General features: G+C 36.8%; 1 pseudogene; it reads left to right on the plus strand.

Annotated features, from left to right (window-relative positions):
• The first annotated feature begins 2,379 nt into the window (after positions 1–2,379).
• On the plus strand, positions 2,380–88,187 carry LOC142855394 (glyceraldehyde-3-phosphate dehydrogenase pseudogene; annotated as a pseudogene).
• The last annotated feature ends 55,992 nt before the right edge of the window (positions 88,188–144,179 follow it).

Genomic DNA, 144,179 nt, shown 5'->3' on the forward strand with positions numbered 1-144,179 from the left:
AAGATGGCACTAAATAATGAAGAAAAAAGTCAGCAATGTGTAAATTTACAGAAACTTAATGTATAACTGAGTCCAGTGGCAAGCCATTAAGAAGTTGTATCAAGATTTTGGTTTTGTGGTAAGTAGTTAATTTTCCTTAGGTTTTTTGTCTGGGACACAAGTTGTCTGCCAAGTCATTTGAAAAAATAATGTAGTGATTAAATTAACTTTAAAGGTATGTTAGAGTTATTACTGAATACATGACTTACAAAAATTTAAACATGCCAATCATCAGAATAATATGAGAAATAAAAAAAAACAAAGCTCACATAAGAAAATAAAAAGTATTCATGTAACTTTAGATTTAAAGCATTTAAAGATGGAAAGGTCATTTAGGTTATCTCATTCATCTCTATGGCAACCTAAAATTGTATTTTCCTGCTTTGATTGGAATATCCCAGGTGATTTTAATGGCTCAAGAAGTTAGAAATCCTTGTGACATTGCCTTTGGGGGTGAGTTTTACCATTTGAACTCTCACTTTTGAAAGTTTAAAAATACTTTTTCCCTTCTCTCAAATTCCAAGTTTGTATTCAATATATAGTTTAATAAATTTTCTGACATTTTTTCTTTAAAATACATGGTTGAGAATTTAGTATGGTTAAGGCCTAATTAAAATACCAAATAATAGCTACTCTTACCAAAAGCTTAAATCAAAGCTGAATTGGATATGCTGTCATCCCAACCTTTGATGGTGGGGAGACATTATTATTATACAAGGTGCACAAACAATAAAAAGGAAGCTCAGTGAGATAAAAAATGCTTGTCTACATGACAGACATTAGCAGGCAGCATCATGCATACTATCCTGTCTTTCTGTGCAATTTTCCCAAAGTGTCATAAAAATGCATTTTTTTTAGTGTGACAACATTTTTTATTATATTTTAAAAGTGATTACTTTCAGCTGCCTCCATATTTCTTCCTCAAAAAAGAGACTATGCATTGTGACAGATATGCAAATAATACTCAAAAAAGAAAGGGAAATTAGAATAAAACACAGTAATAAAGAAAAAGGCTCAATATGTCAGATCCAGTGAATAATTAGTTTCATTAGGAGAACATACAAATTTTCCACTTCCTCACTATCAGGAAAAACTTTTGTTTTAAGAGTTTTGTGCTTAAACAAGCATGACTGTACCAGATGAAACATTTTTTTTTTCTGCTTTCTCAGGTATTTTTTTATAAAGGTCTGTAAGGTTTCTAACTTTCAAGTACATATACAATAGACAAATTCATAGGTAACTATTAACAACCCTGAAGACCACTAGGATGGACCTTTCTTTGATAATCATCCCACTTCACACTTCCATGACAATGCTCGTAAGAGAAGCATCAGTTTGCCTCTCAAGATTTAAAATATGATACAAAGTGTGCAGTTATCTGGGATTGTTAAAATCAATTAAGACAAAACTACATCCGCCTGTTTAAAAGAATGTAATATAAATAAAAATATAGTGCCTATATACAATGGAATATATTCAACAGTAAAAAATACAATGACCACATAAATGGATAAAACTAGAAAATATTAAACTAAGTGTGGAAACCCAGTCCTAAAAACCAAATGTCACATGTTCACACTCATATATGCATTGTCTGGTATTTTAATACAATTTTTGTTTTAAGAAAAAGTACATATACTCATTTTTTTTTAAATTTACTTTAAGAGTCTGTTTTCTTTAATATTTTAAAATGCATTGAAGATTTCTTTCCTTCCCAACTGTTTCTCTTTCTTCTTTGCCTCCTCATTTTCCTTTCTTCCCTTAATGTTCATCAAAGCAATTTTTAAGAATTCTCAAATTTCTGAAAAATTTAATCAGGAATAAAACAATTTGTACTATAAATTTTAAAAGGCATTTATTTTCCAGTTCTGGTGCCAGTTTTAGCTGCAGCCACCGGGGCTGAAATGCCCAAAGATTCTAACAGTCTTTCTCTGTCCCGCCAGCCAGTTCCCAAATAATGATACAGAGACTTGTTATTAATTATGAAAGCTTAGTCTTTATCTGAGGCTTGTTTTTAACTAGCTCTTATAGCTTAAATTAACGCATAGTTTTAATCTTTGTTCTATCACGTGACTTTTACCTCTAGGCCATTCTATGTGTCTGGCGTTCCTTGTCTCTCACGTCTCTCCCATCTAGACTCATCTCCTACTTCCTCTCTCCCTGCCTGGCAGTCTCACCTATCCCTCTTGCCTAGCTATTGGCTGTTCAGCTCTTTATTAAGCCAATCTCAGCAGTATATCTTCCCAGAGTGTACAAATATCCCAAAACAGAACGTAGAAAGGGAGGCCGCAAAGGCTGTGGCAATATTTGTGAGGAAATATACAAGTCCTGAGGAGATCGATGCCCAGCTTTAGGCAGAAAAGCAGAAAGCCAAAGAAGAGAAACAAGAAGGTGGCAGCAGCAGCTCTAGGGAAAGCAGGCCCTGTATCTAGCCCAGGCAGCACAGCGGAGCTGTCCCTGTTAGTGGGGACACGGGAAGCTGCGGACGAGTGAGAGCAGGAGGACTGATGAGGCTCCCATCAGCCAGGTGGTGGCATGGGTAAGGAAAAGTTCCCCTCCTTCCCCTCATCCCTTGAAACCGGCAGGTGACAGAACTGGCCTAAGGAAGTGGGAGAACTGCCCCTACCCTCACGTGAGAGCAGATATGGCACCTCTCCTGGGCAGCACACTAGAGCTGTGCCTGTTGGAGGAGGGAACAGTTGAGCTAAGTCTGTAGACATGAAAGCAGGAGAGCTATCTGGTGTGCCACGGCATGGCAAGGGTAAAGGAACTATTCTGTCTCCTTCACCGCTTTCCACCTTTGACAGACAGGAGAGCATACCTCGGAGCTTAAGAACAGAAAAGCTGGTCCTACCCCTCAGCAAGTATAGAGAGAGCAGACCCTGCACTTCCCGTGTTCAAAACAATAGAGTTGACTCTAATGGTATAAGTGCTGGCAAGCTTGACCCCAGCATGTGGGAATGGGAGAATTGGACCTGCTCTTTGCTGTCTGCTACATTGGGTAAGTTACTCTGGGCAGTGCTGGAGAGCCCGCCAGGTGGCGACAATGAGAAAGAGTTGGTAGGCTGACTAGCCCAGCTACTACCAGGGTCCACAACAAGGTAACACCCACCTCATCTACGAACGCTGGAGCACGTGAGGGTACTGGACCTACAGAACCAAGGCTACAAAATATCCTTGACACAGAGCAATATTAAGAAATCCAGGAGTCCTAGTGAGGGCCCTATATCCAGTGTGTATCTTGAAGGTAGAGGTCTCAAACCAGAACAATGACTCATTGCAAAGAACAAAAGTAAAAAAAAAAAAAAAAGAAAGAAAGAAAGAAAGAAAGAAAGAAAGAAAGAAAGAAAGAAAGAAAGAAAGAAAGAAAGAAAGAAAGAAAGAAAGAAAATATCAACTTCATAAACTAAAGAGTAGGCTGTGTAACTCACTGGGCCACTACAACTTCCATTCTTTTTGTTTGTTTGATTGAAGGTTTGCTTTGTTTGGTCTGATTTCTTTTTTAACTTTTAAATTTTGTTTTGCGGGGAGTTTGCAAGGACAGAAAGAGAAGGAAAGCAAGGTGACAGGGAGATTAATGGGATCAGAATACATGATCTGAAATCCACAAAGAGTAAACAAAAAGGTTTTTTTTTTGTTTTTTTTTTTTGTTTTTTTTTTTTTTGTTTTGTTTTGTTTTGTTTTGTTTTTGCCGGGTGGTGGTGGCACACGCCTTTAATCCCAGCACTCTGGAGGCAGAGGCAGGCAGATCTTTGTGAGTTCGAGGCCAGCCTGGTCTACAAGAGCTAGTTCCAGGTCAGGCTCCAAATCTACAGAGAAACCCTGTCTCAAAACAACAACAACAACAACAACAACAACAAAAAAGGTGGCTATGTAATTCTGATGACTCCCTCAAAAGAAGTCTCTAGACTCAGATGCGACTACCCGCAAAACCAAAAAGGAGTGGAAGGACCCATTGACATCGAGAACCACAACTGGGTAACACAGACAAGCAAGATTACACAGCTGTACCTGGAGAGGCTAAAGGAACTTTCAAGTAGAGAACATGAAGAAATCAAGAAGCAGAAATCAAAAGAGAACTTTATGAAGATGCCCTTGACTGAGAAGACAGAACAGGCTAACACCGACCTTGACAGGCTGTATCCCGTGCTCGCTGGGGCTTGCTCTTCATCTTCTAACAGAAATCATTCAGGAGATGAAGGTTGGTGGGGCATGGGCAGCTAATATCTTTGAGACAGAATTTCATACCTAACTATTTGAATATTTTTGTTTTTAAAATTTGAAAAAATTGTTTAGGGGGTACCTGGAAAGAGGGGTAAAGAGATTCCATTTTTTTCAGTAGATTGCACTTTAGGTTGTGGGAGGGGTATGATGTAGTGTAGCAGATAGCTGCTGTGGGAGTCAATAACTACCATCCCAGACTGTCGTCTGGATGATCGTTTGAGGGTCTGGCAAGAAGCCTGTGCCCTATGGGTCCAAAGTTTGCTTCTGGCCAGTTCTGTCCAATGAGGTCTCTTCTATCTAACCCGCTCTGTCCTCTTCCCACCCACCTGGTCAGGGATAATAGCATTTTTAACCCTACAGTACATGGGTCATTTCAAGAAACTTCTGACTACTGTGCATCACCCAGACAAGACATACTCCTTAAATTCAACTTGTATATTTGGCAGATTATAACAATATTATTTTACAAAAACAACAATAAAAACAAAAATAGTAAACTTATTTATGCTGTCATCTCTCAGCACATGCAGGATAGACATTTTCATATCAAGTTTAAAATTCTTACTAGATTTTTTATATTTTTATTTTTATATCTCTGAAATTCATTCTGAATTTTTTTTCTAATCTGTTGCTCATAGAATTGAACTTTTTTCTCTTTTATTGGGACCTGCAGCAATTTAAACATTTTTTTATAATAGAGATCATTTTTGCAGGTAAGTACTACATATGTGTCTTGTAGGTATATAAAGAAACCAGTGAAACTACCTAAACTACATCAAAGCAAACAGTCTGGTACTAAGAAATCATAGAAATGGAATTGGAAATCAAGAAATTACTTAGCAGTGCTCTTTTTTTTTTTCTTCAAAGAACTAAAAAACAGCAGTGTGGCTGGTTTGCAGTATTACAGAAAGAGCTGATTAGGTTTAAAGTAGAAACTCAAAGTTATTATGCTATGAGATGTCTCTAAGTAGAATCCTACACAGCTCTAACTGTGGCTATGTTTTGTTTGGATGTTTCTAGTTGAAAGATCCCAATGCACCAGATAATGTAAGTTATAATCATAGTCTATGACTCAATGCATTTTAATCATTTTAGAAATAACTCACTCTGCAGTAACAGCAGAGTGTGGTAGAGATGAGTAAAAACAGATCATGCATCTTAGTTTGAAAATAAGCTGAAGAAAAAACACTTTCAATGTAGAAAAATAAATCACTTAGGAAAGAGTTAAAATCTTCCTTTGAACAATCAGATCATGCAGGATAATAATCATGCTGAGAAATGATTGGGTGAATTCTAAATACAAGGTGGTGTGTCTGAACTACTTTTATTACCAGGTCATTTATGATTTAAGATAATCCTTGAGACATAGCAATTGTTATCAACTTCCCTTTAAGGCTGTAAGTAGATAATTAAAAACCACATTTATTAACACCCCAAGCCTGTGTCCCAGTAGTTACAAAACAGTTGAATTTTAGCTTTCAGACTTCAGGCTCATGTTGTGCAGAAATAACTTATTATTCCTGGTTTTATGTCTTTAAAACTGTGTATTGGCTTTAACAAAAAGGACATCCATTTTGTATTTCTCATTCTAATTTTCTCACTTCTATGGTGATAGCAACAATAAATATACTGATAAAAAAAGCAGAAGGAATTTGTCTAGCAGTTTGGGCAGGAATATTGACAAGAGCAGCTCTGTTTCTGAAACTTGATAACTAATTTGTTTTGAGCCAGAAGTCCTTGGTTTTGAAGGGAATTTTGTCCTACTGGAGCCAGAAAATCCAGAAATGTTCTGGCTTCCTGTTATCTTTCTTTTTCTTTTTACATAACAACATAACATGTGAAGCTGCCTGGACACTAAGCATTATCAAATATTCATTGGCCATTGAAATTGTGTTGAAACTGCAGTCCAGTCCCCAGGAGGGAAAGGCATGTGAATATATTGTGGAGAGCTGCAGTTGGGCAAGTTTGTCTGACCAGCTCTCCTAATCCTTCACAACACACACACACACACACACGCACACACACACACACACACACACACACACACACACACACACACACACACATCTTAGTTCCAGTAGAGAAGTGTTAATCACTAGACAAATACCACCCAATAATATCCCTCTTTCTTTGTCCCCTCCTGTTATAATTTATATAAAAATGGCAGGAAGGAGTCATTCCAGACAGTGTTGCTCATATGGGAGTTCTGTTGGAAGAGTACAGGGAAGAGACAGATAAGGGGGCAGAGAGGCTGAGGGCAGAGAAGGGTCACTGAGGACAAGAGTAGTGGAAAAGAAAGATACTGAAGGCTTGCGAGGCCCACCTTTTATAAGGGAATTAGGTAATGAGCAGAGGAGATACTCCTAATGCCTCTTAGGACACTAAGGTGAAGCCAGAACTGATGCCAGAATGCTAACACCTCATGCTCTATAGGATCATAAGATTGCTGCTTATTTCTTTTTTAAAATCTCTTTTACACATACATACACAAATGAATTTATAAATACCATTAGTCCATTGTCTCTGAAATGAATTCAAATTATGGAAACAAAGGATGTAAAAGCATGTAGCCTGGTGGAGAGTGAGGATAGTGACAGTTGAATTCCCAGCATGCTAGACTCACAAGTTATGCTCAACTGTGATGAAAATTTCTCAATCACACTGAATACTTCCCTCTAACTCCACCTATATTTGTTATAAAGAGATTGCACTAAGTTTCATGCTGGTCTGTATTAATGTCCTTATTTTATAAATGATCCAAGCAAAGTTGCCAAAATCACCAAAGGAGAAACTTGTAGAGGAGTCAACACAAAACTGTTAGATTGGGGTGCTAAGCAATTGCTATCCTGCTACCACTCTGAAAGTAGGAGCATGAGGTAAAGCCGTATAAAAAGTACCCATTATAAGAAATGCTGCAGCAATATGGTATTAGTTTAGAGCGTCGTTTTCTTTGTTGCCATTATCAGTTTTATATTTAGCTGCCTCTTTAGAAGCCGTACTGCTTTCTGAGAACTCATTATGTGGAATAATTCCTTCATTCCTGCCACAAACAGTACCCTGCTGTAGGAACTCTTAGAGCTGTTGGTTCCCCGACCACTGGGGCGTGGCCTCTTATACTATATATGCTTAGAAGAGCATTCATCTGGCCTCTTTTCCGGCCTCTCTCTTTCTCTCTCTCTGTTGGGGTTGTGGATTTCGGTTTCTGATCTCCTTCCCAGGAGAGGATTCAGATTTGTGAGTTTACCCCTAAATAAATAAGGATCAATTTCTCAGTTCAGATCTAGTGCGGGATTTCTTTTAAGCAACCATCTTCAGTACCCTATTTAAAAATGTTACCTTTAATTTTGTGGAGATGTTAATTTCCCATATATTTCCATCCTCCTTTACAATTTGGCTTTGCCAACCCCTTGACAGATTTTATTCTTAATCATGGACTAAACCTGAGTCTCATTGGTACTTGAGAGCACTAGTGTAGTGAAACACATGAAAAGCTATGTGAGAGCACTTACTTAAAAAATTAAAACTACCCCAAAAATGCCATTGTCTTTACAATGACAAGTCATAATGGATTTTGTGTTAAAACACGTGTTAAGCATATTTTTTGGATTTTTTTTGAGAACATGAAGGAAGACACTGACAAATTTAGCAATAGATGTTAGAATAATTCAGATTTAGGACAGCTTAAAAGAAACACTTCAAATGGAAAGCAAATGTTCATAGATAGAGTCTTTGCCTTGGAAACCTTACCTATAGTCAGGTAACTTGAATAAAAAAAAAACTTCTAGTTGAATTTGCAGTGCAGTGGAACTTGTAACAGGGAAGAAGATCCTCCTAGTACACCTTAAGATATCATGGCTACAAGAGTTAAAGAATAATTCTTCTATGGCTGAAATAGTACAGTATTGACAGTTGAGGGGTGGAGCACAGCTGTGCACAGTCAGTAATTGCTTCTGAAATGTAAAGTGAATGCTTCAGCAAGATGAAGTATTTGCATTTAAATAAGAAAATGAAAACACTATCTTTGGATCATGATTTCTGAACAGTACTTACTTTATTTTTCTTATTTGAGGTTTACTTTTCTATCTCACTGTAGAGGTAAACAGTGAGAAAAACTCAGTGATGTGGAGCTGTGTTGTGCTTACCTTTTAGAAGATGGGAAGTGGAGAAAGGTGACTGAGGGGAAACCATTGGACAGTGACATATAATGACACACACACACACACAGATATATCATAAAGTAAATGACTAGGAGATGCTTGAAAATGGCTGTGATGATCCCAGAAGATAGATGATTTTCATAATCAATACACCTCATAATTTATGTCATATTTCTCTATCCCATTAAAATTTTGAATTGTCATTTACTGTCTCCATGTTCATAAGAGTTAATTTCATATCTGCAAATTTTGCTTTCATTTGCATATGTAATAAGGGTAATAAATTTATATTAAATGAATGAAACAAACATGCAAGCAAGAGCATCATTGGCATTAATGGCTGATATCTTTCTACAACATCGAAGTATAAAAGATATTAAATCAATCAAACAGATAAATCAAATGATGATATTCAGTATGTGATTCATCAGGTTGATTATAAATTTGAGAATTTGTAGCATTAAGAATAGTATTTATTCTTATTATTTAAGTAAAACATTTTCACACTTAAGACAGTACCAAATACCAAATGCAAATTTACATGTTAACTTTATGTCAAAATGTTAAAAAAGCAGAAGTCAAAATTATCAGATGTTTAAAATTGATAACATATCATTCCTCAATTTAAAACCAAACAGAAGATAAACATTCAAGTATTATTCAATGGATGATTTGAAAATTATTTTAGTATAAATCTAGTATTTCCTAAAAAAAGTTTTGCAATTTTCAAAAAATTGCCCCATATCTATAGGTAGAAAGACATAATAAAAATGTTGTGAGAATTCATCTTCAAGTCACAAAAAGATGAATCATCACAGACAGCTATGTTTCTCTTCTGGGATTAGCCCTGTAGAAACAGTAAAAAGGAACACAGAGCCCAAGGTAGAATAACTCTGTGCTTCAATGTATTTATAAAACTCTGAAGAATATCTCCTGAGGTTCCTGGATTCTGTTTCTACAGAGACCCCTTAGAACTTTACATTGTAAACAGCTCATAAAAATGCAAAATAATTCTTGTTTGTAGACAGGCAAATTCTGCACTGCCCAATAGAGATTTGGTCACCTTCCCTCCGTGGAATATTCTGCTTTATTTACATATTTGAATGATCTCCCTGATCTCCAAATGTATTTGCTCACCAAAATCTTGTTTTAGTCATTCAATCCATCTACCTGGTTCAGACATTGATTATTCAGTAAAATAGACTTTAAAAAATGTATTCCTTTCTTACAACTCCAAAAAACTGATGACTTTATCTTTTATAAATACTATCTCTTAATCCACAAGAATAAATTGATTGAGAGTAAAAAGATTGTGAACAGCACAGGCCTTGGGAATAGAGAGACTCTGTGAATTAGTAAAAGGTAGACAAGACAACTCCTTTTCTAGCACCATAGGTGCCTGCAAGCCACATTGTCCCACTGTGATAATAATGGACTAAACCTCTAAAACTGTAAGCCAGCCATAATTAAATGTTTTCCTCTATAAGAGTAGCCATGGTCATGGAGTGTCTTCACAGAAATAGAAATCCTAATTAACACATATACTTAATAAAGTACAGATAATCATTTTCCTATGAATTATGGATATGAGTAAATTTTCCCTAAAAAGGTGTCATTGTAGTCTAAATTTGACTCAAACAAATAAAATGGTAAAAAGCACAGTAGAGTCCTCAGAATAAGTAGAGATATATGACCACAGTGTACTTCAGAACATAGAGCAAACTCAAAACAAATGGGGCATGGAAGCCGGAACACAGAAAGTACCAAAGACAAAGGAAATAACCCAAAAATCAACCATGACTGAATGAATAACATTGGCATGAGGCAGAAAGTGAACAAAGAAATTCAGTGATCATGCAATGTCCTGTTTGTTAAATTTATATAGCTCTTCAAGTGAGAAAATAAAGGCTATTCAATTTGAAGTCAATTAAAATTGGAAGCATCAAATTCAGACTATAAGCTTGAAGAGGGCAGGCTTTTCTTCTTTCTCTTTATATTTTAATTGCCACAGAAAAATAATAGGCTTCCAACAGGGCATTTTCACACAGTTTTGGTTAGTCTGTCACACCCCTCCTCTCATTCCTCTTTCTACCCTTCCATGCCTTCCACTTTCATATCACATTTATTCTACTCATCTCCCCTGCCCCTTCCATAAAGCTTCTGTTTTCTCCCTTTAATTTTCCCCTCTGTTGTTTCTTAGACTCTATCTCTTCCCCCTAATAAATAAGGATTAAAATAACATATGAGAGGAAACATGCAGCAATTGTCTTTCTGATCCTGGATTACCCTACTGAAAGAGGACCCTCTTAAGAACTCAGAATATTTCCCAGAGTCAACCTCTCTGTCTCCTATGTTCTACTGGCCTTTACTTTCCTTTGTCTCTTAATAGCTCAGGTCTGGGTCTTCAAATTTGAAACTTTCCTGGATTTTGTCTTATTTCCCACTCCTGCACTGAAAACTGGAACCAGTGCAAAAAAACTGGGTGATCTGAAGATTCAGACATGTCTCTTTACTTTCCCATTTATGATAGTGTTAGATATCAACTTGACAGACTCCAGAGGCATCTGAGAAATGGACATCTGGACCTCTAAAGTGCTATATAGATTGATTGATGTGGGAAGACCAGTTTTAATTGGGTATGGAACTATTTCCTAGCCATGGGATGGTGGACTATGTATGTAGAACAGAGAATGGAGAGCCATATTACATTAATTCCTCTCTACTTCTTGACTGTGTATGTCATGGGACCATCTGTCTCAAGCTTAATTATGAATTCCCTACAATAAACTGCAACCTGAAACTGTTACTCAAAATTAATCATTCTTCCCCTAGTTTGCTTTTGTTAAAATATTTGATGACAGTAAGTAGAAAAGTCAGTATAACAGCACTTCTCAATGATCACTCTCTTTTTGTAGTTAGTTATTCACTCAATTCAAAATTAGTATTTAGAATTCTCTGACTTAATTTGTTGCTTAAAATTCTGGAGTGATCCAATTGTTTTGATTCATTGTAGCTAGAAGCAAAAAATTGAAAGCATTTTTAAAATTATATTTATTTTTAACTAATTCATAAACCCCTAAACTTTCATTTATATTTTATATTTAAATTTAGTTATAATTCAGAGCTGTGATAGATAGATATATACACTGGGTAGTGTCTAACTCACATTAAATGTATCTATTCACACTTAGTATTTCTTTAAGATTAAAAATGTGCAAGATAGAAAGGCAGTGGAGGTGAACAACTTTATTCCCAGTACTTGGGAGGAAGAGATCTGTTTCCAAGACAGGCACCAAAGCTACACAGAGATACCTTGTTAAAAAAAGAGATGGAGAGAGAAGTTGAGAAGTAACGTTCAATGCATGGGCTCAGTAGAATGCTTACTAAATACAATCCCAATAGCACAAACACTGAGAGCTACAATTCATAATTGGGACTTCCTAAACTTTAGAAGCTTCTGTAAATCAAAGGACACAGTCAATATGATAAAATGGCAGCCTACTGAATAGGAAAAGAACTTCACCAACCCCAAATCAGACAAAGGACTGATTTCCAAAATATATAAATAACTCAAGAAATTAGATATCAAAATTTCAAATAACCCAATTAAAAATGAGGTACAGAACTAAACAGGAAATTCTCAACAGAAGAATCTCAAATGTCTGGAAGACAATTAAGGAAATGTTCAACATCCTTAGCAATCAAGAAAATGTAAATCAAAACAGCTCTGAGATACCATTCTATACCTGTCAGAATGACTAAGACCAAAAACAACAATGATAGCTTATGCTGGAAAGGATGTGGAGTGAGAGGAACACTCATCCGTTGCTGGTGAGAATGTAAACTTGCATAACCACTTTGGAAATCAGTATGGTAATTTCACAGAAAATTGGGAAACAACCTACCTCAAGACCCAGCAATACCACTCTTGGGTATCCAAAAAATACTCAGTCATACTCTAAGGACATTTGTTCATCTATGTTCACAGCAGCATTATTTATAACAACCAGAACCTGAAAACAACCTAGAATGCCCTTAATTGAAGCATGGATAAAGAAATTGTGGCTCAATTACAAATTAGAGCATTACTCAGTGGTAAAAAGAATAATGATATCTTGAATTTTACATGCAAATTGATGGAACTAAGCCGGGCGGTGGTGGTGCACTCCTTTAATCCCAGCACTTGGGAGGCAGAGGCAGGCAGATCTCTGGGAGTTCGAGGCCAGCCTGGTCTACAAGAGCTAGTTCCGGGACAGGGACCAAAGCTACAGAGAAACCCTGTCTCGAAAAACAAAACAAAACAAAAAAAATCGATGGAACTAAAAAATACCATCCTGAGTGAGGTAACCCAGACTCAATGAATATGGTGTGTAAACACTCATAAGTGAATACTCGCTATAATAAAAGGATGTTGAGCCTATATATAGTCCATGATTATAGAGAAGCTAAGTAATAAAGCGAATCCTAAGAGAAACATATATAGATATCCAAGAAAAGTCAAAATAGAAAAGACTGCCTGACAAAATTGGGAGCATAGGGGTGGAGGGAGAAGGGAAGGTAGAAGGAGAGGGGGAGGGGATAAGGGGAGGAGAAAGGAAAACTTGAGGGAACAGGAGAGTGGAGATGAAGGAAGAACTGAGATGATAGCAAGGAAAGAGATCTTAATTGAGGGAGCCATTATAGGGTTAGCAAGAAACTTGGCTCCAGAGAAATTCCTAGGAATCTACAAGAATGACCACAGCTAAGACCCTAAGAAATAGAGAGTGGCTGATCTTGAGTTGCCCTGTAGTCAGACTAATGAATATCTTAAATATTACCATAGAACCTTCCTCCAGCAATTGATGGAAATCAAGGCAGAGATACACATTGGAGCACTGGACTGAGCTCCAAAAGTCCAGTAGACAAGTGAGAGAAATAAGAATATGAGAAAAGAGGTGAAGACCTTGATGGGTACACTCACTGAAATACTCTAACTGAGCTAATGGGAGCTCATCAACACCAGCCAGACTAGGAAGGAACAAGCATAGGACCAAACTAGTCCCTCTGAATGTGGGGGCACTGGAAATGGCACCAGAATTTATCTTTACTGCTTGTACTGGGTTTTGGGGAACCTACTGTCTTTGGACAAATATATTGCTCAGCCTAGATATAGTAGGTAGGTTCTTGGACCTTCCCCAAAGCAAGATGTCTTTACCCTCTCTGAGCAGTGGATGGGGTGGAGTGAGAGGTTATACGGAAGGAATGAGAAAAATGGAGAGATTGAGAACTTGGATTAGTATATATAATGAAAAAAGATAGTGCTTTTTAAAAAAATTAATGACTGTATACAATGTATTAATTCCCATCTACGTTACTGTATATAAGTTTTTGCAAACACGATATGTCAAGAAATATTACAAAAGTAAAATTCTCACCAATCTCTGAAAATATTTTGCAGTAGAAATTTCTACTGCCGGTACCCTTTAAGTTACCAGCCCACATGGGCATGGCCTCTTATATTATATATGCTGATGTAAAACATGCATCGGGTCTCTCTTCTGGCAGCATGATTTGGTTTCTCTTCCCTGTTCATGCAGAGGACTGTAATCTGTGATTTATCCCTAAATAAATAACCCTCAATTCTGAGCTAGTGTGGGATTTCTTTTAAGTGTTCATCTTCATCTGTCACCCACATGAATCCAGTTTCCACACCCACCAGGTGGATTGACTTAAAGGCCTAAATGATCCACAGCCCAGAAAATCTTTTACCCCCATCTGATCGACTTGCTTTTACCTGCTAGGCAGTTTTTTTTGTAAAACTCCTGCCAAAGCAGCAACTTGGAAATTTCCCACGTGTGTGCATGGCCCCTACTACTGCCACATTCCCTGCCATGTTGCAACTTGCACAACTTACAGTTTATACTCTCAGCTCATGATTTCTGAACTTTTTGCTTCATATTGATTTAATTGTTTTTAATTCATCATGCAAACATATTTCTTAGTATTTAACCAACATTGAGGCAGGGAAACCTAAGCCACTCAGGACTGTTAGTGGTACTAGGTTGTGCCTCTAGTAATGACTCTGCAACCACAACATCTGCTGAACAACAAAGATTATTACACCTAAAACAATTTAACAGATTTCATAACATATAATTAATAAATCAATATACCTGAAAGTTATATAATGTCAGAAAACATTACCATAAAAATGTTTAGTAACTTTTTTGCTAATACTATGGATTGTATTCTGCAAGGCTTATATGGTTATGGTGATACATCCATTATCGGATATTGGGACTCAGTTTTTTTCATAATATATTCTTAAGAAAATGGATTCATAACAGAGCCAAGAATGAGGCACTTTTAGAAATGATATAATCTTTAAAAAACAAATAATAAACAGATAGTTGAGAAGATTAATACCATCAAAAATCAAAAGTTATCTGAAATAACTAATGCTGTTGAAATGGGTAACATTAATTTGACAGATAAAATTGAATCCATGTCAAAAGATACTGTTAAATTATATGAAAGAATTCATACTGTTGAACTTGACAATCAAAATTTGTTAAAAAGTTATGATAAGTTAGCAGATAGTGTATCTCTTCAGGATGGCAATCTGCACTCTATCCAAATAATGTCCAAGGATGAAGTGTTATCTTTAAATAAAAACCTCCATACTTTGGAATCACATATGCAGAATGAGGACCAGAGGCTAAGTGCCTCAATGAAATCACTAGAAATATATACAGGCCAGGAGATTCAGTCTTTACAAAATACAGTAGTAAAAAGACTTGAAACAATTAAAGAAATTATTGGAGCTGATGAGCAGGGAAAGAAGGCACAAGGACAGGATTCAACATCACTAATAGCTGTCAGCAATGACTTACCCAGGGTTTAAGCTTCCTACCCTGTAATCTACTCTTACAAAGCGTCAGCATCAAGATATAAATGCCTAAAAGGATCCAAGGAAGGTAGATGGATACTTATACAAATGAATGATCTAAAAGAAATTAAGCAAGCTGTTGTAACTTATGGCTTGCATTTGGCATTTGTTAGGGCGATGGAAAAGACATCAGCTTCTAGAATTAAAGTGACACCACATGACTGGCTTCAGTTAGGTTCAACAGTCCTGCATGATGGGTCTTAATTGATGTTTAAATGTAATTTCAGAGAAGAGGCTAAAATTTTAGAACAACAGAAAAAAGCAAAGGAAATGAAATATGGCAAAAGGATGTGTTCAACTTTGCAGATTTTGAAAAATTAAAATATGTACACCACACCATTGACACTTATTCAGGTTTTCAATGGGCAATTGTTTTAAGCTCAGAAAAGGCTGATTTACTAATCACTCATTTATTAAAAGTTATGGCCATCATGAGTATATCTGCACAAATAAAGACAGATAATGGTCCAGCATATGTCTCTAAGAAAATAATACAGTTTTTTTGCTTATTATAATATAAAGCATATTGTGGGTATACCACACATTCCTACGGGTCAGGCAGTTGTAGACAGATAAAATCAAACTATAAAGGATATGTTTGACAAACAGAAAGGGATAGAAAATACCCCCAGAAATAGATTACATAATGCTTTATCAATCTTGAATTTTCTTAACACTAATGAGAAAGGGACAACAACAGCATAGAGACATCGTATAATAAAAAAAAAAGTCTTCTGAATTAAATCAGCCAGTGTATTTCAAAAATGTATTGACCTCGCAATGGAAGCCAGGAGATGTAGTACATTGGGGAAGGGGTTTTGCTCTTGTTTCAACAGAAGAAAAGCTATGGATATTATCAATATAATGTGTGTGTGTGTGTGTGTGTGTGTGTGTGTGTGTGTGTGTGTGTAGAACTGACTTTGTAGCTGGTCAACTGCATTCTCCTTATACAAATCCAAGCATGTTGTTAAAAAAGAATCAGAGTGTCTGTCTCAAGTCATGAGACATCTTGTATGGGACAGAAAGAAAAAAGAATTTAAAAAATATTTACTTTTCTTCACACCTATTTTTGTCTCTATTGTACCTTTATATACGTCTATATAAATAATGTTTTAGTTTTCCATAGTGAACAATGAATTTTACTGCAGTAATCTTTGAAGTTTCCTTGAAGAAGATGGGGCGCCACAACAATAACTTCACCTGGTTGATATGATGTCACAATGGTGATAGTGCTACTATAAGACCTGTTTTGGACACCAGCTGCTCAAGATGGTTTCAACTTGGTTAGCTGAAATGATGCACAATTTTTCAATGTTCTGATAAGTGCTCCAAATAAAATCCTCAGAAAATCCCTACCAAATACTCAGAGACTATCTGCATTTATACCAGACAGTAATCTTTGAACTTAACCATCATTTTACTTTCATAGGATCCCACAGAAAGAACATTGCCCCCATGACAGCTGGAAGTAATTCTAGAATACAATGCCCCCTCTCCCAACAAAGTTTGTCCTCAGGATTAGGGATATCATTTAAGGGTTGATTATAATTGGTATAGGGTTGAGGGTTGGGGGGAAAAATTATGTAGGATCAGGGATCTTTTTGCAAAAAATAGAAAGAGGGAATTAGATAGGTTAATAGATTAGTGTGAGCTTGCCCACACTAATAATAATAGTGAATAATGGATTGAATACTTGTGAGCTTATTTGTAGGCAACTTACATTGGTATAGATTCTTGTATATTGACACAAACTTAAATTATATTGAATTTGTTCATATTTTCATCTACAATACTTATATATGTAGGCAACGTAATTTTGTCATATTGTATGCATTCTACCTTTGCTTAAGACATTTTGTATATTGATACGATTTTAGGATAGAAGGATATATTAGGGTATTGCAATATATATTTCTGATCAAGATACTTATACATCGTTTACATTTTGAGATTATTGTCCTCATGTGCTGCACAGTTGTTTTAAGGTTATTTGATATTCTGATATAAAGTCCTAGCTTTTCAGCTATATAGGTATTAAGAATTATAGGTCAATAGTCATCCATATTTATCATACTTATAGTTAGACTAATCATGTTCTTTAGATACATAGATTTTCTGCATATATAGGTAATCTCCACTTTAAAGAACTGTAGAATATGACATTTAAATAATTTAGGGTTCTGTTGACTGAGACACAATTGTTCCTGGCAGTACCATTCTGTCCCCAAAAATGTTGAAGACCAAATATACTCCACTTGGAGCTTGTTTTCTTCTTGGCAAAACTGGCCTTTGGGAGAAGGAATTGCCCATGTATCAACCACTAACAAAATGCACTATGTCTGGACAGGACAACCAGGATACAAGAAAAAAGACTGTCAAATCTTGCCAAGACAGGGTAAGATGGTTTTGAAACATTTCCTGCCTCTGAAAATGGTCTGTCATTTCCTTTAGGACTTAGCCAAAGGTGGTTGTTCCAGTGTTGCAAATGAGACTTTGGGTGATTGCTAAAGTAGCCAGTTGTCTCTGTCATTTGTTGCACATTTTGGAAGTTGCTTCATTGCGCTTCCTGCTTACTCAGGTGATATTATTTCTCTTCTCAGGTCTTCATTGGGGTTGAAAACTAGATAGTTAAAGTTACTCTCCTCTCATGACTTGGTCAAGTTATTTAATATACATGACTTAAACCCATTAGTATAGACTAATTATTGAAATATTTATGTTATGTTTCTTGTTTGATATTGTTTATGCTAGTTGTAATACCTGATATCGGTTCTTATTGTATATAACTTCGCATTAGATGTAGAACTTTTTTAAACAAAAGTGGGAGATGCTGTAGGAATTTCTACAGCCAGAAGCCTTTAAGTTACCCACCCACTTGTGTGTGGCCTCTTATACTATATATGCCAATGTAAAGCGTGTGTCTGGTCTCTTTCGTGTTACCCATCCTTGCAGATGACTGCAATCTTTGAGTCTTCCTATAAGTAAATAACCCTCCATTATACTCAATTCTGAGCTAGTGTGGAATTTCTTTTAAGTGACCATCTTCAATATTTATTCATATGTTGAAGGTTTTAGTAAAAATTAAGATATTAAAATTTTTTCTTTAGAAATATTATGGCCAAGAAAAATGAGAAATGGAAAAAATCTTAAAGCCATATTATTTAAACATCCCTATAAATAAAACTGATATATAATTATCTTTATATGGAATTTATGACTCCAGAAATCTTATGTTGATGCTATACCCACAGATTTGCCTCTGTTTCTTTTTCTTTTGTTTTTGGCATGATCTCATATCTTTAATTATGGACAATTGCTCATGTATGCTTGAGTAATCTCAACAATGCTCTGATGCTTTGGGATACACCTGAGAGAATTTGTGATCCTTACTTGCTACCTTTCAAGCTAAGCTTAGTCTTCCTTGATCATATTAAACATGGGCCCACAATTAGGAAAGATGTTTTACACATCTGCCTATGACAAAGTTTTAGTTCTCTCCTGTGATTTATGAGGTCCTGTTGTATGCATGATAAACTAAATGTTTGCATGGATATTCATTTCAAAAACCGCATAGCTAAAAGCACACTGGACCTTAAAAATTTTTGAGAACTTAGATGGAGGACTGTTATGATGACAAGTTCAGCAGCTTCAAAATGAGGTTTAAGACAAGTTGATAAAAGACAATACATCATCAACTAAAGGTTCAGCTGGCATAGACTGACACAGAGAAAACCAAGTTTTGATTCAACACTTTTTCATTCTTTTTCATTTTTCTATAGCAAGTAATACTACCTGCTTCTTCTCGGTTTTGCAATCTCCCTGTCATATATATATATATATATGCTATGTATGCTAGCATCACCATGCTACTGCAAACAGAAGCAAATTTCTTTATCGGTTTGCTATTTGTTTTCTGATTTCTTTAGGTGTTTCCATTTCTTCCGCCTCAACACTTTTTTCTGAAATTCCACTAAGTTCTCCCTGAAGCCCTTCCTGCACTCCAGGAAGGTCACAAACAGCTGTTTCCTCATGACAAACAGCTGTTTCCTCGTGGTTTTATTTCAGCTCTCTCCAGAGCACTAATAAGTGGTTGCTCCCTGTTTCATCAGCAGCAAATCTTTGAAAAGCTTTGAATGTGTTCTTATAAGTCATCAAAATTTCTTAGCAATGTTGTTTATATTTGACTGGGTGACCTTCCTAAGACAGCAGTACACTCTAGCATTTAGAATGCTAAAGCATTTCCCAAACTCTTAGAACAGAATATTTGGTAAAATTCTGTTTACACAACAATCTGCATGACTTTTTACTATAAATGTTAATATAAACTTGCTGTTTGGGTCAGTGGTCAAATGAGTTCAGTAGGTCCAAAAGTAAATGCACAGGCAATATACTAAAATGCATATGCTATACATGCCCACAAACTTTGCTCAAACTGACAGAATTATATATAGTTGTTTCTATAAGATGCTCTTATATACAGACTAAAATAATTCTATAATTAGTTTTCAAATAAGGCCAGTGTCACTGAGGTTTTTGCTAAAAAATGGAAAATATGAGTTTGTTAACAATATCAAAAGGACTAAAATTCTTTGAGTTCTAGGTCACAATTAATTTATGTGAATCAAGTATTCATCCAAGGACATCATTGCAAGGTTTCTGAGTGGCTTGATATAATCTTGGAGCCAATGAATGCATATACTCTATGGCATACTTCTGTAATCTTTGCTTTTCATTGTTATTAAATTTTAGTTATAAAATTACTTTACTTAAAATATTTTTATGTGTTCTTTGACAATGTTACATATATGCATATTTTCATCATTTATCATTCTCTTTGTTCTCCTTATTCTTCTCAACAAGTTTCTTACCTAATTTGATGCATTGTTAATGACCCCTGAGCTTAATTAATGTATCTAGGAAGTGTTGTGTGTGCATTTATTACATAGAGTCTGGGCAACTTATTAGTGGTTCCACTGTTGAAGAAAATGGATTCTTATTCCCCAGTAGCCAATAGCTCTTCAGCAAGAGATGAGGCCTCATGAGCCTCTCTCTAACAAATATTTTCATCAACATTTTATGCAGTTCTTAATTAAAACCTTCAGTACTTTCAGTTTTGACATTTGCTATCTAATTGCTCAGTTTTACCTTGAAAAAGTATAACACTCTTAAATACTGAAATCATCTATGGCTAGCAATCCTATTTGCATACATGTGTAACCACTGACAAACTGTAAGCATATCAACAAAACTTAGTGTCCTAACCTGGATCACCTGGCTCCTCAGAAGAATCATTCACACATACAGCTATAACTGAATTCAACGAAAATGTTTAGTATTTTTCTATATTATCAATTGTTTCACCTCATTCTTTATGACCTTTGTCAACTGAATGAATTGAAGCAGTGTTAACATTTTCACTGACTCCTTATCCTTTAAAATGATCAGATTCCAGACTGGAAAACCCTAAGTCAGATGCAATTGCCATTGGTACTTTGATCCTTTGCTAGATAATTATCTTGAGTTTCATCTAAACAGTAATTGTTATCTTTTAACCAGCCAAAAAATTTCTCACCGTGGTTTTGGAGACACAATGAAAAGGATTCAAAATCATAAATAATGTTAAAAAATTCTGGCAACAATTGTTGATGTTATCATTCTTTATACTTGTAACTGTATGGATGATTAGAAGCTTCAGTCCACTCTCTGTAAAGCAAAAGGTAATATATATTAGTTCTAGTGTTGGGCCCACCAGTCAGCTAGCAGATGAGTGACTCAACTGGCAGCTGGTTTGCCACCACTCACTGGATTCTGCTTCCCCAAAACCCACTCCATGGCACAACCCCAAGCACCTCAACATCCTCCTGTACCAGATATGCCCCACAACTAGAGAAGACTCCATAGGCCCATATGCAATCCACACCAGTAAGAAGAAGAACAAAAACTTCTTTACTGGGCTCCATATTTTTATCTACAACTTCAGAAAAAAGATTTCAACCTTACATGAGGCCATGGTGAATCTGATGCCCCACAAACTTCAAAAAAAAATCCCTACTGGACCTGAAGACTTACCAGTCAACAGAACACATGTCCACTTAGACGAGAAGACAAGAGGGGAAACATAAAACAAAGGATCAAAACATGCATCCAACAAAGTCAAACTTAAGATTTAATATATACCCCTATAATTATCCCAAACCCAGAGTCCTAAATGACAGTATAAGAACATGTTATACCACCAAAAGAACGCAGAAATTACATGACAGTAAGACCCGAATGCTTCAGTCCACCTGAAGCATAGAAAAATGACCTTTAAAGTTTTATAAAGATAACCCTTAAAGAGGAAATGAAATTTTATTTCAAAGAATTGAACCAAAACCAAACAAAAATAGAAAGAAATCAATAAATCTTCTAAAGAATAGTGAGGGAAAACAAACAAACAAATAAACAGGGGAAGGAAATGGTTAAAACCTGAAAGTAGAAATAAAAACAATAAAGAAAACACAAATCAAGGAAATTTTGGAAATGGAAAATCTGGACAAATGAAAAGTAACTGCAGATGTGAACACCACCAACAGATTACAAAAGATGTCAGAAAGAATCTCATCCATTGAAGATTCAATAAAGGAAACAGGTTAATTGGTCAAATATAATGTTAAATTGAAAAGATTCCTAACATAAAACAGCCAAGAAATCTGGGACACAATGAAAAGACCAAACCTAAAAATAATAGGAACAGAAGAATAAGAATAAGAATAAGAATAAGAATAAGAAGAAGAAGAAGAAGAAGAAGAAGAAGAAGAAGAAGAAGAAGAAGAAGAAGAAGAAGGCTAGCTCAAAGGCCCAGTGACTGAGGAAAAATTGTCCAAGCTAAAGGAGATGGCTATAAAGATACAAGAAGCTTACAGAAGACCAAAAAGTGACTGAACTGTCTTTAGAATTTCCTGATTCATGGAAATGTCTGCTGGATATTATGGGCCTGTAGGCCGAAGATGGATGCCCCAATGGTACAGAGGAACTTTGGTTGACTATCCAGGCAGAAAGATGTCTCTGTCATTTCTAAAGTTTTGGAAGTTGCTTACTTCTTGTTTACTTAGGTAATATTATATCCTTCTGGAGTCTTTTATAGTGTTAAAGAATGGTTAGTTGTAGTTATAGATTTCCATTATTATGATAAAGATAAAATAGATATAAATATTGTAACTGTAATTCTTACTTGATAACTGTTTTGTTATATGTAATTTTATTATGTTAAAGTAAAAGCCTTTCTTTTTTGTTTAAACAGAAAAGGGGGAAATAATGTGCGAGGGTCTTTTGTCTATGTGTTACTTTCATTGGTTAATAAAGAAACTGCCTTGGCTCTTTAATAGGACAGCAGCTTAGAGAGGCAGAGTAGACAGAACAGAATGCTGGGAGAAAGAAGCAGATTCAGGCAGATGCCATGATTTTTCGACCCGAGATGGATGTAGGCTAGAATCTTTCCCGGTAAGCCATCACCTCGTGGTACTACACAGATTACTAGAAACGGGTTAATCAAGATGTGAGAATTAGCCAATAAGAGGGTAGAACTAATGAGTCAGGCAGTGCTTAAATGGAAAAAAAAAAGGATTTGGAGAAATCTCATAATATCAACCTAACAGCATACCTGAAACCTCTAGAACAACAACAACAAAAAAAGCAAATATACAAATTGGAGTAGATGGTAAGAAATAGTCAAACTGAGCACTGAAGTCAATAAAACAGAACAATACAAAGAATCAATGAATTGGAGTTGGTTCTTTGAGAAAATCTACAATGTAGACAAACTCTTATCCAAGCTAACTAAAGGCAGAAAGTTAATAACTAAATTATCAAAATCAGGAACACAAAGGGGGGCATAGCAAGGATCATTAGGTATAGTGGTATATTATTTGCATTTTAATAAATAAATCTTACCTGAGGACAGAAGCAAAACTAAAGCTACTAGGGGTTAGGCAATAATGACACATACCTTTGATCCCAGGATTTGGAAAGAGAGGTAGATGGATTCCTGTGATGTCAAGGCTACTCCGGGTTACACAAGATCAGTGCAGAAGCAAATCCAAGTGGTGGTGGTCTACACCTTTAATCCCAGTAGAATAGTCATGTCTTTAATTCCAGCACTAGAGGGAATATAAAATTCAAGGAGAGAGAGGCTTAAGCGCTTAGTCTGTGGTCGCCAAGAATTGGTAGAGGTAAGACTTCTCTACTTGCTGGGTTGCTTTGCTTTTCTGGTTTTAAGGTTAAATCTTAATTTTTGTTTCCAGACTCTGACTTTTTGTGTTACATTTGGCACCCAATGTTTGGGGTATGAATTCACGAAAAAAAAAAAAAACAACTTTGCCTGAGGTTTTTTATATTCCCTCTAGTGCTGGAATTAAAGACATGACTCCATTCTACTGGGATTAAAGGTGTAGACCACCACCACTTGGATTTGCTTCTGCACTGATCTTGTGTAACCCGGAGTAGCCTTGAAATCACAGGCCATGGCTACATGTGGTGCTCCAGTCTTACCCAGCTAAGTTTCTTTTCTTCTTTTCATTTTCTCTCTCTCTACCATGGGTTACAGTCTCTCCTTGAACCCTCTTCTCAGAATGTTGCAAAACTAGTTCACTGACTTAAAATCCAGTCAGGATTTTACTATTTTTTATTATTGATTTTTATTGAGCGCTACATTTTTCTCTGCACCCCTCCTTGAGTCTCTCCTTCCTGCTTCAACCCTCTCCCAAGGTCCCCATGCTCCCAATTTACTCAGGAGATGTTCTCTTCTTCTACTTCCTATCTAGATTAGATCTAGTCTCTCTTTTAGTGTCTGCATTGTTGTCTAAGTTCTTTGGGATTGTATTTGTAGGCTGGTTTTCTTTGCTTTATGTTTAAAAATCACTTATGAGTGAGTACATGTAGTAATTGTCTTTCTGTGTCTGGGTTACCTCACCCAAAATAATGTTTTCTAGCTACATCCATTTTCCTGCAAAATTCAAGATGTCATTATTTTTTTCTGCTCTGTAGTACTCCATTGTGTAAATGTACCACATTTTCCTTATCCATTCTTCTGTCAAGGCACATTTAGGTTGCTTTTGTTTTCACAGGAAAAGAAAAGCTATTGATACCATCAAGATTGATAAAGTTTAAATTTGAAAAAAAAGACTATCCTTAATTAGAAGAGATAATAGAAAATAAATAAATAAATAAAAATATAAAAAAAGAAGAGATAATAGTTGATCAAACATCATGGCCTTTTAACCTAAACTAACCTACATAACTAACAAATACTGTTCATTTAATCAGATATAATTTGCTAAAAGTGAATCTCCCCAAAATTAGAGTTGGGGAAGGGTTTTATTTCTTTTGTTTTGGGAGAATAAAGATATCCACCAAAAACTCTGAAGACCACTGGACAAATGGAACATCGGAAGAAAAATGACAAATGAACAAGTTAAAATGTCTCAAGAAAAAGAGTAAATTGACATATTGGTACATCACATTTCCAACATGGTAAAATTTAATAAATCTTCCCAAATGTTTGTTTCTACTATTCTCTGCAGAAATATAATGCAAATGATCTTTTTGTAGTCACAGTCTAATTAAAAATTAAAGTTGAATTTTGAGTTGGAGTATGGCTCTCTCCTTCTCTAAACACAAGTATGTTTATTAAAGTGAAGTTCAAAATCTCAGTCTCATGTCACAAGAGCCATGAAAGAGTCAGAAAAAACAAAAAAAATTAAGAACTTTTTTATTGCTTCTAATCTTATAATCCTTTAGTTTTTTATTGACTCTTTGATAGCTTTCCTTAAAGTAAAAATTTATAAGACTAACACACACACACACACACACACACACACACACACACACACACACACATATATATATATATATATATATATGAAACTTTTTGTCATGATATTAATGATAATATAGAGTACTAATACTAGAAAAAGGTTTCATATATCTTCCTGTACATTATTTTGGCTTTGAGTCTCTATCAGCTTTCTACAGTGAACCATGAGCACATTTAACAGCATCCTTTGAAGTATTCATAAGAAGGATGGGGACCCACAACAATAACTCTTCCAGGACTATTGATAACACTACTAAGCTGAAAAACACCACCTGTGGATTGGCTTTGGACTACAAACTGCTCAGAAATAAAAAAAATATTGAGGTGGCTTGCTGAGATGATTCAGCTTAATAGACTACTCCATTCAGGACTTGAAACAATACCTGCACTTTCCCATTATGCATAGACTGGACAACCAATGATATAGCTACCTCTCTAAGGACTTGATAACTAACCCAAATTTTTCTTTTCAGGAGCTCCTAAAGATCCTGTCAACCCCCAGACAGCAGAAAGTAAATTTAAAAATACTACACTCACATTCCCAAGATATGGAGTGTTGGTTTTTGATCATTCAATGGATTATAGATGTTTGTCATTGTTTAGGGGATTAGTTACAATTTGTTATTGGTAATGGTCAGAAAAAAGGCAAAACAAATGAAATTAGATTCAAGGTTCTTGCTTTAAAAAAAAAAAAAGATATAGAAATGATTGGAGGAAAGGATAGGTGTTGAATCTACTCTGAAAAGAAAAGAGGGAGAATTTGCATGTGATAAGATAAAAAGGTAGATTATTAAATCTTCTTTTAAAAAGCAACTACTAGCTTTAAAACAGCTATGTTTTATATTGGATTGGACATTTTTATATTGATACAAATTTTATATATTGAGATTGATTTTATTATGACATACTGTACATATGTTTCTACCCTCTTTCAAGGTATTGTTCCTATATAACTCATTTAACAGTGCAATGCAAATTTCTAGTCTTTGAAAGTTACTATTACTAACCATTTAGGATAATAAAGAAATGCAGGTTAGTGATAGTCACCTAATTTAATCAAACTTGTAGTGGCTTTTGGTATGTTTTCAAGGTCAATCAAAGATATATTTTAGATAGACATGTCATCTTCAAACACTTTAGAGATCTACAGAATATGCAATTTAATATGTTTTAATAACCTCAGTTCTTTATTATGACAATGAAACATGTCTGCTCATGGCAGCACCAATCTTCTTCAGAGATAGGCAACAAAGAGACTCCACCTGGAATTTAACTTTCTTTGTGGCAAAAGTAAGCCACTGTGCAAGAAAATGTCTTTGCCTCAACTTTTGACAGTATGGTATCCTAACTGGACAAGCAGGACAAAAAAAGACAGTCAAGCCGGGCGGTGGTGGCGCACTCCTGTAATCCCAGCACTTGGGAGGCAGAGACAGGCGGATCTCTGTGAGTTCGAGGCCAGCCTGGTCTACCAAGGGAGTTCCAGGACAGGCTCCAAAGCTACAGAGAAACCCTGTCTCAAAAAAAAAAAAAAGACAGTCAAGACAAAGAGGGGCAGCCCTTCAGAATATCCTGCTTCACAGTAAAATCTATTAGATATGCTAGGTCTGTAGGGTGAAGATAGATACCCCAACATTGCAGAGAAACTGGGTAATTGTCTAGGCAGCCAGCTGTTTCTGTCATTACACTCATCTTTTGGGAGTCACTTGCTTGCACTTCTTGCTTACTCAGTTTTATTTCCTTCTTGGGTCTCTGAGAGACTTGAGACTAGCTTGTAATTTTCCTTTTTGACCTGATACATAAGGTAAGTTTTTATAGAAAGTAAATTAGGTACAAGACTTTGAACTCACCAAAATAGGATACATATGGAGTATTTTTTTCTGAATTTGTCAAATAAAATAAGTTAGATATTGCTGATGTATTTGTTGCCTGTATTTATTGTATATAGTCATTGTACTTATTATATGTAGCTTTTCTTATATTATTTATAGCCTTATTTTATTATCTTAAACAAGAAAAGGAAATTTAGTGGTATATTATTTGTATTTTAATAAATAAATCTTGTCTGAAAACCAGAAGCAAAATTTAAAGCCACTAGAGGTCGGGTAATGGTCACACACACCTTTAATATCAGGATTTGGGAGAAAGATGCAGGTGGTGGCCTAAACCTTTAGTCCCAGTACTAGGGAGTCTTAGCACTAAAGAAAATGAATTCAAAATCCAAGGAGAAAGAGGTTTAGGTGGCTAGTCTTCAGTTTCCCTGCCTTGGCAGAGGTATGAGTTCCTTAGTGGCTGGGTTGCTTGGTTTTGTTGCTTTCAGGTTGAACCCCAATTTCTATCTCTGAGGTTTTATTATTTAAACTATAATTAGTTCATACTTCAAAAACATGTACCCACAAAATTGGAAATATAAAATGAATAAACAATTTTTTGAAAGGTAAAGCATGCCAAAATTTAATCATAATTAGATAGACAATTTAAATGAACCAGTAACTCCTAAAGAAATTGAAGCAATCTTTAAAGGTTCCCGTAAACAAACAAACAAACAAACAAACAAAAAACCCATGACAGATGAACTCAGCACAGAATTCTACAAAATATTGAAAGAGACAATGCTAATATTCTTCAAATTAGTCTACAAAATAGAAATATAAGGAATGTTGCAAAATTCTTTTTATAAAGTCACAAACACCCTAATCCACACAGTATTATCACAAAGAAAATTACACACAAATTTTTCTCATGAATCCCAATGCAAAAGTATTCAATAAAATCCTCAGAAACTTAATCTAAGAACACGTGAGAAAAAAAATTCTTTCATCATGATTATGGTCAGCTTCATCTGAGAGATTCAGGAATGGATCAACAAATGAAAACCTATCAATGTAATTCAGACTACAAAAAAACTGAAAGAATGAAAATATATCATCTCATTAGATGCTGAAAAAGGCACCAACAAAATACAACAACCCTTCTGATAAAGGTGTTGGAGAGATCAGAATTATAAGGAACATACCTAAACATAATAAATGCAATTTTCAGCAAGCTAGTAGTCAACATCAAATTAAACGTAGAGGAGTTCAAAACAATTCCACTAAAGCAAGAAAAAGGGAGCAGTTGTCCAGTCTCTCCCTAACTATTCAATATAGTCTGAAGTTCAGACTATAGTCAGAAAGATATTAGGGTATGAATTGAAAAGGAAAAAGGTAAGTATCACTGTTTGCAGATGGTATAATAGTATACATAAGTAATACAAAAAATTCTACAGGAGAATTCTTACAGCTGATAGACACCTTCATTTATGTGACTGAATGCAAGATTACCTAAAATAACTCATTATCCCTCCAATCTACAAATGATAATTGGACTGAAAAAGAAATTAAGGAAACAATACCCTTCACAACAGCCACAAATAATATTAAACATCTCAGGGGTAACTCTGATTAGGCAAATGAAAGGCATGTATTACAAGAATTTTAGGTTTTGAAAAAAGAAATTAGAGAAGATATCCGGAGATGGAACGATCTCCTATGTATGAGAAGCATAAAAAAAAAAAAAAAGAAAAGAAAACCTTAAAATTTTGAAAAAAAGAAATTGGAAACAATATCAGAAGATGGAAAGATCTCCCAGGCACTTGAATTGGTAGGATTAACATAGTAAAAATGCCTACTTTACCTAACATAATCTACAGTTTCAATGCATTTCCCATCAAAGTTCCAACAAAATACTTTATAGAACTGGAAGGAACAATATTTAACGATATATGGAGGGAGATGACCCAGGATAGCTGAAACAATCCTGTACAATGAAGGAACTTGCAGAGTTCTCAAGTTCTACTAAATTGCTGTAGAAATAAAAAATAGCACTGTATTGCCATAAAAACAGATAAGTAGATCAATGAAATTGAAGACCCCAAAGTAAATCCATAAACCTATTAGTTCCTGATTTTTTACAAAATTATACAATGGAAAAAAAAAAAGAAAGAATCTTCAATAGTTGTTGCTGTTATAATTTTATGTTGGCGTGTAGAAGAATTCAAACACATTTCAAAAGATCGGATTATCACCATTGACAGCAACATATTGTATTGCTATTAGAATAGAATTTAAACAATCCTGTCTCAAACTGGTAGTATGTGGCAACAATATGTTGCAATGCTTTATTCATCAATTTTATAATCTATAAATGTATCAAAATGTACATTGTAAATATCTGAGTGTTTAAGTTGTGAATATTCACCACAATACAGCTGTGAATTTTTGTGACATCAGTCAGGGTATTGATTTTAGATATTGTTCTTCACATATCAATATAATTGCCTTTGTTTTATAGTCTTGAGTTTGTCTCCCTTGTATAACTTCTGTTTTTTTTTTTTAATTTTTATTAAACATAGATCCTTTTCTCCTACAGTCTAATCTGAATACACTCCCTCTCCCTTTACTACTTCTACTTCCTCTCCACCTCCCCTTCAGTCTGGATCCAATCCCTTCCTCGCTCTCATTAGAAAATAGCAGGTTTCTAAGAGATAACAACAAAAATAACAAAGTAAAATATAATACATAAAATGAAAACCATCATTTTGCAGTTGGACAGGATAAGTCAACAGAAAAACAAAACAGACCCACTTGAAGACACAAAAATCAGAGACCCATCTGTTTACATACTCGGAAGTCCCAAAGAAGAACTAAATTGAAAGCTACAGTATATAAGCAGAGAACCTGGTGCAGACATGCTCTTATTATTAATTTTGTTTTTTTTTTCCTACTCTTTGTCAGTTTAATACTTGTATTTAATAAATTAGGTCCTCATTTCTCAAAAAAATAAAAAATAAAAACAGATCATGCTATAAAATTCTGTAATCCTTTATTTTAACAATATATCTTGAATAATTTATGTGATTAAAGAATTAGATGTTCATTTCATTGGATGAATCATACTTCAGTGTATAGGTCTTTAATTTATTAATTATCTTTATTATGCATTTAATTTGTTTCTAGTATCTTACAATTTTAATTACTGCTCAACAAACACTCTTGGGCAATGAAAAAATTCAAGCAGACCATATCAATCACAAAGCACAAAATTTAAGTTAAAGTAAATCAAAACCTTCAGCTTAAATCCACTTACACTGAACATGATAGAAGAGAAAACTGGAAATAGCCTTGAACTCATTGGCCACAAGGGACAACTTTTTGGATATTATACCATTATCACAGACACCAAGGTTGACAATTAATAAATGAAACCTCGGGAAGCTGAAAAGCTCCTCTAAGGCAAAGGACATTGTCAAAAGGACAAAATGACAGCCTACGTAATGGGAAAATGAATTCACCAGCCCCACATCCAACAGAGGGATGATTGCCAAAATATATAAAGGACTCAAGAAACTAGACAGCAAAAAAAGAATTCCAAATAATCCAAATAAAAAATGTGTACAAATCTAAACAAAAGACTCCCAAATGTCTAAGATACACTTAAAGAAATGTTCAACATCCTTAGCCATCAGAGAAATGCAAATCAACATGACTCTGAGATTCCATCTTACTCAAGTCAGAATGGCTAAGATCAAAATCACAAATAACAGCTTATTCTGGAGAGGATTTGGATCCAGTGCAATATTCATCTACTGCTGGTAGGAATGCAAACGTGTACAGTTACTTTGAAAATCAATATGAAAGTCTCTCTGAAAATTGGGAATCAATCCACCTCAAGACCCAGCTATACTACGCTTGGACATATATCAAAATGTTGCCCACTCAAACCCCACGGACACTTGCTCTACTATATTTATAGCAGCTCTTTTCATAATATCTAAAACCTGTAAACAACATATGTTCTCTCATCTGAAGAATCGATTTTAAAATGTGGTACATTTACATAACAGAGTATTTCTCAGCTGTTAACAGCAATGACATCATGAAACTTGAAGGCAAATTGATAGGACTATAAAAAGTCATTCTGAGAGAGGTAACACAGACCTAGAAAGACAAACATGGTATGTATTCACTCATAAATGTATAATCAACTACAAAGTTAAAGATAACCATGCTATAAATCCACACACCCAGGTGAGGTTAACAAGGAACTTCCAAAGGAGAATCCATGGGTCTCCCTGGGAAAGACACAGAAGAAATCTCCTGGGTAGACTAGAGGTGGATAGTGATTAGAATATCATGAGGTGTAGTGCCTGCACTACGGGGTGGTTCATGAGTTGGGCAAGGGGCTGGAGAGTATAAAACACACAGAGACACGGATTACTCTAGAAATAAGAATACCAATTTTATTGTGTTTCAGGGCACTTCAGATGGGGCTCTTATTAACTAATGGCCATGCCCCAACTCTTGGGATTTTCAGCTGCAAATGCACCAGAAACTACTCCACTATTATCAAGAATTCATGAGGATCTCATGCTCAAAGCATCTGTAAGCACAGGAAAACTAGCTGTTCACTCTAGCAGGCAAAGTGTCATAGAAAGTTCAGGGTCTGAGGGTCTGCAGTCCCCAACAATGAGAGGTTAGTTTGGAAGGATACATGTAGGGGGAGAGTACTGAAAGAGATGTCTTGATATATAGGAGAACACAGTGTCTGGACAAAGAGCAGGGGCCTACATGGGACCCAACTAAACCCTCTACATATATGTGATAATTGTGTAGTTTTATCTATCTTTGGGACCCCTAGCAGTGGGAATAGAGCCTGTCCCTAATTATTTGTCTGAATTTTGGAAGCCTATTCATCACATAGGGGTTCCTTGTCTAGCAGTACAAGGGGAGAAGATTAGTCCTACCACAACTTGATATGTCATGCATTCTTGACACTCATGGGAGGCCTGCTCCTTTCTAAACAGAAACGATAGAGAAACAGTGCACTGTGGGGAGGGAGGGGGAAGGGGAGTTAATTGGCCAAGGGAAACTGCCATTGGTAGGTAAAATAAATAAATAAAATTTAAAATGATAAGGCTATCTTACCACAGGCCACTATCCCAAGAAAGGATCAAAATTTTAAAATTGAAGTGAATATTCACTAACAAAAATAGATCTTGTGTGACTTTTTAAAATATGATGGTTATTTTATATTACATAACAAAAGATGTTAAAGGTGTGTCTTTGGACAATGCACATGTACTAACTACAATCTGGATTTAGATAGTAAAGAGTCCAGAAAATGAGTAGATCTGCTGTGGCTTCACGACATCCAAAAAAGCAAGAAATAAGGTTAGGTCAGGTGTTAAGGTCTTAGCTGATGCTCTAGGTTGGGGGGGGGGGGAGATATGGTTCCTGGTTCATGGTTTGATGAGACTTGGCTTTTAGGGATCACTCAATATGAGAATTTGATTTCTTTCCTTCAAATAGGAACTTTCTTCAGGTCCATTTTGTAAGGGGCTTTCTCATGTAAGGTCATTTAATTGACTAGAACAGAATAGAATTTTCCTAGTCAAGATAGACATTACAGTCTTATGTAATATGATCACAGAAGCAGCATTTAGTAACCTTTGTCATAATCTGTCATCCCACCCACATGCAACACCATGAGTAATAGGAGGTAGTGATAAGTAAAAGTCATCTTAAAATCTGTCAACCACACTAATTAAGCTCTGAAAAATGCCTCAAATATTTTATAAAAATTTGTAGTTAATATTGTTCACAGTGAAAAGGAAAACATCATGAAAACTATGTGAGATCATTATTAACTCTTCTGAAGAAACGGCTCTGTAGCAAAAGTACAAAGAACTCACCCGGAAGGGAATATCACATATATAAATGTGAACAAATGGCAAAGAGAGAACTTATGTGATGACCATAGCAAATCATACATTCTGCCATTTATTTTTTTAACTAAAATATGATTGCATCATTTTCACTTTTTTGTTGTTACAGGTGTATATCTGTGTTTGTGTGCATGCCTGCATGTGTGTGTGTATGTGTGAGTATGTGTGTGTGCATGTGTATACAATCTACTAAGTCAATTTAGCGTTACTTGTCTATATATAATTTCTGCGATAACATTAGCAGTTGCTGTGTGAAATCCATCGGCCAGTAGCTTTTAAGATATCATCTCACGTGTGTGTGGCCTCTTATACTATAAATGCCAATGGAAAGTGTGTATTTACTCTCTCTCCTGGCTTCTGGATTTGGTTCGTTTTCTCTGTTCATAAAAAGAATAGTGATCTATAAGTCTCTCCCTAAGAAAAATAGCCCTTTATTATACTCAATTCTGAGTTAGTGTGGGATTATTTTATAGCATACAAAATTGTCTGACAACCATGGGAATCCCAACTTCATGCCTACAGGGAGTGGCATAAAAGGCCCAAAATGTCTGCACCACAGAAAGTCTCCCACCTCTTGCCCACCTGGCTTGATTTCACCTACTAAGGGGTTTTATTGTCACAACAGAGATATGGCACGGCTGGCTTGTGCATGCTTTGCCCCCTCTGCCACCTTCCCTGCCACACAGCAACATGCACAGCCTCTCGTTTGTGTTCCCTGCTCATGAACTCTGGGCTCCTGGATATTCTGGTCAACAATAAAACTCTCTGTGTATGTAATTTATTTAATTGCTATAAATTTGGAAAGCAAAGAATAATCAAATATTTTACCAGGCACCAAAAAGGAAAACAAAAGTGGCACAAACCACACCACCACTGGGCACATCTCCCCACAACATGGCTGCCAACATGAGACATGTTGGTAAATAAAGATTATTACACCTACAACAATTTTCTGAAATCTAATGGCAGAAAGTAAATTAATAAATTTGAAAGTTATACAATGGCAGACAATATTGGCAGAATTTAATTAACTTTTTGCTATATTATGAATGATATTCTTCAAGGCTTATATGATTTTTCTGGTACATCCATTTATTAGATATTGGGAGTTATCTTTGTTTTTCATATTGTATTGCTAAGAAAATGATTTGATAACAGAGCCAAGAATGAGGCACTTTTAGAACACATAAATTATTTACAGACTAATAATACCAGCTAGATGAAAATTTTAATACCATTGAAAATGATAACATTAGCCGTCCTACCACCAAACTCACCTATCCTCCTGTAACCTGAGTGGAACTCTGACACACAGCTTGCTACAATGCAGAAAAGACCAAGAGGTGAGTGACCAGCCACCTTGCAAGACACCCCACTCTGTCGGCCCTCTATAGTGGGTCAAAACCCCGGTTCCCTCCCCCAACTGCCTAGGCTTCTCTAGCCAGTCAGCAGGAAAGTTTCCTGCAGGTAGGCTACCCCAATACCCACTCCATCCACCAGACCCAGAAAGTTACAAGCCCCATCCCATCCCCAAACTTGCCTATTCTCCTGCAACCTCTGTGAAACTCTAAAACTCAGCTTATTACAATATAGAAAGGAGCAACAGGTAAGTGACCAGCCACCTGGCAGGACATCTCACTCTCTAGGATCTACAAAGTAGGGTAAATATTCGGACCCTTCCCTTACCTGCCTCAGTTTACCTAGCAAGCCGGCAGGGGAGTTCCCTGCTGAGAGGATAAAGAGAGAGGACCAAAAGACAAATTCTAAAGCACAAGCAGTGACTGCACAGAAAAGATCAAGAGGGAGAACTAGAAGAGAAGACAAAGAGAGCAGGCTAAGAGAGACCTAAGTGGCATCATGAGACACAAATATTGACAGTACAGAGCAGACCAAGAACAATTCCCAAATACTCAGAAGGCCACTGCAAGGATCGGACCAAGACACAAAGACATTGCCAGCATCAATTGAAGAAAGAGATGGGTAGGTGCCAATGCAAGAACTCAACAACAACCTAAAAAGTACCATAGTAACAGGAGAACACAGTGGTCACATAGAAGGAAGACTTGATTATCCTAACCCAGAAAATGATCTTAAGTGTAACTTTATAAAGATGATGTGGACCTTTAAAGAGAAAATGAAAAACTCCCTTAAAGCAATGGAGGAAAAGACAAACAGAAAATTGGGAAAATTAATAAATCCCTCAAAGAAAAACAAAAAACAATCAAAAAAAGTGAAGCAAAGAGTTCAAGATTTGAAGAATGAAATAGAAGCAATAAAGAAAACAAAAATCAAGGGAATTCTGGATATTAAAAAAAATCTCAACCCCAGCAGCACAGACATTAAGGACCTCATTGAATAAATAGGACCTCCTGAGACTGAGAAGCTTCTGTAAAGCAAAGGACACTGTCACTAAGACACAAAGGCAACCCACCAACTGGGAGAAGATCTTCACCAACCCCGCAACTGACAAAGGTCTGATCTCCAAAATATATAAAGAACTCAAGAATCTAGACCATAAAAGGCAAATCAACCCAATTATAAAATGGGGCATTGAGCTGAACAGAGAATTCTCAACAGAAGAACTTCAAATGGCCAAAAGACACTTAAGGTCATGCTCAACTTCCTTAGCGATCAGGGAAATGCAAATCAAGACAACTTTAAGATACCATCTTACACCTGTCAGAATTGCTAAAATCAAAAATACCAATGATAGCCTTTGTTGGAGAGGTTGTGGAGAAAGGGGTACACTCATCCATTGCTGGTGGGAATGCAAACTTGTGCAACCACTTTGGAAGGCAGTATGGCCGTTTCTCAGGAAATTCGGGATCAACTTACCCCTGGACCCAGCAATACCACTCTTGGGAATATACCCAAGAGAGGCCTTATCATACAACAAAAGTATATGCTCTACAATGTTCATAGCAGCATTGTTTGTGATAGCCAGAACCTGGAAACAACCTAGATGCCCTTCAATGGAAGAATGGATGAAGAAAGTATGGAATTTATACATATTAGAGTACTACTCAGCAATAAAAAACAAGGACTTCATGAATTTTGAATACAAATGGATGGAAATAGAAAACACTATCCTGAGTGAGGTAAGCCAGACCCAAAAAGAGGAACATGGGATGTACTCACTCATATTTGGTTTCTAGCCATAAACCAAGGACATTGAGCTTATAATTAGTGATCCTAGAGAAGCTAAATAAGGAGAACCCAAAGAAAAACATATAGGCATCCTCCTGAATATTAACCTTCAGCAAGCGATGAAAGGAGACAGAGACAGAGACCCAAATTGGAGCACAGGACTGAAATCTCAAGGTCCAAATCAGGAGCAGAAGGAGAGAGAGCACGAGCATGGAACTCAGGACCGCGAGGGGTGCACACACACACTGAGACAATGGGGATGTTCTATTGGGAACTCACCAAGGCCAGCTGGCCTGGGTCTGGAAAAGCCTGGGATAAAACCGGACTCTCTGAACATAGCGGACAATGAGGACTACTGAGAACTCAAGAACAATGGCAATGGGTTTCTGATCCTACTGCACGCACTGGCTTTGTGGGAGCCTAGGCAGGTTGGATGCTCAACTTACTAGACCTGGATGGAGGTGGGGGTTCCTTGGACTTCCCACAGGACAGGGAACCCTGATTGCTTTTCGGGCTGGGGGGAGACTTAATTGGGGGAGGGAAATGGGAGGCGGTGGCGGGGAAGAGACAGAAATCTTTAATAAATAAATAAATTTAAAAAAAAATGCTCCTGTGCACAGATCCTGCCTCCAGGCAGAATCTCTAGGGTTGAGCAGTCTTCCTTTTGGAAGCTGCCGGGTGACTCCAGTGTGCTTTGGGTCCTAGCGCCATGTTGCACAGCCCATTGTCTCTTTCCTGACTACATCCTCTGATTTCCCAGCCTCGTTTGGGTTTCTGCACACTGCCTCCTTCCTAAGGAGGCTTCCAGGGACCTCACTGGGAGTTGTCCAGCGCCCAGTCTCTACCTCTTTTCTGTGGTGTCCTGTGCTTATCCTATAAAGCCAGCACTCCCCTCACCCCACCCCCGCTCCCCTGACATAAACTCCTTTGTCTGTAGCAGGAGTTCTAAATGGTCTTAACTACTGGTTTATAGTTGCATATCTGTGCCTGGCTCATGATAACTGTTCAATGACTGAACGTTAAAAAAAAAAAATCTCAGTAAACAAACAGGAACTACAGAGGCAGGTATTGTTAGAAATTTTTCCTAACATGAGCTCCCTGCCAATGCAAAAATCTCAATCAAGCCAAATCACAACAAGCCAAATTAAAAAAAAAATATCCGGATTTAATGGGATTCCTGCACTCTCGGATGGCCCAGAGGGCAAACCAGGAGGCCACTAATGTGACCACCACAGGGGGAAAAGGAAAGAGACCACCACATGTTGGTGTTCCTCTTTTGGGAGCTCACTTAAATACCCTGTGGGAATGGAATGCTGGGATGGAGACATAACCACAGACACTGAGGAAATTCAGAGAATCATTAGGTCATACTACAAAAACCTGTACTCCACAAAATTGGAAAACGTAAAAGAAATAGAAAAATTTCTGGACAGATAGCATATATCCAAATTAAAACATGATGAGGTCAACAATTTAAATAGACACAAAAACTACATAAAAGCTGTTACCAAAAAACCTCCCAATGAAAACAAGCCCTGGGCTTGATGGTTTTAGTGCAGAATTGTACCAGAGTTTCAAAGAACAGCTAATACCTATAGTCCTCAAAGTTTTCCATATGATAGATTGAGAATGAACATTGCCAAACTCTTTCTATAAGGCTACAGTCACCCTGTTATCAATACCACACAAAGACTCACCCAAAAAAGACAATTATAGACCAATTTCTCTCATGAACATAAATGCAAAAATACTCAATAAAATATTGGCAACCCTTATCCAAAAACACATCAAAAAAGGTATCTACCATGATCAAGTCAGCTTCAACTCAGAGAAAAAGAGATGGTTCAACATATTATAATCTATCAATATAATCCATCATATAAATAAACTAAAAGAAAAAACTATATAATCATAGCATTAGCCTTCAACAAAATCCAACACCTCTTCATGATAAAAGACTACGAGAGATCTAGGAAACAAGGAACATATCTAGACATAATAAAAGCAATATACAGCAAGCAGACAGCTAACATCATATTGATTGGTGACAAACTCAAAGCACTTCCACTAAAATCAGGAGCAAGACAAAGCTGTCCACCCTCTCCATATCTCTTCAACATAGTTTTTGAAGTTCTAGCTCTAGCAATAAGACAACAAAAGGAGATCAAGGAGATTAAAATTGAAAACAAACAAGTCAAACTTTTGTTATTTGCAGATGATACTATAGTATAAAGAAGTGGCCCCAAAAACTCTACTAGGGAACTTCTACAGCTGATAAATTTCTTTAGTCATTTGTAAGGATATAAGATCAATTAAAAAATCATTAGCTCTCCTATATATAAATAATAAAGAAGCTGAAAAGGAAATCAGAGAAAAATCACCTTTCACAATATCCACAAAAAGCATAAAATGGCTTGGAGTAACACTAAACAAAGATGTGAAAGACCTATTCAACAAGAGCTTTAAGTGTTTGAAGGAAGAATCTGAAGAAGATACAAGAAAATAAAAATATCTCCCATGCTCTTGAATAGATAAGATCAACATAACAAAACGGGAATTCTACCAAAAGCAATCTATACAGTCAATGCAATCTCCATCAAAATCACAATTCTTTACAGGCCTTGAAGAACAATAATCAACTTCATATGGGGAAAAAAGAACAGGATGGCCAAAACAGTCCTGTACAATAGAGAAACTTGCAGAGGCATCATTATCCCTGACATCAAGATCTATTACAGAGCTACAGTAATGAAAACAGCTTTGTGCTGGCATTTAAAAAGAAAGGTTGACCAGTAATATTAAATCAATGACCTGAATATTAATCCACATGAACACCTATGAACACCTGCTTTCTGAGAAGCTAAAATTATTCAATAGAATAGAAAAAAAAGCATCTTCAACAAATGATGCTGGCATAATTAGATATCAACATATACAAGAATGAAAATAGATCCATATCTATCTCCATGCACAAAACTCAAGTCCAAATGGATTAAAAACCTCAGGATAAATTTGAGTGCACCGAGTCTGATATGGGAGAGACTGGGAAGTAGCCTCCAGTATATGGGCACAAGATAACAGTTCCTAAATATAACCCCAGTAGCACAGACACTGAGAGTAACAATAAATAAATGGGACCTCCTGAAACTGAGAAGCTTCTGTAAATCAAAGGACACAGCCAATAAGACAAAAAGGCAGCCTAGTGAATGAGAAAAGATCTTCACCAACCCCACATCAGACCAAGAACTGATCTCCAAAATATATAAAAACTCAAGAAATTAGACATCAAAGTTCCCAATAACCCTATTAAAAAAAATAGGTACAAAACTAAACAGAGAATTCTCAACAGAAGTAACTCAAATGGCTGGAAGACACCTAAGGAAATGTTCAACATTATTAGCTATATGGGAAATGCAAAGTAAAACAACTCTGAGATAGCATCTTACATCTGTCAGAATGGCTAAGATAAAACACCAATGATAGTTTATGCTGGAGAGGATGTGGAGTGAGGGGAACATTCATCCATTGCTGGTGAGAATGCAAACATGCACAACTACTTTGGAAATCAGTTTGGTGGTTTCTCAGAAAATTGGGAATCAATCTACCACAAGAACCAGCAACACCACTCTTGGGCATATACCTAAAAGATACTCAATCATACTACAATGAAATTTGTTCAATTACATTCATAGCAGCATTATTTATTCTAGACAGAACCTGGAAATAACCTAGATGCCCCTCAACTGAAGCATGGATAAAGAAAATGTGGCAAATTTACACATTAGAGTACTACTATCTTGTAAAAAAAATAACATCCTGTATTTTACATGCAAATCAATGGAACTAGAAAACACCATCCTGAATGAGGTAACGTAGACCCAAAAAGATGACAATGGTATGTAATCACTCATAAGTGGATACTAGCTATAAACAAAAAACATTGACCCTATAGTTCATGATCCTAAAGAAGCTAAGTAATAAGGTGAACCTTAAGATAAACATATATAGATCCACCTGAAAAGTCAAAATAGACAAAATCACCTAGCAAAATTGGGAAAATGGGGTGGAGGGGAAAGGGAAGGTAGAATGGGAAGGAGAGAGAATGGGAGGGGCAAGGAAAACTTGAGGGAGGAGGATAGTTGAGATGGAGGAAGGACAGAGATGAGAGCAAGGAAAAAGATACCTTTTTGAGGGAGCCATTAAGGGAATATCAAGAAACCTGACTCTACAAATGTTCCCAGGAATCCACAAGAATGACCCCAGCTAAGACCCTAAGAAACAGAGGAGAAGGGCCCAAGCTTGATCTGTCCTGTAGTCAGAGTGATGAATATCTTAAATATCACCATAGAACCTTTACCCAGCAACTGATGGAAACTGAGGTAGAGTCCACGTTGAAGCACTGGACTAAGCTCCCAAAGTCCATTTGACAAGCGGGAGAAATGAAAATATGAGAAAAGAGGTCAAGAACATGATGGCTACACACAGGGAAAGCTAATGGGAGCTCACCAACCCCAGCCAGACAGAAAAGGAACAAGCATAGGACCAAGCTAGTCCCTCTAAATGTGGTTGACAATGGCATGCCTGGGGTAGACTGATTTAACCCTACTGCTTGTGCTAGGTGTTTGGGAACCTATTGCCTTTGGATGGATACCTTGCTCTCTGAGAAGTGGATTGGGGAGTGTGATGGGGTAAGTGGATGGAATGGGAGGAGCAGAGAGATTGGGAATTTGGATTGGTATAAGTAATAAAAATTATAGTTTGCTTTCTTTTTAAAAAGTAAAAAAATGAAAAGGATAACATTAATTTGACAGACAAAATTCAATCCATGTCAAAGAGTACTGAAAAATTATCTGAAAGAATTCATACAGTTGAATTTGACAATCAAAATCTTTTAAAAAGTTATGTTAGGTTAACAGATAAAGTATCTTTCCAGGAAGGCAATCTGCATGCTACCCAAATAATGTCCAAGGATGAGGTGTTATCTTTAAAGGAAAACCTTTATACTTTGGAATCACATGAGCAGAATGAGGACCAGAGGTTAAATGCCTCGATGAACTCATTGAAAATGATTCAGGTTTTAAAAAGACAGTAGTAAAAAAGATATGAAATGATTGAGGAAATTGTTGGAGCTGATGAGCAGGGTGAGAAATTTCAAGGACAGCGCTTAATATCACCAGTGTGTGTCAGAGCCAGAGATGACATCCCCAGGGTTTTAGCTTCCTACACTTTAATCACCTTTGAAAAAGCATCAAGTACCAAATGCCCAAAAGGATCCAAAGAATGTAGATGGATACCTTACTTATGAATGATCGAAAAGTAACTAAGCAAGCAGTAGTATCTTATTGCATTCACCATTTGTTAGAAAGATGGTAAAGATGTGGGCTTCCAGCAATAAGCCTACTCCATATGAGTTGAACTGATCTATTTCAGAGAGAATATTGATTACTGAAGACACTCCAACTAGAGCTTGATTTCTTCTTAGCAATTCTCTCCTTTTGGCAAGAAACTGCCCATGCCTCTACTGCTGACAAAATGCAGAGTATCCAGACAGGACAAACAGGATACAAGAAAAAAGACTGCTATACCTTGCCAAGACAAGATAAGAAAAATTTCCTGCCTCTGAAAATGGTCTGTCAGTTATTCTAAGCCTTAGCCAAAGTTGATTGCTATGATGCTGCAAATGAGATTTTAGGTGATTGCCTAGGTAGCCAGTTGTCTCTGTCATTTATTGCACATTTTTGAAGTTGCTTGATTGCATGTGCTGTCTACACAAGTAATATTATTTCCCTTCTCAAGTCTTCAATGGGGTTGATACTAATAGTTACTTTTCTTCTCATGACTTGGTCAAGCTATTTCTAATACAAGACTTAGATTCCTTAGAATAGGATAATTATTAAAACATTTAGCATATGTGTTTTGCTTGATATTGTTTATGCTGGTTATAATTCTAATTTTCATACTTTCTATTTGTTCTTATTGTATATAGTTTTGTATTAGGTTTTGAACTCTTTCAGCCAGTGCTGTAGGAACTCTTTTAGCCAGTGCTTTTAAGATACCAGCCAACTCGGCATGACCTGTTATATAAATACCTACATAAAGTGCATACTCTCTCTCTCTCCTAGCTTCTGGATTCAGTTCCTGTTCCCTGTTTGCACAGAGGACTGTGATCTGTGAGTTGGTGTGGAATTATTTTATAGTGTCCACCATCAAGTTGTAAGATAACCAGTTGGGGAACTCATTTCTGGGAAAAGCATTATGCCCACTCTCAGCACATATTATTTACTTGTAGTTCAAACTAACAAAATTATGAGACCAAATTTCTTGTTATGATTGCTCAAATATGAATCATAGAAAATGCTATTCCAGCATAATAAGAAACAAAACATAACACCAGCCTGTATCTCACTCTTAGACTTGTCCTTGAGTTGCTAAGGGTCTCTATCAGCCCCCTCAAAGGAATTTTGGAGGATTTTTGTCTCATAATGCTTAGTCTGTGCATTATTTATGTTATAGTTTTCAGTGTTGTTATTATTGGATTTCTGTGTGCGACTGTGTGTGTCTCAGTATCTGGAAGTTTTCATATGCCTCTTGTTCTTTGTTTTTGGCTTTGTTTTCCCTTTTATTGTTTTGTCTTTTTCTGGCTATTTTGTTCTATTTTTATCTTATTTTAATTTTTCAGATTCCTGTTTGTTTTCTAATGAAAAGGAGAAAGAATAAGTATGAAATTGGGTGGGTAGGGAAGTGAAAAAATCTGGGCATTTTTTTTTTGAGACAGTGTTTCTGTATGTAGTTCTCACTGTTCTGGAACTTGCTGTGTAGACCAGACTGGCCTCCTATGCACAGAGATCTTCCTACCTCTACCTCCCAAGTTCTGGGATTAAAAGCGTGTACCACCATGCCCTGCTTAAAAATCTATTTTTAATAAAAAGCAAAAAAAGGAATGTAGTCTTATGATTACACTCATTTATGTTAAGTTCCAAAATAACCTCTCAAAAAGTATTGAAGTTCTCTGTATCTGAAACTTCAGCGTGTCTAAAATATCTGACATCTCCCTCATCTACTGAAGACTTCCAGTTTCTTCTTCACTGCTGTGTGTCTATCCACTTCTGGAACAGTATTTCTCCACTGAGTGCAGACTTTGTTAGGTTTGACATTTTCTCTTGCTTATCTGTTCTTTTCTTTATTTTTAAATATTAATCTTTAAGGAGTGTTGGTGATGAACTGAACATTAAAATGTTTTCCCCACCCTCACCAAAACCTAATGTGCTCCTCGCTGTTATAGACTCTTTCATGTTAATCTACACCTGAACATAAAAATATTTATAAGAAAGCCATTATTTCAGTTTTTTTATAAGGGAAAGAGTTCCATAAAAGAAGGGAAGCTTGTGGTTGCATTTCTTCCTCCAAATTATTGGTTGCATTGGTCTATAAAGGTGGAGGGAACAGAAGCAGGAAACAGTCAGGACAGCTATGAACAGGATCAGTACAGGTGTGAGTATGACAGAGAAAGCCTTTTGGGACAGACTCCAATAAATCAGATCAACATTACTCCAGAATATAAAGAATATATATAATTGGGGATTATGAAGAAAACCTCCAATTTGCATTAAATACCATGATCCTATCACAAGGCTTTGCATGAGACGATAGGATTCTATAACAAAGTTCCTAGTCTCCTTACCAGATATCTGTGTCAAGAGTCAATCTAAAAATAAATTAGGCATCTGGTTTAGGGATAGCTTTCAGATAAGATCAATCCTTCAGACCCAGGGGTATGGCTCCAGATAAAGGGAGGTAGAGGCAGAAAGATCATCTGGAGGGAAGGAGCCACCAGTTGCCAGCTATTGAGATAAGCTGCAAGATCATGCGGAGACTACAATCTCTACCAGTCACCAAAAATTCCAACAGAAGCTCTTGTTTTACTTTACATCAACATCCCAATTCTTACTACCCCAACTTTGCTTGCTGTCTCTAGACATATTCTTCCATAGCATTAATAAATATGTGCATAGAACCATGCAGTTATAGACTTTCACATGATAAATATGACATTTCAAACAATGGTTGGAAACTCAAACTAATAGACTGTGAAAAGGGGGAGAAATGTGCTGCATACATATAACCAGTTAAATGAAAAATATATGCATAAGATGAAATTTAGTAAATCTCATATAAAACACTAAAGCTATAAGTAATAGAATGATATATCTGCCACAAAAACACTTTAGATACTCTGTTTAAAATCTGTCATGTGCAATGTTGGCTGCCAAGCTGGAACAACATGTGACATATATAACAGAAAATTAAAATTTTATTAATATATGTTTAAAACGATAGCAAACCATCCTAATAAAGAAAATGCTAAAAATTAAAGGCATTTTAGAAAACTATACTTGACAAAGTAACAAATTTCCAAGCAATTTAACAAATTAGGATGAGATACAAATTAATTTCTAATAGACTAGCACAAATTAGAAGATTATTATTAGTTGAGAAGGTCAATAATCAGGTTATTAGTGAGCAGTCATATTGTATTAGTAAAATTTAAAAAATCTAGCTGGTTTAGAAGTTAAATTGTTTAAAAATTAAAGTTAGTATAGTCATAAATACTGATTAATATATATATATATATATAATACATAAATAAGAGCAATAGTATTACATATATGAAAGGATAAATATATTTAGAATATTTACCATAGAGCTGTATGAAACTTTAGAAGCACTTAGTGATGTGCCATTTTATTCTTTGCTAGATTTCTGGGCCATCTATCTCCTGGGTCCCAGCACTCCATGGAGTATCAGGGATGTACTCATTTTCATGGTGTGGTTCTGAGGCTAGATCAGCCATTGTTTAGCCTTACCCATAATCTCTTTGCCTTCCTTTACCCTCCTCCCCCACTTTCCATAGACAGGACAGACTGTAGGTCAAATGTTGTGTGGCATCCCAATCCCTCCACTGGAAGTCCCACTAAGTCACAGGACATGACCAGTTCAGGAAAGGCATCCACCATTGCTAAGCTTAGATGGGGTAATCCTTGTGGATTCCTGGAACTTTCCCTTGTACCAAGTTTCTATCTCACCCCAAATGCACACATTTTCTAGTCATCCCTTTCAGTGCTTTTCTGCTTCATGCACCCCTCAATCCAAACCCTCACATACTATTCTATACCTACCCCCAGTCCACCCACAATATGCCTTCTAGTTGACCTTCCCAGGAAGATCTATGCCTCCCTCCTTAAGTCCTCCATATTACCTATCCTCTCTGGGTCTGTGGATTGTAATATGGTTATCTTTTATTTTACAGATGATATCTGTAATGGTCTGTCCTGTCCCTTTAAGAGACAAGCCCCACCAATTCCCCTCCCTTCTGCCTAGGCAAGCTGATCTTCCTCCTGCTTGCCACCCACCTGCCACCAATAGAGGCCCCAGGTGGTGGGATCTGGCTGCACATCACTGCCTGTTGCCTGCTGCCACCCCTCAGGGAACTTCACTGCAGCATTCCTATCTAAACCATTACAATATCCACTTCTACGTTTGTCTTGGTGGTTCTGGGTTGTCTCACTCAAGATGATTTTTTTCTAGTCAAATCCATGCATGCCTTCGAATTTCATGATTTCCTTGTTTTTAAAGCTAAATAATACTCCAATTGTGTATATATTCCACATTTTCTTTATCCTTCTTCAGTTGAGGGACACCAAAGTTGTTTCAAAGTTATGGTTAGTATGAATAAAGATGCTGTCAAAATAGTTGAACAAGTGTCCTTGTGGTATGATTGAACATCTCTTGGGTATATACCCAAAAGTGACATATCTGAATCTTGAAGTAGATTGGTTTCCAGTTTTCCAAGAAATCATTATATTGATTTCCAAACATGCTGTACAAGTTTGTACTCCCACCAAAAGGGAGAAATGTTCCCCTTGCTTCACATCCTCTCCAGAATAGGCAGTTATTAGGTTTTTTTAAATCATAATCTTTTGACAGCTGTAGGATAGAATCTCAGAATCATTTTGACTTAAATTTCCCTGATGACTAAGAATGTTGAACATTTCTTCACATGTATCTCAGTCATTTGATAAGAATTCTTTGTTGAGATCTATACCTCATTTTTTTGTTTATTTTATTTTATTTTTTTTATTGAGAAAAGGAAGAAAAAAAACAAGCTTCCACCTCCTCCCAGCCTCCCATTTCCCTCTCCCTCCTCCCACCCTTCTCCCCCTCCTCCCAGCCTTCTCCCCCACCTCCCACTCCTCTCCCCCTCCTTCTCCAGTCCAAAGAGCAGTCAGGGTTCCCTGCCCTGTGGTAAGTCCTAGGTCCTCCCCCCTCTGTCCATAACTAGGAAGGTGAACATCCAAACTGGATAGGCTCCCACAAAGCCAGAACATTACGTAGGATCAAAACCCGTGCCATTGTCCTTGGCTTCTCATCAGCCCTCATTGTTCGCCATGTTCAGAGAGTCCAGTTTTAACCTATGCTTTTTCAGTCACAGTCCAGCTGGCCTTGGTGAGCTCCCAATAGACCAGCTCCACTGTCTCCGTGGGTGGGTACACCCCTCGTGGTCCCGACTTCTTTGCTCATGTTCTCCCTCCTTCTGCTCCTCATTGGGACCTTGGGAGCTCAGTCCAGTGCTCCAGTGTGGGTCTCTGTCTCTATATCCATGCATCACCAGATGAAGGTTCTATGATGATATGCAAGATATTCATCAGTATTTCTATAGGATAGGGTCATTTCAGGTTCCCTATCCTCAGCTGCCCAAGGAACTAACTGGGGACCTTGGCTTGGGCTCCTGGGAGCCACTCTAGGTTCAAGTCTCTTGCCAACCCTAAGGTGGCTCCCTTAACTAAGAATTGTGTTTCCGTGCTCCCCTATCCAACCTTCCTTTATCCCAATCCTCCTTTTTCCCCAAGTTCCCCCCATCCTCCCCTTCTCACTTTTCTCTCCCCATCTCTCCTTACCCCCATCCCACCCCACCCCCAAGATCCCAATTTTCTCCCTGGCAATTTTGTCTACTTCCCATAGCCAAGAGGGTAACTATATGTTTTTCCTTTGGGTCACCTTCTTGCTTAGCTTCTTTAGGATCACCAATTGTAAACTCTGTGACCCTTATTTATGGCTAGAAACCAATTATGAGTGAGTACAACCCACATTCATCTTTTTGGGTCTGGGTTACCTCACTCAGGATAGTGTTTTCTATTTCCATCCATTTGCATGCAAAATTCGAGAAGTCTTTGTTTTTTACCGCAGCGTAGTACTCTAATGTGTAGATATTCCACACTTTCTTCATCCATTCTTCCATTGAGGGGCATCTACGTTGTTTCCAGGTTCTGGCTATTACAAATAATACTGCTATGAACATAGTTGAACAAATGCTCTTGTCATATGATAGGGCATCTCTTGGGTATATTCCCAGGAGTGATATTGCTGGGGCCAGGGGTAGGTTGATCCCGAATTTCCTGAGGAACCGAAACACTGATTTCCAAAGTGGTTGCACAAGATTGCATTCCCACCAGCAATGGATGAGGGTACCCCTTCCTCCACAGCTTCTCCAGCAAAGGCTATCATTGGTGTTTTTGATTTTAGCCATTCTGACAGGTGTAAGATGATATCTCAAAGTTGTTTTGATTTGCATTTCCCTGATCGCTAAGGAGGTATAGCATGACCTTAAGTGTCTTTTGGACATTTGAACTTCCTCTGCTGAGAATTCTCTGTTCAGTTCAGTGCCCCATTTTTTTAATTGGGTTGATTAGCATTTTAAAGTCTAGTTTTCCTGAGTTCTCTATATATTTTGGAGATCAGACCTTTGTCTGTTGTGGGGTTGGTGAAGATCTTCTCCCAGTCAGTAGGTTGCCTTTTTGTCTTGGTGACAGTGTCCTTTGCTTTACAGAAGCTTCTCAGTTTTAGTAGGTCCCATTTATTCAAGTCCAAATGGATCAGTCAGAACACATTGCATATACCTCATTTTTTAATCAGACTATTTGGTTTTTTGATGTCTAGTTTCTTGAGTTTTTTATATATTGTGGAGATCAACCCTCTGTCAGAAGTGAGTTTGGTGAAGATCTTTTCGCACTCTGTAGAGTGTGGTTTTGTCTTTTTGACAGTGTCCTTTGCCTTACAAGAGCTTTTCCATTTAATGAGGCTTCATTAATTAATTGTCATTCTCAGTGTCTGTGATAGTGGTATAATATTCAAGAAGTTGTCTCCTGTGCCAATGCTTTCAAAGCTTTTTTCCACTTTCTCTTCCATCAGGTTCAGTGTAACTGGTTTTATGTTGAGGTCTTTGATATACTTGGTTATTATGCAGGATGATAGATATGGATCTGTTTGCATTTTTCTACAAGCCAACATCAAGTTATTCCAGTACCATTTGTTGAAGATTCTTTTTTTCCATTTTATAATGTTGGCTTCTTTGGTCATGGGCGTATTGAATTACTTTGGGGTCATTGATTTGAATCCATTGGTCCATTTGTATGTTTTATGACAATACAATGCTCTTTTTATTACTATCACTCTGTAATAGAGCTTTAAATCAGAGATGATGATATCTCTGGAAATTTCTTTATTGCCCAGGATTGGTTTTATCTATCCTGTTTTTTTTTCTTTTCCATATGAAGTTAAATGCTATTCTTACCAAGTCTAAAAAATATTATGTTGGACTTCTGATGAAGATGCATTGAACCTATATTTTGCTTTTGATAAAATAAGAATTTTTACTGCTTTAAGCCTACCAATCCATGAGCATGAGAGATCTTTCCATCTTTTGTAACTTTCTCCAAAATCTTTTTTTTTTTCAAAGACTTGGCATTTTTGTTATACAGGGCTTTCACTTGCCTGGTTAGAGTTATCCCAAAGTATTTTATATTATATGCAGCTATTGTTAAGGGTGTTGTATCTCTGATTTCTTTCTTAGCCGATTTATTGTTTGTATATTAGAGGGATACTGGGTTTTTTTTTTTATCTTGAATCCAGACAAATTGCTGAGGGTATTTATTAGCAGCAGGTGTTGTTTGGGAAAATTTTGGGTGTTGTTTATGTATACTTCCAAGTCATCTGCAAATAGCAATACTTTGACTTCTTCCTTTCCAATTTGTGAAAGACAGAAAGGAAGTGGGTCAAATGGGAGGGGAAATGGGGATAAACTTGCAAGAGTAGATGGAGGATAAACCATAATCAGAATATATTATAAGAAGGAAAAGTATTTTTTCAATAAAAGAAAAAAGTACTAAGTAAAATGTTTTATATTCTTTGATTTTCTTGTTCTGTATACAGTATTTCCTCTAAAGTTAAACTACAGACTAAGATATTATGATACAGTAAGATTATATGAACTATATTTAGACTATACTTTAACTCCCACGTTACAGATACAGAATGAAAAGATGAGCCAAAGTGATTCATGATATATTCAGCCCCTTTTGTTATCAGCATAGCATAAGCAATGTCACAGCCTCTCCTTTCACATCCCAGCTCTCAAATGTGTCATAATGCTTTGACAGGTTTCATCTATGACTGAAAATGACTTCAGAGTCCCCTGACATTTTAATGTCTGCATTTACATAAGCAGACACTTTTTACAAAAGGAATAGAAAAATGAAGCACAATTAAGAGTTCTTTCAGCTTTTACTTGGTTTGGTGTATGAAAATTACTAATTTTAAAATACCAGGACAAAACTAGAGGACTAATGATTCTGATCCGCTTGACATTTTTTTTCTTTTTCAATATCTAGTGAATGAACAATTGATATTTACCTATAAATTATGTACAAAATACATTAATTCAATATCCATTTTGTCAATAGAAATCTAGAATAACAGTTCACAACAACTATTTGATTCTTTTTTTTTCTCTTCTTTCTTTATCACATTCCCTTCTCTCCTGGTTTATCAAGACAAGGTTTATCTGTGTAGTCCTGGCTGTCCTAGATCTTGATCAGACTGACTTTGAACTGTCTCTGCTTCCTATGTGCTGGGATTAAAGGTATGCAATACCAATGCCCAGTTGATTTCCCTTTTTTTAAAAAGTCAATAAAATTATATACAAACTGGTTTTAATCTATGAGATTTCAAAATAAGTCTAAATCATGTTCCATCAGAACAATTTTATTCATTCAAACTAATCACCTTCTTTTCATTTATATAACAACTACTTTGCTAAAGTTGCATATGCTAATTTAAAGGCGACCTTTCATAAAACTGTCCTCACTTTTCATAAAATCTGGCAAAACGAAAATACTAAATGATGTTTTTGGTGCAATTAAGATTTGAAATTTGGTGTTCTATCTTACCGTCTTATAAATTATCTTCCAATGTTGGGAGGGAATAACTAAAGCTATTACATTATTCTTAATATTAAATTTTTATTGAAAATTGAACAAGGGAACCATTATTTAATAGAGCAAAATCATAATTTTCTGTAAATAGGTAATGACCTGAGGCAGTACAGTAAAACTCAAGAGGTCATAGAAGCAATTGAAGCATTTATGCTTTCCTTATGATCTTACAAGCACAAAAATCACTTGGGGATTACTCATACTTGCTCCATATTCACTACAATGTGACAAATCCAGGAAATTAAGAATCAAACATGACCCAAGTGACAAGAATCTAATTTGATAAGTATATCTGTTGACTCATTGTGTCGTTGATTCAAATTTCTTTCTTTCTTTCTTCCTTTCTTTCTTCCTTTCTTTCTTTCCTTTCTTTCTTTTTTTCCCCCCTGAGACAGGGTTTCTCCGTAGCTTTGGTTCCTGTCCTGGAACTATCTCTTAAAGAGGATTTTTCTGTTTAGTTTTGTAGCCTGTAGAGCAGGCTGACCTTGAGATCACAGAGACCTGCCTGCCTCTGCTTCCAGAGTGTTGGAATTAAAGTCACGTGTCACTACCACCTGGCTCAATTTTTTTTTTCTTAAGGTTCCTTAAAATGCTAAAATTCTTGCTTTCCCTTTTTTTTTCATATTGGGTAGTTTTTGTGTATGGGCCAAATTTCACTGTGTATCATTCAAGTTAACACGGCATTTATAGAAGCAAGCTTTTTAAAATAGTACTAATTAAATGACAATCAATATTACACATCATATTTGTTAAAAGCTCAATGAACAGTATAGCTTGTTTTTTAACCTCCTCAGTAGAAAAGTTTCTTAGTCATTGGTATGCAATGTATACAGTGATTTTTTTATAACAGATATTAGAACTTAGCCTTGGCATATTTTTATCTCAGAGACACCTGATCTTTGATACAAGCGCAGATGTTCTACTTCAAAGACATGCTTTGAGAACTCTCATACAATATTATCCCAAGCAGAAAAGCTATAGAATTTTAAAAATAGATAGATATGATAGTTAATGCCATTCAAGTACCTTCACTATATGATCCCAATATGCTTTGTTAAAATGTACATTCCACTATAAATCCTTAACTACAAACAATGAGGTATTCAATGAAGAGGTTTCGCTTTTGATTTTAGTCAGCTGTATCCTTTCCCCAACTAAACTGAACCACCCCCCTTGCTCATGACACACACACACACACACACACACACACACACATGCATGCACACACACACACATCAAATGTTATTATTAATCTGAGAATAACTTTTAGTCTCTTACACGAACTCTAATAATCTGACTGTAGAATTGCAGTGAGCCGGAGTCATTGATTCTGATGTCTTTGAGGAATAATTCTGTTCAGAAAGTTTATACAGAGTGAATGATCTAGTGTTCCTAAACTCCTCACCAGAAGAAATGGAAGACAGAAGAAATGAGAAAAAGAACAAATGAAGGGGGAAGAAAGGAAGAAAAGAAGGAAGGGAGAGAAAGAAAGATAGGGAGGGTGGAAAGGGGAGTCAGAAGGAGGGAACAAATAGGTCCACATACTAAAATAATCATAAAAAAAATGAAATTAGGGGAAGACAGATGGCAGTTATATTGGAAATACCAAGCAAACTTCTCAAGGGTAAAAGTATCTCACTGTGACGTTATTAAAAGCAAAATATTTTAGCATTTGGTAGTGTTATTGAATGTTAAATTGATAAGAGGGGTATAGAACAGATCTCTGGTACTAAATCCATCTCCTACCACACAGCATTTGGTCTAAAATGTTTATTGTTTTGGGGCATACATCTGCTAGTAGAGAAAAGTAAGCATCATGGTTCACTAATATTCTACATATAGGAACAAGGAGGACAAGCCAGAACTGAAATGCAACATTGGTAACATATATCGCTCATTCTGTACTTAACATTCTTGAAGAAGGTCAGTCATAATACTCTATCAATTGAAGTCAGGATAAAAATCTGAAAAAAATATCTGTTTATCCAAAAAGCTCTATATAGAAACCATCATAGTGCTGTGCTGAAGACTGAACATCCTTGCTTATACATACCAACAATTGTGATTATTGTAAATAGATTGTCCAGGGAGATGCTCTGAAAGGCGAGTTCAGTTCGATGGCATGGCTTTCTTTAAAATAAGTGGCTGATATTATTTCTGACATTAGTAAGAGAATGATGTTTCCATGTGGTCCTCTTGTTCTGGAAGTTCTGAACTATGTCTGATCATGCTTCTAAAAGATTTTCCAGCTTCACGTGAGTTCAATATAATTTATATTGCTAACTGCAGTAGGAGAATGTTTTCTTCTTTTATTTTTTCCTTTTTTTAATTACTTAAAAAATCCCAATCCAAATTTCTACTCCCTCCCCTCCTCTTATTCCTCTCCCTCTACAGACTCTCCCCCACCCCTCCAACCCTAAGGGAGTGGCATGCACCCTGCCCTGTGGAAAGTCCAAGGCCCTCCTTGCTGCATCTAGGTTGAGCAAGGTTTACATCCAAAGAGAACAGGATCCCATAAAGCTGGTATATGAAGGCAGAGACATCCTAGTGTCTCTATCAGTGGCCCCTCAGTCTGCCCCAGCTGTCAACCCCCTTCAGGGGGTCTTGGTTGTTCCCATGCTCATTCCCTCCCAGTCCAGTTGGAGTTGGTGAGTTACCATTAGCTCAAGCAAACTGTCTCAGTGAATGACCCCTTCATGGTCTTGAATTCCTTGCTCATACTCTCCACTCTTCAGCTGCATATTGAGAGTTCCGTCCAATGCTCCCATATGGATCATTGCCTCTGTGTTTTCTTCTTTTAAAAATCAATTTTATTAAAGATTCATTTATTTTTGGTTTGTAAGTGGTGCCAGATGTATCCAAACACTAATAAAAATGCACATAAAATCTCTAGAGTTGTCACTTTTAATATAAAGAACATAAATTTATAATTGAGCTGAATTATTCTTAAAATACCTTTTTTCTATAAGCACGGAGTAAGAGTCTTTTGTTTTTTAAACCTTTGTTATCAACACTTTGTAACTCCAAATACTCCAGACTTAAATTACCTTAATCTTTTTGAACCTCTAACCCCAAATTAGTCACCAAATGCATGATTAACAACAACCACAGAATAGGCTAGTGATGTCCTTCAAAAGCAACAGTGCCCCCAAGCTCCACTAAGACATTTGTGGTGCTTGGATAGTGATAATGCTTTGAATTTTGTGCTTTTAAAATATGATTTGAAAACAATCCAAAGAGTCAATTCTTGATCATTTAAATAAATATTAAAAGAAATATAATTTTGTGTGTGTGTATGTGTGCTTGAGGGTTTGTGTGTGTGTATGTACACAAATGTCATCTGTGATACTTATATTGACATCAGTGAATACGTATCATTATGATGTCTCACATTGTTGCCCATCAATCTCTTTCTCTTGTCCACTTATGAACTCTTAGTTTCTGTTTATAAAGGCAATTTTGCAGACACTAGACAGGGTAAAATTTTGTAACAAATGAGCCTTTTATAAGGTCATTTAACCTAATGCAAGAATCTGATAAGTGGCAGATTCATGTCTAATGTGTCTTAATGCCATTATCTGCTAAGTATTTGTTGAGATTATCTGCATAATTCCAGACTCTGAGATATTTAATTATCTTTTTCACTGCAGTTGGCCACCAGGGAAGCAAAGGAACAGACTCAGCAAGTCCACACATTGATTAGTGAAGCAGGGTATGTAAGTACCGGACTACATTTATACAGGTAAAGCAAGTGATTTTTACAGTGTGTTTTTAAGGTTTTTTACCTCATTTCCATTAGCATTTGTAAGTCCCTGAAGAATAAAGAATATTTATTTATTGACTTGGATAAACTTGACTATTACACAGTATATAGATAATCTGTTTTCAATAATTGCAGATGTTTATAATAAAAAATAAGAGTTTCGAGCTTCTGAATTCAAATTACTGGTCATGCTTTGGATTCTTGCTATCAACAATAGCTCATAAATTTATAGGAATGTTATTATTTGAAACGATCTATCATCTAAGTTCTAGATATTTTCACTATTATCATCAGATTATTGAGATAAACATAACAGAAAATATAAGAGTTTTTCAAATTATTTAATGTAAATGTAACTTTTGGACAACATGTATGTAACATTTGGATGAACTACAAAAGCTGCAATAAAATATTATGGCAAATATTCTGTATTCACCCAAAATTGTATAATTATCTATGATATTTATTGACATATACCTGAGATTCATTTAGTATTCAGCCCAATCTAGGCTATGGAATGTTGATAAAAATATTGTATTTATTTATCTTCATGAAAATTAAAAGAAAATTCCCAATTTTTTGAAAAAGTTAGTATAGATTTATAAGTGTCCTAATTATTGTATATTGATTAGTCATTAAAATCTAAATCAGGTGGATTATCTTTTCCAGATAAGATCAAATGTCATTCAAATTATTTTTTTAATTTCTTATGTGTTCACTTAGAGATGTAAATATAGTTGTGTTTGCTTTTTTACTTGATATCAGGAATTAAAATATAAACAATGTTGTTAAAGTACTTTATTGTTTTGAGACTTGTAATAAAATCCTTTATTTCCTAAGTAATGTCATGTAGCATTTACCTTTGTGTATCATCTCAGGTGTACTATCTTTATATAACAGTTTCTACCTGCTTTTTTCACACAATTACCTAATAGGAAATAACCCTCAATGAGTGTTCCTATTTAAGAAATAGGAAGAAAACACCTCCAGAGTCCTACCCAGTGCACACAAACAAAAGTCCAATTTACTTTAGCCACCTGACCCTGTCCAAGTTTATATAACCCTATGTATGGCACAATCAGGGTGTCTTAGTTAAGACTTTATTGTTGTAAAAAGACAACATGACCACAGAAACTCTTAGAAGTAAAACATTCAATTGGGACTGACTTGCACTTTAGAGATTTGGTTCATTATCACCACGGCAGGAAGCACGGCAGCATGCAGGCATACATGGTGCTAGAGAAGGAACAAGAGCCCTACATCTGCATCAGCAGGCAGCTGGAAGAGATAGAGACGCCGAACCTGGCTTGCGTATTTGAAACCTCAAAGCCCAACTAAGCGATGTACTTCTTTCAACAAGGTCACATCTACTCCAAATAGACTACGTGTCCTAATTCTTTCAAATAGTGCCACTCCCCATTTGCCTATGGGGGTCATTTTCAAACTACCACACAGGCCAAGACTTTGTTTATATGGTACTATTTCTAGAGTATAGACTGCCTAGGCACACCCCCAATTAGAAGGCCTTTAAAGGCTTACTACTTACCTAAATTGTGAACATCTAATATTCTCTGGGGATTCGTGTACTGACATTTTCTGTCTATAAATGAAAAATGTCTTTTACATTTTTTAGGCTCTGTACTGATTCAACTCCCTCTTCTTTCTTCTCTCCCACGTTGGAAGATCTTAAATTCTCTGTCTTCATAAAATGAAGGAAGAAAGAATATGAATGGGCAGAAGTTTAATTTTATTGTTCTAAAGAAACTTCCAAAGAAACAGAACACCAAAAGAACAGTAGATAGAGAAAAGATGGAAAAGAAAAGCAGAACATATCAATCCCCATTTGATCACTCTGTAAGAGCAAAACCGAAAATAGCAATGGTGATTCGGTAAATACGCAGTTTGTTCTCTTCCTTCTTGTAAATTTTTTGAATTTGTTAATGTTGTGGTAAAACTGTAATGTTATGGTAAAAATATGAGGCTGTAGCTGCTTTAGTGAACTCTTTGGAAGAGTTTTCTCTGAGACCTGGAACATGATCTCCTAGTTCAGCTAGCTTCTTCTATGGCCATCTTTTGTCAGAAGTTAGTTGAGGGGAGTCTTTGCACCTGACTCTCCTACAGTTGTATACAAATTCAATTGTTAGAATGTTGCCCTTACTCTAGATCATTTCCAGGTTATATATGATAAAGTATAGATTCATTTAAAATGAGGGATCATGGAAGAATCAAAATCAAAAATAAAAGACAACAGTAAAGAAAAAAACACCACCGCAAATAGCAAAAGGAATACAAAGTTAGCTCTAAGATATTAAATTGGCTTATTCATTGGTTATGTGAGTAGAAGTAAATTTGAAGCAAGTAGCATTTTTTTAAAATCTCCCTGTTTCCTTCTCCTAATACATTTCTTAGTTTCTATGCTTAAGCAATTATTTATTACTAGGTTGCTTTTAACAATTTACTAAAAATAAGAAATGCTATGTTTGACATAGTTTTAATTTGGGAATTTTTTTTTGTTCAGCAGTTGGAAGTGGAGCCAGTGTGTTTAATGAACTAATGCCAAAGTCTAAGTAGCAAAAATAGAGGTAAAATTATAAACATTGTTTACAGAAACATATCATGAAATAAATCTCATGCTTTATTTACATTTCTACTCCGTAAGTTCAAACAAGTGTTGATTTCATTACTGATACCAATAAATATCTTATAACTAAGCAAATAAAGACAGCAGTAGTATTTTGTCTCAATGCAAATATAGAATTAATGTGATATAAAATGGTGTACATTGAAAAATCTTATTTTCATTCCTCACTTCATTTTATTAAAATCTCTAATTAGAAGAGACCAAAATGGCATGCTATGCTAATTACATGAAATACCTTTCTTTTAGCTAAAAGTTACTCAACTTGTGCTTGAATGCATTAGTGACAGGGAATTTAAATTCTCTCAGACAGCCCACTCCTCTATTGGCCAAAATTCTAATAACCAGCAAGGCTACCATTGTGCTTCAGCTACATTGGTTCACTCCTGTGTATATAAGCACAAGGACCTTTGTGTAAGAACATATTGCAGTTTCTTCTATCTGTTGACCCATTGGCATTCTACACAACTCTCCTGTCAGTCTGTGTATTAACTTCTAACCATTCATTGTAAGATTCTTCAGTTATTTGTAAATTATTAATAGTAGACAAATTTAACCTCCCTTCAGTATATCAGTGCTTGATTTCAAAATAATAAATAGAAATCTCAGGAATTAAAAATGCTGTAAAATTTGAGGACAAGTCACTAGAAAAAGGATATATGCTTTATGGTAAATTTCTTCTAACACATTTACATGGGCTTTTCTGTAATCCCAAAGAATAAAATAAATATTTGTATAGTATAAGTATTGCATATTTATTTCCTGGTCCTGGTCCAGAATGCTGGAAATCATAAGAAATAAAATTGTTTCTGGCTCTATGCTTGAATAGGAGGAAAATGATAAAAGAAAAGTGATACAAATAGTAAACATAAGTGAAGAAATATTGGGGGAAAGCATCTTGGTTTTATGTAAGATGGGTCATTTTGTTAAAGGCACTTGTCATCCATCCTAACAACCTGAATTTGATTCCTGTATCTCGTGAAAGGAGAGAACAACCTCTCTCAAATTCTCTTCTGACCACCACTCACATACGGGGATACAAGGATCCCCATCCATCTCACACACAAATGAATAGGTACATTTTAAATAAAATTCAAGCATCTTCAAGAAAAATAACAGTGAAAATAATACGATTTGACTTTGTACAAAGTAAAAATAGCAATGGTTTACCACCAAAAGAGTATCCTGGTTTTAATTCTTTGGTGATATCCGCATATTCGGGTATTGACTTATGTGTTATATAAGCATGAACGTATACAAATGTTTACAACTATATAAAATGCATTATGAGAGACTGTCTTCAAAAGGCTTAGTGCAGGAAAATGCTGTCACATAATTGCATGAACAGACTCCGGTTTTAAATGAATAAAATTAGATGCTCAGTTCCCACAGGTTCTAAATTTCCTGTGATCATTCTACATGGAATTATGGAAAACTGGCTTCTTCTTCACAAAGTAAATCTTTTTTTTTTACTGTTAAGCCACAACCTTCTATTTTTTCTTTATCTCCAAGATCATACATTAAATATTGACATTAAATATAAACATTCCAGATTTCAAAAGTTCCAAAGTCTTTTTTTCTTTTTTTCTTTTTTTTAATTTTTATTTATTTATTAAGGATTTCTGCCTCCTCCCCGCAACCGCCTCCCATTTCCCTCCCCCTCCCCCGAACAAGTCACCCTCCCTCATCTGCTCGAAGAGCAATCAGGGTTCCCTGACCTGTGGGAAGCCCAAGGACCGCCCACCTCTATCCAGGTCTCCTAAGGTGAGCATCCAAACTGCCTAGGCTCCCCCAAAGCCAGTACGTGCAGTAGGATCAAAAACCCACTGCGATTGTTCTTGAGTTCTCAGTATTCCTCATCTTCAGGACAGAAAGAACCCAGCCAGGTGCTTCCATTAGCACCTCTTTGCAATCCTTCCACCTATGAAGCAGAATGACTGACAGGTACTTTTATGGTCACCAGATACAGAGAGACTGAGGAAAATTTGCTTTTCATATTTTCATATTTTACTATATATTCAACTATTAAGTATTGGGTGCAGGAAATTGTAATTTAGAGTGCACCATTCTTATTATTTGATTACTTAACCATTTATGTTACTTATTGAAGTTTATTTCTATGTTTATTGGCTATGTGCCGGCTACTGTTATGTCAACTTGGCACAAGCCAGTCATCTAAAAGGAAGGGGCACTCAGTTAAGATAATGCCTCCATAAGATCTAACTGTAGGGCATTATCTTAATTTGTGATTGATGCAGGAGGACCAAGCCCCTTGTGAGTAGGCTCATCCCTGCGCTGGTAGTCCTGGGTTCTATAAGAAAACAGATTGGGTAAACTGTGATGAGCAAACCGGTAAGCACTATTCCTCCATAACCTCTGCATCAGCTCCTGCCTCCAGGGTCCTACCTTATTTGAGTTCATGTCCTGACTTCCTTCAGTAATGGACTAAATTATAGAAGTGTAAGCCAAATAAATCCTTTCTACCCCAAGTTGCTTTTGGCCATGGTGTTTCATCCTAACAATAATAATCCTAACTAGTACAAGTTGTTAACTTTAGACATTGTTACTATGCGCCTTTCTTAAACTTACATATATTCATAAAAAGAGCAAAAGAGTAACATGAAAGGAAAACAGCAAGAACATTTGAATGTTTTCACATATTTATGTGAAAATAAATATTTAACATATTTGGATGCTAAATGGTGTTCTTTTTAGTTTTCATAAAATAAAAATTTATGCAAAAAACATCAAAGGTATCATACACAATAATCTAAATTTAAGAACCCATAGGACTAATTTTATTTTCTCGTCTCTGGGCAATGTATAGTTTTCTGACATTTCATTAAATGTAATTAAAATATGCTATTCATATCCTTATAAAGGTGCATTTAAAATCACTGCTGTATAAACAATGATGCAGGTTTAAATAACTCAAGTGTGTTATATTAGCAGAACCATCTGCTCAGCTCATAAAATGTTTTCCTTTAAAATGCAAGCTCTATAATACAACAAGATTAAGTCTAAAATGAGAGATTATAAAAGAGAGCTTTCATACCTCATAAATAGAGTGTGTTCCTAGATCACTTAGCTGCAATAGCATGTTTGGAACTCCCAGCATCTTGAATTCTGACAGCTCTCAGGTGTCTGGCTTTCTGTTGGTGATTCTAATTTGGAAAAATATTGGGTGACTTTGTTTATTTTGAAGTAATTTACAATGATTCCCCAACAGAGTTTTAGCTCCCTTTAAAACTTCTATGTCTATCCAGACATTATATTTCATTGTTCTCGTATTTCTTTCCTTCTTTTTTTTCATATGTTACACTTTTCCAGGATCCACACTGGTAGAAACCAAAATATTTAAGAATGTTCAATTGCCAAACCATTCTCATATATTCCTCTTACCCAGCATACATCTAGATGGTAGCACTGTGTACAGTAGAGAAGGTTGAAGAATGAGCCTCCCTTTGAGTTAGTGTCTGTTCTATTTTACTCAGTGGCTCAGTTTCAAAGTCTGACAAAAGAATCCTCTTAATTGTCTTGAAAGTGCACTACTTAAGAAATAATACTGGAATAAAACCAACAGCACATGAGATTTTTTTTTATCTTTCAATTCATTTTTGTGCTTGTTGCCATGGTCACCACTTCTTAGCTTTCATTTTTCTGTTGTTCACATTTGAACTGGTCCTATTATTGCTCACATTAACTATCTGCTTGCAAAATGATTGGGCCCAAGGGAAAATTTTTATTGATCATTTAAGAAATTAAACAGCATACCCAAAATAGGAATGAAATTTTCTATCGACTGCATGACTTCAGCAGAATGTAGAAGCACTTGAGTTATTCACAGTGGTTTTTATCCTTAGATAATATATATACCAGACCATTTTATCTTTGATCATTTTGGGGTACATCTGACATCTAAGGAGACTCAAGAATAATCATTCTTTACACTTCTGTAAAATGCTTAATTAGTCTGCCATCTTATAAAAAAAAGCAAAGCACATATAAAACAATAATTCCAATCCCGACAAAAGTCTGGAACTTCCTATTCACAGGCCATATTTATAAAAGAGACATGATAAAATAAAACACAAGCACTTCAGTTTAGTTAGGAACACTGACTGTGAAGTGGGCTTTACTTTGCCATAATAAGACTTAAATTAAGTTCATTCTGTTTCTTTGGTTTCAGCACTGATCATACAGCGTCTTGTGTATACTAGGCAAATGACACAGCACAGAGAAGGACCACCAGTCACCATCCTACTTCGGAATGGAATTATTTTATATCATAGAATACTAAATATCAGTGTCAAATTATTTTTTTCTAAAATGTCCAAGATTTTATGTCTTACTTATTTTCAGGGGATTATTAACTCTCTTAATTTTACAGATTTTGTATTTCTTTTCAGTTTATAGAATGAAATTGGGAGTTTGTCATTCAAGTGATTCTGGTCTCTTAAGATGTGAACAGTAAGGGCAATTCAACAGTTAAGTGTACTGGCTGTTCTTTCCTCCAATGGGCCTGGGTTTGAGTCCAAACCTCCACATAGCAGCTCGTATATATTTGTAACTTCAGTTTCACATGATCTGAAAGTATTCTCAGGTCATGAATCACACAAATGGTGCACAGACATACATGCAGGTATAACACTGGCATAATGATTGTTTTTAATGGAAACAGCTCATTAATTGAGGCACTAGATAATGAGAGTAGCCAGGGCTAAGGAGTAACCAAAAGGCATGTTGAATTCCTGTTGGTAACACGCATAGAAATATAGTCAACAATTCACTAACATGCATGCACCTGCCTGGATACCTATTAAAAAGGAATTTAGTTAAGGACATGATCACATATAGATATTATAAAAAATACAATTTTAAATGATTTCTTCATGTATATTTTAATGAAAAATATACAAATACTAATGAATGAAAAAGAACCAATATTAAATAACATGTTACATCTTTGCTAAAATGACAACAAACAGGAAAATACTGTTACAATAGTGTATGCTACTATAAGTTTTTTGGAGATGTTTATAAGATAGAAACTGAAAGATATGATCTGAAAAAATAAACATGAGATGAACTAGTTCTCTTGGCAAAATATCTCTGTTTTGGCCTGTGTGTTCCTCAACAAAAACCTAAACTTAATGAGCAGAATCTGATGATATAAAATTAAGAAAATGAGAATTTTTATCAAATACCTTCTAGCAAAATTGCAGGCAGACTTCCATGTAAATATTCAGTTTAATATATTAAAATAAAACATTAAGTATTATTTGTATTTGCCATATTTGTAATGGAAATTGCTTGAATAGAACTTGTTCTCTTGCATAAAATATTGCTATAAATTTTGGTTGTCAATGTTATTTTTTTTAAAACTATGTGCACCACAAAAATTTTAACTTTTTTCTTACCCTAATTACCACAAACACTGAATCTGAACTTGCTAAATTACTTATTTATTTTCCATAAAGCCCAGAAAAATTAATGCAACTGAACTACAAACAATAAGCAATACTGATGTTAGTTATTAAAATCAAAAAGCCCTAATAAACAATAACTAACAAGAAAATATACTTAGATATTTAATAAAAGAAAGATCAATTTGTAAAAATGAGTTAAATTCTGAAAATTTAGACACTGCTAGAGTTCTATGTTTTGATTGTCCCTTCTTATTATGTGTTTGTCTCTAAAAGATACAGCTCGCCTACATCTCCACAATGGGGTATAGAGTCTGAGTTTTTTAGACTCACCTTGTAAAGTGAAAGAATTAATGGGAATACTGTTGATGCTAAAGAAAATTGAGGAATCAAGTCCTGTGTTTATGAGAACATGAGCAGTGGGGGTACAAGATAAACCATTCCACCAAAGTCCTATCTTGAAGAGCAGGATTAGTGGTAGTCCCCAGAGTGCAAACGGAATCTGAAAAACAGAATCAATTCAGATGGGTAATGCATAAAGTACTAGGATATTAGTACTACAGTGGAAGAATCAGTAGCTATATAGTACAATATAGAATAAATTCTGCTTTGCAGATAGTTTTGGCCAGTAAAATTAGCCACGCTTCTGACCCAAGTTTTCTCCATTTTCTCCTTCGTATTGATTTAGAGTATTTCCTTATTGAATACTTCTTCTTTCTCCAAAGCATAGTTTTACACTTCTATTCATATCCAACCCATATGTTCCTGGCTATCTTGACTTCCTCAAAATTCATTTCTAGTAACTCCAGTAGCTTTTGAGCATTACAGATTAACTTTTAAGATATCAGATTAAGGAATAGACTGTGTTAACTGTGTGGATAAATATATATGTGTATACACACATAATATATATATATATATATATATATATATATATATATATATATATATATCCAGAAAATAGTATTCATAAATATCTCATGTTTAGATAGCCTTGTTAGTAATTGAAATCAACGAAACTTCAAATGACACTTGTGTGAACCTATATCTTGGTCAGAAACTTTAAACAACAATGTTAACTAGATTAAATATAATTATTTATCAGATGTAGTTTTTCACATTGAAACAATAGCTAACATTAAAAAGAAAACAAATAAAGTCATAGTTCATTTAACACAGTGATTCCCTAGCATGCAAAAGACTCTATCTGGGACTGCCATAGAATCAAGTCAAGTGGTAAATGTCCTTAATCTTACCATTTGGTAGGTAGAAGCAGGAACATCAAAAGCTCATTAGCCACATTCCAGAATACAAACTTCTGTTACTTTTCCAGTTTAACATTTATTTTTCATCACTGGGGCAGTAGGATGCCTACAGTGCTCTCCTATTGCTTACCACCTTGGAAGAGCTGGTTAAGTCTATTCCAGTGGAGTAGAAAGTACAGTATGTTTCCCTCTCAATAAACATCCCAGTCTTGGGTTTTTCTACATTTGATACTTCTATGTTTGTTCTCAGTTACAGGCTTCTTTCCTCTGCTGTGAATCTGCCTACTTACTCCTTACATTCTTCTTACATCTTTTGCTGTCCAAAAGGTCAAAAACTTAAATTCTTCTTTATCCTAAGATAAAGAAATCACGTCCTTGCTTCTCCTTCAGTTCCACAGTTCTGTGTTTGTCTAGAAATCTCTCTCAAAACTTAAACTTAGCTTTTCTTATCCAGTTTCTTACTTTATACTGATTGCTCTAAGTGGGACAGTCTTGTTCTGTCCCCAAAACTGAACACAAGGGCGTTAGTATTGCCCAAGTTAATTAAATTATTGAGTTTCTTAGGCATCAGTTCTACAAAATTGACAGAGTTGACAAGTATCACAAGATACATAAATAGCTTCTTTTTTTCTTTTTTTGTATTTTCCACAAATTTCAACCAACCTTGTATCATATTAATGGTTAGTTTTTCTTTGTGCTGGGCCTGAGTATGTTTTCTCCCTTATCTTTTCCTATTTTGTTTTTACTGAAGTCTCCCTATAATTTCCTCATATTGTGTAGCTTCCTCTTATCTGCTCTTTTCCCTTGTTATGCCATCTATTCTTAGACTCTTGCCTTCTGTCCATGTGACTCTAGTATCCAAGTCACTGTAGCTGTTTCTGATTTCAGTAGTTTCTCTGCAGTAGAATAACATTTTTCATACTTTCTGTGGAACACATTTACAAAGATCTCTAATGAGCACTTAGAATTTTCACTATTGGACTAATGAGATAATCATATTACTCCCCTAGCCTACTGTACTTCATTTCCTATTTCTGGAAATGTCATCTTAGCTCACCAACCTTACCAAGTACTGCTGGTGCCCTGATGGCTGTCTCCTTTCTCATCCCACATGCCATTGTTTTAGCACACACAGTTTCTATATTGAGTGTCTTTGTCATCTTAAATTTTATTCTAGGAGAACTTTCACAAACCATATAGTTTAATACATTACCTTTCAATTTTTATTTCTCTAGGTGTTCTTTCTCACTGGTTGTTTTTTTTTTTCTTTTCCATGGGACCTTTCATATTATTAGAATTGCCATTCTATAACTCAGTCTTTCTAAGCCTGTATCAAAATTTCTTTTAAAAAATCATTAAAAATCCTCTCGTTTGTTTGCAATGTTATTTACATTTTACCAAAAAGTCTGTTAGTTTTAATTGAATATTTTTATTTATTTTGCATTCTGACCACAGTTCCACCACTCCTTTCATTCACCCTTGCCCCAATTCCATTTCTTCTCTGTTTCTGTTTAGAAAGAGACAAGGCTTCCTTCCATAGATATCATCAAAGTATGCCATAACAAGTTGCAGTAAAACTAAGAACCTTCCCCTATATCAAGACTGGCCAACAAAACCCAGTATGACAAATAGCTTCCAAAATTCAGTCAAAGTGTTAGGGATGCTGTTCAACCAGTATTAATTAGACAAAATTACCCAACTGTCACATAAGTTGGTTCCATGTACACTTCCAGGTTGTCAGTTCAGACTCTGTGAGCTTCTATAAACCAAGACTAGCTGTTTCTGTGGGATTTCTTGTGATGCCCTCCTCTGGCTCATACAATCTTTTCTCCCTCTCTTCAGCAGGATTCCCCTAGCTCAGCCTAATGTTTGACTGTGGATCTCTTCATTTGTTTCTGTCAGTTACTGGATTAGTAATCATTCTATGAGTATAGCAGAATATTATTAGGCATTATTATGTTGACATTATTTTCCCCAATAATATTTGGATCTATCCTATGTTTCTGGGTTATGCAGCTTTTGAGTCCTAGCATTCCAGGTAGTGTCAGGGGTGTGCTAACTCTCATGACATGAGCCTCAGCGTGGGTCAGTTATTGGTTGACTATTCACACAATAACTGAGCAGTCCCTACCCCACCAAATCCAATAAGCAAGATAGACTGTAGCTCAGAGGTTGTATGACTACCTGGAATCCCAACCCATCCACTGGAACACATGGCTAGTTCAGGCTACATGTTCCCTGTTGCTAGGAGTCTTATCTTGGGTCATACTTGTAGATTCCTGGGAGTTTCCCTTGCACCAGGTTCCTATCTCATCCTGAAATGTCCCCCTTTCCAGTCATCTCATCTGGAACCCTTCCCCTCCAATCACCCAAAACCTGATCCCTCATGCTCCCATCTCCCTCCACTCACTTCCAGTCCAACCATGAAATCTCTTCTATTTCCTCTTCGTAGGCATATCCATGTCTCCCACTTTGAGCCCTCCTTGATACTGAGCCTCCCTGAATCTATGATTGTAGCATGGATATCCTTTACTTTACATCTAATATCCACTTATATCTGAGTATATATCATATTTTCTTCCTGGGTCTGGGTTACTTTACCCAGGATGATTTTATTTCTAGTCCCATCCATTTGCCTTCATATTTTATGATGTCATTGTTTTTAACAGCTGAGTAATACTACATTGAGTAAATATATCACATTTTCTACATCCATTCTTCAGGTGAAGGGAATCTGCATTGTTTCCAGGTTCTGGGAATTATGGATAAAGCTGCTATGAAAATAGTTGAGCAAGGGTCCTTGTGGTATAATTAAATATCATTTGGGTATAATTCCAAAACTGATAGAGCTAGATCTTAAATCTCAGAGTCATTTTCATTTGCATTTCCCTGATGGTTAAGGATGTTGAACATTTCTTTAAGTGATTCTTAACCATTTGAGATTCTTCTGATGAGAATTTTCTGTTTCTATCTGTACCCTGTCTTCTAATTGGATCACTTTTTTTGAGTTCAGTTTCTTGAGTTCTTTATATACCTTGGAAATGAGCCCTGTGTCAGATGTAGGATTGGTAAAGATCCTTTTCCATTGTGGTTTTGTCCTACTGACAATGTCCTTTACCTTCAGAAGCTTTTCAGTTTCATTAGGTCCCATTTATTAATTGTCAATCTTAGTGTTGTGTGCAACTGTCATTATATTCAAGAAGCTGTCTCCTGCTGCAACTACTTCAAGACTATTGCCTGCTTTCTCTTTTCTTTATCTTCAGGTTCATTGTAACTGGATTCATGTTGAGATCTTTAATTCCCTTGGACTTAAATTTTATGCATGGTGTTACATATTGATCGATTTGGATTCTTCTGCATGTCTATATCCAGTTATTTCAGCACCATTTGCTAAAGATGCTTTCTTTTTTCCATTGTATAATTTTGGCTGCTTTATCAAAAATCAGGTGTGCATAGGTGTGTTGGATTATGTCTTGGTCTTCAAATTGATTCCATTCATCCAACTCTCTGATTTTATGTCAACACCATGCTGTTTTTATTACTATAACAGAGCTCAAATCCATAAGGGTGATAACTCTGAAAGTACAGGATTTTTTCAGATATCCTGTTTTTTTTCATATGTAGTTAAATATCATTCTTTCCAGATTTGCAAAGAATTGTGTTGGACCATTGATGGAGATTGCATTGAATCAGAAGATTGCTTTCGATAAGATGGCCATTTTTACTATGTTAATCCTACCAATGAAAGATCATAGGAGATCCTCCATCTTCTAATATCTTCTTCAAATTCTTTCTTCAGAGACTTGAGGCTCTTTTCAAACAGGTCTTCCACTTGTTTGGTTAAAGTTACACCAAGATACTGTATATTATTTGTGCTGTTGTAAAGGGTGTTGTTTCCCTGATTTCTTTCTCAGCCCATTTATCTTTTGAATACAGACAGTAGAGCTATTAAATTTTTGAGTTAATCTTGTATCCAGCACTTTGCTAAAGTTGTTTATCAGTTGTAAGAGTTCCCAGATAGAATTTTTGGGTTCACTTATGTATATTATCATATCATCTGCAAATAGTGATACTTTGGCTTTTTCCTTCCCATTTGTATTAATTACCTTGATCTTTGTAGTCTTACTGCTCTAGCTAGAATTCCAAGTACTATTTTGAACAGATTGAATGAAAGTAAACAGCCTTGTTTTGTTCCTGATTTTAGTGAAATTGCTTTGGGTTTCTTTCCACTTAATTTGATGTTTGCTGTTTTCTTAAGTATATTACTCTTATTATGTTTAAGTATGTACCTTGTATCCCTGATCTCTCCAAGACTTTTAACAAGAAGGGGTTTTAGATATTGTAAAAGCATGTTTTAAGCATCTGGTAAGATGATCTTGTCTTTTTTTTAAAGTTGGTTTATAAGGCAAATTACTTTACGATATATTGAGCCATCACTGCATCTCTGGGTTGAAGCCTATTTAGGATGAATAATACTTCTGGTGTGTTCTAAGAGTCAATTTCCCAGTATTTTAGTGAATTGTTTTTACAATGATGTACATGGGGGAAACTCGTGTATAATTTTTTTGTTTGCTTTCTCTATGGGATTCAGGGTGACTGTGGCCTTATTAAAAAAATGACAAAATTCCCTCTGTTTCCATTTTTTACACTAATTTGAGGATTATTGGTAATATGTCTTCTTCCTCTTCCTCTTCTTCTTCTTCTTCTTCTTCTCTTTGCTTGGGAGGGTTTTGATTACTACTTCTGTTTCCTTAGGGGTTATAAGTCTGTTTACATTGTTTACCTGATCTTGATTAAACTTTTGTCCATGGTATATATCAAGAAATTTGCCCATTTTATTTAGATTTTCCAATTTTGTGAAGTACAGGTTTTTGAAGAATGATCTTGTGATTCTTGGGATTTCCTCAGTGTCTGTTGCTATAGGCCACTTTTTGTTTCTGATTTTTGAAATTTTGATATTCTCTCTCTCCCTTTTAGTTAGTTTGCATAAGGCTTTGTCTATCTTGTTGATTTTTTTCAAAGAACCAACTCTTTGTCACTAATTCTTTGTATTATTCTCCTTATTTCTATTTTATTGATTTTTAGCCCTCACTTGGTTTATTTCTTGCCATCTACTTCATTTGGGTGTGTTTGCCTCCTTTGATTCTAGAACTGTGAAGTCATTAGCATGAGATTTCTCCATATTCATTACACAGGCAAATAGTGTTATGTATGTTTGATTTAACTTAATTTAAGCATTACTAATTTTAATTTTTTTCTTTTCTTTTTTTTTTTTTTTTTTACAAATGTGGGTGCCCTTGTATTTGGGGCATAGATGTTCAGAATTGAGGCATATCTTAGTGTATTTCTCCTTTGATGAGTGTGGAATGTCCTTTCTTTTTGAGTTGATTTTTATTTGATGTCTATTTTGTAGATAGCTACAATAGTGTGCTTCTTAAGTCTGTTTGATTGGAAAACCTTTTTCTAACCTTTTACTCTGAGGTAATGTATTTATTTGATATTGAGGTGTGTTTTTAAATGTAGCCTAAGAATGGGTCCTGTTTTCATATCATTTTGTTACCCTGTGTCTTTTCATTGGAGAATTGATCCCACTGACATTGAGAGATATCAATGATAGGTGATTGCTAATTCTGCTATTTTTGGTTTTTGTCGTAGTGCTAGTGTGTGTTTATTCCCTTTTTTGGATGTTGCTGGTGTGAGACTATCAATTATCTGTGTTTCCGTGAGTGTAATTAATTTCACTGTGTTGGTGTTTTCTTTCTAGAATCTTCTATAACTGAATTTGTGGATATAGAGTTTATATTTGACTTTGACATTAAATATCTTGCTTTTTCTGTCTATGGTGATGGAAAGTTTTAATGGTTATAGTAGTCTGGCTCTTATCAGTGATGTTTTAGAGTCTGCAAGATGTCTGTCCAGACCCTTCTAGCTTTTAGACTCTCCACTGAGAAACTAGGTGATTCTGATAGCTCTGCCTTTGTATGTTACTTGGCCTTTTTTCTTTGCTGGTGCGGGAGAATTGTCTGTATTCTGTCAATCATGTTTTAAATAAATGCTGATTGGCCAGACAGAAAGTATAGGCGAGAAAACCAGGCAGGAAGTAGAGGTGATGCAATGAGAACAGGAGAATTCTGGGAAGGAGGAAGCTGATCCCTGCCCAGACTACAAAGAAGCTAGATGTGAGCTGCCCTGCTGAGAAAGGTGGCAAACCATGTGGCTAGCATTGATAAGAACAATGGGTTAATATACGCTATAAGAGCTAATAAGTAGCCTGAGCAAATGGGCCAATCAGCTTTATAACATAGAGATATCTGTTTGATTTTTTGGGGGGCTTGCTGGCTGTAAGGTACTGGGTGGGACAGAAACCCCAACAAGCAGGCCCCGTTCATGTTACACTTTGCAGCTTTTACTATTCTTTCTTTATTCTGTATGTTTTGATTATTCTATGGTAAGGGGACTTTTTTCTTGTTCAATCTATTTGATACTCTGTTAGCTTCTTGTATGTTTATAGGCATGTTATTCTTTAGGTAGGGAAATTTTTCTTCTAATATCTTATTAAATAGACTTTGTTCTTCTCCTTCTATTTCCATTAATTTTAAACTAGGTCTTTTCACAGTATCCTAAATTTCTTGCCTGTTTTGTGTTAGGAATATTTGAAATTTAACATTTTCTTTGCCCAACGAATATATTTCTTCTACCTTATCTTCAACATGTGAGATTCTCTTTTCCATCTCTTTTATTTTGTTGGTCATGTTTCCACCTGCACTTCCTGTTTGCTTATGTAAATTTTCTTTTTCCAGAATTTGCTCAGTTTGTGCTTTCTTTTATTGCTTCTATTTTTATTTTCAAGTTGAACTCTTTCTTTCCACTGTTTATTTGTGTTTCCCCTATTTGGCTTTCTTACTATTCTTTAAGAGATTTATTGATTTCCTCCCACATTTTTGTCTTTTTCTCTATTGTTGTAAAAGAGTTTTCTTTTCCATTTTCTCTTAAATATCTCTATTATTTTCATAAAGTTGGTCTTAAGGTCATTTTCTTTTGCTTCAGCTGCATTATTGGAATGTTCTGGTGCTGTCATAGGATAATTGGATTCAGGTGGTACCATATAGCACCTATTTTGTTGACTGTGTTTGTACACTGGCTTTGGGCATTTGGATTTGGGATTATCAGTCTAGGGGTTGATTCCTGTGTTTATCTTTTTTGGATATATGTTTTGTTCTTTGTTTCCTATTTGTTTTCTGGTCTTCTGGCCTAATTTCCCAACAGTTCTGGTTATAGGCTAGTCTTAAGGTCCAGTACTGTGTCTCCACATGGAATTTTAAGGGCTTGTGCCCCTAGTTCCATTCTGTTTTCTGCATATAATGTGTTTTATTTTATAACCACAGCATCATGTGGTTTTTATTTTTTTAGTTTGTTTATATCGTAAATTATGTGACATGTTTTTGTATGTTGAACCATCCCTGCATATCTGGGATGAAGCCAACTTGATCATGGTGGATAATGGTTCTGACGTGTTCTTGGATTTGATTTGCCAGTATTTTATATAGTAATTTTGCATCAATGTTTATGAGAGAGATTGGTCTGTAGTTCTCTTTCGTAATAATGTCTTTTTGTGGTTTGGGTATCAGGGTAATTGTACCTTCATAAAAACAGTTTAGCAATGTTCCCTCTGCTTCTGTTGTGTGGAATAATTTGTGGAGTATTGATAATAGTTCTTTGAAAATCTTGTAGAATTCTGAGTTGAAACCATCTGGTCCTGGGATTTTTTAGGTTGGGAGACTTTTGATGGCTGTTTCTATTTCTTCAGCAGTTATACTTCTGTTAAATTTGCTTATCTGGTCTTGATTTAATTTTGGTAAGTGATACTTATCCAGAAAGTTGTCCATTTCCTTTAAGTTTTTTTTTTTTTCAATTTTGTGGAGTACAGATTTTTTGAAATATGACCTGATGATTCTCTGTATTTCCTCCAATATCTGTCTTTTTGTCCCCTTTTTCATTTCTGATTTTGTTAATTTGGATATTCTCTCTCTGCCCTTTGGTTAGTTTGGAGAGAGGTTTGTCTATTTTGCTGATTTTCTTGAAGAACCAACTTTCTGTCTCATTGATTCTTTTTATTGTTGTCTTTATTACTGTTTCATTGATTTCAGCTATTTGATTATGTCCTGCCATCTAGTTCTGTTAGGTGAGTTTGCTTCTTTTTGTTCTAAAGTTTTCAAATTTTTGGTTAATTTACTAGTGCGGAATTTTCCCAGCTTCTTTATGTAGGCATTTAGTGCTATGAACTTTTCTCTTAACACTGGTTTCATTGTGTCTGATAAATTTGGGTATGTTGTATGGTCATTTTCATTGAATATCAGGAAGTCTTTAAGTTCTCCCTTTATTTCTTCCTTGACTCATTGATGATTCAGGTGAGCATTGTTTAATTTTCATGTGCTTGTGGGCTTTCTGGAATTAGTATTGCTGCTGACTTCTCATTTTAAACCATGGTGATCTGAAAAGATACATGTGCGTATGCCATATTTTTTGTATTTGTTGAGGTTTGGTTTGTTACTCAGTATGTGGTCAATTTTTGAGAAGGTTGCATGAGGTGCTGAAAAGAAGATATATTCTTTTATGTATGGGTGGAATATTCTATATATGTCTGATGTTAAATCCATTTGAGTTATAACATCTGTTATTTCCCTTATTTTTCTGTTCATTTTTTGTCTTACTGGCATGTCTAGTGGAGAGAGTGGAGTGTTGAAGTCTCCCACTATTAGTGTGTGGGTTTAGTGTATGATTTAAGCTTTAGAAATGTTTCTTTTACATGTGAGGATACCCTTTTATTTGGGGCAGAAATGTTCAGTATTGAGATTTCCTCTTGATGGATTTTTCCTGTGAATGTCCTTCTTTTTCTCTTTTGATTCATTTTAGTTTGAAGTCTATTTTGTTAGATATTAGGCTACACCATCTTATTTCTTAGGTCCATTTGACTGGAATATTTTTCCAAACCCTTTACTCTGAGGTGATGTCTGTCTTTGAGGTTGAGATGTGTTTCTTGTATGCAGAAGAAGGATGGATTCTGTTTTTGTTTCCAATCCATTAGCCTGTGCCTTTTGATAGGTGAGCTGAGTCCATTTATATTAAGGGATATTAATGAGAAGTGATTGGTAGCTCCTGTTAATTTAGTTTTCATTGTTGGTGATGTTAATTTGTGAATTATTCCCTTCTTTGAGATTTGCTGCTATGAGACTATCAGGTGTTTTTGTTTTTGTTGATGTAGCCAACTCCCTTGGGTTGGAGTTTTCCTTCTAGTATTTTGTGTAAAAATCGGTTTGAGGCTAGGTATTGGTTGAATCTAGTTTTGTTGTGTAATATTTTGTTTTGTCCTTCTATGGTGATTGAAATTTTTGCGTTGTCTGGGCTGGCATTCATGGTCTCTTAATGTCTGCATAATACTTGGCCACAACCTTCTGACTTTCATTGTCTCCAATGAGAAGTCAGATGTAATTCTGATATGTTACTTGACCTTTTTCCTTTGTAGCTCTTAATATTCTTTCTTTATTTTGTATGTCTAGTGTTCTGATTATTATGTATAAGGGGACTTTTTTATTCAGTATGTTTGGTGCTCTATAAGCTTCTTTCATCTTCATAAGCATATCTTTCTTTAGGTTAGGAAAGTTTTCTTCAATAATTATGTTAAATATATTTTCTGTGCTTTTGAATTGAACTTCTGATTCTTTTATAACTATTATTCTTATGCTTGGCCTTTTCATGGTGTCCCATATTTCCTGGATATTTGGGATTAAACTTTTGTTAGATTTAATATTTTATATGTCTTATGAGTCTATTTCCTCTATTGTATCTTCAGCATTTTAGATTCTGTCTTCATCTCCTGTATTCTGCTGTTTGTGCTTGCATTTGTCATTCCTTATCATTTTCTCATGATTTCTGTTTCTATAATACCCTCAGCTTGTGTTTTCTTTATTGTCTCTATTTCAGTTTTCAAGTCTTGAATAGTTTTTTTTTTCATATGTTTGATTGTTTTTTTTTTTTTTTTTTGGTTTTCTTAAAGAGATTTGCTGATGTCTTTCAATTTTTTGTTTGTCTTTTCCTCCATTTCTTTGAGGGAATTTCTTATTTCCTCTTTAAGAGTTTCAAACATTGTCCTGAAGTTATTTTTACGTCATTTTCTTCTGCTTCATCTATATTTGTTTGTTCAAGTCTTGCTGTTGTAGGGTCTTTAGGTTTTACTGGTGTCATGTTGCTCTTTGTGGTGTTGTATGTGTTCTTACCTATTTTACTCATCTTTTCCTCTAATAGCTGTGGTCGGGGCTGTCTGTGATTCTTGTCAGTAAATCATCCAAGGCTCGGATGGTTGGTTGTTGCTCATGGTACAGTCAGTGCCATGGTTCTAGTTACCCCATTGGTCACTCTATGTTCCTGGAGGTTGCTCAATGCTCCTAGTCTTTGCTCCACTCCCTTGGAGTTTGCTGTCTCAGGCCTGTTCTAGCCTAGGTTGTTGTCTCAGACCTGTTTCTTTAAATGTACCAGGTCTGCATCTGTTCCTGCAGAGGTCCCTGGCTTGGAGTTGGTCCTGCAAAGGACTCTGGCTCTGATCTATTCCAATGGAGTTTGCAGGCTTGGGTGTGCCCAGACCCACAGTGGCCTGGCCCAGATTCACACTTGGACCCACAGAAGTTTCTGGTTTCTGCCTATACCCTTTGATGTCCTAGATCAACACCTGAACCCACAGAAGTCCTGGCTCAGGCATATGCCCTCAAAGGTCCCAGACTCATGCCTAAACCCATAGAAATCTCTGGTTCCTTCCTACTCCCTCAGAGGTCCCAGATTCACACAAGGACTGTAGAGGTCCTGGCTTAGACCTAGTTCCTTGGGGGTCCTAGACTCATGCCCAGACCCACAGGGATCCTGGCTTTAGTCTACTACCTTGAAGGTCCCAGATTTACGTCCAGACCCAAAGCGGTCTCTGGCTCTGGCTCACTCACTCAGCAGTTGCTCCCCTGTACCTGTTCCTGTGGAGTTTGTTGTCTCAGGTCTGCTCTGGCCCAGTTTGCTGGCTCAGTCCTGGTCCTCAAATGTCCCTGGATTGGATCTGCTCCCACTTCCATGGAGTTTGCTTCCTCAGGCCCACTCCAGCCTAGGTAGTTGGTTCAGTATCTCTTCCATGGATCTCACCACCTCAGCCCTGCTATGGCCTAGGTCCCTGGCCCAGTTCTGCTTCTGCAAATGTCATGGAGTTCACTGTCTGAGCTGCCCTTCTGGCCTGGCAAGATGGTAATGGAGCTTGCTGCCAAGCATGGCCATCTACTTTCCATCCATGGCAGAAGGGAAGAAACAAATCCCATAAATTGTCCTCCAAACTCCAAGGTGTTTGCCATGGCATGTAGATGCTCGGTTTCAGATGTTTAGTCCATTATCATCATGTCAGGGAGTGTGGTGGCATACTGGAAGATGTGACGCTGGAGTGGTAGCTGAGTCTTCTATCTTGCAGGCAACAGGATATCCTACACTTGGGTTTTAAACAGAGATTTATTAATAAAATTTTAAGGTGACTGTGAAGTTTAATGAGAAAGTATTGCATCTTTACTAATCAAAATTCAGTAGAAATTTTATATTTCTTTTAAAGCAAAAGAAGACAACAATCCACACTAATATTAATTGGCCTTATGATGCTATCACAAAAAAGTGTAATGTTGTTGCTGTGGCAGATATTTCAAAATGCAGTGTACATACATGCCTTACTACTTTAAAACTGCAATTTTGATTAGTTCCACTGCTGGAACTTTTATTTAATATTAATAAAAAAGCACATATTGAACAACATTTTAAATTTATATTTTTTTAAAAAAATTATAATTATATTAAAATATAACTGTTTTATTATAATTTTATATGTTTTATTTTGTGCTTTTAACAGTATTTTCTGGTAAAGGGTCCATGTGTTTCACCAGAATACCAAGAAGAAACAATTTACAAACCTTGCCACTATTTGTTTAGCATGAGAACAGAAAGTCAGAAAACTACTCCAGAGTTAAGTAGTCAATGCTTTTTGGTCATTCAAACAACTGTCAGTGCTCTGGAGCACTCACCTCTTTGTAGTAGACTACTCTGGGTTGGGCTTACCATACAAAATGTCACCCTAACATTCCTTCTCACAACTCATATTATCTATAACCTAGGTGCTCCACTGTCCTGAATTGAAGTTTGTTATAATTAAAATGGGAGAGAAATACAACATCTCATGTGCCATGATAACTTAAAATCCTAGCCTTCAATGAATTTGTTCAATGGAGTTGGAAAACATAGTTTTGGGTTACTAGTGTAAACACTAACTCAGATTGATACTTTTCTTGTTAATTCATTGTTCCATTACTTTAACTACAAAGTAACAGACTTCATTGAAAAATTTAATTACCAGCCTGGAAAATTTCCAGACTGAAAAAGATAAGTGCTAATATATAGACATGGATAAGTTATACTATGTATTATAATTACAATAGTATGTGTCTATTTAGAATATATTTAGAATTCTTATTGCAATTTGTGTACATGTCATGATTTACATCACAGTTGTCTCACACTGTTTTATTATACATATTTGGAAGAAGAAAGTACGTGCAAGTTTGCCTTGTAGGGAAGTAGTAAGAGGACTCAAAACACAAGTTGAGTTACAGAAGAAGAATGAATAAAAAGGCAGATAAAATTATCTGAGGTAGCAGCAAAATTCCCCTTCTTTGGTAAAATTAATATAAATTTATATATTAAAAAAGAGCAATATAAGGCAAAATAGACCAAAAACTTATTCAACTCATTCAAAATTGCCTAAATGTAAAAGAAAAATAAATGCCTTGGAAAAACAACCTTAGGGAAAAAATAAGAGATATTTAAAAAAAACATAAAAATTAGAATCATTTCACGCTACGACCAGAAATTATGGTAACTGGAAGAAAGTACAACAGACTCCATGATGTACAAAAAGAAATTTAAAACATATCTGCATGATTAAACATGAGGATTAAAAAAAATTAAATGTTATTTCACAAACCATGTGGCAAAATTATAAAGGTTTCCCAAATATAAGGTCATTCAGCTACACACCTTGTAACTCAGAGGCCACAAGATATTTTGAAATAACATTAACTTGACTGACATAAGATCCACCACTGAATTTCTGTATCATTTTATTTCTATCCCTCTTTAATATATTTTCCATAATACAAAATGATAATTTCATAAAAATATGTTGTATCTCTCTGAAAAAGTTTGTGTAAAGAAAGAGTTATCTGGTTACCTTGGAATTCTTATAGAACATTGCACTTAGGATATACTTAGCAATAGCTTATAGATAACTCATCTTAGTAGATGAATGCTCTTATTATCTTATGTTAACACACAAATTATTATCTAACATTTGAAGTTATCTTTGTTAATATGATTTCCCTAAGGCACACATATCCATTGAGATAAGAGTAAAACTTGAAATATCAACTATTAAATTGATTGATACATAAGAAAAGATGAAAAACGTAACTTTTATCAAATAATGTGCAACCTATAAAATGTAGAAAATGAAATAAAGATGGGCTAGCAGTCTATATGGGGTTAACTTGTAACTAGACTTATTCTTTTATTTCCTCAGTCACAATCACTGGCTCATGTCTATGTCCTTTATTTCTTCAGCTTGCTTTCTTCTGTTAGCCAAGTAAAAGCAGTGATGCGACTCCCAAGTGGATGGATGCTTTAGACAGAAACTCAAAGGGGTCTTTGTATCATAATGAGTAACATCACTGCAATCGTCTCCTTAATAAATGTGTCTCACTGATTTAACAGGAAAATAATTAAAATAGTAGAGTCTATTGTTGTAAGGACACCATGAACACTCTGAACAGTCTGTCTGTGCAAAACCCCTACATTAGCGTTTAGCAGATATTGATTTGATAAATGATAAATATACTCCAGGAGTGTGATAGTAGCAGACTGTATATAGCAATGAGATAGATATTTGCATGTGTGGGAACAACTGAAAGACAGATTCTATTGGGTTTTTCAGTTTTTTTATTTCTCAACAACTTAATTTTAGATTCATCTTCACACACAAAAAAATATAAGTATTTGTGTCTGTCATTTTGCAATAGCCACAGTAATTATAACAAACCTAACATGCAAACAATGTTTCAGACGTACCCATTGTATCTTAAAATGATAAAATAGTGGATTCTGTAGTAGATACTTGTCTAAACATACTAACTGGCTTTATAGTAAGGGAAATTTGTAGAAACTACAAATTATCCATTAACATATTTCTATATTTAGTAACACATTAAGGGAAAACTTTGTAAGCATTATTTAATGTGGTTCTAAGATTATTTAGTTCCCTATTTTTCATAGAACCTTGAGAAAAAGAAATCCTTTAACTATTTTATATCATACAGCCTACCTTCTCCATGAAAATTTCAGGTAATTTAAGCTAGTTGTAGTTCACAAAAAAACCAATACTGAGTTTATATCTTCAAATATATTTTACAAGCATATCTTCCTAATACTTTCCCAGAGTCTACCATTTCTTCTGAAAGAATAATATCAAGAATAAATGACGGAAAATAATAGGTAAAGAAAAAATGAAAATTATTTAATCAGTGAACTCATACTGTGCCCCAAAAGGATGAACACGTGAATTTACAGAGGCCTGGAAAGAGATGATAATGCTAATGTACTTTTAAGTTAGAATTGAGAACCCCATAGAACTTTAAAGCAAGGATATAAAGGTTAACTTTAGCTACACTGGTTATATTCTTTTTTTTTTCTTTTTTTAAATTTTTATTGAGAAAAAGAAAAAAATGTTTCTGCCTCCTCCCAGCCTCCCATTTCCCTCCCCCTACTCCCACCCTTCTCCCCCTCCTCCCACCCTTCTCCCCCTCCCTCTCCAGTCCAAAGAGCAGTCAGGGTTCCCTGCTCTGTGGAAAGTCCAAGGTCCTCCCCACTCTGTCCATGTCTAGGAAGGTGAACATCCGAACTGGGTAGGCTCCCACAAAGCCAGAACATGAAGTAGAGTCAAAACCCCATGCCATTGTCCTTTGTTTCTCATCAGCCCTCATTGTTCGCCATGTTCAGAGAGAGCAGTTTTATCCCATGATTTTCCAGTCACAGTACAGCTGGCCTAGGTGAGCTCCCAATAAATCAGCCCCACTGTCTCAGTGCACGGTGGGTGCACCCCTCGTGGTCCTGACTTCTTTGCTCATGTTCTCCCTCCTTCTGCTCTTCATTGGGGACTTGGGAGCTCAGTCCAGTATTCCAGTGTGGGTCTCTGTCTCTATCTCCATCCATCACCAGATGAAGGTTCTATGGTGATATGCAAGATATTCGTCAATATTGCTATAGGCTAGGGTCCTTTCAGGTTCCCTATCCTCATCTGCCCAAGGAACTAACTGGGGATATCACCTTGGGCTCCTGGGAGACACTCTAGGTTCAAGTCTCTTGCCAACCCTAGGGTATGTGCTTTCCTGCTCCCCTATCCAACTTTCCTTTATCCCAATCATCCTATTTCCCTAAGTTCCCCCCCTCCTTCCCTTCTCACTTTTCTCTCCCCATCTCCCCTTACTCCCATATACCCAACCCCCAAGATCCCAATTTTTTGCCCGGCAATTTTGTCTATTTCCCATAGCCAGGAAAATAACTATATGTTTTTTTTGGGGTTCACCTTCTAATTTAGCTTCTTTAGGATCACCAATTATAGACTTTGAGACCTTTATTTATGGCTAGAAACCAAGTATGAGTGAGTACATCCCATGTTCATCTTTTTGGGTCTGGGTTACCTCACTCAGGATAGTGTTTTCTATTTCCATCCATTTGCATGCAAAATTCAAGAAGTCATTGTTTTTTACCACAGCGTAGTACGCTAATGTGTATATGTTCCATAATTTCTTCATCTGTTCTTGAATTGAAGGACATCTAGGTTGTTTCCAGGTTCTGGCTATTACAAATAATACTGCTATGAACATAGATGAACAAATGCTCTTGTCATATGATAGGGCATCTCTTGGGTATATTCCCAGGAGTGGTATTGCTGGGGCCAGGGGTAAGTTGATCCCGAAATTCCTGAGAAACCGAAACACTTATTTACAAAGTGGTTGCACAAGTTTTCATTCCAACCAGCAATGGATGAGTGTACCCCTTTCTCCACAACCTCTGCAGCAAAGGCTGTCATTGGTGTTTTTGATTTTAGCCATTCTGACAGGTGTAAGGTGATATCTCGAAGTTGTTTTGATTTGCATTCCCCTGATTGCTAAGGAGGTATAGCATGACCTTAAGTGTCTTTTGGCCATTTGAACTTCTCTGTTGAGAATTCTCTATTCAGTTCAGTACCCCATCTTTTAATTGGGTTAATTAGTATTTTAAAGTCTAGTTTCTTGGGTTCTCTATATATTTTGGAGATCAGACCTTGGTCTGATGCGAGGTAGGTGAAGATTTTCTCCCAGTCAGTGGGATGCCTTTTTGTCTTAGTGACAGTGTCCTTTGCTTTACATAAGCTTCTCAGTTTCAGTAGGTCCCATTTATTCAATGAGGCCCTTAATGTCTGTGCTGCTGGCGTTATACATGGGAAGTGATCTCCTGTGCACATCTGTTGTAGGGTACTTCGCACATTCTCTTCTATCAGGTTCTGTGTGTTTGGACTGATATTGAGGTCTTTATTCGATTTGGACTTGAGTTTTGTGCATGGTGATAGATATGGGTCTATATTCATTCTTCTACAGGTTGACATCCAGTTCTGCCAGCACCATTTGTTGAAGATGCATTCTTTCTTCCATTGTATACTTTTAGCTCCTTTATCGAAAATGAGGTGTTCATAGGTTTGTGGGTTAAAATCCGAGTCTTCTATACAATTCCATTGGTCGACTTCTCTTTTTTTATGCCAGTACCACACTGTTTTCATTGCTGTAGCTCTGTAATAGAGATTGAAGTCAGGGATGGTAATGCCTACAGAATTCCTTTATTGTATGTTTTATTTATTGTTTTGGCTATCCTGGATTTTTTGTTTTTCCATATAAAGTTGATTATTGTTCTCTCAAGATCTGTGAAGAATTTTGATGGAACCTTGATGGGGATTGCATTGAATCTATAAATTGCCCTTGGTAGAATTGCAATCGTCCTCACAATCCAAGAGCAAGAGAGGTCCTTCCATTTTTTGGTATCCTCTTCAATTTCTTTCCTCAATGCCTTCAAGTTCTTGTCAAATAGATCTTTCACTTCCTAGGTCAGAGTTACCCCAAGATATTTTATGCTGTTTGTGGCTATTTTGAAAGGTGAAGCTTCTCTGATTTCCCTCTCTGCTTCCATATCCTTTGTGTATAAGAGGGTGACTGATTTTTTGGAGTTGATCTTGTATCCTCCCACATTACTAAAGGTGTTTATCAGCTGTAGGAGTTCTTTAGTGGAGTTTTTGGGGTCGCTTATGTACACTATCATATCATCTGCAAATATAAAAGTTTAACTTCTTCCTTTCCAATTTGAATCCCCTTGATACCCTTATGTTGTCTTATTGCTATTGCTAGAAATTCAAGCACTACATTGAAGAGGTATTGAGAGAGTAGACAGCCTTGTCATGTTCCTGAGTTTAGTGGGATGGCTTTGAGTTTCTCTCCATTTAATTTGATGTTAGCTGTCGGCTTGCTGTAAATAGCTTTTATTATAAATAGGTATGACCCTTGTATCCCTAATCTCTCCAATACTTTTATCATAAAGGTATGTTGAATTTTTTCTAATGCTTTTTCAGCATCTAATGAAAAGATCGTATGTTTTTTTCTTTCAGTTTGTTTATATGATGAATTACATTGATAGATTTTCATATGTTGAACCAGCACTGTATCTCTGGGATGAAGCCTACTTGATCATAATGGATAATTTTTCTAATGTGTTCTTGGATTTGCTTTGCCAGTATTTTGTTGAGGATTTTTGCATCGATGTTCATGAGTGAAATTGGCCTGTAATTCTCTTTCTTGGTTGAGTCTTTGTATGGTTTTGGTATCAGAAGAACTGAAGTTTCATAAAAGGAATTTGACAATGACTCTTCTGTTTCTATATTGTGAAATACATTAAGGAGTATAGGTATTAGGTCTTTTTGGAAGTTCGGGTAGAATTCCACATTGAAACCATCTTGTCCTGGGGTTTTTTTGGTAGGTAGATTTTTGATAACAATGTCTAATTCTTCGCGAATAACAGGTCTATTTAGATTGTTTACCTGGTTGGTTTAGCTTTGGTATACGGTACATATCTTAAAAAAAAGGTCCATTTCTTTTGCATTTTCCAGTTTTGTGGCATACAGGCTTTTTCAATAAGATCTAATGATTCTCTGTATTTCCTCTGTGTCTGTGGTTATGTCCCCCTTTTCATTTCTGATCTTATCAATTTTTGTATTTTCTCTCTGTCATTTGATTAGTTTGGATAGGGGTTTATCAATCTTGTTGATTTTCTCCAGGAACCAGCTTTTTGTTTCATTGATTCTTTGGATTGTTTTCTGTGTTTCTATTTTGTTGATTTCAGCCCTCAGTTTTATTATTTCCAGTCTTCTACTCCTCCTAGGTGAGTCTGCTTCTTTTTTTTTTCTAGAGCTTTCAGGTGGGCTTTAAGTCTCCAATGTGAGCTTTCTCTGTTTTCTTTAAGTGGGCACTTAGTGCTGTGAACTTTCCTCTTAGGACTGTTTTCATAGTGTCCCATAGGTTTGAGTATGTTGTTTCTTTATTTTCATTGAATTTAAGGAAGACTTTAATTTCTTTCTTTATTTCTTCCATAATCCAGGTATGGTTCAGTAGTTGACTGTTCAGTTTCCATGAATTTGTAGGCTTTCTGGGGGTAGCATTGATGTTGAATTCTAACTTTAATCCATGGTGATCTGATAAAACACAGGTGGTTTCTATTATTTTTTTGTAACTGTGGAAATTTGCTTTGTTACCGAATATGTGGTCAATTTTCGAGAAGGTTCCATGAGCTGCAGAGAAGAAGGGATATTCTTTCCTATTTGGGTGGAATATTCTATAGATGACTGTTAAGTCCAATTGATTCATTACCTCCAATAATTCTCTAATTTCTCTGTTAGGTTTCTGTCTGATTGACTGTCCATTGGTGAGCGATGAGTGTTGAAGTCTCCTACTATTAGTGTGTGCGGTTTGATGGCTGCCTTGAATTTTAGCAATGTTTCTTTTACATACATGGGTGCTTTTATATTAGGGGCATAGATGTTCAGGATTGAGACTTCATCCTGAAGAATTGTTCCTGTTATGACTATAAAATGTCCTTCTCCATCTCTTCTGATTAAGTTTGAAGTCAACTTTGTTAGAAATTAGTATGGCCACACCTGCTTGTTTCTTAGGTCCATTTGCTTGATAATCCTTTTCCCAGCCTTTTACACTGAGTAGCTGCCTGTCTTTGTGGTTGAGGTGTGTTTCTTGTAAACAGCAGAATGTTGGATCCTGTTTTCATATCCAATCTTTTAGCCTGTGCCTTTTTATAGGTGAGTTGAGTCCATTGACATTAAGTGATATTAATGACCAGTGGTTGTTAACTCCGGTCACTTTTTTAGTAGTAGAGTTTGTGTGTTTCCCTTCTTTGAGTTGCGGTGGTGAAGGGTCTCTAGATGTCTGAGTTATTGTGGTCATTGTTGGACTCCTTGGTTAGTGATTTCCCTTCTATTACTTTCTGTAAGGCTGGATATGTGGCTATGTGTTGTTTAAACTTGTTTTTATCCTGGAAAATTTTGTTTTCTCCATTTATAGTGAACGAAAGCCTGGCTGGGTATAGTAGTCTGGGCTTGCATCCATGGTCTCTTAATTTTGCCTTACATCTATCCAGGACCTTCTGGCTTTCATGGTTTCCATAGAGAAGTCAGGAGTAAGTCTGATAGGTTTACCTTTTTAAGTAACTTGGCCTTTTTCCTTTGTAGCTCTTAATATTCTTTCTTTATGCTGTATGCTTTGTGTTTTGAATATTATATGATGAGGGGATTTTTTTTTTATTTTTTGATCCAGACTATTCGGTGTTCTGTATGCTTCTTGAACCTTCATAGGTACATCTTTCTTTAGGTTGGGAAATTTTTCTTCTATAATTTTATTAAATATATTTTCTGGACCGTTGAGCTGCATTTCTTCTCCTTCTTCCACTCCTATTATTCCTAGGTTTGTTTTTTTTTTATTGTGTTCCATTTTTCCTGAATGTTTTGTGATGAGAGTTTGTTGTACTTGCTGTTTTCTTTGATCAGTGCGTTTATTTTCTCTATGGTATCTTCAGAATCTGAGATTCTTTCTTCTATCTCTTGTATTCTGCTGGTTATGCTAGTTTCTGTAGTCTCTATTTACCTAGATATTCCATGTCCAGCCAGCCCTCTGTTTTTGATTTCTTCTTTGCTTCCATTTCAGTTTTCAAGTCTTGAACTGTTTCCATTATCTGTTTGATTGTTTTTCCTTGATTTCCTAGAGTATCATTCACTGATTTATTCACTTCTTCAAACTTTCTGTTATACTTCTCATCCATTTCTATAAGGGCATTTTTTACATGCTGTTTAAGGGTGTCAATCACTTTCATTAAGTCATTTTTTTCTATTTCTTCTTGATTAAGGTGTTCATGTCCTCCTGTTGTGAGTTTACTGGGTTCTGGTGGTTTCAGGTTGTTTTTCAGATTGTTGGGTGAATTCTTGCATTGGCGCCTGCCCATCTCTTCCTCTGAATGCTTCCCTATGGATCTTCTTTTACAGGATCAGGTCTCCTTGCCCACTGATGTACCTTCCCAGTGACAGCACTCCCCAGTGATGGCTCTCGTGGTTCTCCAGTGATGTCTCTCCTGGTGCCGAGATCAGATCTCCATGCTGGTTGGTTATCTCGTGAACAAAGCGCCTACCTTGTTTGCTGCAGGCAGGTTATTGAAACAAAGTAGCTCCCGCCAGCTAGGTTGCCCTTGGGATTTGGCCCCAATGCCCCAAGAGGGAAGGGACGCAGAAAGGGAGAGGGTTCTGGATGCAAGTTGTGTGGGATAGGAAGAGAGAGGCATTATGCTGGGAGTATAAGCCCAGCAGGAAGCCCAGGAAATATAGGGAAGATGAGGAACGTCTGAGTTTCATGTCCCGGGCTCATGCCGCGGGTCTGAATCTCCCAGTGGTTACATTCTAAGAAGGATAAAAGCAGTAACAAAAGTTAACAAAAAATGAGGTTTTTTTTCTGTCTTCTGATGAAGGAGGAGCTCATGATTTGCTTTTTCTAGCATCCACATTGGCTTAAAGGGACTCTGCAGCGAAAATTGTGTAGCTTGTGGCTATCACTCACCCTATTCGAGCTTTCATTTAGAAAGGTCAAATTTAGCCCCTGGCCTCCTGGACTCTTGCTCTACATGAAGATAATTGGATTCTAAAAAGAACAGACGCTAATTTGTAGGTTTAATATAGTGCTTCTTTTAGATAGTAATAAAATCTTTTTCTAAAACCCTAAGTGCACACTATCATTAACATAAATCAAGTGGTTCCCAACCTCAGATCTGAAGGAAATTCTTTAATATTTAAACCCTTAGAGATATCGCAGTGTACATACACTTACCTCCCAATTCCCCATTGTAGACTCAGATAATGCTACTTTAAACTTTGTTAAGAATCCAAGTGTTTTCAGGAATTAAAATGTGTATGCTAAGTCCACTGACTTGATCTAAGCTTTTTTCACTTTTTATCAGGAAAGGAAGGACACTGCTGATCACCGGTTGCTAGGGTTACGTTTGCTTTATGAACAAGTATATTTTTTGCATGATCAAATCTACAGAAAATCTCAATTCCAACCCAAAAGAAAGATTAAAAATGACATGGAAAGATCAACAAAAACCATAGTCAGTACAAACAACCTGTAATGTCTCTTACAAGGAAAAGCAATAAATGGCTCTCTAGTAGTTAGCTTCCTTTTGTTTCTTTTTATATCTCCTTCCTTTTTCTATTCTCTAATCTCCCCCTCATCCTCTCCTCTGTCTCTGTCTCTGTGTGTGTGTGTGTGTGTGTGTGTGTGCGTGTGTGTATGTGTGCGTGTGTGTGTGTGTGTGCTATTTTCATGTGCATATTCCTTGGCAGGTGTATATGGGTGTGGAGAGCAAAGGACAACTTCAGGCGGCAGCCTTAGCCATCCACTGTAATGGAGATAGGGTCTCTCATTGTTTTGCCACTGTATTTTTATTACTTTGCACATTTCTGTGGAATTACATTTCTTCTCCCTCCATCTCCTGGTAGAAGCAGCAGGACTGTTCTACATGGGTTATGGGAATTTGAGTTTAGGTTCTCATAGAGTATAGCAAGTGATTTTATATACTTAGCCATCTCCTTATCCCATTCTGTTAATCTTACTAAATAATATTTTCACACGTTTTTAACCAGAGTCCTTATATACTACAACAGGAAACATTATGGTTTGATTCAGGTTTGGGGCACATCAAAATCATTTTCATTCTTACTGAATGACAATATCCTGCTACAATAAAATTTTGGAAGGTTAAACTATTTCCCAATAATGAGTATTCTGTGATGCTGCAATCACAGTGTATCATCACTGGTAAGTAAAAATAAAAATAAATGCTAGTCATAACGCACATCACATTAGTATCTAATATTTCACTTAAAATGCTACATCATTTAATTCACTACCTTTCTTATCACATATTGCTGCATAAAATATACTTTTTTGTCTCTTTTAACTACCTTGGGTGATTATAACTGTATTCAATGAACTGCCTACATCTACTATATATAATTAGACAAGTTTTGAGATAGTTATATGCTCATGATACCCTAACCTTATTTAAGATAATAAACATGTCTGCCATTCAACTGAGTTTACTTATATCCCTCTCTTGCCATGCTTCCTCCATTCCCTTATCAAATCCTCAGGAAAGCAGTAGTTTATCCTTCACTAAGGACTCATTCTCACTTAATGGAATTAAATATAAGTAGAACCATAAACTATACACATTTTTCAGGCTTTTATCTTTCATGGTCACATATTTTGTGACCAGTCTGTTCCATTTTAAAGCCACATAGCAGCCCTTTATACTGATGAGTCAGTGTTTTCACTTAATCATACACATATAAGAATGTGGCTTACTTTCTAGTTTGAGGTTACAGGTAAGTGATGGATCATGAACCTTGCTTTGAGAGGTCCTGTATATACACATGGCTGTATATCTCTGAATAAATAACTCAATGTAGAAGTACAAATCAATAGCTAGAGTAGGACACTAACTGCTCTTAACTGGTGATCCAATTCTTCAACCCTCTAGTATCAGATTTTAAAAGAGATTCTGGTAACTTGAAATCTAAGTATTTTATTTCTTTGTCATCATAATATTACTGATGTAATATTCTCAAATGTAGATATCCTCAAATCAGCATCTAATTGATGGGAGCATCCAACTGGCTAGTGGAGGAAGGGAGATGAGAAAGTTGCATTTCATAACTGAATAATAACTAATTTTCTTTAGTTTTCATTCAAATAATGGAATCAAAAGTACAACTTGGGTGAAATATAAAAAGAGTTTACAGCTCTCTGTTCCTCCCTGTTTTAGAGAAAGCTGCATATTTATGTTTAGTGCCAGCCTCTTTCCTGAGACAGGGTGGTGAACTTTGGAGTAAATGGATTTGCTTGTATTGGACGCCTGGTTTCCAGGGATGCCTTCAATTATGACAAAGTAGACATTGTTGGCATCAATGACCCATTCATTGAAACTACATGGTCTGCATGTTCCAGTATGATTCTACCCATGACAAGCTTAAAGGCACAGGTAAGGCTGAGAATGGGAAGCTTTTCATCAATGGGAAGGTGATCTTCCAGGAGCAAAATCCTGCTAACATCAATTGGGGTGATGCTGGTGCTAAGTATGTTGTGGACTCTACAAGTGTCTTTACACAATGAAGATGTCTGGGGACCTCTTGAAGAGTGGGGCCAAAAGGGTCATCATCTTTGCTCCTTCTGCAGATGCTCCCGTGTTTGTGATGGGTGTGAACCATAAGAAGTATGACAATTCCCTCAAGTTTTTCAGCAATGAAATGCTTCCTGCATCACCAATTGCTTAGCTGCTCTGGCCAAGGACATCCATGATGACTTTGGCATTGCAAAAGGACTCATGACCAAAGCCCATGCCATCACTGCCACCCAGAAGACTGTGGATTACCCCTCTGGGAAGTTTGTGGCATGATAGCCTTGGGGCTTCCCAGAACATCATCCTGGCACTGATTAATGCTTTCAAGGCTGTGGGCAAATTCATCCCAGAGCTGAATGGAAAGCTCATAGGCAAAGCCTTCAGTGTTCCTACCCTCAATGTATTTGTTGTAAATCTGGCATGCTGCCTGGAGAAAGCCACCAAGTATGAAGACCTCAAGAAGTTGGTGAAGCAATCATTTGAGGATCCACTAAGGGGCATCCTGGGTTACTCTGAGGAATGGATTATCTCCTGTGATTTTAACAGTGATGCTCACTCTTCCTCCTTTGATACTGGGATTAGCATTGCTCTCAAAGCTAACTTTGTAAAGTTCATTTCCTGGTATAACAATGAATTCAGCTACAGCAACAGGGTTCTGGACCTCATGGCATGCATGACCTCTAAAGAGTCAGAAGCCCACCTTGGGCCACCCATTCCAGCAAGGACATAGCACATGCTAGAGGCCTTCTGCTGCTGAGCAGTTCTTATGTATAATAGTTTAATAGCTATCATTTGCATGGGAACCCTTTCATTATTAATATATTCACATATTCCATCCCGTGTGTGTGTGTGTGTGTGTGTGTGTGTGTGTGTGTAACACACGAAAGCATACATATGGAGAGCAGAAGACTACTTGTAAGGCTGGGATATGTTGAGGATAGGGATAGCTCTGTCTCCTATCAGGTAAACTCATGATATCATACTTCAGATCATATGGGTTTCCTGAAACAGATTTAACAAAAAACAATCTCTTGAGTCTTAAAGTTACTTACTCTTAAATAGGATACAGTTGAGTCTTATTTTCTTTTTTTCTCTCTCTCTCTTTTTCCATATCATTTATTTATTTATTTATTTTGGTTTTTTCAAGATAAAGTTTTTCTGTGTCATAGCCCAGCTATAATGGGATTAGCTCTGTAAACGAGGCTGATATTAAACTCTCAGAGACCTGCCTGCCTCTGCCTACCAAGTACTGAGACTAAAAGTATGTGACTTTTCATATAATTTTGAAGAAAATATTCATTTTTTTACAGAGGGAAAATGGTACAGCCTTATTTTTTCTTCCATCCATTACATAGCAACCACAGTTTCCTCTGTCCTCTCCTCCTAGTCCCTCTCTTCCTACCTGCCATTTCCAAATCCATTTCTCCTTCTTTCCCTTCAGAAAACAGTGGGGCTCCCAGAATATTAATGTAGTATGGCATGTCAAATTATAATAAGAATAGGCACGTGCCCTCATATCAACACTGGATGTGATAATCCAGCAGGAAAAAAAAAAAGGGTTTCAAAAACAGGCAAAAGAGTCAGAGACAGCCTCTGCTCTCATAAGAACACCAAGCTGTACAACCATAACATATGCAGAGGACCTAAGTCAGACACAGGCTGGCTTCCTGATTGTTGGTCCAGTCTCTGTGAACCCCCATAAGACCTGCATAATTGATTCCTTGGGCATTTTCTTGTGTTGTCCCCCACCTCTCTGGCTCCTACAATCTTTCCTCTCCCTCTTCTGCATGATTCTCTGAACTTCAACTAATATCTGGCTGTGGGTCTCTATATCTCTTCTCATAAGTTGCTGGATGAAGCCTCTCTGATGCTGATTATAATAGGCTCTGCTCTGTGAGTATAGTGGAGTACTATTAGGAACAATTTCATTGACGTTTATTTATTTATTTAGCCAAAGTGTTTTGTTGGGTAGGAGCCAGCCATGATAAACTAAATATGAAAAGATACCCAAAGGAAGTTCTTTACTTCCAACCATTATCACCTGCCAGTGCAGGACTCAGCCATCAATAAGTTTAAGAGAGGCCTAAGTCTCAGTAGTTTACCCTGAAGCAATACTGGTTGCAGGAAGGACCATGAACTAAGATTACCAGAGCACCACCCAAGAACAAACCATCCAAAGGAAGTGCCTTACATTTCATTTTCTGTAGATAGGACCATCTGCCAGCACACACTCACCAGGATACCCCTAAGCAAATGTTAGCCAATCAGGGATCCTGAACCTCAGAAACTACTCACACCCACATTTACTACTATTAAAAACCCAACTCTGACTTAGCTGGGGCTCTCTGTTTATTCCAATACGTTGGACATGCAGAGAGACAGAGTTTGTAAACTTGCATAAAATAAAGGCTCTTTGCTTTGACTCAGTCTCCTTGTTGGCTTTTGGGGGACTTGGCAGATTTGGGCATAAGACTTGTATACTAGGTCTCTCTGGTCTATGAGTATGGTAGAGTATCATTAGGAATCATTTCAGGTTCCCTGTGCGCTCTGTGGACATAAGAGGTGAGACAACAGTGGCCCTGTGACTCGGAACCTCCCACTCCCTAAAACATAGAGAAAGGCCACCCCCACCAGGTGACTTTGGCATTCCTAGCAGCCAGCAGAGAGCTTGTCTGCTAGATAGCCATCTATCCTGCACCAATATGTCATTTCCTGTGAGCTCCATGGAGACCAATTCTTGGTGAACATAAAAGGTGAGACAACAGTGGCCTTGGGAACCCAGACCCCCCACCCCCTAAAACCTCCACATGGGAGAAAGACCTGCCCCCCCAGGTGCCTTTGACATGCCAAGCAGCCAGCAGGGAGCTGGTCTGCTAGACAGTCATCTACCCCACCCCCAACCCCCAAAACATTGTTCCCTATGAGCTCCATGGAGACCAACTCTTGTAGACTTTAGAGTTGAAGGAAGAGATGGGAAGGCGCCAATGCAAGAACTCCTCCAACATCCTAAAAAGCAACATGGTAACACCAGAACCCAGCGAATACACAACGGGAAGACTTGATCATCCCAATCCCTACACAAGAAGTTTAGCCTGGTTAAAGAAGATGGCTTGTTCAGGCTCATTTTCCTGCGTTACTAGGAGTTTTCACTAGAGTCACCCTGCTGTGGATTCCTGGGAGAATCCATTGCACTAGCTTTCTACCTTGCACCCAAATTGCCCTTCAGTTCTCATTGTCTCTCCCAGTACTCTCTGCGTTTAGATTTTATACAGATGACATGTACCCTGGTGAGAGGACAGTACTGAAATCCCCCACTACCAATGTGCATGGGTTCATGACTGATTTAAACTTTAGTACTGTTTCCTTTACAAAGTTGGGTGCCCTTGTATTGGGGACATAGGTTTTAAGAGTTGAAAATTCATATTGCTTGATTTTTCCTTTGATGACTATGAAGTCTCCCTATCCATTTTTGTATTACTTTGATTTGAAGTATATTTTGTTAGATGTTAGAGTCGCTATACCAGCTTGTTTCTTGGTCCATTTTCTTGAAAAATCTGTTTCTAATCTGTACATGGAAGTAATGTCTATCTTTTATGTTGAGGTGTGTTTCTTGTATGCATCCATTTTGTTAGTCTGTGTTTTTGTTTTAGAATTGACCTCAATGATATTGAAATATCTGCCCAGCCTTCTGACTTTTAGAGTCATGATTCAGAAGTCATGAGGTCTGTCTTTATATCTTAGTTGGCCTTTCTGTTTTACAGTTTTTAATATTCTTTCTTTGTCCTGCATTTTTAATGTTTTGATTATTGTTAGGGTCTGAGAAAAGTCCTTAAAGAATACCTACAGCCTTGTATGCAATAACAAGAGTGCTTTATTAATTCTAAAATTGGGGTGTCACTTGGTGACCTCCAAAGAAGGCCACAAGCTCCTTTTAAGTGGAATTAGGAAAATTAATCTGGAGCTGTTTAGCAGTGGAAAAATTAGTATAGGTCTAATTGGTGGGAGGTCCTAGTGGCTAGTGAACTTCCAGCAGCAGGGTAAGGAAAGTTATCCTTAGTTATCAGGAGACAAGGAGGAGGGCTCCTGTTGAGTCATTAAAGGGGATTTAGGAGCCTGCTGAGCCAGCAGAAGGTGCGGTGGGGTGCCTGCTGAGCTAGAAGAGGGCTATGGTTTTTCTGAAGACTTTCTGTTTAGCTCTGTCCCATTTTAGTGAACCAATAATACTAAGGTGAAGATTTTTTTGTTTTTTGTTTATTTTTTTTTAGTTGTTGAAAAAAAAATTCACCTCCTCCCTGTTTCCCATTTCCCTCCCCCTCCTCCCACACATTGCCCCCTCCCCCCCACTCCCCTCTCCCTCCCCTCACTCCATTTCCCCTCCCTCTCGAGAATGAAGAGCAGTCCAGATTCCCTGCCCTGCAGGAAGTCCAAGGTCCTCCCACTTCTATCCAGGTCCAGGAAGGTGACCATCCAAACAGGCTAGGCTCCCACAAAGCCAGTTCATGTATTAGGATCAAAACCTAGTGCTATTGTCCTTGGCTTCTCATCAGCCTTCATTGTCTGCCATGTTCAGAAAGTCCGGTTTCATCCCATGCTTATTCAGTCCCAGTCCCCCTGGCCTTGTAGATTTTTGTCAGTTCACTAGAGAGCCTGGTCTTCTGCCACACAAACACACCACCTCTCTCAATTACCATATAACCAGTGACTTTCTTTTCTAGTTCAATTTATTTTGCAGTCTGTTAGGCTCTTATGGGTATGATCTTTATATGCATGACCTTCTTTATGTTGGAAAAGATTTCTTCCATAATTTTGATAAAAATATTTCTAGGCCTTTGATCTGGGATTCTTCTCCTTTTTCTATTCCTATTATTCTTAGGTTTGTTTTTTTCATTGTGTCCCAGATTTTCTGTATGTTTCCTGTCAGGAATTTTTTAGATTTAACATTTTATTTTACCAATGTATCTTTTTCTTCTATAATATCTTTAGTGCCTGAGATTCTCTCTTCGATCTCTTGTAGTCTGTTGGTGATACTGGCATCTGTAGCTCCTGTTCATATATGTACATTTTTTATTTCCAGAATGCCTTCAGTCTGTGTTTTCTTTATTGCTTCTATTTTCATGTCTTGAACTTTTTTTTTTATTCATTTTTTTCAACTGAATCTAATTGTTTCTTCTTGGCTTTATTGGATTTTTTAAAAAGAGATTTATTCATTTCATGTCTTAGGACCTCTATAATCTTTATAAAGTAGGTTTTAATTTTCTGATGCTTTAGATATGTTGGGATATTCAAGGCTTCCTGTAGTAGGATAGTTAGGCCCTGATAGTACCAGGTTCCCCTAGTTGTTGTTGATTGAATTTTTGCACTATCATCTAGACACAATGCTTTGGGGGTGGTCATAGGTCTAGTTGTTGATTTTGGAGTTTGTCTTGTTAGAGAGGTGCTTTGTTCCTTGGTTTCTGTAATGGTGTAAACGAATGCAGACAGATATATATATATGTAAATATATATATTTACATATCTTTAATGGAGAAATAGACTTACAGAACCACTGTTCCCGCGGAGACCAGGAAAGCAGAAGCAAGCACTGCAAGCATGATCGCCAGATTTATAGGTAAACATTAGCCTGGGGCGAACATGCCCCCTAAGGGGCGGGACTTATCCCTACATCTCCCCTTTTTGTCTAAATAAGACAGAACTAAACTAAATACAACTATATACAATAATAGCAAATAATAAATATAACAAACAATATTGAGAACAAAAGTTTTGCTAAACATTCTATCTCAAGGAGTCTAAATAATGTAGAGAGTAACTACAATTATATAATCTTCAACTCCGTCAAAGATCTGAGAAGGGAATAAATATTACTTAACAAATGAGAGATATCCAAAATGTGCAACAATTGACAGAGACAACTGACTACCTGGGCAATCACCCAAAGTCTCATTTGCAATGTTGAGTCAACCTACTTTGTCTAAGGCCTAACATAGCTAACATACCATTATTAAAGGCAAGGAACTTTTCAAAACTATCTTACCCTGTCTTGGCAGGATATGACAGTCCTGTTTTACCCATTGATGCACGCTCTATCTCTCTGACAGTGGTTGAGGTATGGGCATTTCTTTGCCCAAAGGCCAGTTCTGCCGAAAAGAAAGGCTCCAGGTGGAGTGTCTTTGGTGCTCAACATTCTCTCGGGAATAGAGCGGTGTTGCCAGGAGCAATTGTGTCTCACTATCACGAAACTCTGAGATAGATTAAAGGCCATTTTCTACAGCTCTTTGAAGAGGTTGAAGATTATCTATCTATACTGAGTATAATCTCTATATATCTAGAGAACCTGATTAGTCTAATTATAAATGACAAACTTAGATGACTATTTATCTATATAATTATCAATATCTATCTAACTTAAAGACTAAGACAATAAACAACTGTGTAACAAATGAGGATAATGACCTCCAAATATAAACACTGTACAAATATACATTGCAATATGGTAAATATATATCAATACACAAACATTATATAAATATCTTAATCAGAGGTAGAAATGTACACTGCAATATGGTAAATATATATATATATCAATACAATATATGTCAATACATAAAAAATGTTTTAAACAGAGGTAGAAACATGCATGCATACAATAGTCAATATAATTTAATTTTGTATTAATATACAAGAATCGATACCAATATATTTGTCTAAAAGCAGTAACTCACAATTATAAAACTATTATCCCATCATTCCCTCTTTTTTTTTTCCAAAATGATCCCTGAGCTTATAAAATTCCTCCCCAACCTCCCAACCCCTAAATGATGTCCCTAAACCCAGGGGCAAACTTTACTGGGAGAGGGGACGTCGTCCTCTATAATTACTTCCAGCTCTCATGGGGGTGACGTTCTTTATGGGGGATCCTGTGAAAGTAAAATGATGGTTAAATTTCAGGATCAATGTCTTTTTTTTTAAAGAAAAAGATTTATTTATTTATTATGTATACAACATTCCTTCCATGTATGTTTGTCTGCCAGAAGAGGGCACCAAATCTCATTATAGATGGTTGTGAGCCACCATGTGGTTGCTGGGAATTGAACTCAGGACCTCTGGAAGAGCAATCAGTGCTCTTAACTTCTGAGCCATCTCTCCAGCCCCAGGATCAATGTCTTTTAAAATTGCAAATCATCTCTGAGTATTTTGTCGAGGTCTGGCCAGAATGTTGTACAAGATGTGCACCATTTCAGCTAACCAAGTTGGGATCATCTTGTGCAGCTGGTACCCAAAACAGGTTTTGTAGTAGCGCTATCAGTATCATGACATCATATCAACCAGGTAGAGTTGTTGTTGTGGGGCCCCATCTTCTTCCTGGAAACTTCAAATGTCACTTCAGGAAAAACTCGTTGTTCATTGTGAAAAACTTAAACATTAATCATATAGACATAAGCTTCAGTCCCTTTAGTAGGAACTGAAACATTAGTGGCTGATATTAAGGAGAAATTAATTACTATGGAAGAGGGAACAGCTGATTTGGATCATAAGCTTCAGTCCCTTTCTGTAGGAAATGAAACATTAACTGAGAGAATCAAAACTGCTGAATGTGACAATCGGATTTTGTCTAAAGCTTATGACATATTGGCGGAAAAATTGTCAATACAAGAAGGCATGGTTTATGCCATAAAAATTATGTCCAAAGATGAGATGTTATCTCTAATGGATAAACTTCATACTTTAGAATCCTCAATGAAGGTTTTGGAACATAATTCTGGACAGGAGATTCAGACATTGCAGAAGGCAATGGTAAATAGAATTAAAAAGATTGAGGAATTTCTAAATTCTGATGAAGAAGAGCAAAGGATAGAAAGGCAAATTTTAACCACATCTGTGGGTAAATCTCTCCGGGACACTTTCCACACTGATCTGAATTATTTGTTACAGCATAAGCAAAATATCATCACAGCTTCACATTTTTCTGCATTTAATATTGATGGTGGAATGGGCTTGTTGTATCCTGCCTTTATAATGTTGAGGTACATCTCTTATATCTGTAATCTCTCTAGGACTTTATCATGGAGGGGTGTTTGATTTTATGAAAATCCTTTTCAACATCTAGTGAGATGATCACATGATTTTTGTTTTTCAATTTGTTTTTGAGTTGGATTACTTTTATCTATTTGCATATATTGAACCATTCCTGTTACTCTGGATGGACTACTAGTAACTTATGGTTGAATGGTCTCCTTAAATGTTCTTTTATTCAGTTTGTAAGCATTTCACTGAGAATTTTTGCTTCTGTTTTGAAGAACAAATTGTCTTTAATTCTTTTCCTATGTTAGACTTTTGTATGGTTTGGGTAATAATGAAGTAGGAAACATTCTTTCTGCTTCTATTTTGTGGGACAATTGAATATATAAAGGCATTAGCTCTTCTTTGAATGTTGGTAGAACTCTGCATTAAAACCATCTAGCCCAGAATGATTTCTCATTGGAAGACATAATCATTCCTTCTACTTCACTAAGGGTTATAGTTTTGTTTAAATTGCCTATCTGATCTTTGGTAAGTGGTGTATGTTGAGAAAATTATTCACTTTTTTTTTTATTTTTCCAATCTGGTGGTATGGTAGTTTGAAAGAAAATGGACACCGAAGGGAGTGGCAATATTAGGAGGTGTGACTTTGTTGAAATAGGAGTGGCCTTGGTAGAGGAAGTGTATCACTGTGGAGACAGATTTTGAAATCTCTTTTGCTAAAACTTCACTTTAACAGTCTACTTCATGTTGCCATCTGATCAAAATGTAGCCAAAACTATGTCTGCATGCCACCATGCTCCTCACCATGCTGATAATGAAATGAACCTCCAAAACTTTAAGTGAGCCACCCCAGTTAAATATTGTCCTTTCTAGAAAACAAGGCATTCCAGGATATGAACAAATTTAACAATGTGCAGCCATGAATCCAGCCCTACAGAAAGTAATAGAAGGAAAATCACAACTCAAGGAATCCAACATTGCCAACACTGCCTACAATAACTGAGGCATCTAGCGACCCTTCACTAGCACAACTCAAAGAAGGGAGACACACAAACTCTACTTCCAAAAAAAATAAGAATATCCGGATAAAACAACCACTGGCCATTAATATCACTTAATATTAATGGTTTCAATTCACCTATAAAGAGGCACAGGCTAAGAGATTGGATATGAAAACAGGATCCAACATTCTGCTGTTTGCAAGAAACACATCTCAACCACAAAGAAAGGCATCTACTGAGAGTAAAGGGTTGGGAAAAGGTCTTTCAAGCAAATGGTCCTAAGAAAAAAGCAGGTGTGGCAATACTAATTTCTAATAAAACTGACTTCAAACTAAAATCAATCAGAAGAGATCGAGATGGACACTTTATACTCATAACAGGAACAATACATCAGGATGACGTCTCAATCCTGAATATCTATGTGCCTAATAAAAAACACCCACTTATGTAAAAGAAATGTTACTAAAACTCAAGGCAGACATCAAACCACACACACTAGTAGTAGGAGACTTCAATACACCTCTCTCAGCAATGGACAGGTCAATCAGACAGAAACCTAATAGAGAAGTAAGAGAACTACTGGAGATAATGAAGCAAATGTACTTAACTGACATCTATAGAACATTCCACCCAAATAGGAAAGAATATACCTTCTTCTCTGCAACTCATGGAACCTTCTCAAAAATTGACCACATACTTGGAAACAAAGGAAAACTTCAAAGATACAAAAAAAAAATCAGTGTCCACCTGTGTCTTATCAGATCACCACGGATTAAAGTTAGAATTCAACAACAATCCTACCTTCAGATATCCAACAAACTCATGGAAACTGAACAGTCAACTACTGAACCACACCTGAGTCAAGGAAGAAATTAAGAAAGAAATTAAAGTCTTCCTTGAATTTAATGAAAATAAAGACAACATACTCAAACCTATGGGACAATATTAAAGCAGTCCTAAGAGGAAAGTTCATAGAACTAAGTGCCCACTTAAAGCAAAGAGAGAAAGCATACATCAGAGACTTAACAGCACACCTGAAAGCTTTAGAAAGAAAAAGAAGCAGACGCGCCCAGGAGGAGTAGAAGACTGGAAAAAATCAAACAGAGGGATGAAATAAACAAAATAGAAACACAGAAACCAGTCCAAAAAATCAATGAAACAAAAAGTTCGTTCTTGGAGAAAATCAACAAGATCGACAAACCCCTATCCAAACTAAATAAACAACCGAGAGAGAACATGCAAATAAATAAGATCAGAAATGAAAAGGGGGACATAACCACAGACACAGAGGAAATTCAGAGAATCATTAGATCTTAATACAAAAGCCTGTATGCCACAAAACTAGAAAATGCAAAAGAAATGGACATTTTTTTTAGATAAATACCATATACCAAAGTTAAACCAGGACCAGGTGAACAATCTAAATACACCTGTTAGTAGCAAAGAACTAAAAACTGTTATCAAAAATCTCCCTTTCAAAAAAAGCACAGGACCAGATGGTTTCAATGCAGAATTCTACCAGAACTTACAAGAAGAGCTAATACCTATACTCCTAAATTTATTTCACAATATAGAAACAGAAGAGTCATTGCCAAATTCCTTTTATGAAGCTACAGTTACCCTGATACAAAAACCACACAAAGACCCAACCAAGAAAGAGAATTACAGGTCTATCTCACTCATGAATATCGACGCAAAAATTGGCAATAAAATACTGGCAAACTGAATCCAAGAAAACATTAGAAAAATTATCCATCATGATCAAGTAGGCATCATCCCAGAGATGCAGGGCTGGTTCAACATACACAAATCTATCAATATAATCCAGCATATAAATAAACTGAAAGAAAAAAAACCATACGATCATTTCATTAGATGCTGAAAAAGCATTAGACAAAATTCAACACCCCTTTATGATAAAAGTCTTGGAGAGATTAGGGATACAAGGGTGATACCTAAATATAATAAAAGCTATTTACAGCAAGCCAACAGCTAACATTAAATTAAATGGAGAAAAACTCAAAAACATCCTACTAAAATCAGGAACATGACAAGGATGTCCACTCTCTCCATACCTCTTCAATATAGTGCTTGAAGTTCTAGCAATAGCAATAAGAAAACATAAGGGAATTAAGGTGACTCGTATCGGAAAAGAAGAAGTTAAGCTCTCGTTATTTGCAGGTGATATGATATGATAGTATACATAAGCGACCCAAAAAACTCTACCAAAGAACTCCCACAGCTTTAGTAATGTGACAGGATACAAGATCAACTCCAAAAAATCAGTGGCCTTCCTATACAATAAGGATAAGGAAACAGAGAGGGAAATCACAGGAGCATCACCTTTCACAATAGCCACAATTAGCATAAAATATCTTGGGGTAACTCTGACCAAGGATGTGAAAGATCTGTTTGACAAGAACTTTAAGGCATTGAAGAAAAAAATTGAAGAGGACACCAGAAAATGGAAGGATCTCCCTTGCTCCTGGATTGGGAGCATCAACATAGTAAAAATGTCAATTCTACCAAAAGCAATCTATAGATTCAATGCAATCCCCACCAAAATCCCATCAAAATTCTTCACAGATCTGGAGAAGACAATAATCAACTTTATATGGAAAAACAAAAAAAACAGGATAGCCAAAACAATCTTATACAACAAAGGATCGTCTGGAGGCATTACCTTCCTTGACTTCAAACTCTACTACAGAGCTACAGTATTGAAGACAGCTTGGTATTGGCATAAAAACAAAGAAGTCGACCAATGAAATCAAATAGAAGACCCTGACATTAACCCACAAACCTATGAACAGCCAAAAGTATACAATGCAAAAAAGAAACCATCTTCAACAAATTGTGCTGGCAAAACTTGATGTCAACCTGTAGAAGAATGAAAATAGACCCATATCTATCACCATGCACAAAACTCAAGTTCAAATAGATTAAAGACCTCAATATCAGCCCAAACACACTGAACCTGATAGAAGAGAAAGTGGGAAGTACTCTACAACACATGGGCACAGCAGACCACTTCCTACGTATAACCCCAGCAGCACAGACATTAAGGGCCTCATTGAATAAATGGGACCTCCTGAGACTGAGAAGCTTCTGTAAAGCAAAGGACACTGTTGCTAAAACACAAAGGCAACCCACTGACTGGGAGAAGATCTTCACCAACCCCACAACTGACAAAGGTCTGATCTCCAAAATATATAAAGAACTCAAGAAACTAGACCTTAAAAGGCTAATCAACCCAATTATAAAATGGGGCACTGAGCTGAACAGAGAACTCTCAACAGAAGAAGTTCAAATGGCCAAAAGACACTTAAGGTCATGCTCAACTTCCTTAGTGATCAGGGAAATGCAAATCAAGACAATTTTAAGATACCATCTTACCCCTGTCAGAATGGCTAAAATAAAAACAAAACAAAACAAAAAACAAACAAACAAACAAACAAAAAAAAGAAACACCAATGATAGCCTTGGCTGGAGAGGTTGTGGAGAAAGGGGTACACTCATCCATTGCTGGTGGGAATGCAAACTTGTGCAACCACTTTGAAAATCAATGTGTGGTTTCTCAGGAAATTCGGGATCAACTTACCCCTGGACCCAGCAATACCACTCTTGGGAATATACCCAAGAGAGGCCTTATCATACAACAAAAGTATATGCTCTACGATGTTCATAGCAGCATTGTTTGTGATAGCCAGAACCTGGAAACAACCTAGATGCCCTTCAGTGGAAGAATGGATGAAGAAAGCATAGAATATATACATATTAGAGTATTGTTCAGCAGTAAAAAACAAGGGCTTCTTGAATTTTGCATGCAAATGGATCCTGAGTGAGGTAAGCCAGACCCAAAAAAAGGAGCATGGGATGTACTCACTCATATTTGGTTTCTAGCCATAAACAAAGGACATTGTGTCTATAATTAGTGATCCTAGAGAAGCTAAATAAGGAGAACCCAAAGAAAAACATATAGGCATCCTCCTGAATATTAACCTTCATCAGGCGATGAAGGGATACAGAGACAGAGACCCACATTGGAGCACCAGACATAAATCTCAGGGTCCAAATCAGGAGCAGAAGGAGAGAGAGCACGAGCAGGGAACTCAGGACCGCAAGGGGTGCACCCACCCACTGAGACAATGGGGATCTTTATTGGGAAATCACCAAGGCCAGCTGGCCTGGGTCTGAAAAAGCCTGGGATAAAACAGGACTCTAAATATAGCAGACAGTGAGGACTGCTGAGAACTCAAGAACAATGGCAGTGGGTTTCTGATCATACTGCACGTACTGGCTTTGTAGGAGCCTGGGCAGTTTGGATGCTCAACTTACTAGACCTGGATGGAGGTGGGGGTTCCTTGGACTTCCCACAGGACAGGGAACCCTGATTGCTCTCGGGCTGAGGAGGGAGGGGGACTTGATTGGGGGAGAGGGAGGGAAATGGGAGGCAGTGGCGGGGAAGAGACAGAAATCTTTAATAAATAAATAAATTAAAAAAAACATATTTATAAGTACTTAATGTTTCATTTAACCTTAAGAGCAATGGAATGTACTTGCTTTATATTAACTTGGCTACTCTAAATAAACATTTTTCTTCTCTAAAAAAAAATCTTTTCCTTTCTAATAGTTGTCATAACCTTATTGTCTCTTCACAGCAATGGAAACCATAACAAAGACAGAAGTTTATAACAGGAGTGGGCATTGCTCTGATAGGTCTGACCATATTTTTGTTTGAAGAAATTTAGACTTTGGCAGTTTGGGTTAGAGAAGTACCTGAATGATTTAAGTGCTGCTTAAAGGGTCATATCATTAGGAGAATGGAAAAAAAATAGTGCTAAGTGTGATTTGATGAACTATGAAGGGCTACCACAAAAAGGTCCCCAAAGTTGTAATTAAGCATGAGAGCCTTGTTACAGCCCCAGTAAGCAACATAAATTGGCAGCTTTGGCCATGGATTGTGAGTTAAGGATAGAAAAAAATGTTTAAGAAATTTGTTGCCGTGGCAAAAGAAAGAGCTGAGGTCAGACATGTGTCAGGGGTGCCTCTAAATGGAGGCCTAGAGAAGTCATTCTGTAAAACTGTGAAGCTGTAGCCTAGATTGCCTTGGGGACCCTAAGATGCTGGAGATGACAGAGTCATGGGATGCCTACTGAGGAAATCTACCAACAAAGAGTGGAAGCAGGCCAAAAGAAAGCTCAAAGGAGTGGAAATCTTAAGAACATTTTGACATCAGACATGAAGATGCACAGTTTAGAGTTTGCCACACTGAATTTAGATCTTGCTTTGGTCTAGTATTTTTTTCACTATGCTCCCTTCCCTGTGGTTTGTAATGGCAATATATATCCTGTTAGAAGTTCATGATCTGTTTGTTAATTTTTATTTTATTGAGTATTATTGTGAGGAGATTGCTTGAATCTTTAAAGTTAAACCTTTACCTTCAAAGTATTGTTGAGAGTGTGATGGGCTATGGGGACTTTGAAGTAGGACTGAATGCATTTTTTCCTTTTTGATATGGCTACAAATCTTTGGTGGTCAGGGAGTGGAATATGATAGTTTGAATTTAATTGACCCCATAATCTCAAAGGAAGTGGCACTACTAGGAGGTGTAGCTTTGGGAAAGGATGTATATCACTGGGGAGCAGGCTTTAAGATCTCGTTTTCTCAGGCTTCATTCAGTGTACCACCCAGTCTACTTCCTGTTGCCATATGATCAAATTGTAGTTTGTACCATGTCTGCCCTACATGCCACCATACTCCCTGGCATGCTGATAATGGACTAAACCTCTGAAACAGTAAGCAAGCCACCATAATTAAATGTTTTCCTTTATAAGAGTTATCAAGCTCATTGTGTCTCTTCACAGCAATAGAAATCCTAAGACAGACAAAATATAGGTTTTTAAAATATGTCTTTATAATTTTCTGTATTTGTTAACTGTTTTTATGTCCCCCCTTTTCATTTCTAATTTTGTCAATATAGATACTGTTTCTCTCCCTTTTAGTTAATTTCCATGAGGGTTGATCAATCTTATTGACTTTCTGAAAGAACCATCTCTTTGTTTCATTGATTGTTTTTAATAGCTTTTGTTTGTTTGTTTTTATTAATTTCAACACTGTGATTGTTTCTTGCCCTTTTTCCTTTTGGGTGTGATTTCTTTTTGTTGTTGTTCTGGAGCTTTCAGGTGTTTCTGTCAATTAACTAATATAAAATCTTATGAGCATTTGGCTTATCATACTCTACTTTCAGGTGGTATTATATCACTTTCTTCACATGTACCAAACATGCAATGTGTTACTATTCCTGTTCATATCTGTATGTCGTTGAATACATTTTATATGTGTTTAAAATCCCATGTAAAATGTGGCAGTATCATTTAAACTGTATTTGCCCCTAAAGACCTTGAGTTAATGCCTTTATAGAGTTTGTGTTACTTATTTTCTGTCTCTTAGTGATGATTCTTATTTATTATATGAGGTGCTTTACTTACAATTGATTAGTTAATGACTTTTACCAACTTTTTGACTGATTGAGATGATCTCAGTTATTCTATCTTAAATCAAATCAGAATAACTACCAAGAGTGTCCACTTGAAGAGTACTGGCCATAAGTAACTTCCCATAGCATAGAATGGCTTTGAATGCATTCCATTTTTGAAATGATTTTGTAACTTCATTGTGTGGTTCTCAAACAGGATATATGTATTTGAGAAAGTCATGACACAACAACAAAACTTCAATGTGCAATGCACCAGAGATGCAGAAGACTTGCTATGCTTCAGAACCAGCATGTGTTTCTATTATAGAACAACTCTTAGGGATACAGACTTTATCTCCCAATAATTATATACAAGGACCTAATATGTCTTCCATTGGTTTGGGAGGTCCTTTAGTCTATATGTTGCTTTTATTGGTTAATGAATAAAGGAACTGCCTTGGCCTGAAAGGATAGAACTTATGTAGGCAGACAACACTAAGCTGAATTCTTAGAAGAAGAAGGCAGAGTGACAGAGATGCCATGGAGTTGTCAGAGTCAGACATGCCAAATCTTTGCCAGTAAGCCATTGCCACATGGCAATATTCAGATTAATAGAAATGCACTAAATTAATATAATATTTAGCTGTTACATGAGGATGTTGGCCCTTTGTTTGTCCAGGCCACCCCGCTAGCTTACACCTGAAATAATCACACAGAAACTATATTAATTAAATTACAGCTTGGCCCATTATTTCTGGCCTCTCATTGGCTAACTCTCACATCTTGATTTAAACCATTTCTATTAATCTTTATATCACCACAAGGTCATGACTTACCCAGAAAGATTCAGCATGTCTAACCTGGTGGCTCCATGGTGGTTCTCACTCTGTCCTTCTTCCCAGCATTCATCTCTGTCTTCTCAGTCTACCTAAATTCTACCCTATCAGGCACAAAGCAGTTTCTTTATTCATTAACCAATGAAAGCAATACATGAACAGAAGAAACTCCTATACTATTTAGCCAATAAGAAACTAGAGCTAATGGGCCAAGCAGTGTTTTGATTAAGATAGTTTATGTGTGGTTATTTTGGTTCTGGGTGCCTGGGATGAACAAGGAGCCTCCTCCTACAAATTGGCACCAACATGGAATACTAAAATCCACTTAAAAACTGAGAGAGATTAATTCTAGACATAACAATATAGAGTTTAACACAGCTTCTTGCTGTTTGCTAGAAGTGTGACACAGCTCCCTTAAAAGAGTTCTTACTGATTCAGCAGTAGCAGCCATGCAGTTTCAAAATGGCAGCTTGCCTGCCATGGACAATGGTGTTAGCACAGACTCTGGCACTTTCAGAGTCCAAGTATTTGGATGGAGTTAGTGAGCCAACTGCTGAAGCTTGCTTAATGACAAACTGGACAAGCTGTGTGCCTAGAAATGGGTTGGTGTGCATCTATCAGAGTCACAAGTATCTCAGCCATGCTGGACTGTGTTGAGAAAGCAGAAAGTACCATATATACCATAGTAATGGTGCATCTCAAGTTTTAAGAAGCACTTAGCATTTTAAAAAGTGCTCCTTGAAAGTAAGAATTACAGATATGAAATAAAGGCAAATCCAGATGAGTCGGTGTTGGATAAATGTAGACTTGAAAGAGAGAAGAAAAAGAGTAGAGAGAGTCATAAAATAAAGTTATTGCTTTTTTTTTAAAAAAAAAGGTAAAGTCTTCAAAGAAACAGAGTACAGACAGTCATAGATTAAAAGGAATAAAGAAAAATAAGCCATGTAAGATGGAAAATTCACAGTCTAGATATGTATATTATTGTGTTATCTTTAAATTTTTTGACTGCAAATGAGCTAACTACAGAGAGAAATTTCATTGCATGGGCTGCTAAGCTAAACCAACATGTATATTATAAAAGTATTATGACTTTCAAATTTGGGTCTAAGGATATTTTGAAAAAAGAGGTTTCCACAGAGTATGAGAACCTGTGGATTGCTACTAGACTGGTGTTGTTTGATGGAATAAGACCCCCTGAAAAGTTGCCTTGAACAACCCTCAAAAATTACTTTGCCCAACCGCTGACTGGAATGAACCTAGCAAACAGGATAAACCATAAAAGACCTTATTGACAGTGGCCCTAATCAGCAGAAACTAGTATGGACAAAACTATACCCATATTCCAAAATAGTGTCTATTAAATGCTTGTTTACATTAAAAGGGGGATATGATATAGATATGAATAATTTTCATTCATATTATTTATACAAATTTAAGCTCAATGTAGTTCTGATCTTGATTAAGGTATTATGTTTGTGTAGATCATTTAAAAATATAATGTATAATTAAGGAATATGTTAATAAACACTCATCTATAATAGTCAAGATTGTAGTCATGTTAGCTAGAATTTCTAGATATATAGAAATATACTTCAGTTAGATAAGATTTCTTCAAATATTTCAGAAACCTTCAGAATATGGTATTTAAAGTGTTTTAATAACTTAAGACTTTTCATGGCAATGAGACACATCTGCTCCTGGCAGCACAGGTTACTTCAAAAGGAAGATGGGCATTAATGAGGATCCTTATGGAGTTGGTTAGCCATTTGAGCAAGAAACTGCTCTTGTCAGACTGATTAACTGGACATGCAGGCCAGCAGAGAAATGACTTCTAAACTGCCTAAAGGTGACATGGTCCTTCGGGGTTCCAGCTTCATGAAAGAGTCTGTGAGACATTCTACAGGATACAAAAGAAAGTGACTGGCAAACTGCTAATAAAGGTGGAACAAATTTTGAAATTTCCTGCTTCATGGAAAAGTTTGCTGGATACTATTGGACTGTAGGATGAAGATGGATGCCCCAATGGCACAGAAGAACTTTAGATGACTGTCTAGGCAGCGAGAAGTCTCTGTCAATTCTTAACTTTTGGAAGTTGCTTACAATGTACTTCCTGTTTAGGTAGTATTATAGCCTTTTGGAGTCTTTAATCGAGTTGAAGAATACATAGTTATAGTTATAGTTTTCCTTAGTTATGATAAAAGACAAAGTATATATAAATATTATAACTGTAATTATTGCTTGATACCTGTTATATGTAATTTTAATATCTTAAAGTTATAACCTTCCTTTTTATTCAAACAGAAAAGGGGAGGTGATTTGGGAATCCCCTCTAGGTGCTGTAATTACCATTAATAAATAAGGAAACTGCCTTGGCCTGTTGGTAGGGTAGGACTTAGGTAAACATGTAGGACAGAACTGAATGCTGGGAGAAGGAAGGGCAGAGTTGAAATGCCATGAGTCTGCCACCAGAGATAGACATGCTAAAGCTTTGCTGGTAAGTATGACTTCATGGTGATATACAGATTAATAGAAATGGGTTAAATTAATGTAAGTTAGCCAATAAGAAGCTAGAGCTAATGGGCCAAGCAGTGTTTTAATTAATATAGTTTCTGTTTGGCTATTTTGGTTTGGGCAGCCAGAACAAACAAGCAGTCTCCTCCTACATTCCATAAAATAGTCCTGTAATTTAAAATTCAATATTGGATCTAGGCTTTGGGATATTCTTCATATATTGCTTTAACACCTGCTAAAATGAATTTATTTAGCTTGAAAATGTTTTTTGATTTATTTAGAAATGTGTTTATTTTATTTATTATTACTTAAAAAATATCAATCCAAATTTCTACTCCCTCCTCCACCCCTCAAACCCTAAAGGAGTGCCATTCACCCCGCCCTGTGGGAAGTCCATGGCCCTTCCTACTACATCTAGATTGAGCAAGGTTTACATTCAAAGAGAATAAGATCCCATGAAGCCACTATATGCAAGTAGAGACACATCCCAGTGTCACTATTAGTGGTCCTTCAGTCTACCCCAGCTGTCAACGCTCATCAGAGGGGCTTGTTCACTCCTAGTCCAGTTGGAGTTGGTGAGCTCCCATTAGCGCAAGCAAACTGTCTCAGTGGATGACCCACTCATGATCTTGAATTCCTTGCTCATACTCTAACTCCTCCCACTCTTCAGATGGATCTTGAGAGCTCAGTCCAATGTAGGTCATTGCCTCTGTTTGCATCTGTTGTTAGACGAAGGTTCTATGGTGATATTTAAGAAAATCATCAGTCTGACTACAGGGTAAGGTCAGCTCATAAACCCTCTCCTCTATTGCTTAGGGTCTTAGCTGGGGTCATCCCTGTGGGTTCTTGGGCATTTTTCTAGATCCAGGTTTCTTGCTAACTCCACAATGGCTCCTTCAATCAAGATATCTCTTTCCTTGCTCTCATATCGGTCTGTCTTCCCTCTCAACTATCCCATTCCCTCAAGTTCTCCTAAGGCCCCCTTCTCCCCTTCTTTCTACTTCATGTTCACCTGCTCCCAAATTTTTGTCTGATTCCAATTTCCAGGTGGGTCTATATATGATTTTCTTTGGGTTCACCTTATTGCATAGTTTCTCTAGGATCCTGAACTATAGGTTTGTTGCCCTTTGTTTATGACTAGTATCCATTTATTAGGGAGTACACACCATATTCATCTTTTGAGGTCTGGGTTATCTCACTCAGGATAATGTTTTCTAATTTTGTCCATTTGCATGCAAAATTCAAGATGCCATTATTTTTTACTGCTGAGTAGTACTCTAATGTGTTGATGTGCCACACTTTCTTTATCCATTCTTCAATTAAGGGGTGTTTAGGTTGTTTCCAGGTTCTGGTGATTACAAATAATGATGCTATGAATGTAGTTAAACAAATGCTTTTGTAGTATGATTGGGCATCTCTTGGGTATATTCCCAAGAGTGGTATTGCCAGATCTGGAGGTAGGTTGACTCCCAGTTTTCTGAGAAACCGCCACACTGATTTCCAAAGTGGTTGCACAAGTTTGCATTCCCACCAGCAATGGATGAGAGTTCCTCTTGCTCCACAACCTCTCCAGCATAAGCTATCGTTAGTGTTTTGATCTTAGCCATTCTGACAGGTGTAAGATAGTATCTGAAAGTTTTTGTTTGCATTTCCCTGATAGCTAATGAAGAAGAACATGTCCTTAAGTATCTTCTAACCATTCGAACTTCTTCTGTTGAGAATTCTCTGTTTAGTTCGGTACACCACTTTTTAATTGGGTTATTTAGAATTTTAATGTCCAATTTCCTGAGTTCTTTATATATTTTGGAGATCATTACTTTATCTGATGTGGGGTTTGGTGAAGATTTTTTCCCATTCAATGGGCTGCCATTTTGTCTTATTGACTGTGTCCTTTGCTTTACAGAAGCTTCTCAGTTTCAGGAGGTCCCATTTATTTATTGATGCTCTTATTGTCTGTGCTACTGTGCTACTATTTAGGAAGTAGTCTCCTGTGCCCATGCATTGAAGGTTACTTCCTACCTTCTCCTCTGTCAGGTTCAGTGTGGTCTTATTTATATTGAGGTCTTTAATCCATCTGGACTTGAGTTTTGTGCATGGCAACAGATATGGTTCTGTTTTCATTCTTCTACAGGTTGACATCCAGTTATGCCAGCACCATTTGTTTCTTTCTTTCTTTTTTTTTTTTTTTTTGGTTTTTCGAGACAGGGTTTCTCTGTGGCTTTGGAGCCTGTCCTGGAACTAGCTCTATAGACCAGGCTGGTCTCAAACTCACAGAGATCCACCTGCTTCTGCCTCCCAAATGCTGGGATTAAAGGCATGCAGCACCATTTGTTGAAGATACTTTCTTTGTTCCATTGTATCTTTTTTGCTTCTTTGTCAAAAATCATAGGTGTGGGAATTAATATCTGGGCCTCCAATTCAATTCCATTGGTCAATGTCTGCTTTTATGACAATACCAAGCTGTCTTCATTACTGTAGCTCTGTAATAGAGCTTGATGTCAGGGAACGTAATGGCTCTGGCAGTTCCTTTATTGTACAAGAATGTTTTGGCTATCCTGCATTTTTTGTTTTTTTCATATGAAGTTGAGTATTGTTTTACAAGTTCTGTGAAGAATTATGTTGGGATTTTTATGGGGATTGCATTGAATCTATAGATTGCCTTCAGTAAGATTGCCATTTTTACTATGTTGATCCTTCCTATATCCAAGAGAGCATAGGAGATCTTTCCATTCTCTGGTATCTTCTTCAATATCTTTCTTCAAAGGCATAAAGTTCTTGTCAAATAGGTCTTTCATATCCTTTGTTAGTGTTACACCAAGATATTTTATATGTTTTGTGGCTATTGTGAATTGAAAGTGTTTCTTGATGAATATCTGTAATATAACTTACTTTATAATGAAATATTTGCTTTTAAATTGTAAAATTTATCATATTTATTGACATTGTGTAAATTTATGTACAGTTTAGGCAGCAATCACGGTAATTTTGATACAATGATTATCTTTCTAAAAGTGTACTTTAACTTGTAATTTATTCAGTAGATAATGTGATTTTTTCACTTTCAGTGAAAATGGGAAGTATTTTGTTGTTAATTTTATAATAAAAGGTAACCCAACTATTGAAATTATGACTAAAATTTACCTGTGTTATTGAAAATAATATTTATTGAATTAATCTGAGGATAAACTTAAACAGCAGGGTTTTCATACAGATCATAATTAAACAATGGATTACACATTGAACTTCAGGCTTATTTTGGAAAAACTAGACAAAATATTTATAATGAGTATAAGTTATCTATATTCACCTAACTCATATATAAATGTTTGAAATGAGTGGTGTATGGCTCATATATTATTTTACCTCTAGATTGCTATTTGTTATTTTATTCATTACATACACACATCTAATGTGTTCACAACAAATACATATTAAAAACGTTAAAAATATTGAAACTACTTCTATCAACAATTAAAAATAAAAATATTAGGCATGATACAAACATATTTTAAATGATTATAATCCATATTATATTTTAATGTATATTCAAATGTATTTGTTTCTTCCACTAATAATAGTGACAAAACTCAATCTGTGATCACACAACAAAGTTTCCGTCTGTGTTTAGGCATTCCTCCCACCTTTTTACTCACTTCAGACAAATATTCAGAATTTAACTTTATTGTTACAAACCTCAGAGTATAAGATACAGGTTGAATCTCAGTATTTCAGCTGAATATTTTGGGACTCATCCAAGTGAAGTCTTTGGAGAGTTATTAGGTTTTGCTCCACATTGACTACAGGGTGGATCACCTTTCTTCTTTGTAGTAGTCAAAGCAGTACCAACACAAACTGAGTAAGATGAGATGTTAGTCCAGATTTAAGTTTACATGATAATGCTTAGCTTTTTAAAAATAATGTCTACTTTATAGTATCAAAGTCATACAAATGAATGAATATAAAATAATCCAGAAAACAAAATTATGAAAAATTAAATTATCCAGGAGCATAACATTAGACAAAATTATTAGAAATATTTTAATCTAGATAATAAACTTCTTATTTCTTTTTTAGCTAATCTGATTAATTAATTTTCTGCTTTTATTTAACTACTCCACTAAGAAGCTTTCAGAAGCATAGTTAAGATATACTCCTAAAAGCAGACTCTTGTTTTCTTGGTAGAAGTTTAGTTGTTGTCAGTATTTTATGATTAAATATAGATTTCTGGGGAATAAATTTGTATGAAAATCCTAAGAAGCTTAACATTGTATTTTTAAGATGATGTTTTCAGAATGAGAATTCATAAGCAAAATTTTATGAAGACCTTAAAACTATAATGAAGTGGATTAACAATTTGCATGTCCAGTAAACTAACTTTTTTATTTTTCACTTCTAAACATGTTTTCTTATTAAAAGTTCAAAAAATAATTTCAGATAATTGTATTCATCCTTGTTTGGAGTGCTATCAATTTTCCAAACAAACTTTATTGCAATGACTTTTCATCTTTTCTTTTATCAATATAACTGTTGTATAATGAATTATTATACCAATATAGCTTATTAATACAATCATGAGACAAAATATTTTTAGTCTCATAGTTTTCCCCATTTTGGGTTGCTATGACTGCTTTTATACTGTTAAGAGTACTACTTGAAATAACAATTGTTGGAGACACAAACACCAAAGGCAATTTATTACACATATCCAGACATTGAGGATATTCTAATTGTGACACTGAGAAGCATACATTCTTCTACAGTGTCCATGGTTGTTTGAGAACCTCTATTTCCTAATAAAACCCAACAGTGTTTATTTCCAGTACAAAATTTGTTTCAATTCGTTTTTAGGTTGTGCTTTTCAGAAATCAAAGCCTCCATTCCTTCTAAATATTCTTTTAGGTGAAAAAAATGAATGCAAGCCTAAATGGTCAGAAGGGAAAAAGCAGGCACACTAAACTCATGAGATTCAGGTGAAGATCAACATCACTGTCTCTATCAAAGACAAGCAACAAATTTGCTAACTAAATGTCACTATTTCTCCTCTTTCCTTTAATGATTGAAATCATATTCACTTATACAGTAGGAGACTCATTCCCTTTTGTATAGACATTCAGGCTTTCAGTAAACTATATTTGTTCTCGCCCATAAAGAAAAATTAAAGTCTTGTCACTTTATTGAACTTTAAAACAAACAACTCAGTAGAAAACTTATCTATTACCTAGTTCCTGGTCTGTCTTGATTTCTTGCTTTTCTCCAAAAATCTGAAAGTATTTCCTGGATTCTTTCACAAAATCCAGTCAAGTTATTTTATCTCCATCTTGATCTTCCTTCTTTTTTCTACTTTACGTAAAATTCAGACTCTAGGGCACAAACACTAACAATATTATATTTCTCAACCTAACATAGCACTAATCTAAAGATTTAAATTTTATATGTGAAGAATTGGAACTTTTCTCCTTCTGCTCTAGCTCTGATATCCTTTCACTCAAGAATTCTAGCTGTTAAATTAATGGCAAGTGAAAGTGAAGCAAGAGAAATTTCTTAGAAAAATGCTTATTGGAAAATACTCTGCACAATAGAACACTAACATTTTTTATACTACATTTGTCTTAAAAATATTTCTCATATATTACTTTCCAGTGGGACTAGTTTTCACTATGAATCACTTTGACTTGACCCATTGGGAATCTTACTTTATTCATCTTAGGAGGAAATTATCACAGAAACTGAGTGATAAAATCATGGTGAGCCATAAACAAGTTAATTTTCATAAATATAATATCAAGTTTAGGACATGTAGTTAATACAGCACTGCATTATCTACTCTTCTTAACTAGCATATTGGTATGCACCCAGCTTTGCCCTACATGCCCCTTACTGCAGTCTTCCTTATGTAATTGGATCTATCTTAAAACTCTAAATAATACTAGTTGAAAGAATGAATGGATTACAATGATCCATTTTATCCATTAATATTAGCATTCAGCTTTACTAATTCAATATTCAGAATCCGTCAAAAACTATTTTTCAATATTTAAAGCCATTTTATTATTATTCAGCATCATTTTTGTCTCACAAACCTTAGTTAAACTTGTTTGTTCATCAGGACTAGCAGCTCCTCAGTAATGACACAGAAACTTATTTATGAAAGTTTAGCTGATAGCTTAGGCATATTTCTAACCAGCTCTTGTAACTTAAATCAACTCATTTCTATTAATTTATGTGAAATCATGTGGCTTGGTTACCTTCACTTTGCAATGCCCAAGGTGCTTGTTCTGAGTCTGGATGGCAACTCTTTGTATTTACACCCTTCTTTCCACTGTCCTCTCTACCTCCCAAATCCTGCCTCACTATTGGCCATTCAGCTATTTATTAAACCAATCTGAGTGACAAAACTTCAAAATGTATAAAAAGTTTGTATCACAACACAAATCTGTTTTTGTCACAGACAAAATTGTAATTTAGTCCATTTTGCCTTTAGTAAAATTATTTTATCACTTTTCAAAAAAATTAATGAGAAATAAGAAAATATTGTAGAATATGTGCCTTTTTCAAAATACACTTTAATCAGTACCCTTAATACATAATATAAAGGAAAATTAATTAGCAATTGGTAAAAATATCACAGGTAAAATATTGAAATGAGAAATATAAATCACGTGGGACAGAATGCTAGGTAAATGACTGGTTCTGTGATGTGCACAACTGTTCAAATATATAAACCGTCTCTTTCACTGGCTGAGTCTCTTTATATATGCATAAAATGTCCCCATAAGTTAATGAAATCATACTTACAACTAATACAAATATAACCTAAAATTAGACTTTAAAAATCAGAAATCAAAATTTCAAGTATATCTTCAATAAAAATGACAACCTTGTCTGGTTCTTATCTCCACAAAGGCATGGTGAGTTTCTCATTGTATGTCGTTTTATTGCAAAGTCTCTTTAGATTTAATTATCTTATAATATATTGCCTAGTATTTGATATATTTCTATGATGTTTAAAGGATTTTGTTCGAATTCAACAGTGATTCCAAATACATAGTGATTTTTCTGCCCACGGTCTGTGAATATCAATATTTTGATTTACAACAAGTAATATCATCATCTTCTTCCCTTAAATATGGGTGGAAACTGACTGTCTTGGCCAATGAGAAACTTCACAAGTAATGCTAGATCATTTTTTTGCCCATTCTTAAAGATAGTAATATATATGTTTCTACCTATCTCTTTGCAAACATGCCTTTCCATATTATAATCGCTATGTTATGATCACCACAAGAAGCAAATATCCACAGAGAGCTTTTGATCACTACTGACAGCCTTGACAAAGTCACCAGACAACACACAGCACTAGCTTTGTTTCCATATAAGTGAGCCACACTATTTGAGCTGCCCTGGCTAAGAGGTATGTTATAGTGAAAGACATTCCCTGGATTTGATGTACCCAAATTGAGTATTTTTGAGCAAAATAAATTATTGATATTGCTCTAATCCATTCAATTTTGAAGCAGTTCATTTTATGGCAGTTTCTTGTCAGAACCAAACTATATCATTTAAATGCATTTCAGTATCTTTTCACTGATACACTTTTTCTTGTAGGTGATGCAGTAACATCTCTGAGTAATGTTGGAATAGCATCTTCATTGTTTCAATATAATAATAGTATTTGCCATACTGTTCAGTAGCATTACCTATTTAGTGTGAGTGAAAAAAACCAATAGGTTTATTTTAGTATTCACTTTTTTTCTTTCAAAATGACATTGTATCTTACTAAGTATCTTAGATCTTTTGCAATATGCATGACAAAACATATAAAAGAGTACTTCAGTTTTTATTAACAAAAGGAGTAGCCACTAATGACTAAATAATCAGGATTGTACCTGGGATATGCAGACCTTGGGAAAGATATATATATCTTATATTTGTGTGTGTATGTGCATGTGTATGTGTGTCTTGGTTCCTTACTGTTTAGACAAGGTAAGACATATAACTAACATTATCAGAAGCATAATGGTGACTGACTGTATATTACATGTGTTATGGTTTTGGTCCCTTTAAAAGACAAGCCACGCCCACTCCGTCCCCCATCCGCTGAGGCAGGCTGATCTTCAGCTTCCGGCCTGAGCTCACTCTCTTTTCCATCTTCCTCTCAGAGAGGCAGCTTTGCTTCTGCCTCTCTCCCCACTTCTCTGCTTCCCCCCTTCTCTGTCTCTTTTTCCTCTTCTCTCTCTCTCTCTCTCTCTCTCTCTCTGTCTCTCTCTCTCCCTCTCTCTGTCTCTCTCTCTTTCTGTCTCTCTCTCTCTCCCTGTCCCCCCTTCACCCTTCCTCCTCCATAACCCCCTGAATAAACATTCAACCTCACCCTGCATGTCGTGTCTATCCATATTTCGGTCTTCTGCCCGCCCGCCATGTGTCTCCCTGCCTGGGACCAGCCATTGCTCGGGGACCAGCAGCCATCTCTGCCTGGGGCCCACTGCCTGCTGCCACATGGCCCGCCACCACTGCTCTGAGACCAGCAGCTGTCTCTGCCTGGGACTGGCTGCTCCCAGGGCCCGCTGTCTGCCGCTACATGGCCCACAGCCACTGCTCGGGCCGCCACTCTGGGACCGGCAGTCATTTCTGCCTGGGACTGGCTGCTCCCAGGGCCCACTGCCTGCCACCACATGGCCCACTGCCACCATTTGGGACCTACAACATTTATGCTGCTTACTGCTGTGGGGATCTTGCAGCATTTTTTAAAAAAGAATAGCAACATGAACCTATGACAAGGGAAACACAAGTCAAACTGCAATAATGAGGCTCAGATTTTGCAAGACTATCTGTCAAACATTATTTATAGTGTGTGTTCAAGAGTTTCTCAGGCTGTGTGAGCCTCAGCTTAAGTCAAAGGCACACTCTCTAAATGGGCTGAACCTTTCCCAGGGGTGAGGACCTTAAAATGTTTCAAGTAAAACTTTGTACAGTATGGTATTTCAGCTACAGAACTTGAAGTATGAATTCTGCCTGCCTATGTTTAACAACAGATACTCACACAACTCAGAGTGTACATGTTTTATCTTTGAGAGGCTATATAGGAGCACAGGACTGGTATTGTTTTGTTTTCTGGTGTTTCTAGTCTATCAACCCTAAATGAAGAATAGGTCTTGTGAGGTAGCATCATTTCTTGTGAATTTTGATTGCTCTTATAGGCTATTATTTTAAAATTTTTAAAGGGAAATTATTTTACTTATCTCTATAATATGTTTTCTTTTTAAAAATTAAGTTAACTAAAATAAAAGAAACTTACATAAATATATGTAAATAAGAAACACCCAAAGAAAAAAACCTGAAACATTCTTTATAATTACTTGATAATAATATAACAAACCCTTCTCATGTTGAAAACCAACCAACATCCCACAAGAGTATAGAACAGCGGATTTTTTTCTTGCTTTAGCTTTGCCTAAAACTGAAGACTATAGTAACATCCCACTTTTTCAACCTTGTTGAACAGATACATGGTACATCTATACTTACATGAAGAAACTACATAAAGTTAATCTTTACCATGCAAATACTAAGAGTAGACCGAATAGTGTTGGCTCACACCTATAATTTCAGCACTCAGGAGACAGAAGCAAGTGGATCTCTGTGAGTTTGAGGCCAGTATGGTCTCAAAGAGCTAGTTCTGGGACAGCCTCCAAAGCTACAGAGAAACCCTGTCTCAAAAAACCAAAAGGAAAAAAAAATAGTAAGTGTATAAACCAGATTGTGAAGCCAGTAGTTCTGTTAATATCCTATTGAAAGACCCCCAAGGTGGGCTGCCTTTCAGTCTGGGGAGACCCTCCCAAAGAACAGCGAGGCCACTCCTATGGCTGCAACAGCAAGAGGTTTATTGAGTTAACACAGGTACCTGCGGGCAACAAGTCTTTCGGAGGACTTGCGCACCTTCAGGTTGGAACAGTGGGTTTTTTATAGGGAAGCAGAAGCGCGGGAACAGAAGCGAGAGGCATAGTTACAGGGTTCTGATTGGGCAATTTGAATAAGGCTCGGGTTCAAACTGAGCACAATTTCGCGGTTTCCAAGAAACCAGATATACATGCTGCCCTGGCCTATCTAGGGTGCCATTCTTCCTTTGGACCCCAAGTCCCCTGCTGGCAGTCCAGATGGTTGACCAGAGATATCTTGCCTTGCTCAGCGCCCCTGCCCCTAAGCTGGCCAAAGCCCTTATCTCTAAATTAAACTCCCCTGTCCTAGCTTTCAGTTATATTGCTCAAAAATTCAAGCCTTGTAAAATAGCGTTATTGCTGCTGCTAACTTAATGCTGCTAAGTAGGGGTCTTTCACTATGAGAACACTGCATTTTTGAGTAGATTAATTCTTGGCAAGTAGTATGTATGTGGGATTGGGATTGGGTTATTTAATGTTTAAAATAATTATAACTTAGTTTAAAGTAATTAAACCAATATATGTAGCAGTGTATTTCACCTTATGTGAGGAGGACTCTGGGCTCAACCCTGAGCACCACAAATTAGAACAAAGAATAATTTTAAACCAATATTTTACAGAACATGATTTTTCATGATGTTGATGTATTCTAAATTATTCAGAATCTACCAAGCCTGCTTTCTCATCCCAGTATGTGGAAGGGTGAAAGACCCCCAGTTCTAGGGAGACTCTCACTCACGTCTCGGGATAACACGACTCCCCTAGTTACTCATGAGAGACCATTTTTGCTGCAATCACAGGAGGCTTTAATGATGAGATGAGATGGGAACCAGTGCACTGGGGCCGAGACTCATAACAAAGGCAGGGGAAGAGTTCGACCCTGAGTGACCTGGAGAACCGATTTTTTTTTAATTTATTTATTTATTAAGGATTTCTGCCTCCTCCCCACCACCGCCTCCCATTTCCCTCCCCCTCCCCCGATCAAGTCACCCTCCCTCATCTGCTCAAAGAGCAATCAGGGTTCCCTGACCTGTGGGAAGCCCAAGGACCGCCCACCTCTATCCAGGTCTCATAAGGTGAGCATCCAAACTGCCTAGGCTCCCACAAAGCCAGTACGTGCAGTAGGATCAAAAACCCACTGCAATTGTTCTTGAGTTCCCATTCTTCCTCATTGTCCGCTGTGTTCAGCTAGTCCAAATTTATCCCATGCTTTTTAAGGGAAGAAACTACAGCCCAGTGATCTGGAATTGGCAGGGAGTGTGTCAAAGAAAATTCCGAAAATACCACTGAAGATTACAAGGGGGCAACACCCTGCCTCTCAGGACCACTCCCAAGGTCATACTCAGCTAGTTCTTAAAACACATTACAATGACAATCACAAGGGGGAAACTCGATGTTTCTCAAGATTATTTTCAAGATTACAACCTAACTTTATCTTCAGCTAGTTCCTGAAACACGGTCAGTCACTAACTGGCTAAGCCTAGGTTTTTGATTCTTCTCTTCCTGCTTGGATTTTTGGCTACTTTCTCCCTGCTGGGAAGGTCTGTATTTATCCAGGTCTTTCAAGGGTACTAGCAACAACCCTTTAGGTAGTCTGACCTTTCCTTTTATCCGTACAGAAGGAACACTAAAATTCTCAGAGCACATCATTCAGAGAGAAAATTCTGAACACCCTAAAAATAGGTCCAAGACCAAGAATTCTAGTTTTCTTACTGAGTTTCATTACAAATATTGATGGAAATGTCTCAATTCTGGAAACATTTGGCCCTTAGTCAAATATTGACTTCAAGTGCATCATGGTTATGATGTACCACAGTTTCATAGAAATTATTCTATTCAAATGTTTAAAAGGCTTTTTCCATTTCCTTCATCACATTCCGAAAACATTACTGAATTAGATTGCATTAACTTCATAATAACAGAAGAAAAGGGCAGTAATGAAACAAGATAAATGCTATTAGGAAGGAACTAAGTTCATTCTCTGTAATTCCTATGTTGATTTGTTGAAATTGCTAATATGACCTAAACAGGATTTTTTCTCAGTCTTATTCATCAGACTCTTTATGATAGAAATGAATACTTATATTTGTTTTAATTATAATGCATGGAACTATATCAGGTTGGGATTTCCACATGATGGTAAGAGTGGAAAGCATAGGTTAGATTTCAGTAGTAATATAAGGAACAAAAACATTAAATATGAGCCAAGTGGTAGTGGCATACACCTTTAATCCCAGCACTTGGGAGGCAGAGGCAAGCAGACCTCTGTAAGTTCAAGGCCAGCTAGGTCTACAAGAGCTAGTTTCAGGACAGGTTCAAAAACTACAAAGAAATCCTTTCTCTAAATAAATAAATAAATACATATAAAAGCATATGCTTGCTTAAGTCTTTTTCTGGAGAAACTACACAATGATCTATTTTTCTCCTTACCTTCAACCAACAAAAGCTGGAGTATCAATTCTACTAAGCCAACAACAATAATAAACCAATGAGTTTTGGAGGGCTATTTACAAGAGGATGAGTGGGTGAAGTAAACAGCACTGTCAGGGACCAACCTCAACAAAACTACTTCTTGCCAGGATAGGGGCATGGGGACTAAGAAATATCAGTAAAGAATTCAAAGACATGTATAAATAATAATAAAACATAAAACACTGAATAGTACCAGGAGGGAGTTCTAGTGAATGTTGAAATTGCCCGCCTTTAATTTCACATTGTTTAAAATGCCTTTACCCCAAGAGGTAGGAGTAGGAAAAAAAAAAAAAAAACAAATCTGCCTTAGCAGGACACCAGAAAATGAATAGACCAGTTGAAGGTCACAGGATAGATCTATAGTTAAACATTTTGTTGTGAGGACAAAACAAGTCATGCTCACACCCTAGACCAAAACACTCTGTAAGCAAACCACTCCCAGAATAGAATTCAATGTTATCTCCATAAGGGAACTGGAACCTTATTTGGATCCTTAGACTTTTGTTTGAGGTAGAAACATATCTACTTCTCTATTCCTTAAATACAAGGCCTGGACATTAGCCACACCTGTTGACAATAACCTTGACAGAGCAGAATTCTCCATTCTAAATATTGGTTGGACATTTATTTGCTGTAGAAACACAATAACCTTGATGGAATAGAGGTAAGTTCCAACTCTCTGACCTTTGGTCAAGATGGAAAGAGGCTCACATATTTGGGCTTCCACACAACACAAAAATAAAATGGTTAGGCAGAAGGATTAGTAGAAAAGGAACCTAGCCACTTTTTTTTTCTGAGAGAGATCTGCAAAGAAAAGGGAAGTTTCATAATTCCATTGACTTTCACCACCTCCTGTAGAGGACAGAGAAGGGAGGAGCTCTGGTGGGATCTGGTATGGGTGGAGACTGGGGAGCATTGGGAGGGGGTAGCCCATTACACAGAGGGCGTCCAAGGGTGGGGACGTGAGGTAGGAGGGAAAGGGCAGGAGGAAGGTGGGCAAGGTGGAAGTTGACCTTGAACCTCCTCAGAAGGGAGGGTGTAGACTAGGAAGGAGAGGAATGTGGAGAATGTTGCTCCACAGGTAATGTGGGGTTTAGGAAGTGGGAGAGGGGCCAGTTCCTCTGGCTGTTTGGTGCTGTGAGACACTGGCTACTAAGGGAAGGGTGAGAGCGGAAAGCTCCAAAACTATGGACTTTCTGTAAGTTCTGCCCATTTGTCCTTTATTGGACAGGCCCAATTTTTAAAGATTTTTTAAGAGGCATCCCAGGGGTAACAGCAGATCTGGCTTTGAACTGTAAGTCCCCATTTTAAAGTCTATGCCCAACCAAGTGGCCTAAGTCTATTACAGCACCTTTGTTAAAATAGCTCTTAGGCCTAACTGGGTCATGGAAATTGAATGCTAGGTATCCCTGGAGCAAACAAAGCCTATCTGAGCCAGGCCTGGTCTTGCCAATCTTGCTGCTGCTGAGATTAAACTCTTGGCATTAGCTCGTGAATTCAACAAGAGTCTCATAATTGATAAAAGTAAGTATGAATGGGTCCCCCCCAAAACCCTATAGCATAGACAAGAAAAAAGGACTCAACAAGATGCAGCCACTGTGGCCCAGGAGTCAGTTTTAGTGTGGCTTGGAGAGCTCAGATTGTGGATTAGGGAGCTTTCAAAGCATGGCCTAGGGCCACAAGGAAAGGCCGCCACATCTCGAGGTACCTCTAAGATGTTAGGAATTTTTCCCAATGCAAGTTCTCTGCTGGCACAAAAATTACATCAAGGTAAATCACAACAAGCCAAATAAAAAAAATATCCAGGTTTAATGGGACTACTGCACTCTCGGGTGGCCCTGAGAGGGAACCCAGAAGCCAGGAATGCAACCACCAAAGAGAGAGGAAAGAGAGCACAAGGGGACATTCAGAAGAAGCAGTTTAAGTAGACTGGGGGAGTGGTCAAGATTTTGGTAGGTTGTCTTGACACTCCTCCAAGGAGCCATCAAGACTTGGCAGGCACAGGGATGCCCACCACAAAGATGGAGGCCAGATACCACGGGGACTTTGGAATTACGATCTATGCCAAATGCACTGCTTTCTCATATTCCTTTTAGTTTCGCTCACCTCTCTCATAAAGAAAATCTTTACAGATGATTTTATTTTTTGAGAAAAGTATTTTATTGTTATTTTTGAATCTTTGAGTCTTTAGAATTTTGCTTTTAAGCTTGTTTGTTTTTACTTCCTTAAAAACAAGTGCAAAGGGCATGCCTTGGCGTAAGAACTCCTATTTTCATTCAATAATCAGTGAACAGTGTTCTGCATGCTTTTTCTTCAGTTTTTTTGTTACTGTTGCAATAAACTTTCATTTTTTTTTGTTTTGCCATCTAAAACATTATTACTGACAAATCCCTTAAAAAATAGGGCATAATATAAATCAGTAAACAAGTAAATGGCTTCCAAATATGACAAATGCCTTAGATGTGATAAACAAAGAGAAGGGACAGAAGAAATTGAGAAGCTACTCATGTGTACAAGCAGGGTAGACTTCCTGAAATACATTAGAATTGAGACCAAAGTTGTTTTTATTATTCATTAAATTTATTTATTTATTTATTTTATTTTTTAACCACAGTTTCCTCTCCTCCCATTCCTTCTCTCTACCTCCCTTCAGTATACTCCTCCTCTGTTTTTGTTCAGAAAGGGGCAGGATTCCCATGGGTGTCAGCAAAGCATGGCATTTCAATTTGCAATAGGACTAAGTTCCTCCCCTTTTCTTAAGGTTGGGTAGCCAACTCATTATGAATAGGTTCCTGAAAGTCAGTCAAAGACCCTGTTCCCATGACTAGAAATCCAACAACTAAACCAAGCTACACAACAGTCACATCTGTGTAGAAGGTCTAGGTCAGTCCCATTCAGGCTTCCTGGTTGGCAGTTCAGACTCTGTGAGCTGGTATGAGCCCAACTAGGTTGTTTCGGTAGCTTCTCTTGTGATGATCTTGACCCCCTGGCTTGTACAATCCCCCTTCCCTTTCTTTAAAATGATTCCCCAAGCTCAGCCTAGTGCTTGGATGTGAATCTCTGCATCTGTTTCTAGCTGTTATAAAACCAGATTTAACAACACCTAGCCACAAATTCAGCCCTAAAGAAAGTACTAGATGGAAAACTCCAACCTAAGGAAGTTAGTTTCACACATGAAAACAAAGGCAACTAATGATCCCACACCAGAAATCCCCCCAAAGAAAAACATACACCCACTACCACCACAACAACAAAATCAAAAAATAACAGGAACAAATAATCACTAGTCAATATCTCTTACTATCAATGGATTTGATTCACCTATGAAAAGATACAGGCTAAAAAAATGACCACAAAATCAGTGTTCATCCTTCTGTTGCATACAAGAAACACGCATCAACTTCAAAGAGAGACATTACTTCAGAATAAAGGGCTGAGAAAAGATTTTCCAATCAAATGGATGTAAGAAACAAGCTGGTATAGATATCTTAATATTTAACAAAATGAACTTTATATTTAAAATAATCAAAAGAGATGAAGAAGGACATTTTATCTTTATCATTTCATCAAGATGAAGTCTCAATTCTCAACATTTATGCCACAAATACAAGGGCACCCACATTTGTAAAAGAAGCATTACTGAATTTTAAATCAGACATCAAACCCCACACACTAATAGTGGGAGATTTCAACACTTTGCCTTTGCCAATAGACAGGTCAGCCAGACAGAAAATTTACAGTGAAATAAAAAGAAATTAACAGATGTTTTGACTCAGTTTAATAACAAACATCTATAGAACATTTCACCCAAACAGAAAAGAATTTACCTTCTTCTCAGCACCTTGTGGAACCGTCTATAAAATTGATCACATACTTGGACACAAAGAAAATCTCAACAGATACAAAAAAATTGGAATAAACACCTATAAATATTGGATCAGCATGAGTTAAAGTTAGAATTCAACAACTAACAAACTACAGAAAGCCTACAAACTCAAAGAAACTGCACAACTCTCATCTGAATTACCACTGGTCCAAGAAGAAATAAAGAAATTAAAGACTTCTTAGAATTCAATGCATATAAAGGCACAACATACCCAAACTTATGGGAAATTAGGAAAGCAGTGCTAAGAAGAAAGTTCATAGCACTAAGTGCCCAGATAAAGAATTTGGAGAAATTTCATACTAGCGACTTAAGAGAACACCTAAAAGGTCTAGCACAAAAAGAAGCAAAATTTATGATGATGGAATAGGTGATAGCAAGAAATAAATTGAGGCCTAAAATCAATCAAATATAAACAAAAAGAATATTATAGAGAATCAATAAAACAAAGAGTTGGTTCTTTGAGAAAACCAAAAAGAATGACAAACCCTTATCCAAACTAACAACAGGCATAGAGAGAATATCCAATTAACAAAATCAGAAATGAAAAGAGGGACATAGCAACAGACATGGAGGAAATCCAGAGAATCATCAGGTAGTATTTCAAAAGCCTATAGTTCACAAAATTGGAAAATCTAAAAGAAATGGCCAATTTTCTGAATAGGTACAACTTACTAAAATAAAGACAAGATAAAAAAATTTAAATATACCTATAACATGCTAGGAAATGGAAGCAATCACTAAAAGCTTTCCCAACAAAAAGTCCTCCCAAGACCAGATGGTTTAAGTGCAAAATTCTTGCAGAATTTCAAAGAACTACTAACACCAATACCCCTCAAATTGTGCCACACAACAGAAACAGAAGGAGCATTACCAAACTCTTTTTATGAGGCTACAGATACCCTGATATCCAAACCACACAAAGATGCAATAAAGAAAGAGAATTACAGACCAATCTCCCTCATGAGAATTGATGCAAAAATACTCAATAAAATACTGGCACATCTAATTTAAGAACACATCACATCAAAAAATCATCCACCATAATCAAGTAGGCATCATCCTTTAGATGTAGAAATGGCTCAACGTATGAAAATCTGTCAGCGTAATACACTATATAAACAAATTGAAAGAAAAAAATGACCATCTCATGAGTTTCTGAAAAAGCAACCAACAAAATCCAACACCCCTTCATGATAAAGGTATTGGAGAGATCAGGGATATAAGAAACATACCAAAACCCAATAAAGGCAATTTACAATAAGATGACAGCAAATATCAAGTTGAATGGAGATAAACTCAAAGAGCTTCCATGAAAATCAGGAAAATGATAAAACTCAACACTTTCTATGTATCTGTTCAATATAGTACTCAAAGTTCCAGCTAGAGCAATAAGACAAAAACAAAGGAAATAAGGGTGTACAAATTGGAAAGACAGAAATAAAACTTTCACTATTTACAGATGCTGTGATAATATACATATGTGACCCCAAAAATTATATCAGAGAACTCTTAGAGCTAATAAATAACTTCAATAATGTGGCAGGATACATGATACCCTAAAAAAAAAATCAGTAGCCATCCTATATACAAATTATAAATGTTCTAAGAAAGAAATCAGAGAATCATCACCCTTTACAATAATCACAAAAGTTATAAAATATCTCAAGGTAATTCTAACCAAACAAGTGAAAAAGAACTATAGGACAATAACATTAAGTCTTTGAAGAAAGAAATTTAAGAAGATATCACAAAATGTAAGGAACTCCCATGCTATTGAATTGGTAATATCAACATAATAAAAATGGCAATCTTACTAAAAGCGATCAATAGATTGACTGCAAATCCCCATCAAAATACCAACACAATTCTTCATAGACCTCAAAAAACAATACTCAACTGTATTTGAAAAAAAATTCAATTGTTTTAGGTAAAACAATTCTGCACAATAAAGAAACTTCTGCGTGTATCACCATCCCTGACTTCAAGCTCTACTGTAGATCTATAGTAATAAAAACAGCTTGGTAATGGCATAAAAAAACAGACACATAGATCAATGAAATTAAATTAAAACAGTATCATAAATCTTCATGCTTATAAGCACCTGATTTTTGACAAAGAAGCTAAAAATTAAAGAATAGAAAAAATCTTCCACAAATGGTCCTGGCATAACAGGATGTACACATGTAGAGGAATGGAAATAGATTCATATCTATCCTCATGCACAAAACTCAAGTCCAAGTGGATCAAAGACCTTCACATAAATCCAGTTACACTGATGCTGATAAAGGTAAAAGGGGGGCGAGCTGCCCAACCAGCACGGAGACCTAATCTCTCAGTGCCAGGAGACCCAGAGTTGGCGTGAGTTTCTGGCCCGCGGCGCCAGCCTGGGACAGGGAGCTCGGGGGTTCCTTGGACCCCTGTCCTTCTTGGGCTCTCTGCAGGGCCTCTGCTCCCTGGGTGGTGCCTCTTTCTTCCTGGCCCACCCAGCTTCCATCCAGAGCCCTCCCCATTTCGGCCCCACCACCCTCTTTCGGCGCGTGGCATCGCCCAGTCCAGCCTGTCTGGGTGCTGGGTCCGAGTCCTCGGGGCACCCAAGCAGCTGGAGTTCCTTTGTTTCTATGGCCTTCCTGCACCAAACAGGGTAGGCGCTTTGTTTGCAAGCTGCCCAACCATCACGGAGGCCTGATCTCTCAGTGCCACGAGAGCCAACATTGGGGAGAGCCAGCATTGGGTAGGTAAGGAGACCTGATCCAGTAAAGGAAGATCCATAAGAGAGCATTTGGAAGAAGAGATGGGCAGACGCCAAGGCAAGAATTCGCCCAACAAGCTGAAAAGCAACATGAAGCCACCAGAAACCAGCGACCTCACAACGGGAGGACATGAACACCTTAATCAAAAAGAAATAGCAAAGATTGACTTCATGAAAGTGATTGATGCCCTTAAACAACATGTAAAAAATGCCCTTATAGAAATGCATGAGAAATATAACAGAAAGTTTGAAGAGTTGAATAAAGCAGTGGATGATACCCTAGAAAACCAAGAAAAAACAATCAAATGGATAATGGAAACAGTTCAAGACTTGAAAACTGAAATGGAGGCAAAGAAGAAAACACAAACTGAGGGCCGGCTGGACATGGAAAATCTAGGTAAATGAATAGAGACTACAGAAACAAGCATAACCAGCAGAATACAAGAGATAGAAGAAAGACTCTCAGATTCTGAAGATAACGTAGAGAAAATAAATGCACTGATCAAAGAAAACAGCAAGTCCAACAAAATCTTATCACAAAACATTCAGGAAATATGGGAGACAATAAAAAGACCAAACCTAAGAACAATAGGAGTAGAAGAAGGAGAAGAAGTGCAGCTCAATGGTCCAGAAAATATATTTAATAAATTATAGAAGAAAAATTTCCCAACCTAAAGAAAGATATACCTATGAAGGTGCAAGAAGCATACAGAACACCGAATAGGCTGGATCAAAAAAAAAAACATCCCCTCGCCATGTAATTACCAAAACACAAAGCATACAGAATAAGGAAAGAATATTAAGAGCCGCAAAGGAAAAAGGCCAAATTACTTATAAAGGTAAACCTCTCAGACTTACACCTGACTTCTCCATGGAAACCATGAAAGCCAGAAGGTCCTGGATAGATGTACTGCAGAAACTGAGAGACCATGGATGCAAGCCCAGATTACAATACCCAGCTAAGCTTTTGTTCACTATAAATGGAGAAAATAAATTTTTCCAGGATAAAAACAAATTTAAACAATACACAGCCACAAATCCAGCCTTACAGAAAGTAATTGAAGGAAAATCACTATCCAAGGAGTCCAACAATGACCACAATAACTCAGATATCTAGAGACCCTTCACCAACACAAATCAAAGAAGGGAAACACACAAACTCTATGACTAACAAAAAATGACCGGAGTTAACAACCACTGGTCATTAATATCACTTAATGTCAATGGACTCAACTCACCTATAAAAAGGCACAGGCTAAGAGATTGGATACGAAAACAGGATCCAACATTCTGCTGTTTACAAAAAACACACCTCAACCACAAAGACGGGCACCTACTCAGAGTAAAGGGCTGGGAAAAGGCTTATCAAGCAAATGGACCTAAGAAACAAGCAGGTGTGGCCATACTAATCTCTAACAAAGTCGACTTCAAACTTAAATCAATCAGAAGAGATGGAGAGGGGCATTTTATACTCATAACAGGAACAGTTCATCAGGATGAAGTCTCAATCCTGAACATCTATGCCCCTAATATAAAAGCACCCATGTACATAAAAGAAACATTGCTAAAATTCAAGGCAGCCATCAAACCGCACACACTAATAGTAGGAGACTTCAACACTCATCTCTCATCAATGGACAGGTCAAGCAGACAGAAACCTAATAGAGAAATATGAGAATTAATGGAGGTAGTGAAGCAAATGGACTTAACAGACATCTATAGAACATTCCACCCAAATAGGAAAGGATATCCCTTCTTCTCTGCAGCTCATGGAACCTTCTCGAAAATCGATCACATAGTCAGTAAAAAAGCAAACATCCACAGTTACAAAAAAATATTAGTAACCACCTGTGTCTTATCAGATCACCATGGATTAAAGTTAGAATTCAACAGCAATGCTACCCCCAGAAAGCCTACAAACTCATGGAAACTGAACAGTCAACTACTGAACCATACCTGGATTAAGGAAGAAATAAAGAAAGAAATAAAAGACTTTCTTGAATTTAATGAAAATAAAGAAACAACATACTCAAACCTATGGGACACTATGAAATCAGTCCTAAGAGGAAAGTTCATAGCACTAAGTGCCCACTTAAAGAAAACAGAGAAAGCTCACATTGGAGACTTAACAGCCGACCTGAAAGCTCTATAAAAAAAAGAAGCAGACTCACCTAGGAGGAGTAGAAGATTGGAAATAATCAAACTGAGGGCTGAAATCAACAAAATAGAAACACAGAAAACAATACAAAGAATCAATGAAACAGAAAGCTGGTTCCTGGAGAAAATCAACAAGATTGACAAACCCCTATCCAAACTAATCAAACGGCAGAGAGAGAATTTGCAAATTAATAAGATCAGAAATGAAAATGGGGACATAACCACAGACACAGAGGAAATTCAGAGAATCATTAGATCTTACTACAAAAGGGTATATGCCACAAAACTGGAAAATTTAAAGGAAATGGATATTTTTTAAATTAATATGTTATACCAAATTAAAATCAGGACCAGGTGAACAATCTAAATAGACCTGTTAGTCGCAAAGAATTAGAAGCTGTTATCAAAAACCTCCCTACCAAAAAAAGCCCAGGACCAGATGGTTTCAATGCGGAATTCTACTAGAACTTCCAAGAAGACCTAATACCTATACTCCTTAATGTATTTCACAATATAGAAACAGAAGAGGCACTGCCAAATTCCTTTCATGAAGCTACAGTTACTCTGATACCAAAACCGCACAAAGACTCAACCAAGATAGAGAATTATAGAACAATCTCAGTCAAGAACATCGATGCAAAAATCCTCAACAAAATACTGGAAAACTGAATCCAAGAACACATTAGAAAAATTATCCATTATGATCAAGTAGGCTTCATCCCAGAGATGCAGGGCTGGTTCAACATACGAAAATCTATCAATGTAATCCATCATATAAATAAACTGAAAGAAAAAAACCATATGATCATCTCATTGGATGCTGAAAAAGCATTTGACAAAATTCAACATACCTTTATGATAAAAGTTTTGGAGAGATTAGCGATACAAGGGTCATACCTAAATATAATAAAAGCTATATACAGCAAGCCGACAGCTAACATCAAATTAAATGGAGAGAAACTCAAAGCCATCCCACTAAAATCAGGAACACTACAAGGCTGTCCACTCTCGACATACCTCTTCAATATATTGCTTGAAGTTCTAGCAATAGCAATAAGACAACATAATGGTATCAAGGGGATTCGAATTGGAAAGGAAGAAGTAAAACTTTCATTATTTGCAGATGATATGATAGTGTACATAAGCGACCCCCAAAACTCCACCAAAGAACTTTTACAGCTGATAAACAGCTTTAGTAATGTGGAAGGATACAAGATCAACTCCAAAAAATCAGTCGCCCTCTTATACACAAAGGACATGGAAGCAGAGAGGGAAATCAGAGAAGCTTCACCTTTCACGATAGCCACAAACAGCATAAAATATCTTGGGGGTAACTCTAACCAAGTAAGTGAAAATCTATTTGACAAGAACTTTAAGGCATTGAAGAAAGAAACTGAGGAGTATACCAGAAAATGGAAGGACCTCCCTTGCTCTTGGATTGGGAGCATCAACATAGTAAAAATGGCAATTCTACCAAAGGCAATTTATAGATTCAATGCAATCCCCATGAAGGTCCCATCAAAATTCTTCACAGATCTTGAGAGGACAATAATCAACTTTATATGGAAAAACAAAAAAACCAGGATAGCCAAAACAATCCTATACAATAAAGGATTGTCTGGAGGCATTACCATCCCTGACTTCAAACTCTATTTCAGAGCTACAGTGATGAAAACAGTGTGGTACTGGCATAAAAACAGAGAAGTTGACCAATGGAATTGTATACAAGACATGAATTTTAACCCACAAACCTATGAACACCTCATATTTGATAAAGCAGCCAAAAGTATACAACGGAAGAAAGAAAGCATCTTCAACAAATGGTGCTGGCATAACTGGATGTCAACCTGTAGAAGAATGAAAATAAACCCATATCACCATGCACAAAACTCAAGTCCAAATGGATCAAAGACCTCACTATCAGTCTGAACACATTGAACCTGATAGAAGAGAAAGTGGGAAGTACCCTACATCAGATGAGCACAGGAGATCGCTTCCTATGTGTAACCCCAACAGCTCAGACATTAAGGGCAACATTGAATAAATGGGACCTACTAAAACTGAGAAGCTTCTGTAAAGCAAAGGACACTGTCACCAAGACAAAAAGGCAACCTACTGACTGGGAGAAGATCTTCACCAACCCCACAACAGACAAAGGTCTGATCTCCAAAATATATAGAGAACTCAGGAAACTAGACTTTAAAATGCTAATTAACCCAATTAAAAAATGGGGCTCTGAACTGAACAGAGAATTCTCTGCAGAGGAATTTCAAATGGCCAAAAGACACTTAAGGTCATGCTCAACCTCCTTAGTGATCAGGGAAATGTAAATCAAAACAACTTTGAGATATCATCTTACACCTGTCAGAATGGCTAAAATAAAAAACTCCAATGATAGCCTTTGCTGGAGAGGCTGTGGAGGAAGGGGTACCCTCATCCATTGCTGGTGGGAATGCAATCTTGTGCAAGCACTTTGGAAATCAGTGTTTCGGTTTCTCAGGAAATTCGGGATCAACCAACCCCTGGACCCAGCAATACCACTCTTGGGAATATACCCAAGAGATGCCCTATCATATGACAAGAGTATTTGTTCATCTATGTTCATAGCAGTATTATTTGTAATAGCCAGAATCTGGAAACAACCTAGATGCCCTTCAATGGAATAATGGATGAAGACAGTGTGGAGTATCTACAAATTAGAGTACTATGCTGCAGTAAAAAACAATGACTTCTTGAATTTTGCATGCAAATGGATGGAAATAGAAAACACTATGCTGAGTGAGGTATCCCAGACCCAAAAAGATGAATATGGGATGTACTCACTCATAATTTGTTTCTAGCCATAAGTAAGGGACACGGAGCCTACAATTGGTGATCCTAAAGAAGCTAAGTAAGAAGGTGAACCAAAGGAAAAACATATAGTTATCCTCTTGGCTATGGGAAGTAGACAAAGTTGCCGGGGAGAAAATTGAGATCTTGGGGGTGGGGTGGGATGGGGGTAAGGGGAGATGGGGAGAGAAAAGGGAGAAGGGGAGGATGGGGAGAACTTGGGGAAAAAGGAGGATTGGGATAAAGGAAGGTTGGATAGGGGAGCACGGAAGCACAATTCTTTGTTAAGGGAGCCTTAGGGTTGGCAAGAGACTTGAACCTAGAGTGGCTCTCAGGTGGCCATGCCGAGGTCCCCAGTTAATTCCTTGGGCAGCTGGGGATAGGGAACCTGAAATGACCCTAGCCTATAGCAATACTGATGAATATCTTGCATATCATCATAGAACCTTCATCTGGTGATGGATGGAGATAGAGACAGAGACCCACACTGGAGCACTGGACTGAGCTCCCAAGGTCCCAATGAGGAGCAGAAGGAGGGAGAACATGAGCAAAGAAGTCGGGACCACGAGTGGTGCACCCACCCACTGAGACAGTGGAGCTGATCTATTGGGAGCTCACCAAGGCCAGCTGGACTGTGACTGAAAAAGCATGGGATAAAACTGGACTCTCTGAACATGGCGAACAATGAGGGCTGATGAGATGCCAAGGACAATGGCAAGGGGTTTTGATCCTATGTAATGTGATGGCTTTGTGGGAGTCGAGCCAGTTTTGATGTTCACCTTCCTAGATATGGACGGAGGTGGGGGGGGGACCTAGGACTTAACACCGGGCAGGGAACCCTGACTGCTCTTTGGACCGGAGAGGGAGGGGGAAAGGAGTGGGGGGAGGGGGAGAAGGGTGGGAGGAGGTGGAGGGAAATGGGAGGCTGGGAGGAGGTGGAAACTTGTTTTTTTTTCTCATTTTCTCAATAAAAATAAAGATTAAAAAAAAGGTAAAGGGGGAAGTAGCCTTGAACTCAATAACACAAGGGGCTACTTCCTGAATTCAACACCAACAGCACAGAAATTGAGATCGCCAATTAAAAATGGGATTTCCTGAAACTGAAAAGCTTCTCTAAGACAAAGGACACTGACAATAAGACAATATAGCAGCCTACAGACCGCCTATAGATCTTCACCCACCCCACATCTGACAGGGGACTGATCTCTAAAACTCAAGAGGCTAAACATCAAAATACCAAATAATCCATTTAAAAAATGAGATACCGATCTAAACATAGAATTCTCAACAGAATAATCCCAAATGGCCAAAAGACATTTAAAGAGTTGCTTAATATCCTTAGTTACCAAGGAAATGCAAATAAAAATGATTCTCGGATACCATCTTACACCTGTCAGAATGACTAATATCAAAAACACTGAGGACAGCTTATGTTGGAAAGGATGTGAATGGGTACATTTCTCTGCTGATGGGACTACAAACTTGTACAACCACTTTGGTAATTGGTATGGTGGTTTCTTAGAAAATATGGAATCAAGCCAGGCGGTGGTGGCACATGCCTTTAATCCCAGCACTCGAGAGGCAGAGGCAGGCGGATCTCTGTGAGTTCGAGACCAGCCTTGTCTACAAGAGCTAGTTCCAGGTCAGGCTCCAAAACCACAGAGAAACCCTGTCTTGAAAAACCGAAAAGAAGAAAAAAGAAAGAAAATAGGGTATCAATCTATCTTAAGACCTAGCTATACCATTTTATGTAGATACCAAAGAATGTACAATCATACCACAATGACACTTGTTCAACTATGCTTATAGCAGCATTATCTGAAATAGTCACAACCTGAAATCAATATATAGATGCCACTCAACCAAGAATGAGCTTAAAAAGTATACATTTACACAATGAACTACTACTCAGCTTAAAAGATGATGACCTCCTGAAATTTGCAAGCACATGAATGGAACTAGAAAAAAATCATCCTGAAAGAGGTATCCCAGAAAGACAAACATGGTAAGTCATTAGTGGTTATTAAGAGTAAAGGATAGGATAACCAACCTACAGTTGGAGCTGAATAACAAGTATGACCCAAAGAGAGATGCACTGATTTTCCTGGGAAGGGGAAGTAGAAAAGATCTCATGGGTAAACTGGGGGCAGGGGTTGGAGTAATGGAGGGATGGCGACTAGAGAAAGCAGGTTGGGCAGGCTGGGTGCAGGAGGCAGGTTGGAGGCAAGATGGAGGTGGGAGTAACAAAAGAGACATCTTGATGGGGGCGTTTTCTGGTTAGAGATAAACCTTGTGCCAGGGAAACCTACAGGAACCCACAAAGATTATCAGAAGTAATGCCCCTAGCAGTAGTGGAGAGGACGCCTGAATTGGCCAGCTACTGTAAGCAGATTGGTGACTTTCCTAATTGCCATCAGAGATACTCTATCCAGTAACTGATGGAAGTGAAGGCAGAGATCTACAGACAAACACTGTGCTGAGCTCAAATTGTCTTGCAGAAGAAAGGGAGAAGGGATTGTACCAGCTAGGGCAGTCATGATGGGGAAACCTACAGAGACCACTGACCTAAGCTCATGGGACCTCATGGATGCTTAACCAACAGCCAGCCTGAATGAGACCGACCTAAGTCCTCTGCATGTGTGTGACAATTATGTAGTGTGGTCTCTTAGTAAGGCTTCTAAATGTGAGATCAAGACCATTAGCTGGTTTTAGGTAACCGAATCCCCATGCTGGATTGTCTGGCCCTGCCTCATCATCTAAAGGGAAGAGACTGGTCTTGCCTCAACTTGATATGCCATGTTTTGGGCAAGCCCATGGGAGTCCTTTCTCTTTCTGAATGAATATGGAGATGGAAGAGCAGTGGATGGGAGGGATAGAATTCATCTGTACTTCAGCAACTAATGGAAAAATAGGCTCCGCTTTCTACACATGGTACTTACCTTATCACATTTTATTATTTAAACATGTGTTAGTATAAATGTTGGCATGGATATAGATAACTACTGAATAAACCTGCTGTGAAAACAGAGAACATCTATTACCCATAGACGTAGCAGAAATCAGATTGCCTTAGTTTACTTGATTTTGTTTTTCTTTTATGAAACAACAAGCTACATATCAAGAGGCAGGGAGACACTTTAAGCTAGTAATAGCAGAGGGTTTCTCTCTAGGTACATTTATGAGAATATTCCTGTATTGCTTCCTCTAATACTGCAGTGGATTTTATATCACCAAAATTTATATTTCTTCACTTTCTTATCCAGAGTGTAATTTCTACAGTATATTACATATGACAGATAGTATTGACAATAACCTTAAGCCAGCAGAATGTGATTAATATCAAAGTAACCATATCATCTTGTAAAAATCAATCTGCTGGCCTAGGTACCCTGTCGCCTGGGTACCCTGTCCCTTTAAGACACAAATTCCACCCACTCCCAATCTTCTCTTTTCCAAGATCTCCTGCTTCCTCTCTAGTCCTCCCTCCCCCTCTTCTCTCTCTCTCTCTCTCTCTCTCTCTCTCTCTCTCTCTTTGTCCTTCCTCTTTCTGAAGAGATAACTATTGCCTCTCTCCGTTTTCCCCTGTTCCCTTCTTTCTTTTTATTCCCTCTCTTTTCTTCTCTTGCCTCCCCCCCCAACTAAATAAACTCTATACTCATGCTTTCTCTTTATGGCGTATGTGTTTGTATCCCACCACCTCGTGCCTGGGGTCACCTGCATCATGAATGGATAACACAGCTGACCACCTTATATTTGCTAACTCACCAAATGGAAAGGCCATGGAGAATAAAAATAGAGCTCTGAAGACAGCTCAGTAGATAGAGTGCTCCCTGTAAGAGTATGGATGGCTTTGAAGGAAACCACTTTTAAAAGCCAACACCATGGAACAAAGTTGTAACTCCAATGCTTTGCAAAGAAAAATAGGGTAACCGTATGGTACATGGGGCAGTCATTCTTGTCTACAAAATCAGTTGCATGTCAGTTGGAAAATTTGCTTTACCAAACAAGGTTATGTGATTGAGAGACGACCCAGAGGGTAAAGTTCTAATGAGCATAATGTACTAGGTCAGAGCCCCATCACCAATGAAAAACTGGATGTGGTCATGTACCTCTGTAATCCCAACACTGGGAGCTAGAAACAGGAACCCGGGATCTTCCTTGACAACCAGTCTAGCTGAAACAGCTAGCTCCAAGATCAGGGGGCTATCTAGGGGAATGATAAAGCAAGACAACTGACACTGACTTCTGATTTCTACACTCACACTTACAAGTATGCATGTATACTAAACACACATACACATGTACACACATACGCACATGCATACATAGACAGAGACAGAAAGAATGGGAAGGAGGAAAAGAGAGGAGAAAACAAGGAGTGAATGATACACTTAGAGAAAACACTCTAAACACAAAGTGACTACTAGTCTGTAAATGTACGTCTCGTACAATCTTGTACACACACATCCCCTTAAACATATATCTTTAAATATATGTACATATACATACACACAGAAATGTAGATAAAAATTAGAGAAATATGAACTGTCTTAAAACTGAGACAAATGATATTGATATGAATCAATTTGATATATAATATCTTGTTTAACTTTATGATAAAAATGATTTATAATGTTGCTTTAAATGTAAGCATACTTCCATGCATGTACACCTCTGTATACATATGTTTGTCTTTGTATAATTGTGTGTGTGTGTGTGTGTGTGTGTGTGTGTATATATATATATATATATATATATATATATATATATGCATTTATATGGACAATACATTTATATATTATTGAAGCAATAGAAATATGCACATCTAAATTTTTTAGAATTGTGAACATCAAATAACATATTTTTAATTTTTCTTAGTTTTTTTCAAATAAAATATTACATTATCTCCCCCTTTTCTCTCAGAATCCATGTACCTCCCTCACTGTATCTTAAATTGATAACATCATTTTAATTTAATTATGGTTAATTTATACAGCCTAGAGCCCTTCAAATTGATATCCTGGAATACAGGGCATATTAAGAAAAGCAGATAAGTGAAATCACTTCATAAAGACAATAGGAGTTGATCCATAATACATGCGAAGCATGCTGTGTTATTCTCCACCATTATTAGGTGCATATACATGGGATTGCCGGGTTACACATCGAATGTTAAGAAAAAAAACTGTAGTGATACTTTGTTTTAACAAATAAATATGTCCTAAATATTAGGTTGCAGAGATAAGCCACTAGAGGCCAGGGAGTTGTGACATACAACTTCAATCCCAGACAGAGGCACTCACCTTTAATCTCAGACAGAGACAGAGGGATCTCTGTTAGTTCAAGGCCTTCCTAGATTTGCCTTTAATCCCAGCACCAAGCGGGTGGGGACAGGCTGCACAGAGAGAGGAATACGTGGCAGGAGGGGACAAGAACTCATTGCAGTATGAGGTTTGGTGGAGACAATTGCAGTCCAAGAATGAAGTGTGAGGTGAGTCTGAAGCAGTCTGTGGATAGGATCGCCCCTTTTGTCTGAACATTGATAGAGGTAAAAGATCTCTTAGTTATTTGGCTTCACTGCTTCTCTGATCTCTCAGCTTTTACCTCCTAATATCTGACTGCAGGCTTTTATTACTAATAACATTTACAATCCGTGTCACGAAAAGCTTTTGCATTGTATTCCTATAGTCTTTTTATTATTGATCTGTACATTTTTCTCTGCTTCCCTCCTTTCCTCTCCCCTCCCCGTTAACCCTCTCCAATGGTCCCCATGATCCCAATTGGATCTTGTCTTTTCCTACTTTCCATGTATTTCTCTCTTAGGGTCCTTATTGTTGTTTAGGTTCTCTGGAGTTATGAATTATAGGCTCGTTTTCTTTGCTTTATGTCTAAAAGCCACTTAACAGTGAGTACATATGATATTTGTCTTTTTGGGTCTTGGTTACCTCAATCAATATGATATTTTCTAGCACCATCTATTTGCCTAAAAATTTCAAGATGCCATTATTTATTTCTGCTTTATAAATGTGTAAATGTATTACATTTCTTCGGTCCCATTCTTCGGTCGTGGGACATTTGTTTCCAGGTCTGGTTATGACAAACAATCCTGCTATGAACATAGTTGAGCACACGTCCTTGTCGCAAAATTGAGCAACCTTTCGGTAGATACTCAAAAGTGGAATTTCTGGGTCTTGAGGTAGGTTGTTTCCTAATTTTCTGAGAAATCGCCTCACTGACATCTAAAGGGGCTATGCCAATTTGCACTCCACCAGCAATGAAGGAGTATTCCCTTTACCCAACAACCTCTCCAGCATAATTTGTCATCAGTGTTTTTGATCTTGGCCATTCTTACAGGTGGAAGATGGAATCTCAGAGTTGCTTTGATTTGCATTTCACTGAGGGCAAAGGATGTTGAACATTTCTTTAAGTGTCTTTACACAATTTTAGATTCCTCTGTTGAGAGTTCTCTGTTTAGGTTTGTACTCCAATTTTTTTGGGGGTTATTTGTTCTTTTGATGACCAATAGAAAGTCTTTTCCTTATAAACAACAGGACTTCTTCCTGTACTTCTTTCTGTATGAGCACATATAAACACATCTCAATGGAGAGATATTATGAAAAATTAACTTTTATGAAATTGTTTAAAGTACCCACATAGATATTAAATAAAATTAAAATGTTAAAGTTCAAAATTAATCAAAATTGTATTTACCAATTTGATTAAAATCTAGCAATATAAAAGCAGATTGTAAACCAGATTATACCTCAAGTATAATTGTTTTCTTCTCTTAAATTTAAAAATAAATTCCAAAGTACTTGTATGCCTTTTGTCAGTTTATTTTATTATACAAGACTGAATACATTTGTAGGTAATATGTTCCCAATACTTATCAAACACAGTCCTTGTTTATCTATATTGTCTCAAACTTTAGGCTCCTCTGAAGTAATAACTCTTTTCCTGACATATTTGGTAACTAAGGTTTACAGAAAATGTGACATTTGAGTAACATAGATCAACTAAGATGTAATAAACTTTCAAATCTAAAAAAACATGTCAGTGACTGAGTGTCTTCATAGGACACATTCTATTACTCTACAATATTTCTCCAAGAATAGCAATCTATGAAGTTAGAATTTAGAAAACAATCTATTTTAGAATAATTTTAACTGTGCAGTGTCTAAATGAATTCATGAAATTTAAAACTGGATAAATTATCAAATACTGAGGCCAGAGAACAAGTTGTGGAGCTGAGCTTAGATTTCCATTGTTTTGTTTTGACATATATATTGTTTGGTTGCTTTTCAGTCCCAAGGAAATGGGGCCAATGGCTGAGGTGCATATTAATATATCAAAGCCATGCTCCCAGAGAGTATCTGTTACAGAGTCCTGGCTCCTCAGTACTTCCCTAAGCTGAGTTTCCCTTCCCTTTCCCCAGTTTCTCTTTCATATATCACCTCAGTCATTTTGGCTATACTCTCTTTTGGTTCTTATTTTCCTTCTCTTTCTCTTGGTTTTCCTGTTGGTCCTTACCTTCTCATTTCATTTGTTTGTCCTCTCTCCTCTTTCTATTCTCTTTTCTTTCTCTCTTGCTCTCCCCCTTTTCTACTTCTCTCATGACCACATTCAGAATGGACCCTTCCAGATACCTCTGGCTATACTTTCCCCTCATACATATCCACAATAAAATTCTTCTCAGCCATACCTAGGGTCAGTCAGGTACTCTTCTTCATTCAGTGCTCTTCCTCTATTTGGATGGACACAAAATAGTAAAGACTTTCATCACACATATTAAATATACTTTAGTTTTAAGAACAGCTTAACATATCTTCAAAGAATTATTACTCTAAAAATGTCTCTGGGCAATGTTTATATCAACTTGATAAGTTGAATATTTACTAACCGCAATGCACCAGTGAGTGACACTGTTGACATGCAAAAGCTTCAATTCTGTGACTCCTGAAGATCTTTTAAGAACTGCTAAAACTCTTGCTAAGATTAATTCTCAATTTGTAATGGAAACATGTAGTCTTTGCCACTGTAATGGGAAATATTCTTTAAACTCCTCATACCATTTGTGATCCAATTCCACATAAAATCTAATTTCAAAATATAAACTTAATTTGGCCTCATGGTTACCTTGGAATTTTCCAGGAATAAAGATTCAAGATGAAACATTTATTTTCTTGTAGTTGATGCTCTTGAACTTGGAAATCTTTGATTTTTCTTGCGCTTGTTTCCTTTTTTTTTTATTTTAGCTAATTTACATCTACTCTCTCAACAGATTTTGCTTAGACTATTTTTCCTCTACTTTTCTTTTATTCAAAATAGTTTTTTTCTATAATATATTCTGATTATGATTTTCCATCTATTAGGATTCAGGCATTATGCTGGTCTACCCCCTGTCTCTTGGCAGAATGTATGCAGGCAGTACCCTGGCCAGCCCAAGTTCCAATGGCTGCTACATCCATCATTCTGTAGTCTGTATGCAGACCCAAAAAGCCTTTTTAAGAGACAAGCTCCACCCATTCCCAATCTCACTTTCCTGCTGCTCCTCTGAAGAGGCAAACTTTTGTGCCTCCCTCCTCTCTCTCTCTCTCTCTCTCTCTCTCTCTCTCTCTCTCTCTCTCTCACTTCTTGTCTCTGTCTTTGTCTCTCTCTCTGATTCTTTCTTCTGTTCTGCCAATCTTGTCCTCAGAGGCTGGCTTCCTCCTCTTATCTCTCCGTTTCCCATTCTCTTTTTCCAAATATAAACCCTCTTGGTGAGCACAATATGCATGGCATATCTGTCTCTCACCCACCATGGGGCCTCTTGACTACAATCCAATAAGGCCACTCTCCTGCCCTTTCAGAAGACCATATAAGATCCTTCCCACCTCCACTCCCATCCAAATCCGAACTCTTTCTGCCTCTCCTCAGAAAACAAACATTGAAAGAACAATAATAAAGTGAAGGAAAACAAAAACAAACAAACAAACTAGAACAGGACAAAAGAAACAAACAAACGGGGAAAAAGTCAAAGAAAAAATAGAAGAAACACTTAACCATATAAATACACACATTTATACACACAAGAATCTCATAAAAACATCAAAACTGAAACACAATACTTATATGACAAGGAATTGTAATGCGAAATAATAAAAATAAAATAAAATAAATGTGCTTGTGAAACATTATGAAACAAAGAATCTCTAAAGATGCTATTGAGTTTGTTTTGTACTGGTAGCCTGCTATATCCCCAATGAAACACAGTTGAAGAGAATTTGTATTTCATTTACAAGTAATTGGCAATTAGAAATAACTTCAGGGCTAGAATTAAGGGTTTTTATTCACTTTTCCTTAGAGTGTTGGGACTCCATATGGCACAAAACTGTGCAGGCTCTGTGAATATAGTCACAGTCTCTGTGCATTGATGTATACATTGTTCTTGCTGGGTTAAGAAGGACTTGATTTTTTGCTTTCTGTCATCTGCTCTGGATCGTACATTCTTTCAGTCCCTGGCAGATTTTCTTGAGCAACAAGGGTAGGGATTTTATGGAGACATCTCATTTAGAATGGAATATTCCAAAGTCTATCACTTTCTGCAGATTGTCTGTATATATTCCCATCTGCTGAGGGAAAAGCCTCTCTGAAGATGGTTGAGCAAAACACTGGTCTATGAATATAACAAAATTTCATTAGGAGTAATTTTAATGATATTTTCCTTATTCAGGACCCTGATCTATCTGGTCTCAGATTCCTTTTTTTTAATTTATTTATTTATTAAGGATTTCTGCCTCCTCCCCGCAACTGCCTCCCATTTCCCTCCCCCTCCCCCGATTAAGTCCCCCTCCCTCATGTGCTCAAAGAGCAATCAGGGTTCCCTAACCTGTGGGAAGCCCAAGGACCGCACACCTCTATCCAGGTCTTCTAAGGTGAGCGTCCAAACTGCCTAGGCTCCCCCAAAGCCAGTATGTGCAGTAGGATCAAAAACCCACTGCGATTGTTCTTGAGTTCTCAGTATTCCTCATTGTCCGCTATGTTCAGGTAGTCCGGATTTATCCCATGCTTTTTCAGACCCAGGCCAGCTGGCCTTGGTGAGTTCCTGATAGAACATCCCCATTGTCTCAGTGTGTGGGTGCACTCCTCGCGGTCCTGAGTTCCTTGCTCGTGCTCTCTCTCCTTCTGCTCCTGATTTGGACCTTGAGATTTCTGTCCAGTGCTCCTCTGTCTCTGTCTCCTTTCATCGCCTGATGAAGGTTAATATTCATGAGGATGCCTATGTGTTTGTCTTTGGATTCACCTTCTTATTTAGCTTCTCTAGGAACATGAATTATAAGCTCAATGTCCTTGATTTATGGCTAGAAACCAAATATGAGTGAGTACATCCCATGTTCCTCTTTTTGGGTCTGGCTTACCTCACTCAGGATAGTGTGTTCTATTTCCATCCATTTGTATGCAAAATTCAAGAAGTCCTTGTTTTTTACTGCTGAGTAATATTCTAATATGTATATATTCCATACTTTCTTCATCCATTCTTCCACTGAAGGACATCTAGGTTGTTTCCAGGTTCTGGCTATTACAAACAATGCTGCCATGAACATAGTTGAGCATATACTTTTGTTGTATCATAGGGCCTCTCTTGGGTATATTCCCAAGAGTGGTATTGCTGGATCCAGGGGTAGGTTGATTCCGAATTTCCTGAGAAACCGAAACACTGTTTCCAGAGTGGTTGCACAAGTTTGCATTCCCACCAGCAATGGATGAGTGTACCCCTTTCTCCACATCCTCTCCAGCAAAGGCTATCATTGGTGTTTTTGATTTTAGCCATTCTGACAGGTGTAAGATGGTATTTTAAAGTTGTCTTGATTTGCATTTCCCTGACCGCTAAGGAAGTTGAGCATGAGTGTCTTTTGGCCATTTGAACTTGTTCTGTTGAGAGTTCTCTGTTCAGCTCAGTGCCCCATTTTAAAATTGGATTGATTAGCCTTTTACGGTCTAGTTTCTTGATTTCTTTATATATTTTGGAGATCAGACCATTGTCAGTTGCAGGGTTGGTGAAAATCTTCTCCCAGTAAGTGGGGTGCCTTTTTGTCTTAGTGACAGTGTCCTTTGCTTTACAGAAGCTTCTCAGCCTCAGGAGGTCCCATTTATTCAATGATGCCTTTAATGTCTGTGCTGCTGGGGTTATACGTAGGAAGTGGTCTCCTGTGCCCATGTGCTGTAGAGTACTTCCCACTTTCTCTTCTATCAGGTTCAGTGTGTTCGGACTGATAGTGAGGTCTTTAATCCATTTGGACTTGAGTTTTGTGCATGGTGATAGATATGGATCTATTTTTATTCTTCTACAGGTTGACATCCAGTTATGCCAGCACAATTTGTTGAAGATGCTCTCTTTTTTCCATTGTATACTTTTAGCTCCTTTATTGAAAATCAGGTGCTCATAGGTTTGTGGGTTAAAGTCAGGGTCTTCTATTCGATTCCATTGGTCGACTTCTCTGTTTTTATGCCAATACCAAGCTGTTTTCAATACTGTAGCTCTGTAATAGAGTTTGAAGTCAGGGATGGTAATGCCTCCAGACAATCCTTTATTGTATAAGATTGTTTTGGCTATCCTGGGTTTTTTGTTTTTCCATATAAAGGTGATTATTGTCTTTTCAAGATCTGTGAAGAATTTTGATGGGATTTTGATGGGGATTGCATTGAATCTATAAATTGCTTTTGGTAGAATTGCCATTTTTACTATGTTGATCCTCCCAATCCAAGAGCAAGGGAGGTCCATCCATTTCCTGGTGTCTTCTTCAATTTCTTTCTTCAAAGACTTATAGTTCTTGTCAAATAGATCTTTCACTTCCTTGGTCAGAGTTACCCCAAGATATTTTATGCTATTTGTGGCTATCGTGAAAGGTGATGCTTCTATGATTTCCCTCTTTCTGGTCTCAGTTTCTTAACTACTCAAGCAGTGTCTGGGTTGGGTTCTATCTCATGGAGTGGGCCTAAATCCAATCAGATATTGGTTAGTTATTTCCTTATACTTTGTGCCAATATTGCATTAGGGCACCTTGCAGGCAGAAAATTTTTGTAGATTGAAGAGCATGTAACAAAGTTGATATTTTCCTTTGGTGGTGTGATGTGGGAAGGTCATCTGTCAATCTGTTGTTTCCTTGGTTAATCAATAAAGAAAACTGTTTGGCCTGATATGTCAGAAAATTAGGTAGGTGGAGTAGACAGAACAGAATGCTGGGAAGAAGGGAAGTGAGCCTCTCCTCTCTGGTCAGACAAGATGGAACAAGCCCCCAGGTCAGACATGCTGAATCTTTCCCGGTAAGACACCACTTCATAGTGCTACACAGATTATTAAAAATGGGTTAATCAAAATGTGAGAGTTAGCCAAGAAGAGGCTAGATATAATGGGCCAGGCAGTGTTTAAATGAATACAATTTGTGTGTTGCTATTTCGGGTATCAAGCTAGCTGTGCGGGAGCCGGGCAGGACAAAAAGCAGGCCCAGCTCATTCTACAGTAGTGCACAGAGTACCTTCCAGTACCAGGGATAATAGTTTGTAGAATTGAAGGCTCTAGGTATGCACCAATTCACTTTTTCATGTCATTGAGTTGTACACATGTTGTGTTCATCAGTCTGTGGAGAGTAATCAATAGATCTGGCAATAGTCTAGATTGTTTGAAGGTTCCCGTATGGCCCATCTGGCTATCAATTTGATGACATATAACCCAGTACCAGCATTAAAAGCTTCATTTGGTGATGTGAGATATCCTGTTGCAGCTTCATCCCCCCAATTATTTGGCAATTCCATTTATATCACATTCTTATATGTATATATTTAGGAAGAATTTACTGTATTAGGTTTCTGTACAACTCTCAAATGACCCTTAATTTTATATGTCCCTTCTCGTATTCCCTCTTTTGTCCCCGTCTGCCTTCCCTCTTCTGATTTTATTCTCCTCTCTATGTCTACTCCTAATTTTTCCATCCATATCTATCTAATCTATTTACCATTCTTTGGAATATCTATCTACTACCCTCATTCTTTTATTTGATACCTAATCTCTGTTGTTCCAGATTGTAGCTCGCCATTAAAGACTTAAAATATAATAACCACATAAAAATAAAGGCAAACCACATTTGTCTTTTTGAGTCTGAGCTACCTCACTCGGGATGATTTTTTTCTTACTTTAATCCATTTAACGGTTAATACTATGGTTTCTTTTTATGTATGTATTTTTTAAATGGTTGAGTAATTGTGCAAATGTGCAACATTTTTGTTATCCATTCATTCAATGAAGACCATCTAGGATGCTTTCAGTTTCTGGCTATTATGAATAGAGCTGCAGTAAATATGGTTGAGAAAGTATCTTTGTAGTTGATGAAATGTCCTTTGGGTGTATAACTAGATCTTGAGGTAGATCTATTTCTATCTTCACACGGGACCACCACACTACTTTCCACAGTGGCTGTATGTTTGCAATCCTGCCAGCATTTGTTTTCTCTTGTTCATAACAGCTAAACCACTTTTATACTCCTAACAAATACTGCTTATACTATTGAATTTGCCTCCTAGGCTCTCTTTCTTCTTTCAGTTGGCATGTTTATAAGTCACTCCCTCTACAGCAGTTAATGTTCTCTCTAAAGCATAGATTTTGTCTAAGAAATTTTTTTTTAAGTTTTCCTTAGTTAACAAAATGAAGTTACAAATATAAATAGATTGACTCACTTCTTGTAAAGCTTCTATTATTCCTGGTGGGGGGGTGTTAAATATTACTTTAAATGTAACAATGAACACTAAGAGAATAATTCACCAAAGATGAAAACCCAGCCAGGCAAGTTAAGCATGAAATCCATAGTTGCTACTG

Source organism: Microtus pennsylvanicus, chromosome 8 (assembly GCF_037038515.1).
Source record: "Microtus pennsylvanicus isolate mMicPen1 chromosome 8, mMicPen1.hap1, whole genome shotgun sequence".
In the NCBI taxonomy this organism is placed as follows: Eukaryota; Metazoa; Chordata; class Mammalia; order Rodentia; family Cricetidae; genus Microtus; species Microtus pennsylvanicus.